The sequence below is a fragment of the Eleutherodactylus coqui genome, chromosome 1 (genome assembly GCF_035609145.1).
Source record: "Eleutherodactylus coqui strain aEleCoq1 chromosome 1, aEleCoq1.hap1, whole genome shotgun sequence".
In the NCBI taxonomy this organism is placed as follows: Eukaryota; Metazoa; Chordata; class Amphibia; order Anura; family Eleutherodactylidae; genus Eleutherodactylus; species Eleutherodactylus coqui.
The window spans coordinates 51,351,799-51,495,977 of NC_089837.1; the positions used below are offsets into that span (position 1 = coordinate 51,351,799).

Sequence of the window (144,179 nt, forward strand, 5' to 3'; positions counted from 1 at the left end):
AATTAGGACATACTAGAACAAAGGAGAATATTCCAATAATAGAGTTGATAAGATGTTGTTATTTATCTGCTTAGATATCACGGTTACTTTACTGTTCAAATTCACTTATTAATTTCCAGGTTCAGGTTCTACATGTTTCCCTGCAGATAATTGCAAGTCATCAGGAATAGAGATGAGCGAATCTACTCATTTCGAGTATTTACTCGATCGAGCACCACGATTTTCGAGTACTTCAGTACTTGGGTGAAAAGATTCGGGGGGCGCCGGGGGGAGGGGTGGCGGAGCGGGGGGTAGCAGCGGGGAATAAGGGGGAGCCCTCTTTCTCTCCCTCTCCCCCCCACTCCCCGCTGCAACCCCCCACTCACCCACGGCGCCCCCCGAATCTTTTCGCCCGAGTACGGAAGTACTCGAAAATCGTGGTGCTCGGGCGAAAAAGGGCCGTGGCCGAGTAGGCTCGCTCATCTCTAATCAGGAACCCTTTTAAAGTTGATCTTTTGTTTATAAGAGAGTAGAGTCACCGTGTATCACTAAAGATCTCAGAAAGTGCAATAATGAATGTAGATATAATTCAAGTAATCTCAATACCCAGAACACACTGTTAGAGACCGAGTCTAATGGGAAACTTGACCGAGCTAAGTTATACTCCTATGGTCAGGAAATACCAGCAAGATATCTGGACTAATGAGGGATTAATGCTAAAAGAACCAGAGTTCATAGCCTAGCATATGAAACTGTCTATGCTGTGTCAACTTTTTTCTTAAGGGACATCGTCTCTGACAGCAGCTAGCAGTAATCCACCTGATAGTGCCTGAGCCCTGCTGCTGCAGAGCTACCGTATATACCGGCGTATAAGGCGACGGGGCGTATAAGACGACCCCCCAACTTTCACCTTATACGCCAGTAATACAGTGGAGAAAAAAAAAAATCATTACTCACCTCCCCCGGTGTTCTGTTGCGCTCCGGTAGGATGTCGCTCGCTCCTCGTCCCCGGCGCAGCATTGCTTTCTGAATGCGGGGCTTGAAATCCCCGCCTCCAGAAAGCTAATACACACGCCGTCAGCCAGTTACAGCCATTCAATGATGTCATTGAATGGCTGTGATTGGCTAAAACACACGTGGCTTCAGCCAATCACACTATTCAATGACATCATTGAATGGGTGTGATTGCTAACACACGTGCGCCTTCAGCCAATCACAGCCATTCAATGCTGTCATTGAATGGCTGTAACTGGCTGATGGCGTGTGTATTAGCTTTCTGGAGGCGGGGATTTCAAGCCCCGCATTCAGAAAGCAATGCTGCGCCGGGGACGAGGAGCGAGCGACATCCTGCCGGAGCGCGACAGGACGCCGGGGGAGGTGAGTAATGATTTTTTTTTTACACTTTTTTTTTGTATTACCGGCGTATAAGACGACCCCCGACTTCAGAGCAGATTTTTCGGGGTTCAAAAGTCGTCTTATACGCCGGTATATACGGTACATATATATCTGTCTAGCCTGATAAGTCATAGAGGTTTCTAAGAGAATGGTGCTAGCTAGTTTGTCCCTAATACATTGCCAGCTCCGTATTGTCCTGCCTATCTATTGCTTTCTGATGGTATAAAATAATAAAAGATACAGAGTGACCTGTAGTCTGGATGGTAGACTACAGGCATTAATCAGGCTCCAGTGACACCTGTTCTAGTTGATACCTTTGGAGAGATTATATATTAAATCCTCCATTATACTGTGTTCTGCTCTCTACCCATGGCTCCACACCCTACATGGTGGGACCTTGTGGGTTTTATGTGTGTTTTGTTAGCCCTAGGTTTTAAAAGCATTTAATAAAGATTATATGATGTGACCTTTCTATATGTCAGAATATATTATTTTACTGGAATAGTAGTAGATACCAAGTTAGAACAAACCTCCAGGAGATGTGGTTTGAAATCAACAGTAATCGAATTTACAACACTCATAATAGAGAAAGGGGCTGGCTTAGTTATAAAAATGAGATGAACAGCCAACCACCTGCAATGACATCACTGCCCCCGACAGTGGGAAAAACTTGTCAGAACTGGGACAAAAATGGAGCTGCTGGCAGTGGTGGACCTGAACTGGATTTGGAAAGTATATGTCTCCAGATAATCTCTTTAAACATGCCTAGGATAAACAAATATCCATCCCAAGAAAATAATAGAAAGGAAATAATATGAAGGGGACCTTGATGGTCCTAGTGGGTCTTTACACCAAAAATTGCAAGAGTTTTTTGTTCACATGCAGTTCTTATTCACATTGCCTGCACGGAAGTAATTTATTTAAGACCAGAGAGAAATGATATAGGGATATATGCACATCATCGGACACCGTTCATGCCAAACATAAACCGAACGTGCAAGCAGCAAAATAAAAACAAGGACAAAGACCCTACATTAGGCAACAAAATACTTACCAAAGTACTAAAACAACAAGCAGATGCAAATATAAATAAGTACGAGGTATTAGTTAGTATTTTGGCCAAAGTATATAAGCTCACAAGCCCATGTCAAGGGTCCTCATTGTCTTGTGAGTCGCTACACTAACAAGACAACATAGCCACAGGAAAGGGGACCCTGCCAACAAGCGGGGTGATCGTCCCAATAAGGACGGCCCCACACAGAAACATAGAGATCACCCGTCTCGATAGATATAGGCAGAAACACTAGATGAAGACTTAACACACAACAGGTGTCTGCACACCTACAGACACAGGGAATTCCAATATGCAACATAATACACACCACACATCTGCATACCTACAGACAGACACTGAACAAATCATTGTTCACAACAGGTGTCTGCACACCTATAGACATAGGGGTTTCCCACCAACAACCCCATGCATTCAAATGTACACTGAAACAGACATAATTTAAACATCCACACCCACACACATAAGGAACAGAGCATCAGACATCACCCATCTGATGTAGAAGAGGCAAGGTGTTTGACACCCCCCATCTAAGAGTGTAAATGATATACGATGTCTGGCACCACACCTGATAGAAGGGTAAGGGGGCTGGGTCCCGCAAACCATGCAAACAGGGAAATTGGGTGTCCAAACCATTTTCAGCTATGACTCAAACAAGCCTTAAACATGCATGACTCCAAAGTTCTGAAAAGAAATAGAAAATGACCAGCACCAACTAGCAAGAGGAGCTGATATTTATGTGCACAGACCTATGGTGATTAGCTGGCTGGAGAACACCACACCATCAGCCATCCAAATCAACCACACCTGCAGCACTGTGCTCCCGGAAACCCATAGAACTACAGATCCCAGAAGCACAATGTGACATTATGTAGCGTGGAGTCAAAAGTAATCTGTGTTCCTCTCTATAGCCTCTGTGTACATGGCTCAGCTATGTGCATGATGCCTTATGCTGCTTTCACATGTACCGGAAAATTCCACCATCAATATCTGCACAAAAACTGGCATATCTAAATGCAGACTTTGACATGGAATTGCTAGCAGAATTAAACTATTCTCAAATCTCGGTGAAGATTTTTCTGCAAGGCAGAATATTCTGCATAATCTTGTGGGCGTGAAAGCATCCTTTAAAAAGTGGTTCATTTCCATCCAAAGAATGAATGGGAACATCACTTATTTCACCAACTTACACAACTGCTGGTTAGTAACCACTTGGTTGATTGGTTGATGTTGAGCCAACTATATGCAGGTTAATAAATGGGCGGAGCTACGCTGGATTGTAAAAAGGTGGATTTAAGTTAGCAAAAGGCTTATATATTCACACTAGGCTCACACAATTCAGAGGGAGAGTAGACCGAACAAGTTGGACCCTCCACACTGAGCGGTGAGCAAATGTTTGCTTAATATTAACTACTTATATGCAATGCAACCAGATACAAAGTACACCAAGGTATTCTACATAATTGTATAAGAACTACTTCAAGCTGTCAATAATGTCTATTTAAGAGTATCTGAAATCTTAAGGTAAGATGCATATAAAATATCTGCTAAAAGACGTGCCCAGAGGGTTTAACATTAATGTATGGCCAAAGAAGTAGTAATAAGAAGTACAAATCAGCGAATAGCCATTACCATGCTAAACGGCTGAGTGGGACTGCTAGTTTGGGTCCATTTACACCAAACCCCTTATTGCTTGAAGAAGCGAACAATGTCAGAGTTCATACAGGTAGATACATCGTAGGGTTATTCAAACGAGAAATCATTCAGTCATTTACATTCACTGTATAAGTGAAGAAGAATGGCTGAATGATCAGGTTTTTTTTTTTAAACTAAAGATTTGAGAATGAGCCAACGATGAATTTTATGCCTGCGTAAAATGACCGATTGTCTTCGTTCGATCGCTGGCTGTGTTTACACTAAATGATTATTGTTCATTGTCACCCATTTGAATGATTTTATGAACGATAGTTGTTTTGTGTAAAAAGGCCTTTACTCTTATGCTAAAGTTCTGCAGTGTGTTGTGTTAAGAGATAACTTTACAAGGCCGTTATCATTGTACAAGCATATTTTACAGCGCTGATAGCAGTAATCTGGTAATTTAGCAATGCAAAGTACAATAAGCCCAGTATGGAGTTAAAAGGGAATAGATATAATCCTTGTCTGTCTATAGATATGCTGGGTTTTCTCTGGAGAAATCTTGGAGAGGAGACTGAGAGGTTCCGATTAAAGGGCAATTTAGTCTGAGGTCATTAGCAGTGTGGAGAGCATAGATAAGGGAGGAAAATAGAAGGTGGTGCAGCACTGTGGAGGACCTTATGGAAGAGAATCATGAGAATAAATCATATTCTATAATGGAAGGGCAACCCTTATAGTGACTTGCACAGGGTGGAGGCATCAGTGTAGTGACTGGCACAGGGTGGAGGCATCAGTGTAGTGTTTGGACAATAGGATGAGCCTTGCTGCTGCAATTAGGATAGATTGGAGAGTAGAGAGTTTAGTGAGATGGAAGCCAATCAGTAGCGAGTTGCAGTAACCAAGCCGAGAATGGATAATGGCAACAATGAGAGTTTTTGATGTCACCACAGTGAGAAAAGTGCAGATTCTGGAAATGTTTTTGAGGTGAAACTGATATGACCGAGCAAGTGATTGATTATTGAGAGTGAAGGAAAGCTAGCAGTCAAATATGACCCTAAGGGTGAAGTCACACGAACGTATATCGGCTCAGTTTTCACGCCGAGCCGATATACGTTGTCCTCGTGAGCAGGGGGGGGGAGGATGGAAGAGCCAAGTGCAGGAACTGAGCTCCCGCCCCCCTCTCTGCCTCCTCTCCGCCCCTGTGCACTATTTGCAATGGGGAAAGGTGGGACGGGGCTAATTCTCAGAACTTAGCCCCGCCCCCACCCCGCCTCTTCCCATTACAAATAGTGCAGAGGGGCGGAGAGGGGGCCGGGAGCTCAGTTCCTGCTTCTGGCTATTCCATCCTCCCCCTCGGTAAAAACCGAGCCGATATACGTTCGTGTGACTTCACCCTTAGGCCTTAGTCAGACGGGCGTTTTTTCGCGTGATTTGCAGATCGCATGAAGGATGCGCATCCGCAAATCGCGTGACCGGTGCGCGCAAGTCGCCCGCAAATCGCCCGAAAATCTGCTCCTAGCCGCGTTTCATTAGAAACGGGCCGGAGCTGTCCAGCGCATTGCATTCAATGGAGACGGCAATAGAGCCGCCTCCATTGAAAGCAATGCGCTGCGGGCAAGCCCGGGATGAATTGTCGGTAAGGGCTTAAATATATAAGCCCTTCCCTGCAATTCATCCTAAAATGTGTTAAAATAAAAAAAAAATTGTATACTCACCTTCTCCCGGCAGCCGGAGCTCCGCACGGCCGTCCTGCAGTGGGTGTGAAGGGGGTGTGAGTCAGACCTGCCCCCTGATTGGCTCAGCGCTGAGCCAATCAGAGGCATGCCTCACTCACACCCATTCATGAATTCATGAATGGATGTGAGTCAGACCTGCCCCTGATTGGCTCAGCGCTGAGAGGCAGCAGTCACTCACCCATTCATGAATTCATGAATGGGTGTGTGAGTGAAACCGACCTCTGATTGGTCAGGGCTGTGACCAATCAGAGGCAGATCATTCAGCAGGCGGGGATTTTAAAGCCCCGCCGGCTGAATAGTGCCGAGAAGCAGTTCAGGAGAACTGACAGCGGCCGCGGCTGGACTCCGGCTGCAGCGGAAAGGTGAGTATACAATTTTTTTTTATTTTAACACATTTTAGGATGAATTGCAGGGAAGGGCTTATATATTTAAGCCCTTCCCGACAATTCATCTCCGCGCACGCCGGCAGCCCATTGCTTTCAATGGAGCGGCTGTATTGCCGCTCCATTGAATTCAATGGGCAAACATCGTTCTTCTCTGCCACAGCTGTTACAGCTGTGGCAGAGAAGAATGATTTGTCTTCTATATGTTCTCAATGGGGTCGGCGCTGCTGCCGCCGGCCCCATTGAGCGCATATACAGAAGAGAACAGGAATCGCAGATCGCAGATAGGTGCGATCTGCGATTTTTTGTTCTATAATTTATCGGACGAGCGCATAAAAAGCGCTCATGTGTCCGATACCATTGCAAAGCAATGGTTTTATAAAATCGCCGGACGCATGCGCATGCGCAAATCGCGGCTAAAAACGCCCGTCTGACTAAGGCCTTAGACAGCAGGTGTGCTGCCTAGGAGTTATGATAGTACCACACACATGCACAAATCTATCATTGAATACTCTGGAATTCTATATGTTTGTGATGTTTGTCAGTTATGCTGCAGTATCTCCCAGTTATAACGTTTTATACTTCAATTAACTTTTACTTGCAATTCCCATATTATCACTGTGGCAGAAAAATCAACTGTTCTCTAAATCAATTTTTCACTCTGAAGATTCTTGTCTTTTTCTTAAAAATATCCTTTATTAAATACTATATTAAAATGAAGCAAAACTGACACACACACACAAAAAATCACTTACATCTAAACGGTGAAGGAATAATTTATCGAGACAATGCAGTATAGACTAATTCAGGAGAAACAATTGCCTGACATGCAATGATGTACTTGTCACTTGTAATGAGTGGGGGACTTCAAAAATAGTCATCCAGAAAAAGAAAAACTGGTTCCCAATCATTAGAAAAACACAACGATTTCAATTTTTCTGGGAATATTTTTCCGTACTGCACTGCTCAATAAGATCCTATAATAGGGGAATAGTAGGTGAATTTTTGCTATAGTCTAGTAGAAGTGAAAAAGGTTGTTCCACTATTTCCTAATTTATCTAGAAGATATAAAGAATGCTATCAAGGTTCAACGCATTTCCGCTACAATACCGTAGCCTCATCAGGAACCTAAATTTTCTACCTCAAAGCGATATTCTAGATGTTGTTTTAAATAGCAAACGGACAATTTACCTCCAAAAGTCTAAAAGATGCCGATCAAAGTGTGGGGGGTGAGTTAAATAACTTTTGCTCTGAGGTTGGTTTGTATCTACAATAATCCCTAACAGATACTACCTAACCCAGCTCTCCCTCCACCAAAAAATAACAAACAATTTTGTAGCAGCATCACCAGCCTTGATGGTAGGCTGGTGACACTGCTACAACATTGTTTGTTATTTTTTGGTGGAGGGGGAGCTGGGTTAGGTAGTATCTGTTAGGGATTATTAGACTTTTGGAGGTGGATACTCCTTTTGCTATTTAAAACAACATTTAGAATATCGCTTTGAAGTAGAAAGTTTAGGTTCCTGATGAGGCTACGTTATGATAGCGAAAACACGTTGAACCTTGATAGCATTCTTTATGTCTTCTAGATTAATTAGAACACAGGGGAACAACCTTTTTCACTTCTACTAGACTATTCGAATATAGCAAAAATTCACCCACTATAGGATCTTATTAAGCAGGGCAGTACGGAAAAACTTTCCCAGAAAAATTGAAATCGTTGTGTTTTTCTAATCATTGGGAATCAATTTTTCTTTTTCTGGATGACTATTTTTGAACTGTCACCCACTCATTATAGGTGACAAGTACATCATTACATGTCATGCAATTGTTTCTCCTGAATTAGTCTATGATGCATTGTCTCGATAAATTATCCCTTCACCGTTTGGGTTTAGGAGTTTGGGGTTTTTTTTGTGATTCTCAGCTTTGCTGTATTTATTTTAATATAGTATTTAATAAAGGTTATTTTTAAAAAAGAGACAAGAATCTTCACAGTGAAAAATTACTTGCAATACCACACCTAGCCACATGGAGTGCTGTGCTGAATACAAAAATCACAAATGGAAGATTTACCTTTAAACATTGTTATTTGAGTCGGTCTGTCTTGTTTGATCACTTTTCTGACTTCAAGCCTTTTGTCAGAAATTACCCATTCACTGTAGTGGGACAGTAATGTGCATGTGATCCCCATCGAATATCTTCATGTCAGGTGAACTTTCCCTTTAAAGGGAATCTCTCAAGTCTCTTCATACACAGAGTAATACAGAGACATGTCAATTAGTTTCTGAGAGCAGCAGTAAATATATGAATATTAATGAGAGGCATTGGACTTCTCTCTGCCCAAACCCTGCAAACTTTACAAAACTGCATAACAAATCGGTATAAGTGATAGACCACTGAAATCAGTATGTCTGTTACTATATATTGCTGTCTAAGGCAAGGCAACCATAAGGAGCCTGACAGGTGACCTTTAAGCCTCTTTAATCAATCTTGTAACGTATAATATCCAAAAGCTGCATCTAATGGTAAGAGAAATGTGAAGTTTAGAAAAAATTAGTGTTAGTAAATTAAATTATCAATATTTTTTCTTCTTTTCTAGGTTTTTCGTGGACATGTTCTCTATGGACCCCATCTCAGTTGTTGTGTCCATTGTTGTTTTCTTATTTCTACTCAATGTTTTTAAGAATCAGAAAAGATGCACAAATTTTCCTCCTGGTCCTATGCCATTACCTATCATTGGAAATATGCATGTGATCAACACGTTAAAACCCCAAAAATCCTTCATAGAGGTAAAAAAGATCCTTCTGTGAATGTTCACATTTAGTTTGCATTACAATGGGGTTCTAATTCTTGTGTTGATTGTTAGGATTGCAGGTGGCTCTATTTTGAGAGATATACAGCATATTGTGTAGTTAAAGGCGCATTGGCCATAATGAAAAAAGCCTTCCCCCCTCCAACTGGTCTTCATGGCTGTCAGCTGATGTCAGACCAGAACTTTCCACTGCATCACTGGGTTTCCTTGTTGGCTCATCAATGCTACACTAGTAGTCAGGGAAGTTATTGGAGTCTTAAAAAAGACTGAAATAAAAGATAGTAAAAAAATATATATATAATCCTACAGACATTATATCCGTTAGAAAGCTTTTATAGCATGGTGGGCTCAGACACAACAGCTCAGTTCTAGTATACCTATAAATAATGCAGTCACCATATAATACTTAGATACCAGCTCTACATAGTGATAGTGATTACTGTGCAGTTACCTCCAATGATCACAGGTGACATTGTATATTGAAGTCAGCTGTTTTTATTGTTACTCTTTATCTGGCCCAGTCAACCATGAAGAATTTTTCCAGCCATAACTTCTCCCTCCAAACTCTCCTTATCTTGTTACTACCACCTTCTCTCAGTGCCCCCAACACACTGTTATATTGCCTCCCTCCACGGCCCCAACACAGTTATAGTGCCTTCCCCGTGGCCCCAATAAACTGATATATTGCCTCCCTCCACGGCCCCAACACAGTGTTATAGTGCCTCCCTCCACGGCCCCAACACAGTGTTATAGTGCCTCTCTCCATGGCCCCAACACAGTGTTATAGTGCCTCTCTCCATAATTGTGCCTCCCATCCCAACACAGCTGCACTACAACTCCGGACAGAATCTTCACTCACAGTAACATCCCTCATGCCGATGCTACCTGAGCGGCCAACTCCTCCACTCAGTCTCTTGTTTCCTGTGCAGGATGAGCAGTCTGCCCAATCAAGCAGCAGCAGCATGAGAGAAGATGTCACTGTGAGTTGCAGTGTGTAGGCAAGGTTGAGCTGAGGTCCCAGTGATAACAGCCCTTGGCTTTGGGGCCAAGTCGATTGCTGCAGATACTCCACTATTGCGGAGATTTGACATTTTGACATTATCATTGATTTTGTGCTTCAAACTTTACTCGAAAGATCTAAAATAAAACAACTGCATAATGGTATCTATCTAATCTATCATCCTTGCAGTTTTTATGGTAATGACAAAGGAAAACAAAATTCAATATGTAGACTGTATAGGAAGACAACTATCCGCGCCTCATCTTCAAAAAAGCCAGTAGAGAATTGCGTTTTTATGGTTTGACAGCAAGGACAATGGCCCAGGTTTTCTTACAACATCTGAGTCTGCCACAGGCACAATTTTGTTTTAGAAGCTCTCACTGCATTGTACACATGTCTGTGGTAACACAGCCCGACCCCTGAAGAGGCAGGTTGAGCACACAAGACAAACAGGTTCGTTCCTTATATTTGTTAAGAGATATTCGGCTTCCCACTTTTCTAGAAAGCTTCTTTTTTCTACCTTTTGTTTGACCATTTTTAGGAGGGATGGACTTATGTGACTGGTAGCATGAATGAATAAAGCACTAATGAATGTCACCAGAGGAGGCGGCGCTTGTGTTTACAGCAGAGCATTGTCGGATTTGTAGTATTAGGCCTCCCCTGCAAGTACAGCATGATCTCTCACAGGCCAAATATGACTACACCGCAGGCCAGATTTGGCCCATGTGCCAGAATTTGACACCACTGAGGTAGACCATAGATTGTCTGCACTTCTATTTCTCTCCAGCTGTTGCAAAATTACAATTCCCAGTAGGCTCTGAGAGTTGTAGCTCTGCAACAACTGGAAAGCCCCAGGTTAGACCCCACCAATGACTTTTTTTTATAATAAACTTATAAATGATCTTTTTCAATTGGTTTTCCTATATATTTTCAGATGTCAAAGAAGTATGGCACAGTATTCAGAGTCTATTTGGGTGCACAAAAGTTAGTTATCCTATGTGGTTATGGTACTGTGAAAGATGCTCTCATCAACCATGCTGAAGAATTCGCTGGAAGACCACTTACCCCAATGGGTGCTAAAGTACATGATAACCATGGTAACTATATGCTAAGTTACTCCATTTTTCTCCATTTTCAAATGCAGGTGATCCTTCGATTGTGACAGGTGACTCTCCCAACACCCCTAACAAACAGCTGATTATATACAAGGAAATCCACAAACAGCTGCCATTGTTCATATGAATGGTCATGCATGTAATACAAGAACAGCTTGGGTCAAACCAATCTAGAAATATTTGTACTGAGTGGATCTTCATTCTGGCTCATAGAGGAAGTCCTACGGTCTATGATGTCTGTAATAGATATTTGTCCTGGCTCATAAAGGGGATCCCAAATATTGGACCCCCATCCATCATGTGTATATGCCCAAATAGAATATATGGACAGATTTTGTCTTCATGAGACATCCCCTTTAAAATGAAAGTCTGTCAAAAATGTTGAACCCACAGCTTGGGAGCCACATTTTGACATATACAGAAGTTTTAAAGGCCGGATCAGGATAGAAACAGTTATTGACCTACATCTATTCTGTGATATCAGAATAGATAAGAAACAGACATTCACATAAGGAAATTATTCCCTTTTAATGCAGGAATTCTCATGTCAAATGGAGAGACCTGGAAAGTGATGAGACGATTCACCCTGGCAACATTACGAGATTATGGAATGGGGAAGAAGACCATAGAAAACAAGATTATTGAAGAGTGTGAATGTCTAATACAGACGTTGAAATCCTATGGAGGTAATTATATTCCTATGATGAGGTTTATCTAACTATGGAGACACAAATCTGCATAGGAGATGTATGCATAAAACACTAGGAGATTTTCAAATTAATTTTTAATGAATTAATTTAATTTAATTGTACTTAAAAGGTTTCTCTGGGCTTAAAAAATTGTTAAAAGGGCTTAAAATCAATAAATATTGAGTGCTCACCTATCCTGGCTGCTCCCCTATCAAGGCTGCTGCCTTGGTGCCTGATACTTGGAACCCGGAAGAAATGGCGGGCAGTTATATAGAAGAATGTAAGTGGTCATCTGCACAATGAACAGCTTGTGACCACCCACTGCTTCTCCTGGGTGCCATGCAGCGGGCATGGGGGGTTGCATTGTTGGATGGGAAGCAGCTGAGATAGGTGAGTATTCAATTCCTGGAAAAGTCCTTTAAAGCATCACCATGTTTGTCTTCTGTTTTCAGGGAAGCCTTTTAACTATCAAACCATCATCAATGCCGCTGTATCCAACATAATTGTGTCCATCCTGCTGGATCATAGATATAACTATGATGATCCCACAATACTCAAGCTCATGAATTTAGTCAATGAGAATATCAGGATCATGGAAAGTAGTATAATTAGGGTACGTATTCTTCTATTACTCAGTCAGAGGTAAAAAAAATGAACATTACTTTGTGTCATTAGGGAGAGCCTCTCCACTTAGGGCCTTTCTGTACGAGGCTGAACGAAGAGGGGGGGCTGTTGAGGACCTGGCCTGGCTATACATTTCAAATGAAGGGTCATCCATGCAATGTGTAGCCACTTTTTAACCTGTTGAGATCCGATTTAGCTTTTTTTAGTACAAGTAAAATGAATGATTATAATTTTTCTTTTCTTAGTGGGGTTTTTGCTGCATTTTTTCTGTACCTAAATCATTGTCATAAAATAGTTATTAATTTCTTTAGAAATAGAAGACTTATATTTGTAAAAAAAATTATATGCTTTTTTAAATTCCAGTCTATCATTCTGGTAGTGATGTAAATTATTAGCCTAAAATAAGCATTTCCTTTTTGTTTGTCGTTATCATTAATTTTGATATTGAAAATTCCCATTTAGGGTTGGTTGGGTCTAGTGGTGTAGGAAACTCTTAATCAGTCATAGGACCACTGGAACAAAAAGATGAATAGCAATGTATATGAAAAAAAAGAGAAGATGAGTGGTGAAAACCACTTCTGTCTTCTCTCCAGGGACCCTCCTGACAATTTTATAGCCAGGAATTGACAGGCATGGGTTTACATTTATGTTGGAAGGTATGTATTCAGTTAAAGATGTGTATTCTTCATGAGATAGAAACTTAATTAGGTTAAAATATAATTAGTTAACCCTACAACATAAGTAATTTTTCAATCAGTGCAGATCAGAGGTGGGTTGATTTGGTCAATAGGGCAGTACTTGTGGTCTTATGGCAAAAACAGGCACATCATGACCATGATGGTTCATCCCTTGATCTTTATTGCCAGTGGGGCTTAGACCTCTCATATTCCTGAGCCGTGTTCACTTAATAATAGATATTGACTTCTGTATTTGATCTAACATTATATTTCTTACTTAAAGCTGTACAACAGTTATCCCTCACTGATTGGATGGCTACCAGGAAGCCATAAAAAAGTGATTGAAAACTCTGAAGAGATGCAGAACTTTATAAGAGAAACTTTCACAAGAAAGGAGAAACAACTGGATATAAACAATCAGAGGAACCTCATTGATTCTTTCCTTGCAAAACAACAAGAGGTAAAGTATGTACAAAATTGGACAAAGTCCTTATGTTATGCTCTGTATTATTTTAAAGAGATTCTCTGGCACTTTAACTACTAATTATACCTATCATCAAGTTGATCATCAATAATTGATGGGCGGGGATCTGCAGCTTGAGATCCCCAGGCTGGCTGCAGATAGCGCTGGAAGCTGATGGCACTGTCAAAATTGCAGTGGCCTGGTTTGGTACTACAGGCACAGCTTCTATTGAATTCAATGGGAGTTGTGTCTGCAGTACCAAGCCAGACTTCTGTAATTTGGACAGAGCAATCTACTTCCAGCTCTGTCTTCACTGACCACAGGTCTGGGGATCAGCTGGGACCCCAAGTTATGTACCCCCACAAAACAACTGTTGGTCTATCCTGTGGATAGGTCATTAACAGAAAAGGTCATAGAGAACTCCTTTAAATGAAGATGACCTTTATGCTAACAAATGCTCAAAAAACTGTCTTATTTGAACATTCCATATCTGCACAAATAGAGAACCAAATATGGTAAGCCAAATGAGATGGTGGTGGTGGATAATAAATTGTTATTCACTGTCAGAACATACTGCATTCATCTGATAAGGGTACAGACCTACTTGAGCGGGGACATCGCCGCAATGAAGGACAGCCCAGCGGTCTTCGGATCTGGGCCCTTGCTGTTCTTAGGAACTCACTTTCAAAGACTGCAGGATGTTCTTCCCTCGGCATGTTTACACTAACTGCAAGGAGAACAGTGCAATCTGAGGGCTGCCTTGAGGAGAAAAAAAGGAATATACTGTTAGTTGTTTACTAGAGATGAGCGAACACCAAAATGTTCGGGTGTTCGTTATTCGTAACGAACTTCCCGTGATGCTCGAGGGTTCGTTTCGAACAACGAACCCCATTGAAGTCAATGGGCGACCAGAACATTTTTGTATTTCGCCGATGCTCGCTAAGGTTTTCATGTGTGAAAATCTGGGCAATTCAGGAAAGTGATGGGAATGACACAGTGACGGATAGGGCAGGCGAGGGGCTACATGTTGGGCTGCATCTCAAGTTCCCAGGTCCCACTATTAAGCCACAATACCGGCAAGAGTGGGCCCCCCCCCTCCCAACAACTTTTACTTCTGAAAAGCCCTCATTAGCATGGCATACCTTTGCTAAGCACCACACTACCTCCAACAAAGCACAATCACTGCCTGCATGACACTCCACTGACACTTCTCCTGGGTTACATGCTGCCCAACCGCCCCCCCTCCCCCCCACAGCGCACACCAAAGTGTCCCTGCGCAGCCTTCAGCTGCCCTCATGCCACACCACGCTCATGTCTATTTAGAATTGCGTCTGCCATGACGAGGGACCGCAGGCACACACTGCAGAGGTTGGCACGGCTAGGCAGCGACCCTCTTTAAAAGTGGCGGAGCGATAGCCCACAATGCTGTACAGAAGCAATGAGAAATAGAATCCTGTGCCACCGCCATCAGGAGCTGCACACGTGGGCATAGCAATGGGGAACCTATGTGCCACACACTATTCATTCTGTCAAGGTGTCTGCATGCCCCAGTCAGACCGGGCTTTTTAATTCATAGACACAGGCAGGTACAACTCCCTATTGTGAAGTCCCTGTCGACCCACAGCATGGGTGGCTCCCTGGAACCCACTGGCGGTACACAGAAATATCCCATTGCATTGCCCAACACAGCTGAGGTAGTAATGTCGTGCTTAATGCAGGTGGGCTTCGGCCCACACTGCATGCCCCAGTCTGACTGGGGTTCTTTATAAGTGTACAGATGTAGTAAAAACTCCGTGTGCACCTACAGCATGGGTGGGTGCCAGGAAGCCACCGGCGGTACATAGAAATATCCCATTGCATTGCCCAACACAGCTGAGGTAGTAATGTTGTGCTTAACCCTTTCCAATCCAATTTGTATATGGTTTTCCTAGGGGGCTTACTCTTTTTCTGCTGTTATACAACGGCGCTATATGCTGGCTAAAGCCAGTACTGCATGAGCTGACACGTAGGATAGGCTCCGACAGCAGAGAGGCTGGCAATATACAGTAAGAGAACCCCGACGGACGTCTACCAACAACGGAGCTGTACAGCCTTAAACCCTAATGTCTTCACAGGTCACACAGTGGACTGGAAAGGGTTAATGCAGGTGGGCTTCGGCCCACACTGCATGCCCCAGTCAGACTGGGGTTCTTTACAAGTGGACACATGTAGGTTTAACTCCCTGTGGACCCACTGCCTGGGTGGGTGCCAGGAAGCCACCGGCGGTACATAGAAATATCCCATTGCATTGCCCAACACAGCTGAGGTAGTAATGTCGTGCGTAATACAGGTGGGCTTCGGCCCACACTGCATGCCCCAGTCAGACGGGTTCTTTAGAAGTGTACAGAAGTATTAAAAACTCAGTGTGCACCTACAGCATGGGTGGCTCCCTGGAACCCACCGGCGGTACACAAAAATATCCCATTGCATTGCCCAACACAGCTGAGGTAACGTCAGCTGTAATGCAGGTGGGCTAAAAATTAATTTGATTACACTGTAGGCGAGGGCCCACAAAAATTGCTGTATCAACAGTACTAATGTACATCCCAAAAATTGGCCATGGCCAGCCAAGAGGGCAGGTGAAACCCATTAATCGCTTTGGTTAATGTGGCTTAAGTGGTAACTAGGCCTGGAGGCAGCCCAGTGTAACGAAAAATTGGTTCAAGTTAAAGTTCCAATGCTTTTAAGCGCATTGAAACTTATAAAAATTGTTCAGAAAAATTATTTGAGTGAGCCTTGTGGCCCTAAGAAAAATTGCCCGTTCAGCGTGATTACGTGAGGTTTCAGGAGGAGGAGCAGGAGGAGGAGGAGGAGGAATATTAGACACAGATTGATGAAGCAGAAATGTCCCCGTTTTGGATGGTGAGAGAGAACGTAGCTTCCATCCGCGGGTGCAGCCTACGTATTGCTTACGTATCGCTGCTGTCCGCTGGTGGAGAACAGAAGTCTGGCGAAATCCAGCCTTTGTTCATCTTGATGAGTGTTAGCCTGTCGGCACTGTCGGTTGACAAGCGGCTACGCTTATCTGTGATGATTCCCCCAGCCGCACTAAACACCCTCTCCGACAACACGCTAGCCGCAGGACAAGCAAGCACCTCAAGGGCATACAGGGCTAGTTCAGGCCACGTGTCCAGCTTCGACACCCAGTAGTTGTAGGGGGCAGAGGCGTCACCAAGGATGGTCGTGCGATCCGCTACGTACTCCCTCACCATCCTTTTGCAGTGCTCCCGCCGACTCAGCCGTGACTGGGGAGCGGTGACACAGTCTTGGTGGGGAGCCATAAAGCTGGCCAGGCCCTTAAAGACTGTTGCACTGCCTGGGATGTACATGCTGCTCGATCTACGCACATCCCCTGCAACATGGCCCTCGGAACTGCGCCTTCTGCCACTAGCGCTGTCGGCTGGGAATTTTACCATCAGCTTGTCCGCAAGGGTCCTGTGGTATAGCAACACTCTCGAACCCCTTTCCTCTTCGGGAATGAGAGTGGGCAGGTTCTCCTTATACCGTGGATCGAGCAGTGTGTACACCCAGTAATCCGTAGTGGCCAGAATGCGTGCAACGCGAGGGTCACGAGAAAGGCATCCTAACATGAAGTCAGCCATGTGTGCCAGGGTACCTGTACGCAACACATGGCTGTCTTCACTAGGAAGATCACTTTCAGGATCCTCCTCCTCCTCCTCCTCCTCAGGCCATACACGCTGAAAGGATGACAGGCAATCAGCCGGTGTACCGTCAGCAGCGGGCCAAGCTGTCTCTTCCCCCTCCTCCTCATGCTCCTCCTCCTCCTCCTGTACGCGCTGAGAAATAGACAGGAGGGTGCCCTGACTATCCAGCGGCATACTGTCTTCCCCCGCCCCCGTTTCCGAGCGCAAAGCAGCTGCCTTTATGGTTTGCAGGGAATTTCTCAAGATGCATAGCAGAGGAATGGTGACGCTAATGATTGTAGCATCGCCGCTCACCACCTGGGTAGACTCCTCAAAATTACCAAGGACATGGCAGATGTCTGCCAACCAGGCCCACTCTTCTGAAAGGAATTGAGGAGGCTGACTCCCACTGCGCCGCCCATGTTGGAGTTGGTATTCGACTATAGCTCTCCGTTGTTCATAGAGCCTGGCCAACATGTGGAGCGTAGAGTTCCACCGTGTGGGCACGTCGCACAGCAGTCGGTGCACTGGCAGCTTAAAGTGATGTTGCAGGGTGCGCAGGGTGGCAGCGTCCGTGTGGGACTTGCGGAAATGTGCGCAGAGCCGGCGCGCCTTTACGAGCAGGTCTGACAAGCGTGGGTAGCTTTTCAGAAACCGCTGAACCACCAAATTAAAGACGTGGGCCAGGCATGGCACGTGCGTGAGGCTGCCAAGCTGCAGAGCCGCCACCAGGTTACGGCCGTTGTCACACACGACCATGCCCGGTTGGAGGCTCAGCGGCGCAAGCCAGCGGTCGGTCTGCTGTGTCAGACCCTGCAGCAGTTCGTGGGCCGTGTGCCTCTTATCGCCTAAGCTGAGTAGTTTCAGCACGGCCTGCTGACGCTTGCCCACCGCTGTGCTGCCACACCGCGCGACACCGACTGCTGGCGACATGCTGCTGCTAACACATCTTGATTGTGAGACAGAGGAGGAGGAGGAGGAGGAGGGTGCTTTAGTGGAGGAAGCATACACCTCCGCAGATACCAGCACCGAGCTGGGGCCCGCAATTCTGGGGGTGGGTAGGACGTGAGCGGTCCCAGGCTCTGACTCTGTCCCAGCCTCCACTAAATTCACCCAATGTGCCGTCAGGGAGATGTAGTGGCCCTGCCCGCCTGTGCTTGTCCACGTGTCCGTAGTTAAGTGGACCGTGGCAGTAACCGCGTTGGTGAGGGCGCGCACAATGTTGCGGGAGACGTGGTCGTGCAGGGCTGGGACGGCACATCGGGAAAAGTAGTGGCGACTGGGAACTGAGTAGCGCGGGGCCGCCGCCTCCATGATACTTTTGAAGGACTCCGTTTCCACAACCCTATACGGCAGCATCTCAAGGCTGATGAATTTTGCGATGCGGACGGTTAACGTTTGAGCGTGCGGGTGCGTGGCGGCGTACTTGCGCTTGCGCTCGAACACTTGCGCAAGCGACGGCTGAACGGTGCGCTGAACTACACTGCTGGATGGGGCCGAGGACAGCGGAGATGAGGGTGTGGGTGCAGGCCATGAGGCGGTAGTGCCTGTGTCCTGAGAGGGGGGTTGCATCTCAGTGGCAGGTTGGGGCACAGGGGGAGAGGCAGGGGTGCAAACCGGAGACGGTGAACGGCCTTTGTCCCACCTTGCGGGGTGCTTGGCCATCATATGTCTGCGCATGGTGGTGGTGGTGAGGCTGTTGGTGTTGGCTCCCCGGCTGAGCTTTGCGCGACAAAGGTTGCACACCACTGTTCGTCGGTCGTCAGGCGTCTCTGTGAAAAACTGCCAGACCTTAGAGCACCTCGGCCTACGCAGGGTGGCATGGCGCGAGGGGGCGCTTTGGGAAACACTTGGTGGATTATTCGGTCTGGCCCTGCCTCTACCCCTGGCCACCGCACTGCCTCTTGCAACCTGCCCTGCTGATGCCCTTGACTCCCCCTCTGAAGACCTGTCCTCCTGAGTAAGCGTTGCACACCAGGTGGGGTCAGTCACCTCATCGTCCTGCTGCTCTTCCTCCGAATCCTCTGTGCGCTGCTCCCTGGGACTTACTGCCCTTACTACTACCTCACTGCAAGACAACTGTGTCTGATCGTCATCGTCCTCCTCACCCACAGAAAGTTGTTGAGACAGTTGGCGGAAGTCCCCAGCCTCTTCCCCCGGACCCCGGGAACTTTCGAATGGTTGGGCATCAGTGACGATAAACTCCTCTGGTGGGAGAGGAACCGCTGCTGCCCAATCTAAGCAGGGGCCCGAGAACAGTTCCTGGGAGTGTTCCCGCTCCTGAGCAGGTGTCATTGTAGTGGACTGAGGAGGCTGGGAGGAAGGAGGAGCAGCAGACAGAGGATTCGGATTGGCAGCAGTGGACGGCGCAGAACTGCGGGTAGACGATAGGTTGCTCGAAGCACTTTCTGCCATCCAGGACAGGACCTGCTCACACTGCTCATTTTCTAATAACCGTCTCCCGCGTGGACCCATTAATTGGGCGATGAATGTGGGGACGCCAGAAACGTGCCTCTCTCCTAATCGCGCAGCAGACAGCTGCGACACACCTGGATCAGGAGCTTGGCCTGTGCCCACACCCTCACTTGGCCCTCCGCGTCCTCGGCCACGTCCACGTCCACGTCCTCTAGGCTTACCCCTACCCCTCAGCATGCTGTATTACCAGTGATTAGATTTCCCAGGCAGGAAATAAATTGGCGCAAGACTGCAGGCCAAATATAATTTTTGCCCTTTTTGGAAAACGAAAGGCCCCACTGCCTCTAGTGAATGAATTATCTAAGTTTAATAACTGTGCTGTGTCCCTGCTTATGTGTCACAGAACGTGAGGGTAGCAGAGTTATTATAACTCTTGGAGAGCAGGTATTTTTTTTTCCCAATTAAGGAAAGCAAATGGCGAACCCAGCAGTAAAGCGTAGCTGGCTGCGTATGATTTAGCAATGTTTTTCACGCAGCTCACACGTCTACACAGGCGTAAGGACGGACACAGGCTGGACAAATAGATTTCTTTTCAGTTTTTTCCCACCAACAGGCAGCACTGCGTATATTCAATGAACCTGCGAAGTTTAATAACTGCGCTGTGTCCCTGCTTATGTGTCACAGAACGTGAGGGTAGCAGAGTTATTATAACTCTTGGAGAGCAGGTATTTTTTTTCCCAATTAAGGAAAGCAAATGGCGAACCCAGCAGTAAAGCGTAGCTGGCTGCGTATGATTTAGCAATGTTTTTCACGCAGCTCACACGTCTCCACAGGCGTAAGGACGGACACAGGCTGGACAAATAGATTTGTTTTCAGTTTTTTCCCACCAACAGGCAGCACTGCGTATATTCAATGAACCTGCGAAGTTTAATAACTGCGCTGTGTCCCTGCTTATGTGTCACAGAACGTGAGGGTAGCAGAGTTATTATAACTCTTGGAGAGCAGGTATTTTTTTCCCCAATTAAGGAAAGCAAATGGCGAACCCAGCAGTAAAGCGTAGCTGGCTGCGTATGATTTAGCAATGTTTTTCACGCAGCTCACACGTCTACACAGGCGTAAGGACGGACACAGGCTGGACAAATAGATTTCTTTTCAGTTTTTTCCCACCAACAGGCAGCACTGCGTATATTCAATGAACCTGCGAAGTTTAATAACTGCGCTGTGTCCCTGCTTATGTGTCACAGAACGTGAGGGTAGCAGAGTTATTATAACTCTTGGAGAGCAGGTATTTTTTTTCCCAATTAAGGAAAGCAAATGGCGAACCCAGCAGTAAAGCGTAGCTGGCTGCGTATGATTTAGCAATGTTTTTCACGCAGCTCACACGTCTCCACAGGCGTAAGGACGGACACAGGCTGGACAAATAGATTTGTTTTCAGTTTTTTCCCACCAACAGGCAGCACTGCGTATATTCAATGAACCTGCGAAGTTTAATAACTGCGCTGTGTCCCTGCTTATGTGTCACAGAACGTGAGGGTAGCAGAGTTATTATAACTCTTGGAGAGCAGGTATTTTTTTCCCCAATTAAGGAAAGCAAATGGCGAACCCAGCAGTAAAGCGTAGCTGGCTGCGTATGATTTAGCAATGTTTTTCACGCAGCTCACACGTCTACACAGGCGTAAGGACGGACACAGGCTGGACAAATAGATTTCTTTTCAGTTTTTTCCCACCAACAGGCAGCACTGCGTATATTCAATGAACCTGCGAAGTTTAATAACTGCGCTGTGTCCCTGCTTATGTGTCACAGAACGTGAGGGTAGCAGAGTTATTATAACTCTTGGAGAGCAGGTATTTTTTTTCCCAATTAAGGAAAGCAAATGGCGAACCCAGCAGTAAAGCGTAGCTGGCTGCGTATGATTTAGCAATGTTTTTCACGCAGCTCACACGTCTACACAGGCGTAAGGACGGACACAGGCTGGACAAATAGATTTGTTTTCAGTTTTTTCCCACCAACAGGCAGCACTGCGTATATTCAATGAACCTGCGAAGTTTAATAACTGCGCTGTGTCCCTGCTTATGTGTCACAGAACGTGAGGGTAGCAGAGTTATTATAACTCTTGGAGAGCAGGTATTTTTTTCCCCAATTAAGGAAAGCAAATGGCGAACCCAGCAGTAAAGCGTAGCTGGCTGCGTATGATTTAGCAATGTTTTTCACGCAGCTCACACGTCTACACAGGCGTAAGGACGGACACAGGCTGGACAAATAGATTTCTTTTCAGTTTTTTCCCACCAACAGGCAGCACTGCGTATATTCAATGAACCTGCGAAGTTTAATAACTGCGCTGTGTCCCTGCTTATGTGTCACAGAACGTGAGGGTAGCAGAGTTATTATAACTCTTGGAGAGCAGGTATTTTTTTTCCCAATTAAGGAAAGCAAATGGCGAACCCAGCAGTAAAGCGTAGCTGGCTGCGTATGATTTAGCAATGTTTTTCACGCAGCTCACACGTCTCCACAGGCGTAAGGACGGACACAGGCTGGACAAATAGATTTGTTTTCAGTTTTTTCCCACCAACAGGCAGCACTGCGTATATTCAATGAACCTGCGAAGTTTAATAACTGCGCTGTGTCCCTGCTTATGTGTCACAGAACGTGAGGGTAGCAGAGTTATTATAACTCTTGGAGAGCAGGTATTTTTTTCCCCAATTAAGGAAAGCAAATGGCGAACCCAGCAGTAAAGCGTAGCTGGCTGCGTATGATTTAGCAATGTTTTTCACGCAGCTCACACGTCTCCACAGGCGTAAGGACGGACACAGGCTGGACAAATAGATTTCTTTTCAGTTTTTTCCCACCAACAGGCAGCACTGCGTATATTCTATGAATAATAACTGTGTTGTGGCCCTGCCTATACAATTCTTTCCCTGCAGTATCAATGGAGGGTGCAATGCTCTGCAGAGGCGATTTTGAGAAGCCCAAAAAAAATGCAGCACAGCCAACAGCAGCCTGGACAGTACTGCACACGGATAAATATGGCCCTAGAAAGGACCGTTGAGGTTCTTGAAGGCTACACTCACTCCTAACACTCTCCCTGCCTATGCAGCACTTCTGTCCCTAATGCCAGGTGCAACGGTCTGCAGAGGCGATTTTGAGAAAGAAAAAAAAATCCCACTGCTAACAGCAGCCAACACACAGCTATCAGTGGCCCTAATAAGGACCTTTGGGGGGTCTTGAAGCCTACACTAACTACCAATTCTTTCCCTACAGCAGCTCCGGTATAAACAGCACTGTCCCTCATCTAACTCACACCGCATCTGAGGCGAGCCGCGGGAGGGGCCGACTTTTATATTAGGCGAACACCTGATCTCGCCAGCCACTCACAGCAGGGGGGTGGTATAGGGCTTAAACGTTGCAGGGGGAAGTTGTAATGCCTTCCCTGTCTTTCAATTGGCCAGAAAAGCGCGCTAACGTCTCAGGGAAGGAAGTGAAAGTAACCAGAACACCGCATGGTGTTCGTCACGAATAACGAACATCCCGAACACCCTAATATTCGCACGAATATCAAGCTCGGACGAACGCGTTCGCTCATCTCTATTGTTTACACAACTAGGTGTGTGTTTAAACACGCTGGGCTCTGCAAACAACTCCTGGAGGTCCTTTTACATGCAAATGAAGATGATAAAGTGTTAATGGACATTACCACTTTTTGCAAATAGATTGCTAAATATTTCAATCTTTCAATTGTTTGAAAGATTATATTTGCATGTAAAAGAGCCTTATAAAATCCTGCAGCTTTCATTTCCTCAATGTGAGATTACAGTCTGGCTAACGTCTTCCTTTGCTGTAATCCTCCTGGACAACTGATACTATTATCTGTGTACCAATCACTGGCTAAGTACTAACTACACTTCTGACTCCTGACAATGCCTCGATTAATACCTCCACTACTGTTACTCATACTGTGTATTCACATGTACTACTAATCTATGTCAAAATATAGCATAACTACGTATTGTATGTATCAGATCACATGAAGCTGTAGGTTGGATGATTCAGTATTCATTACACTAAATCTTTATGCTTCTTTTCATTTTTTTTACAAAGGGAAAGCCAGAATCTAATTTATATTTCAACAACAAAAACCTGGGCAAACTAGTCAGCAACCTATTTGCTGCTGGAATGGAGACCACCTCAACCACGCTTCGATGGGGCCTATTATTAATGATGAAATATCCTGAGATCCAAAGTAAGTAATAAATATAAAACCCTGGTTGGACCCTGAAATGAAAGAAATGTGAACATACATTGCCACAGCTATGCAATCTTTTATGGTACAGCGATGGGCATGACAGGTGCCTCATAATTACAATCTAATTGTATTACCTGAGTGAAGTTATTAGATATGCTTCACATGAAAATGTTGCAAAACTGAATGATTAGTTTTGATGCTGACCTATTATATGAAGTTTTACTGAGCAGGAGCATATATTTGTAAAAATAATGCTGGAAAGATTGAAAAATGTGGTAGAACACACAAATGCACAATTTGGGCCCAGGGTTCCAACCTTTGATAAACAGATTAATTTTATCTTTTCTTGTACAGTACATTAGAATTTTGCACATGTGCACCATGAAGAACATGACGTTTGCTTTAAAAATAATCACATGTGTATTTTATGGTACGGTAATGGGCACTATAATCACCCCCTAATTCTCTAAATAAATATTCCTCATAAAAAGAAAAATCAGGCTTGTAGGAGTTATCAGAATCAAATGAAACTTTATATGTGTGATTGAAACGTTGATATTAGTAAATGGTTACAATATGAGAGCAAAAGGATAATTTATTGTGGAAAGATGAAAATTTGAATGGAGGCTCTAGTACCCTGTTGTACCGCCTGGAGTATGGAAGCATGGAGGCATACAGGTTTCGTTGAACCCCCTCGCAAACTCTGTTAACTGAGCAAAATCTCTTCAATTGCTTCGTAGAGGCATGTCGAGTGGTCAACAAGCTCTACACAAGTGGAAAAAGAGGTCCACTACACACAAGTAGCCTCTAAGAGCCTTTTTATAGGCCATGGGTGGAACCACTTTTAGGGCCTCAGGTGGCAAGACCATTCATCTAATCATGCCACAAGTCTAATCATTTGCATATCTGCCTGAGATGTAATTGCATGTCATTTTTTTTGACAGAGTGTTTTTTTGTGCTACAAAAATGGGCACTGTAGCCGCCTCATCATTACACACTGTAAATATTATTATAGTGTTACAGTATGGTCTCTGAATATATTTTTAGATGTTTTAGTTCACGTAATTAGGATGAGTTGATCTGTGCAATACAGTTACTATATATGCTCAGTATATGTTAGAATCTCCTTGAATATGTCAGAGTCTGCTAGAAATTTTTAAATATTATTGAAATAGTTCCGATTTTTGGCGAGTTGAGGGAAAGTTGCATTTTATCTTATAAAATAAATATTTTTCACCTAATAGAAAAAGTGCAAAATGAAATTGAAAGTGTTATTGGATCTGCTCAACCACAAGTAGAACATAGGAAGAAAATGCCGTATACTGACGCTGTCATTCATGAAATTCAAAGATTTGGTGACATTGTACCTGGAAGCCTCCCACATGCAACAACTAAGGACATCACATTCAGGGGATATTTTCTTCCAAAGGTAATGAAACCTTCTTTCTTTGATATTTGTTCTGTATGGATCTTTTGGAGTTTAACAATAAAGCTTAGAGGGCTTTCCCTAAGTATTATACATTGATGATAGTGTACATGCATGCTCACCTCTCCACTGATCTACTGGTTCCCATCCTGGCCAACATTAGAATCCCATGTGACCTGTTTATGGGATGTTACCAGGGCCAGAAGACCTGGAGAAAACACTCATCTTATGATGTGGTGGAAACTCTTTGTTCTTTGGTGCCATACTAAACTAATTAATTAAATGCTATATGGGTGGGGGCTCAAATTTAAATAAAAAAATAATTGGAAAGTCCCTTTAAGAAATACATCACAAATTTAATTTTAGTTTAATTAAATAATAGATTTTTATTCACAGCCATAATGGAGGCACACACATCATTCCTGTATTGCATGCATACACAGTGTGGCAGTGTACGTGTGCTTTATTACAGACGTGATGACTGGAAAATAATGGTCAGAAAAGTGTCAATGAGCTAATACAGTCTCAAAAAAATACATGGAGTACAGCTTTTGTCTCAGAGTCCAGTGAGTGTCAGAGAGCCTTATCTGTATGTATAGTATTACTATCTTACCTTGTCAAGTCCTCCTATGGTGTAATCAAGCTGTGGAGTATACTAATAGCTCCCACACCCTCTTATAATAATATGGCTCTGGTGCCCTGTTCCAGTCTACACAGCAAAGCTGAATAGTAAGTTGCGGAAAGCAGGAAATTTCGGCCTATTGTTTGTGCTCCAGTGAACATTTTGAAACAGATGCTAGTCATCCCTGTTATAAGAAATTCTCCATGCTCTCATCAAGTTGGTGAAAAGGAAAATAATTGAGTGTCATTGTAGGCCATTTGGAAAAAAATGTTACTGCTCTTAGTAAGCATTTTTCTTTCTCTTATTAACAGAAAAAACATTTCCATCATATTGTAGACTGTGTAATCAATGCCAGAACTTTTAGATACTATCAGCTGCATTTCACTGTTTTTGGTTCATTTTGTTGTATGTTTTTGCATGATAATGTATATTTCCTTACGCTCACCTAGGGCACAACTGTTATCCCATTACTGCACTCTGCACTGAGAGATAAAGCTTACTTTGAAAAACCTGAAGACTTTTATCCTGGACACTTTCTTGACTCCGATGGAAAGTTTATGAAGAATGAAGCTTTCATTCCCTTCTCATTAGGTAACAATTTTAACCACTTATTAAGATATCATGATCTGGTGAACAGTAATACTATACCTGCACAAAGTCTGGGAGCAGCGAGAAGTGGCAAATGAACTGTAAGCTAGCAGGCTTGAATCTTGTGACAATGAATGGACTGTAACTCCAATGTATCTGTAACAACCTGTTGTAAATTAAATAGCAAGAAGATGAGGTCTTCAGCACAAATGACTTTTAGGACAAAGATATCACAGAAGTACTACATATGAGGTTTTAAGAGCACTGCAACAACTCCTTTCAAGTGTACCTTCAGTGAAACATAAATATGTCACCTTTGGACAATCCTTTTGGTAGCAAGTAGAGATGAGCGACCATACTCGATAAGGCAAACTACTCGTGCGAATAGTGCCTTATTCGAGTACCAGCCCGCTCGTCTCTAAAGATTAGGCTGCCGGCGCGGGTGACAGGTGAGTTGCGGTGGTGAGCAGGGGGAAGCGGGGGGGGGGAGAGAGAGGGAGAGAGAGATCTCCCTTCCGTTCCTCCCCTCCCCCCCCCAAGCCGCTCCCCGCCCCCTGCCGGCACCCGAATTTTTAGAGACGAGCGGGCAGGTACTCGAATAAGGCACTACTCGCTCGAGTAGTTTGCCTTATTGAGTATGTGCGCTCATCTCTAGTAGCAAGTTAATCACAAAGAGTTCCTCTGCTGGCACCCCTAGTGATCAGCTCTAAGCTGGGGAAACCTGATAGTAAGAGCCTAGTTTTTATGCAGAGCCCCCATAGGAAAAATGAAGCATTGCAATGTGTCACTGTGTCAAGCACAGCACAGAGATGCTCTTTCTAACAACTGTCCACTCTGGTCAAGAGATGAGAATTCCCAAACAGGGTATATGAAAAATGGGGAAACTAAAGAACACAACCCCTTTAATAATCACACAACATTAATGTCATGTTTCATTGTGTATTTGTAAGAAAACAAACTACTCAGTTTTACTATTCCACCTAAAAAAACAGGAGTGAACAAATACCGACAACATGCATTTGTCCTACAGATTAGGATAGCTGACACTCAATAAACAGACCGCCCCTTGGACTCTTCAGACTTTCCTAAATTGTTTCCCTGAAAATGATACATTAATCCACTCAGCTATTCCTACTCTATAACTTTTTGCCTGCAACTCAGACAATGAAAACAGCAGATTACCTGTAATAAAGTCTCTTAATGTTTTTTAGGTAAAAGAAGTTGTGCCGGAGAGAACTTGGCAAAAATGGAAATCTTTCTGTTCTTCACATCACTGCTACAGAACTTCACATTCCAAGCTACCCCTGGAGCAAAGTTGGACCTCACTCCTGCAGTGGGATTTACTAATGCGCCATTACCCTATGAAATGTGTGCAGTCCCTCGTAGATAGAACCTATTTATGGCTACTTGAGGTTAAAGCAGTCATCCAATATGGAGACTCTTTCTATAAAATTGTAGTAATATAGAGATCAGCAAATTTCTGTAAATTTTATTTACAGGAGTTTTGGCTAATTCCTACTATGCATCCCCATCTCCCCCTGTAAGAAATAAGAGAGCATCATCACAAATTTTCACAGAGTTGCTTGTTTCTATTATACGTAAACACATTATCACCACTTTCTTACTTTAAGGGGAAGATACAAACCCCTCCCAAAATGTGAGGCTCAGGGTGAACAGCTGATCAAACCAGGTCCCACTTTCGGCATCCATAGCAATCAGCTGATTTTTTTGGGACATGAATGGCCAGCTACATATTTCCCCTGCAACACTCGCTGGAAGGGAAATGTATTATTACATGATGACTATTCACATTTATGGCCATCTTGTAATACCAGAAGGTCTACAAAAATGGAAGCCTTTTTTATAGAGTGGCTCTCCAGTCTGGGTCATAGAGAGTGTTCCCAAGTGGAAAACAGTGCTCTATTATGTTCAATAGTCCTAACAGGGCATATGAATAGGCTATGCCATCTTGGCACAACTCCTTTAATTGCAATCCCTCTACAACTAGATCGGACTGCAGAGCAAGGAAAGTGAGGAAAGTGCCACCATTGCTCTTGGACTCGTGGGACTATAAGATTCTGGAAATTGATGGACTATGAGGCGGGCAGTGACGCTGGTGGGAATTCCTCTGGCTGCTTGACTCAACTTTCAGGTCATTCCTACTTCATTCATTAACAAGAATATATGTTTGTACTGTAATTTCTGTAATAGCTTCCTGTTTCAGTGGAATTAGCCTTTACAATTTCTTTGGTTTATTGTCTAATTTTAAAAAAATTGCGATAAAAATTTGTAAAATTAAATGGTCAGAAAATAGAATTTTTGAACTGTTTTCTCTTACGAATATTCAAAAATCTTAAAAGTGAGCCTGGTAATAACAAAATACCGTGTTTCCCCAAAAATAAGACAGTGTCTTATATTAATTTTTGCTCAAAAAGATTTAACTTTTTTACATATATAGCTGCCTGGACACTATTTAAATTGACTTTTTTTTAATTAACTGTAAGCAGCACTTAATTTTGGAGTAGGGCTTATATTTCAAGCATCCTCAAAAATCCTTAAAAATAATTTTTCATCTGCAAAAATCCTGGAAAATTATGCTGTGTCTTATTTTCCGGGAAACAGGGTAGTTTGTAGAAAGGCTACAGATATAGCAAAGTTTAACTTAACATTTGATGCTTTCAATTATGGCCAGAACATTTTCCTGCCTTTTTAATGGCTTTTCAATGTTTTTTTTGTTCTGTTACTATAACATGGTGTAACAAGTTATTAGCATTGGGTTAAATCTTACTACATCTGTAAGACAGTGTGGATTTTGAACAGATGGGTTGCACTACTGCTTTCAGCCATGGGCTATGTCTGATACTGCAGCTTGGCTCCATTAAAATGAATGTGGCTAAGTTGCAAGAGCAGATTTACAGTATCTCATGCATTAGAATAGCATTGTTTTTAGATAAAAAATTAGGCCTGTAATGTAATGCCGTGTTCACTCTCTATCACAATGGGGCATTCTCCTCTTCCCCTCCATGTGTGGTATGTCTGCCTGAGCCACTACTGCTCTCCTCCATGTTCTACTTCTGCTGCAAACTGTGCATGTGGACCCCCACCAGCAGGCGGAATAAGGGTGGGTTCACACATGACACATTTTGGTCAAGATTTAGGTGTGGATTTGCAGCACACTTCACCATTTCAAAAGTAGGGGTAAAGTCTGCTGTGGATCTGCAGCAAAATCCACACTAATGAGTGGATTTTGTCATTACAATTGATGCAGGATTTGGTGCAGGGTTCCCATTACAGAAAATCCACACTAATCCTGTTTTGTGTGAACACACTCCAAGATCTGGAACAGTGCTGTCTCTAGGACTTAGCAACACTGTTCTGGCTTGTTAGCCTTTTTGGAATTGAATATAGTCCTATTAGATACTCAGCAGGTCTGGTAGGGCTCCATGGACACACTTGGTAATATGTCGTCACAGTCTGTATAGTAGGTTTTTCTTTTTCTCACCGTAGTACAGGAGTTCAACGACCAAAGCTTCATCATCTTGATGATCCAGCTAGATCGAGCACTATTTTAGCTCTGAGATGAGAAGTTCTCAGAGCTTGCACACTGTACACTGCTGTCGACTGCACCCCACCTCTCAGCATGTTTTTGGGCTTACAAATGTAGTAAAATGGGACAGCTGAAAACAAGAAAATCGGGGTGTGGAGCACATGTAAGCATACAAACACTGAGTCAAGGCCTGAAGCTGACTTCTCTTTTATTACACCAGCAAATATAAAGCATTTTGGGATGTTTATCCCTTTATCAGATAGCGCTGGATAGTGCACAGTTGTGACTTACAAGATAGGCTTAACCTTGTTCAGTAAAGCAAGATTGGTTGATCCTGCACATAGTGTGATCTAAAATAGATCTTATTTGGCGGGGAGTACCTATCCTCATGTTGTATATGCTGGTGTCATAAAAGCAAAGTCATGTATAGGCATTGCCATCTAATGTGCATGCTACCCACTGCTCTTCTCATTCTCATTGGTCCCATTACCTATCTCACTCACTTACTACTAGTCTAACAATTACCCAGGTCACCAGCACTGTTAGGCAATATTGCCAAGCCATGTGCTATAAACTTCATCATGGCACCAATAGTTGAATCTCTTTGGAGTGCTTCACCTTTGCACATTAGGTGTCAAGTTTAACTTTGCTACATGACTACCCCACATTAATATTTTCATCCCTCCTACTCGTGTGAAGTTTCCAGCCTCTTCAAGAGCCGGTAGTACTGATTTTCTGTGCTATTCCTCAACCACCTGTTGCACTGGATTTTATAAGACAGCCTTCCCTCATTGATCTGAACCTGCAATGCCAGTAAGCTGAAATGTGTTTTTCTATTATGTGTGCCTAGGCATTGAACTGGCTTATCTTCTGACCTTGTCTACCCGTCTGTCTATCATTATGAATATACTCTGCCTGTCTAATCAAGACCATTCCAAGGGAAGTGACCAGGAGACTCCATGTAGGAATTTCCATAGCTCCTTGCAGGGGTTTACAGGGGATACCTCACAGTCCCTTAGACTCTGGTCTCGGGTTTAGCCATAAACCAAATCTGTTAGAGACCCAGAAGATCAAAATCACCATCCCTGTTGTCTTGTGACATTGTGACACCTTCTTTCTGACCTCATACAACTATCATTCGATAGCATATGATACAGCATACTAAGCACCAATGGTGGCTCCAAAAAAATATTATCTCCTTTCCTCTATTTTTCCGTGACTCCTTTTTGGTTTTCTGCTTCAGAATAAGTGACATCACCAGCTTTGCCCACCTGCTCCCATCTCATGGACTATGCTTACATCTTAGACTGCATAGTCTTAGATTGCTTTATATGGTTTATAATCCGAAGAACAACCATTAGTCTGAAAATCTCAGTGACATACGGTACCCTGGACACAGTCATGATCGCATTAGTGGCTACCAGCTACTTGGTGAACCTAAGGAGAAAAAGATACCAGGTCTTTTCTTTTTGATGAAAATTAAGGTTACAGGCTGGGTTATTCTTGATATCCAAAATATTGTAACACTTTTTAATCATATTGTATACAGAAAATTACATGATGCAATTTTCAAGTCGATGATGTAAACGGCAGTTTACTACAGAAAATGATCTTATTGCACGATCCACATCTCCACTTTGCCCCCCCCCCCCCCACTACTAAGCAGTCAACAAAAAAATCTAATGATAGATTTTTGATGCACTGTGTGTTCTGTACTGGACCCTTAAGAAACTCCTGTGCCCTGCATAGAAAGTCATTTACAGCTTTAAGCAGCTCTTTCTGACTGTTTTATGTAAGGATTCATTTTATACTGCTTTTGGCTGACTGTTTTGAGCTTCGGACCCATTTACTAGTTTTCATAGAGGTTTGATTTCAACATACAATATTTCCAACATGCAATGGTCTTCCTAGAAAAAAAAATTACTATTATATGTTGAGGAGCCACTGCTATACAGTAGCATCCAGAAGATTGGAAACACTCAAAAATGTAAAATCGGGAAGAAATAGTAAAAGAGAAAAAAACTTGATGCTTTGGGACATACATGTTTACTGAACTAAAAAACAAAAGCATTTCAGTCTTTCCATTGATTCCGTGAATTAAGAAATTGCATCACATCTTGGACTCATCCAAGTATCTGTATTCTGCCTATATGACAGCCTTGCGTACTCATCAACTTAAGTTTTTCAGTTGGGATACATTTTCAAGCATTGGGTGTTTCCAAACTGCAGGATGATACTGTATATAGTTATTTTCGAACAGCTTGGACCTGCATTGAAATGAAGACTTCCTCTAAAGTTTCCAATACCTGTTAAATGATTGTGCCATATAATGAGCTCATAACAGACACACAGTCCCCAAATATCTAAGCAAGCTTGCTCCAAAATAAGAATTTATATATTAAGTTGTCCATTAAAGTTCCAGCTGTTCTATCATTATCTTGGTTTAGGTCAGTGCAGAAGAGTGTGGCATGCTACCTTTATCCTTAACACTTCATTATCTACAAAGATGTGGGCAAGAAAAGTCCTCTGATTATTCTTGCTGTCTAAGCAAGAAGCATTTCACCTTCAATTGTAAATCACTTCCTGCACAATTAAAATGCCTGCGACATTCCAGGGAGATTGGGGTGGTAGACTGCCGAAGAGTGTAAAAATAAAGAGATGTATTGATTTCATCTTCTGCATGAACCAGGTAGGTTTCATTTCACAATGACCTGAAAATTATCAAGCATGTCACATCAAGCAAGGCGGCAAGAATTAAAAAGCTTCTTTCAGAACAACTATATTTAAAATATTGTATGGTAAATCCTTGAATTTAATAACCTACAGACCCCTTTCAGCAGCAATCACCTCCACCAGACATTTCTTGTAGATGCAAATAAGATTTGCACAAAGTTAAGAAAAAAATTTGGACTGCTCCTCTCTGCAAATGTATTTAGGCTCATCAATATTTCTGAGATGCCTTGTCTGCACAGACGTCATGTCACAGCATCTAAATAGTTTAAGGTCAGGAGTTTGACTTGGCCACTCCAAAACACAATTTCTTTCAATCACCTCTTCACTTCTTTCAAAATTGGATGTTGTGCTCTCTGGTTGAACTTAACAGGACATCCACTCCTAGGGAGAATAGCAACAGTCATGAATTTTCTCCATTTGTAGGCAATTTGTCTAATGTTAGATTGATCTATACCCAGGTCTTTAGTAACATTTCTGTAGCTTTTTCCAGCATCTTTATGACTCCTTTTCTGATGTCTTCTGAAAGTTCTCTACATCAGGGAAGGATTGAGAAGAACACATTTGGCAGTAACCAGGCTTTGTGTCATTTTATTAAATAGGCAGAATACCTGTTAAACCCACACTTCCAATCTAATGCCTTTAATTGAAACACTTTTTGCCAGTGAACCTTTAGAGACGTCATTATTAACATTTGCTTAATTTTTTCCCTGCATTGTTGATGATTTATGAATGCAATCCCTAAAAATAATTAATAAAAGAAAAGTATAACTGTTTCTTTACAATTAAATTTTGCTTGCCAACAAGCATAACTTAGATGACTGTCAGACCACAGCACCACTGATGGAAAAAAGAGATAGGGGTCTTTGAACACCAAAAAACCCCATTTGTTTTAAAGTGTGCAAAAGTAGCAAAACATAAAAAAATCCTATATACATTATGTGTAGAGCTAATCATACTGATCCACAGAATTAATATGCTACTTGTACCACAAGGTGAACACTGTAAAAAAATATATATAAAAACCATGTCAGAATTGCAGATTTTGTTTATTTCACTCTAGAAACAAATGGATTAAAAAGTGATCAAAATGTCTTATGTCATCAATAAGCACTTGTAGAGCTCCGTTGATAGACAAATACAAATAATATGCCTCTTGAAATGCAGTGACACAAAAGATATATTTTTTTCTTTAAAGGGTTTTTTAGTGCACAAAAATAGCAAAATAGTAAAAAAAACTGTATACATTTGGAATAGCTGGAATTGTGCTGATGTAAAGCATAATGTTATCACATTATTTATTCTGCATGCTGAATGGCGTAAAAACGAAGTCCCAAAAACAATGACAGAATTTATTTTTTTCCCACTCCCCCTACCCTCAAAAATTAATAAAAGTTGTACAATTATAGCACCATCATTTCTGGTGGCGCACTGCACCACACATCTGTTACATGTACGTCACACACACACAGCACTGCTGCATACATTCTTCATCCCATACAACAGGGATCAGAAGCAGCACAGCAGGTCCTGCATCCTTGTGCACAATACAGGTGGACTACAAACGCCCTGTGGCCTCAGTTACTATGAAAGACTAACGAACACCTAACCGGACAGCAGCCATGTGTGTACAGGACCTGTGAGGATGTCACCGTCATTTGATCGGGGGCAGAGCATGTATTTCCCTCACTGGAGATGAAGGACCTTTGATGATGTCACCGTCATGTGATCAGGCGTGGAGCATGTAAGTCACTCACAAACCCACGCACGGACGCACAGGTCATCATTAGTAGTTTGATTTATACTGCCAAGAGGGGTTTTGCTGCAAGGAACGTGGGAAACTGACATTATTTTTTAATGTTTTATTGTTCAAAGTTACTAAAACATAAACAAGTGACATTTTAATGTTTTTCTGCAGGTCAGTACGATTAATTTATGTCATTTAAATTGCTTGGTGAAAGTCATAAAATAAAGTCGGAACTGCATTTTTTTGTTTATTCTGTCACCTAAAAACGGAATAAAGAGATCAAAAAGTCACATGTGCTTCTAAATGAGACCAATGAAAATGACAGCTTGTCCCTTATACAGCTCTGTTCATAGAAAACTAAAAATGTTCTGGGTCTTTTGCATAAGAACAAACGCACATTAAAAAAGATGGTGAAATTTCCACTGCGGATTCAAAGTAGATTTTCTGCTGCAGATAATGTGAAGATACCTTTAGTTTAACATGACTAATAGCATTGAGAACCGAGAATAGGTGTGATGAGAACCACGCGTGCCGGATACATAATTATATAATATAGGTTAGCTATGTAGAGGAAAGGTAATGTGAGTGCATCTTGTGGAAGCAAGGGCGACGTGCCAAATACTTGTATTTCTAGTCATAATGAATGTTCAAGGCTAGAACTGTCTTGTAAAATGATGTAAAAGTGAGGCAATACTGTATGTCAACTGAGTGCAACTTAAATTACCAACAATCTGTGCAACACCCAAACAGATGTTTTACAATAACCTTTCATATATAATAAAAACTTAAAGAAAAGTACATTTGAGTAGATTAGAAAAAATATTTTTTCCTTCTCCTGTATATAGGACCATATCAAAGTTTTAGGTAGGTATGGAAAAAATGCTGCACATCTGCTTTCAGAGTTCCGCTTTCCTGCTTTATTCGAGGCTGTAGCCAATAACAGAGCTCAACAATTGATTGCTGAGTAGAGATGAGCGAGCATACTCACTAAGGACAATTACTCGATCGAGCATTGTCCTTAGCAAGTATCTCCCCGCTCGGAAGAAAAGGTTCGGCTGCCGGCGCGGGTGAGAGGTGAGTTGCGGCAGTGAGCAGGGGGGAAGCGGGGGGGGGGGGGGGGGGGGGGAGAGGGAGAGAGAGATCTGTCTCTCTTCTTATTGCAAGGCAACTTTCCTATAAGTAAACAAGCAATATGACTATTAATATAAGACAAACCAGAATCTTTTCTATAAGATGCCAATTTTCAGACAGCTGTTTTTGGGGTTCTTGTTCTTGTCGAAGCAGAATACTAGTTGACTAGATAAGGGGCCTTGGATGTGGATCTGGGGGGTCCCGTTTCTTCTTCTGGGTGGCTTCTTTCTACTAGGTGTCTCTAGAGAGATAGAAGGAGAGCTGATTTGCCCACTCAGCACTGGTGACCTAGTTATAATTATAGTGACTCATAGCTGCTAACAAGGCAGTCTCATCCTGCTGGGAGGAAAGTGTTACATCTGTTAAACAAAGTCATTGAGAAGGAGCCAAGAGCTGATGCAATCATTTATAAAGACCAATGACTATTCAGACACTGTAAAAACATGGCAAAGGTTAACAGGAAAGATAATTATTTCATCTATGTTTATAGACCCGCCCAAGTCAAGCTTCACAGGTGAAGTCAGCGCAGGGTTTAAATACGTTCACAAACCCAGTTCATTCATTGAGAAGAGTAAAGCGACTGTGTTAGCTACACTCCACGGTAAGAGATTATGTTCTTAGAGTCTTTGTAGGCTCTTAAAGGGCTTGTCCACTTTTTACTGTTTTTATTTATTTAGTATAGAATAGAAATTCAAACAATTCTCTAATATACATGTATTTAAAATTCTACTCCCATGCCTTTTCTGTACTGGTACAGTGGAATGGAACAGTCCATGGGCTGCTCTGTCCATAGTAATGGACATGAATCATGTGACCCACCAAACATGTCATGTGACCACTGGTATACAACTGACACTGATCATATATCTAATAGTTGTATAGTGGATTATAGAGAGGCAGAACTCATGAAATACTACTGGCTGCATTTCAAGTTTTTTTTATAATGTTTTGTTTCCTTTTTAACCCTTTCCAATCCACTGTCTGACGTCTAAAGACATTATGATTTAAGGCTGTACAGCTCCGATGTTGGAAGATGTCCGTCGAGGGTTCTCCTAATGTATATTGCCAGCCTCTCTGCTTTTGGAGCCTATGCAATGTGTCACCTCATGCAGTACTGGCTTTAGCCAGCAGATAGCACTGTTGTATAACAGCAGAAAAAGAGTAAACCCCCTAGGAAAACCAGAATACAAATTGCATTGGAAAGGGTTAAAGATGTTTCTGATGGGTTTATTTTTTTTGTAACTGCAGGTGCATTTTTACCAGTGTTTTTTCAAATTCTGTAGAAAAATCTACAGTAAAAAGACCAGAAAAATCAGCTTACATAGAGCAGAAAAAAAAGACTGAATCCAAAGAATTATCCAGAGAAAAAAATGGCACAAACCAAACACATTGGGGGACATTTTCATGAACACCAGCGGAAACCAATTGCGGTTTCCACTTGTGGAGGAAAAATCACAGCATGCTCGATTTTCCTGCGGACTCCACATGGACGGCTTCCATTGAAGTCAATAGAAGCCGGACGGGCTGCAGATTGCGTGAGAAAAGAGGCTTTTGAGTGAATTTTGAGCGATCATTATTGTATGTAAAAGGGCCTTAAGAGTAGGTTATCAATTACCCATCATTGGGTTGTTCACATCCTGGGCCATATGGAGCTAATGTGTTACTAGAAACAAAAAGCTCTATACACACACAAGTGTCCCAGAATGGTATAGCAGAAAAAGTTCTAATTCGCGTAAAATGATGAGAACAATAAAGCTTCTTCTCCCTCTTCCCCCTGCCTGTACAGTGTCTCCTGCACATGATAAAAAGCATGCTCATAATGCTATCTGATATAGAAGTCAATAAGTCGATTCCTTACACTATGGTTACAGTATATGACCCACATGATCCATAGTAGTAATCCCAATGTTTACCTGTTTTTTTTTTGTATTTTCCTAGGTGTTTCAGAGTCATGTTCACCATGGATCCGGTCTCAATTCTTCTATTTGCCACGGTCTTTTTAATTTTGATCTATGTTTTCAACAACAAGAAAAAAGACAAGTATTGGAATTTTCCTCCAGGACCAAAACCTTTACCGATCATTGGGAATATGCACATGGTCAACACACAAAAGCCCCATAAATCCATTTACGAGGTAACAAACCATCTGGAACATCATAACGATATGTAAGAAGGTTTGATTGGTGGGCGTCCAGGTGCTGAGAGCCTAAAACAAAGGGGCAAAAGTGCTCAGCAGAGTACTGTAGTTCTTGACTGTGATTATAGACTTCCTATTGAGCCCATACACCATCCCCAGAAGAGCTGATGAGTACTGATTGGGCACGGCACTCAAATGAGTGGTTTTGACCCATCGTTTTAGCGATTTATAGAGGTCTCAGCATCCAGACTCCACCGATCAAAACTTGTCACTATGACATGTCAGAAGTTTGCTGAAAGTTTACAGGAACTTTAATTCCTAAAGGCACAAACACTTTCTGATCTTTTTTTGTCTTTTTTTTTTTTTTCTTTTAACCTAAAGATAGCACGTTGGCATTGAGTTGGGACATATATCAACATTGTGCTCCTGCAATCAAGTAGGAGCAGGTCAAGTCTTCGGCTGGCAGACACAGCCGAGGACCTATAGGAGAAGGAAGAAGTGGTTTTTAACTGCTTCTGCTTTCTCCTTCCAAGGCAAAATAGCGCTCAATGAGCACTATATACTGAAAAGTAAAAGTGGAAGTAGTACTTCAACTACGCGACCCGGCGGTCACGTCACCGCTGGGTGCCCTCTGTCACCGCAAAGCTGCTGTGTCCTAGCAGACCCTGATCAGCTCTGTTAGTGACTGATGTCACTACAGGAAGATGTTTTCCACTATAGCTGGGGCATCCATAGGAGTCCCAGTTGCGGGGGAAAAGTATGAAATTAAAAGAAAAAAAAAATACAATATGAATGACTCCTAGAGGTCTTATATGATGTCATGGGGGACATGGTAAAAAAAATGGTGACAAAAATAAGTTTTAAAAAATTACAGAATAGAAAATATACACATAAAAAAGCCAACCAAAACCGCTGCTATATGCGCCTTGTAATGCAAAACTATAACATTTATATATCAAAACGTCCAAAACAAAATGAGGAACCAATTCTCATACTTTATTATAGCGTAAATATACTAATTTTAAAAATAAACAACCATAACTTTTTTAAAACATTTTTTGGCTTTTTTCACCCAATAATAAAAAAAAATGGAAGAAAAAAAGTCAGTTTAAAAAATAACTCTATGTCGCGGGAAAAAAATGCTGCAAAAATAATCTTGGTAGCTGAAGAAAAAATTAGGGCAGTGAAACCACCACATGGGTAAAATCCCTAAAATGTGTCTGGTCCTCTAGGACCAAAACACCCCGGTCGTTAAAGAGGTAAAGCCATTTTCATATCTGATTAGTTGTCCAATAGTGACCAATGCAGTACTGGAGTGTGCATGGTTAGTATAAAAAGTACCGCTCTCTAGTGGTAGAATATATATGAGATACTCCATAACGTTTACCTTTTTTTATTGTGATTTATTGTTTTTTTTTAGATGTCAAAGGAGTACGGTAATGTATTCAGCATCCAGATTGGGCAGGAGAAGCTGGTTATCCTTTGTGGTTATGAAACAGTGAAAGATGCTCTTATGAACCATGGTGAGGAGTTATCTGGGAGACCAACTACTCCAATAATCGCTACAACATCAGCTGGATATGGTAAATATTATTAACAGGGTCAATTATTTACTGTATACCCTGGTCAGACATTACTTATCTTGAACTGAACCTTAGTTATAGCCAATAGGTGCACCCACAATTCAACAGGTCATTACTGGAAACTGTCAACATGTTTGTTGATAGACAACTCAATAGCAATTTAGCTGAGTTGTTATTGAGTTGTCTATAAAAAGAGAGCAGTTAGTTTTTCATATATCAGATTATTTTACAATGCCTGATGTAAAGATTATACTTCTACCCTGAATGCAAATCAGAAGAAAAAGCTGTTAAAACATTCCTTCCATTTTGGGACAAAATATGTCCAGGGAACAGAGGGAAGAAGATATATTACTTGGTGCCATTCTTTCCCCAGTTCTACCATTAACCTACCTGTTCTTGGGGCCCCTCTTCATTCTTCTTACATAGCAATGGTGCTCTTGTTACTCCTCGATGCACACTGTGCATCAGTAGTCAAAGAGTGCAAGCTGCTTCCTGATTGGCAAGTGCTATTTACATGAGCAAGACTGACCAATCAGAGCAGCATGTAAAGTCATAAATTACCAGTGCCGTGTTCAGTATGCATTGGGTAGTAAGAATTACCCCCTGCCCCCTCCTCCAGTTCCTAAATAAATTTTGTCCTGGTACTAGAAGTCTGCTTTGGGCCTGAAGAATTGTGAATGCAGCTCCATACTATAAAGTGTTGGAGACCCATTTCATATGAGCATGGTATTCAACGTTCACATATGAATGGCAAGTTTATAGCAGTTATATAAACTGAAGACTATATAGGCCGATTGGGTCATTGAATGTTGAGCTCTTCTAACTTGCATATTTGTTTCAGGTGTTCTGTTTTCTCATGGAGATAACTGGAAAGTGATGAGGAAATTCACGCTGTCAACGTTAAGAGATTTTGGAATGGGAAAGAAGAGTATAGAAAATAAGATCTCTGAAGAATGTGAAAACTTGATGCAGACATTTAGATCCTATGGCGGTAAGATCATAGAAAAAAATCCTCACCAATCACTAGACATGGGAATTCTGCTGTTCTCCCAGGTCATATGGCAGGCATACAGTCAATCATAGTTCCCTTTTCCAGTCTTTTTCTTTTTACAATCCAATTCACCCAATGGAGGTCAAAAGAGGGAACTTTTGACCTTCTTTGGGGTGGCATGCATCAGCATAACTTTTTATAACTTTATAAGAAAGTACAGTAGACAGCACAATAAACATGTTTTTTTAACATTCGGTCCAATGGGTAGCGTACAGATACAGTACATCAAACGTTAACTTGACACTTAATGTACAATGTAGTAAACGTTGAAATGAAACTCAACAAAACAAAAACCACTGAAAACAATCAAGTAACAATAAAGATAAGACAATAAGACATTAGTTGAGTTGTTTGCTGAATCTGTATGCCATGGTACTGTAGGGTATGGCTATACTGTGGCAAATGCTGGAGCTTTAAAGAGAATGTGTCATCAGAAAATGACCTATTATATAAATCACATTTTTAAATAATTTTTGGTGATTTTCTTTTTAAATTTGTCACAATCTGTATTTTAAACAAATCCAGCATAATACTAATACTAGTCTGTCACTTCCTGATCTGTAGATAAAAGCTTTGCAGCAGTCATCTCACTAACGTTACAGACCAGATTACACCTATATGTAGATAACACAGGATCCACCATTCACAATAGGTGTAAGCATACGAGAAATCCCTGCACCATGACTTCTGCACGGGTCACAGAGCGGGTCTAGAACAGTCTCCCACAGAAAATAAAAACAGATTATAAAAATGTAAAAGGCTTCACTATCTGGTTTTCATTAATACAAAAAAAGGTTTTTGATATAGTCCCTTTAAAGAGGACCCATCACTAGATAGAATCAGTGGGGCTGATGCATGGCTCTGCAGTTGCGGCCTCACTGACTCTATCCTTGTTTTAATTTTTTACATATTTGCTTTCCTTCACCTAAACAAGCTCTTCTTAGATCCGGTGTGCTCAATGTGTCAGCTGAGTGTATCTCACAGTTTACTCTTAACGGGTAATGTTGAATTGTTAATCAAGTCAACCATTGAGAGTGAGTAGTGGGGACTTCCCACTTGACATATTGAGCACGCTGAGAGCTAGCTAAGAAGAGCCCATCCTAAGAAGATGATGGCTCCATCATCCTTTATGTTCTATATATAGCAACGTCGCTACAAGAGTCAAAATTTGACCGCATCCCCAACTTTTTTTTTATTTTTAGGAAAGCCGTTTGATAACCAGACGATCATAAATACTGCTGTAGCCAACATCATCGTGTCCATAATACTGGACCACAGATTTGAATATGATGATCCTATTGTACTGAAGCTCCTGAATTTAATTAATGAAAACATCAGGATCATGGAAAGTTTAATGGTCAAGGTATGTTTTTCTATACAACATTTTAGACTTATAGCATGAAGATCTTAGGCCTGAATGTAAAAAACATCTAAGTTAGCACCTTCTATTATATTCATATCATAAAAGATCTATGTAAAGGATCAGAATAGCCCACCAAGTCCAGTGGGCCCAGACTCCAGTAGAAGACAACCCCATATTATTTGGAGATGACTTTGGACTCAACCACTTACAACAAGGGTCTACTTCTTATGGGCTAATTCACAAATAACCCATTAGATTAGATGTCCCCAAATGTTTCTGCCTGCCCTGTGAACCACATTTAACTCAAATATGAAATATTTAGGCTAGAGCCATAAAGCAATTTTGGGTGCAACATAAATTGCCAAGGATCGCATTGCAGTGTCTTCCTGCTAGATCACGAGTTAAAGTAGTTTTCCAGATCCAGACTATTGATGACCTAACTGCAGGATAGGTCATCAATAATGGATCGGTGGGGTTCCACCACTTGGGACTCCCACCAATCAGCTGATTGAAGTGATAGCAGTTCTCAGGTGAGCATCACTGCTGCTTCAGTCCATACCAGGTACAGCTTAATCCCATGCACTTGAATGTGACTAAGTTGCTCTCAGGACATGTGACAGATAAACGTGAGGTCACAAGCCTGAGAAGTGGCTGCAGTGCTTAAGTGAGTATCACAAGCTCTTCAAACTGCTGATTGGCAGAGCTTGTAAGTGACCGACCCCCACTGATTAACTACTGATGATTTATACTAAGCATAGGTCATCAATAATTTAGTTCCAGCAAACCCCTTTAATGTAACTTGAATGTACTTGCATTGCAATTCACAAGTTACCGTGACCGAACTGTTTCAAGAATTTCAAATCTTATATTAGCATGTGATGTACTAGGGCCATGTTGCGATTGGCTGCGGCACAAGTGCCATGTCCAAAGTCGTTGTGTAGCCCTAGCCTGAATGTGGAGAAACAAGAAATAGTTAGCATTTGCTGATAAATATTTCTGTGTGACATGTAACTAGTGCCGAGAGATTATTGAAATAATTGGGTTGGGAGTGACCAACCTGATTTTAGAAAAAAAATTGGGAATCTGGACTCCGTATTCAGATTTTCAATTAAGCCATTGGGATCTCTATGAAAAACAGTAGAGCTTGTGGTGGTGGCAGCCCAATGGTTAGCATGGCTGCTCTGCACTAGTGGGATCCCAGGTTTAAATCCCCATCAAGGTCAGATTCAACCCAGACCACCAGCAGTGCTAAACCAACACACTCAAAGCATAGAGCCAACATTTTGGCAATTTTTGCTAAAAATCAGATCAGGATGATATGATCCGATTTAGCAAAAATCGGTGTGATTTTATTGCCCATCGGCTCACAATCAGAAACACTACAAGTAGCACTTAGTATACTGCCTTCCAAACTGGCGCTGATTGGTAAAATACGTCTTTACTAATTTCAGTTGTCAGTACATATGGTCATAACTCAGGACAACCAGCAAGGGGTCGCGATCCGCATGTGGATTCTGGGCCACAGACCACTGTATTAGACTTTATTGATTGCCTTACTGTGACTATAATATAAACTCAATGTTTTCTTGTTGGAAAACATATTGCAGATGACCTTCTACCATACTCCCTGACCATAGGAAAACATGGAGGATATGTTATAATGCTATGATTTTACTGAGACTCACTGGCAACCAAATGATGCTGCGTACACTTAGACAAAAGGAGGCAACCTTAATACTCTTACAATGCCTGTGTAGTATGGGAGACCACAGAATATAGACAGAAATGTACATAATGAACACATCACCAAGCATAAAAGCACTTCAATGAAGAACTGTATAAGTAGCAGGGAGGGCCGGATGATCAGGGAGGTTATGGTTGGTTAGATTTTATGTTGTGTTGTATTCAATTATTATGTTATATTAGGTTATACTGACAGCTGTTATCTTTCTATATGAAGTTATATAACAGTTATCCCACTCTGATCGGCTGGCTACCTGGAAGCCATAGAAAACTGGCAGAGAATTTCAAAGAAATGCAGGAATTTGTCATGGCTACATTTACTGAACAGAAAAAAGAATTTGATGTGAATAATCAGAGGAACTTCATTGACGCGTTCCTGGCTAAGGAACAAGAGGTAAATATTACAATGGGGTATTAAAGGGCCAGAATAACCTAATTTCAATATCAAAGTTATTACTAGAATTACTGTTGTGCTTAAAGGAAGCAGTTGTCCAGTTTGCAACTATTAATGGCCTATCACCATAATAGATTGGCAGGGGTCCATTGCCTTCGATCCCTGCTGATCAGGAGTCAAAGTTTCATTTAGGGAGAATAGGAACTATGCCTACATTATCGACCCAGGCCACTGCTGAGAGAATAAAAATAAAATAATTTCGGCAGCGCCTCCTGTTTGATTTTGTGCTTTTTAACACATATAGATGTATAGAAATAATGGAGGGACTTACCTGGTGCATAGTGGGGTTCCTGGTTAGGAGTACCCCACTAGCACCGCCGAGTCCAGGTCAGATTAATAGTAGTGGAGAACCTCCAAATCCGTCCGGCATTCAGGAAAGCTGCGGAGAAATGTATGCTTGCTGACCCACAGCAAGCATATAAAGGAAATAGCACTTTCAGCGAAAATAACAAAAAGATCTCTGTGCTTGTTTGTTACGGAAGTTGAGGCAACCACAGGTGATGAATAGCAATGTTCATTTTTTCTGAATATATAAAAAGGGTTCAGATGATATGCAATGCGTTTCAATGCTTATGTGCGTCTTTTTCAAGCATCGAAACGCGTTGTATATCATCTGAACCCTTTTTATATATTTGGAATAAATGAACATTGCTATTTATCACCTGTGGTTGCCTCGACTGCCGTACCAAATGAGCACAGAGACCTTTTTGTTATTTTCACTGAAAACGCTAACTGCTGATAGAATGGAGCTGTCTGCTTCCTACACATTTCAGCTCCATGCACAAGCATACTGACTTGGTGAACAGCTGGTCAGTGGGAATCCCTGGTGGCGGACCTCCACCAATTTACTATTGATGGCCTATCCTTAAAGGAGGCCATCAATAGTTAAAAGCTGGATAATGCCTTTATTCAAGGCTGTCCACCAAAACATATTGTTTATAGTTGCATCCAGCTCATGATTCTGAACATTTTTGTATTTACATTTATTTAAAAAAAAAAAAAAAGTTCCTATCCCCAGAAATTACAGCACTAATGTTTGAATAGCGCCACCTGCTGTTTCTATCCACAGATATTCCAGGACTAATGTTAGAATATCTGCAGATAGAAACAGCAGGTGGCACAATATAGTCCAAAATACAATTTCTCCATGCACAACTTATTGCTCTAAGCAGTGTGCATGGTCAAGTGCACGTAGCAATAGAGGACCCATAAAAAAAAGTTGCACACCCAACAATATAATGCCATGAGGTTATAAACCTTTGGGCAATGGCTGATGTAAGCTATGAGGGTGAATGTCATATTAATAAGTAAATTAGATATTGTAGGTGTTGGACAACTTAACTTCTCGAAAGCATTCGGAGTAGACTAGAGTAGACTAGAGCTTCTAGCATATTTATCATCATGCTGTATCGTATTGACATCTGACGCATCGGTCTGCATCGTATGTTACTCACCACAATTCTTCTTCAATTATATTATAAAGGGAAAGACTGAATCGAAGACATATTATCATAATAAAAACCTGAGCATACTGGTGATTGACCTATTTTCCGCTGGGATGGAGACCACCTCAACCACTCTACGATGGGGGTTACTATTAATGATGAAATATCCTGAAATACAAAGTAAGAAAATATTACATATTTAAGGGGTTATTCCCATCTTAGACTTTCATAGCATATTCACAAGCCATTAACGTCTAATAGATGTGAGTCCCACCTCTGAGACTGCTGCAAAAAGAAGTTAAACCTATGGGAATCAGGCTTAATTAACTCAATACAAACTAATAGTCCATAAGGCAAGATGAAGCCCACTTGGGATCCCCACTAAAAGAGATCTTTTATTTATCTTGTATTAAAATGCCAAGCTATAGATTTGATTCTCATAGTCTCTATCACCGTGGCAACAGTATACTTCAAAACCAAAAGTATAATTTTATCCCCGAGAAGAACTGTCTGACTGATACATAAAACTTAACGTTTAATATATAATTACTAGAGATGAGCGAACACCAAAATGTTCAGGTGTTCGTTATTCGGAACGAACTTCCCGCGATGTTCGAGGGTTCGTTTCGAACAACGAACCCCATTGAAGTCAATGGGCGACCCGAGCATTTTTGTATTTCGCCGATGCTCGCTAAGGTTTTCATGTGTGAAAATCTGGGCAATTCAAGAAAGTGATGGGAATGACACAGAAACGGATAGGGCAGGCGAGGGGCTACATGTTGGGCTGCATCTCAAGTTCCCAGGTCCCACTATTAAGCCACAATACCGGCAAGAGTGCCCCCCCCCCCCTCCCAACAACTTTTACTTCTGAAAAGCCCTCATTAGCATGGCATACCTTTGCTAAGCACCACACTAGCTACAACAAAGCACAATCACTGCCTGGATGACACTCCGCTGCCACTTCTCCTGGGTTACATGCTGACCAACCGCCCCCCCTCCCCCCCACAGCGCACACCAAAGTGTCCCTGCGCAGCCTTCAGCTGCCCTCATGCCACGCCACACTCATGTCTATTTAGAAGTGCGTCTGCCATGAGGAGGAACCGCAGGCACACACTGCAGAGGGTTGGCATGGCTAGGCAGCGACCCTCTTTAAAAGTGGCGGGGCGATAGCCCACAATGCTGTACAGAAGCAATGAGAAATAGAATCCTGTGCCACCGCCATCAGGAGCTGCACACGTAGGCATAGCAATGGGGAACCTATGTGCCACACACTATTAATTCTGTCAAGGTGTCTGCATGCCCCAGTCAGACTGGTAATATGTACCTTAACAGTAACCGCGTTGGTGGTAATGTGGTGGTGACTGCGGACCTAGTAGCACGGTTGTATTTTGTTGGTTTTCGGAATGCGGCCAGGATTAAGCGGGCCGTGGCGGGGGGATGGTGTGGGGGCTCTCTTGTTGTGTCGGTAAAGGTGAAATTCTTGGACTGCCACCAGACGAACCAATGCAGAGACATTTGCCAAGAATGTTTTCCCTGTTGGAGGAGGAGGGGGATGTTTTTGAGGCACTACGTGTCCTCTCCACGTGTCCGTGGTTATATGCACCTTTACAGTAACCGCGTTGGTGGTAATGTGGTGGTGACTGCGGACCTAGTAGCACGGTTGTATTTTGTTGGTTTTCGGAATGCGGCCAGGATTAAGTGGGCCGTGGCGGGGGGATGGTGTGGGGGCTCTCTTGTTGTGTCGGTAAAGGTGAAATTCTTGGACTGCCACCAGACGAACCAATGCAAAGACATTTGCCAAGAATGTTTTCCCTGTTGGAGGAGGAGGGGGATGTTTTTGAGGCACTACGTGTCCTCTCCACGTGTCCGTGGTTATATGGACCTTTACAGTAACCGCGTTGGTGGTAATGTGGTGGTGACTGCGGACCTAGTAGCACGGTTGTATTTTGTTGGTTTTCGGAATGCGGCCAGGATTAAGTGGGCCGTGGCGGGGGGATGGTGTGGGGGCTCTCTTGTTGTGTCGGTAAAGGTGAAATTCTTGGACTGCCACCAGACGAACCAATGCAAAGGCATTTGCCAAGAATGTTTTCCCTGTTGGAGGAGGAGAGGGGGTGTTTTTGAGGCACTACGTGTCCTCTCCACGTGTCCGTGGTTATATGCACCTTAACAGTAACCGCGTTGGTGGGAAATGGCCTCGCCTCCATCATGTCTTTGGGAAGCCTCTGTTTCCACACCCCAGAGACATACCATTAGCAGCAGTATAGGCAGAGCCCAGAATTCGTAACATTTCAGCCGTAGCATTAGGACAGGCCCCACTAACATATCAGTAGCAGCATTATAGGAGGAGCGCAGTCTTCGTTCCATGTCAGCAATAGTAGCACTCAAGACAGGCCCCAGTAACAATTCCGAAGCAGCAGTATAGCAGGAGCGCAGTCTTCGTTCCATGTCAGCAATAGTAGCACTCAAGACAGGCCCCAGTAACAATTCCGAAGCAGCAGTATAGCGGGAGCGCAGTCTTCGTTCCATGTCAGCAATAGTGGCACTCAAGACAGGCCCCAGTAACAATTCCGAAGCAGCAGTATAGCGGGAGCGCAGTCTTCGTTCCATGTCAGCAATAGTAGCACTCAAGACAGGCCCCAGTAACAATTCCGAAGCAGCAGTATAGCGGGAGCGCAGTCTTCGTTCCATGTCAGCAATAGTAGCACTCAAGACAGGCCCCAGTAACAATTCCGAAGCAGCAGTATAGCAGGAGCGCAGTCTTCGTTCCATGTCAGCAATAGTAGCACTCAAGACAGGCCCCAGTAACAATTCCGAAGCAGCAGTATAGCGGGAGCGCAGTCTTCGTTCCATGTCAGCAATAGTAGCACTCAAGACAGGCCCCAGTAACAATTCCGAAGCAGCAGTATAGCGGGAGCGCAGTCTTCGTTCCATGTCAGCAATAGTAGCACTCAAGACAGGCCCCAGTAACAATTCCGAAGCAGCAGTATAGCGGGAGCGCAGTCTTCGTTCCATGTCAGCAATAGTAGCACTCAAGACAGGCCCCAGTAACAATTCCGAAGCAGCAGTATAGCGGGAGTGCAGTCTTCGTTCCATGTCAGCAATAGTAGCACTCAAGACAGGCCCCAGTAACAATTCCGAAGCAGCAGTATAGCGGGAGCGCAGTCTTAGTTCCATTTCAGTAGCCTTAGTATAGCCAAGGCCCAAGTTACATTTATGTAGCTAAAGTGTAGGCCAACCCCACACACCTTTCTGTACCATGAGTGCAGGCGAAGAACATACAAATTGCTATGATTACACTGTAGGTGAGGGCCCCAAAAATTTGGTGTACCAACAGTACTAATGTACCTCAGTAAAAATTGGCCATGCCCAACCAAGATGGCAGGTGAATCGCTTTGGTTAATGTGGCTTAAGTGGTAACTAGGCCTGGAGGCAGCCCAGTGTAACGAAAAATTGGTTCAAGTTAAAGTTCCAACGCTTTTAAGCGCATTGAAACTTATAAAAATTGTTCAGAAAAATTATTTGAGTGAGCCTTGTGGCCCTAAGAAAAATTGCCCGTTCAGCGTGATTACGTGAGGTTTCAGGAGGAGGAGCAGGAGGAGGAGGAGGAATATTAGACACAGATTGATGAAGCAGAAATGTCCCCGTTTTTGATGGTGATAGAGAACGTAGCTTCCATCCGCGGGTGCAGCCTACGTATTGCTTACGTATCGCTGTTGTCCGCTGGTGGAGAACAGAAGTCTGGGGAAATCCAGCCTTTGTTCATCTTGATGAGTGTTAGCCTGTCGGCACTGTCGGTTGACAAGCGGCTACGCTTATCTGTGATGATTCCCCCAGCCGCACTAAACACCCTCTCCGACAAGACGCTAGCCGCAGGACAAGCAAGCACCTCCAGGGCATACAGCGCTAGTTCAGGCCACGTGTCCAGCTTCGACACCCAGTAGTTGTAGGGGGCAGAGGCGTCACCGAGGATGGTCGTGCGATCCGCTACGTACTCCCTCACCATCCTTTTACAGTGCTCCCGCCGACTCAGCCTTGACTGGGGAGCGGTGACACAGTCTTGGTGGGGAGCCATAAAGCTGGCCAGGCCCTTAAAGACTGTTGCACTGCCTGGGATGCACATGCTGCTTGATCTACGCACATCCCCTGCTACCTTGCCCTCGGTACTGCGCCTTCTGCCACTAGCGCTGTCGGCTGGGAATTTTACCATCAGCTTGTCCGCAAGGGTCCTGTGGTATAGCAACACTCTCGAACCCCTTTCCTCTTCGGGAATCAGAGTGGGCAGGTTCTCCTTATACCGTGGATCGAGCAGTGTGTACACCCAGTAATCCGTCGTGGCCAGAATGCGTGCAACGCGAGGGTCACGAGAAAGGCATCCTAACATGAAGTCAGCCATGTGTGCCAGGGTACCTGTACGCAACACATGGCTGTCTTCACTAGGAAGATCACTTTCAGGATCCTCCTCCTCCTCCTCCTCCTCCTCAGGCCATACACGCTGAAAGGATGACAGGCAATCAGCCGGTGTACCGTCAGCAGCGGGCCAAGCTGTCTCTTCCCCCTCCTCCTCATCCTCCTCATGCTCCTCCTCCTCCTGTACGCGCTGAGAAATAGACATGAGGGTGCCCTGACTATCCAGCGGCATACTGTCTTCCCCCGCCCCCATTTCCGAGCGCAAAGCAGCTGCCTTTATGGTTTGCAGGGAATTTCTCAAGATGCATAGCAGAGGAATGGTGACGCTAATGATTGCAGCATCGCCGCTCACCACCTGGGTAGACTCCTCAAAATTACCAAGGACATGGCAGATGTCTGCCAACCAGGCCCACTCTTCTGAAAGGAATTGAGGAGTCTGACTCCCACTGCGCCGCCCATGTTGGAGTTGGTATTCGACTATAGCTCTACGTTGTTCATAGAGCCTGGCCAACATGTGGAGCGTAGAGTTCCACCGTGTGGGCACGTCGCACAGCAGTCGGTGCACTGGCAGCTTAAAGTGATGTTGCAGGGTGCGCAGGGTGGCAGCGTCCGTGTGGGACTTGCGGAAATGTGCGCAGAGCCGGAGCGCCTTTCCGAGCAGGTCTGACAAGCGTGGGTAGCTTTTCAGAAAGCGCTGAACCACCAAATTAAAGACGTGGGCCAGGCATGGCACGTGCGTGAGGCTGCCGAGCTGCAGAGCCGCCACCAGGTTACGGCCGTTGTCACACACGACCATGCCCGGTTGGAGGCTCAGCGGCGCAAGCCAGCGGTCGGTCTGCTGTGTCAGACCCTGCAGCAGTTCGTGGGCCGTGTGCCTCTTATCGCCTAAGCTGAGTAGTTTCAGCACGGCCTGCTGACGCTTGCCCACCGCTGTGCTGCCACACCGCGCGACACCGACTGCTGGCGACATGCTGCTGCTAACACATCTTGATTGCGAGACAGAGGAGGAGGAGGAGGGTGCTTTAGTGGAGGAAGCATACACCTCCGCAGATACCACCACCGAGCTGGGGCCCGCAATTCTGGGGGTGGGTAGGACGTGAGCGGTCCCGGGCTCTGACTCTGTCCCAGCCTCCACTAAATTCACCCAATGTGCCGTCAGGGAGATGTAGTGGCCCTGCCCGCCTGTGCTTGTCCACGTGTCCGTAGTTAAGTGGACCGTGGCAGTAACCGCGTTGGTGAGGGCGCGTACAATGTTGCGGGAGACGTGGTCGTGCAGGGCTGCGACGGCACATCGGGAAAAGTAGTGGCGACTGGGAACTGAGTAGCGCGGGGCCGCCGCCTCCATGATACTTTTGAAGGACTCCGTTTCCACAACCCTATACGGCAGCATCTCAAGGCTGATGAATTTTGCTATGTGGACGGTTAACGTTTGAGCGTGCGGGTGCGTGGCGGCGTTCTTGCGCTTGCGCTTCAACAGTTGCGCAAGCGACGGCTGGACGGTGCGCTGAACTACACTGCTGGATGGGGCCGAGGACAGAGGAGGTGAGGGTGTGGGTGCAGGCCAGGAGACGGTAGTGCCTGTGTCCTGAGCGGGGGGTTGCATCTCAGTGGCAGGTTGGGGAACAGGGGGAGAGGCAGGGGTGCAAACCGGAGGCGCTGAACAGCCTTCGTTCCACCTTGTGGGGTGCTTGGCCATCATATGTCTGCGCATGGTGGTGGTGGTGAGGCTGTTGGTGTTGGCTCCCCGGCTGAGCATTGCGCGACAAAGGTTGCACACCACTGTTTGTCGGTCGTCAGGCGTCTCTGTGAAAAACTGCCAGACCTTAGAGCACCTCGGCCTCTGCAGGGTGGCATGGCGCGAGGGGGCGCTTTGGGAAACAGTTGGTGGATTATTCGGTCTGGCCCTGCCTCTACCCCTGGCCACCGCACTGCCTCTTGCAACCTGCCCTGCTGATGCCCTTGACTCCCCCTCTGAAGACCTGTCCTCCTGAGTAAGCGTTGCACACCAGGTGGGGTCAGTCACCTCATCGTCCTGCTGCTCTTCCTCCGAATCCTCTGTGCGCTGCTCCCTCGGACTTACTGCCCTTACTACTACCTCACTGCAAGACAACTGTGTCTGATCGTCATCGTCCTCCTCACCCACAGAAAGTTGTTGAGACAGTTGGCGTAAGTCCCCAGCCTCTTCCCCCGGACCCCGGGAACTTTCGAATGGTTGGGCATCAGTGATGATAAACTCCTCTGGTGGGAGAGGAACCGCTGCTGCCCAATCTAAGCAGGGGCCCGAGAACAGTTCCTGGGAGTGTTCCCGCTCCTGAGCAGGTGTCATTGTAGTGGAGTGAGGAGGCTGGGAGGAAGGAGGAGCAGCAGACAGAGGATTCGGATTTGCAGCAGTGGACGGCGCAGAACTGCGTGTTGACGATAGGTTGCTCGAAGCACTTTCTGCCATCCAGGACGGGACCTGCTCACACTGCTCATTTTCTAATAACCGTCTCCCGCGTGGACCCATTAATTGGGCGATGAATGTGGGGACGCCAGAAACGTGCCTCTCTCCTAATCGCGCAGCAGTCGGCTGCGACACACCTGGACCAGGAGCTCGGCCTGTGCCCACACCCTGACTTGGCCCTCCGCGTCCTCGGCCGCGTCCACGTCCTCTAGGCCTACCCCTACCCCTCAGCATGCTGTATTACCAGTGATTTGATTTCACAGGCAGCTAATAAATTGGCGCAAGACTGCAGGCCAAATATAATTTTTTCCCTTTTTTTGAAAACGAAAGGCCCCACTGCCTCTAGTGAATGTATAATCTAAGTTTAATAACTGTGCTGTTTTCCTGCTAATGTGTCACAGAACGTGAGGGTAGCAGAGTTATTAACTGTGGCAGAGCAGGTATTTTTTTTCCCAATTAAGGAAAGCAAATGGCGAAGCCAGCAGTAAACCGTAGCTGGGTGCGTCTGATTTTTAAAGGTTGCACACGCAGCCGACACGTGTCCACCGCCCTTAGGACGGACAGAGGCAGGACAAATAGAAATATTTTCCGTTTTTTTGCACCAAAAGGCAGCACTGCGTATATTCAATGAACATGAGAAGTTTAATAACTGTGCTGTGTCCCTGCTAATGTGGCACAGAACGTGAGGGTAGCAGAGTTATTAACTCTGGCAGAGCAGGTATTTTTTTTCCCAATTAAGGAAAGCAAATGGCGAAGCCAGCAGTAAACCGTAGCTGGGTGCGTCTGATTTTTAAAGGTTGCACACGCAGCCGACACGTGTCCACCGCCCTTAGGACGGACAGAGGCAGGACAAATAGAAATATTTTCCGGTTTTTTGCACCAAAAGGCAGCACTGCGTATATTCAATGAACATGAGAAGTTTAATAACTGTGCTGTGTCCCTGCTAATGTGTCACAGAACATGAGGGTAGCAGAGTTATTAACTGTGGCAGAGCAGGTATTTTTTTTCCCAATTAAGGAAAGCAAATGGCGAAGCCAGGAGTAAAACGTAGCTGGGTGCATCTGATTTTTAAAGGTTGCACACGCAGCCGACACGTGTCCACCGCCCTTAGGACGGACAGAGGCAGGACAAATAGAAATATTTTCCGTTTTTTTGCACCAAAAGGCAGCACTGCGTATATTCAATGAACATGAGAAGTTTAATAACTGTGCTGTGTCCCTGCTAATGTGTCACAGAACGTGAGGGTAGCAGAGTTATTAACTGTGGCAGAGCAGGTATTTTTTTTCCCAATTAAGGAAAGCAAATGGCGAAGCCAGCAGTAAACCGTAGCTGGGTGCGTCTGATTTTTAAAGGTTGCACACGCAGCCGACACGTGTCCACCGCCCTTAGGACGGACAGAGGCAGGACAAATAGAAATATTTTCCGTTTTTTTGCACCAAAAGGCAGCACTGCGTATATTCAATGAACATGAGAAGTTTAATAACTGTGCTGTGTCCCTGCTAATGTGTCACAGAACGTGAGGGTAGCAGAGTTATTAACTGTGGCAGAGCAGGTATTTTTTTTCCCAATTAAGGAAAGCAAATGGCGAAGCCAGCAGTAAACCGTAGCTGGGTGCGTCTGATTTTTAAAGGTTGCACACGCAGCCGACACGTGTCCACCGCCCTTAGGACGGACAGAGGCAGGACAAATAGAATTATTTTCACTTGTTTTACAAGCAAAAGGCAGCACTGCGTATATTCAATGAATAATAACTGTGTTGTGGCCCTGCCTATACAATTCTTTCCCTGCAGTATCAATGGAGGGTGCAATGCTCTGCAGAGGCGATTTTGAGAAGTAAAAAAAAATGCAGCACAGCTAACAGCAGCCTGGGCAGTACTGCACACGGATAAATATGGCCCTAGAAAGGACCGTTGAGGTTCTTGAAGGCTACACTCACTCGTAACACTCTCCCTGCCTATGCAGCACTTCTGTCCCTAATGCCGGGTGCAACGCTCTGCAGAGGCGATTTTGAGAAATAAAAAATTGCCACTGCTAACAGCAGCCAACACACAGCTATCAGTGGCCCTAATAAGGACCTTTGGGGGGTCTTGAAGCCTACACTAACTACCAATTCTTTCCCTACAGCAGCTCCGGTACAAACAGCACTGTCCCTCATCTAAATCACACGGCGTCTGAGGCGAGCCGCGGGAGGGGCCGACTTTTATGTTCGGGTGACACCTGATCTCCCCAGCCACTCACTGCAGGGGGGTGTTATAGGGCTTGAACGTCACAGGGGGAAGTTGTAATGCCTTCCCTGTCTTTCAATTGGCCAGAAAAGCGCGCTAACGTCTCAGGGAAGGAAGTGAAAATAACCAGAACACCGCATGGTGTTCGTTACGAATAACGAACATCACGAAGACCCTAATATTCGCACGAATATCAAGCTCGGAAGAACACGTTCGCTCATCTCTAATAATTACCTAAAAAATGTGGACGAACACATACACAAAATATTTAAAATGATGATCACAACACCCTAAGGTAATGGAGATGACCTATTGTTGAGAATCTAGAGGTCTCAACTAGCCCCTTATAGGCAAGGTGTATATATATACGCCACCTAATGCCTAAATTCCATACGTTCGGAGTCTAATGGATAGGGTACCTCCCGCAGCACTACACTATTACCTGGACAAAAAATGAGCGCTGTCTACTAATAAGCGTAACGCTGCATTATTTAGGTTCTTATATATTGGTAAGATTAGTCAGAGCTAAGTTTGTGATTGAAAATACTAAATAAGCCCCTCTGGCATGTTTTGCCGTTTGACCGGTGCCATCAGAGGGTAGGGCTTATCAACATGTCATGGCATTAATGGGAAAGTCAGTTTTAACTAACTCAATTCGATTTTGTAAAAATTGGAATGATCTTATCGCCCTGACGATCAAGATGAGTAACACTATTATTAATAAAAGTTATATTTTCATGGTGATTCCAAGTAAGCTTCAACTGGCCTTATAGGCCACCTCTAAGACTTGCACCTATCTCTAGTTATGCCCCCTGGACTGGCTAGAGGCCAAGGGTGATTGGGACTTACGGAAACAATAGAACAAGCTTTGCTAGGCTGTTTCTGTAACTCGTATAAGATATGAGGACAGCATAGTGAACATCACCCTCAGACACTAAATTCAGCAGGACCAGGGGCTGTACAGGCAATAACTACATAATATGTACATATACGTGTGCATCACAGACGTGGGGCACACACCTACCAGTCTATCATGGCATATCCTGTGCTTATGCTGTGAAAATTTGAGATTAAAAAACCCTTTTAACAAGGCAATAGTTTTATTTTGCCCATTTCTATAATGCTTTATGGTGCATCATATCATAGACAATGTAATTATTTTACCTAGTAAGGCATTTATATATACCATATTATGGCATTTTTGTGATGTTGGCACATTCATCAATATGAATATCACTTTTAGTAATATATGTGATCAAATGTTTACAATTATAAATCAGTATTTTGTGGTATTGCGATGGGCATTACAATTACCCCAGAATAATGAAAAATTATATCTGCAGATTAATCAGGAAGCCATATTTTAAATTTATAAAGATATTACATTTTTATTTATTTATGAAGGTTATACTGTGGAGCAGAGGCGTAACTTGAAGCTCCTGGGCCCCCATTGCAAAATCTATAACAGGGCCCCCAACTATAATAGTTTATTCATAGTACTGGGCTTCCTATATGGAGAAGAGAGGCCTTATGGGCCCCTAAGGCTCTTGGACCTGGGTGAAACCACATTCCCTGCATCCCCTATAGTTACGCCAGTGCTGGGGAGCATAATTGTACATCTACTGTATTTGTGACTTTACACTCCTGCATTGTAATTAAAATGTCTTTTTCCACTAAACAGAAAAAGTTCAAAATGAGATTGAAAGTGTTATTGGATCGTCTCAACCACAAGCAGAACATAGGAAACAAATGCCGTATACTGACGCTGTCATTCATGAAATTCAGAGGTTCGGTGATATCGTACCTGCGAACCTTCCACATGCAGCAATCAGAGACATGACCTTCAGGGGCTATGTTATTCCAAAGGTGATAAAAGATTCAGTAATTTATCATATCACAGCCTCATAGCTTAGTTATTTGCTGGTTGAATAAATTATTTAAATTGTGATCCACAAGGAAAGGATCCCTGTGATGGACCTTTTGACTCTCTGATCCAACTATTGGATATGAGGGACACACTTGGTACTTACTCTTTGTATCGGCTGTTTGATAAATATTTGGAACTAGGACTCCCTCTAGTGACTTAAAATGTCTTAAAAAGGTTATTTGAAGAATAACCCCCTCACTCAACCTCTTCGAGACAAATATATATATTTTTTCTTCCTGGCTTCCAAGAGCCATAGCATTTATACTTTTCTGTCAACAAAACTATAAGGGTGACTACCCACTTCAGTTTATTTTTCACTGCGAAATTCGTAGCGTTTTTTTTTCTGCAGGGGTCTATGGGACTTGTAATGTTAAAATCGCGATTTCGCGGTAAATTGCGATTTTGCGCGATCGCAGGGTGAGCTGTTGATTTCAATAGTACCATTTTGGACTCCATACATCTTTTTGATGAGTTTTTGATCAATTTTTTGGGAAGCTGGGATAACAATTCTGGTATTCTGTATATTTTTTTTTACAGAATAAACAGTGTAATAATAACTGTTCAGATTTATGGACACAGGGATACCAAATATGTGTGCTTTTTATTCTTTAGATTTTGTTTTTGGGAAAAAGATATTTTTTGAACTATCAATATTTATTTTATTTAATTTTTTAAATTAATTAAATTCTATTTTACTTTTATCTACATTTTTTGAGTCTTAGGATCACTTCTACTATATACTGCAATACTTCACTATTGTACTATATAGTAGTTTTTAATGTTGTCTATTAGGCTTTGCCACAGGCAGGGCTTAATAGGAATCTATTCATGCTTACCCATCTGCACAATTACATTCCAAATAGAGTGCAGATAGGGTGCTAGAGGGGGTTCTTCATCTACGCCTAGCTGTTTAGATTTGTGGTTTTTACCGAAGCATCTAAATAATCACCTACCATGATTGGAGCTAACTGGGATCATGACAGTTGCTAGTGGCCGTCAAACTGAGCCCAGTCTATACACCTTTCATGACCAAATGAGATATCTATGTGATGCTGTTGAGACATGGTCAAAATATAGTAAGAAAGAAATGTTTACTGTTGTCTTGAGAAAGTCTTCATTTCTGTTATAAACCTATTTTTATTCGGAGTTATACCTAAGTTATAGTGTTAAGAAAATTTCTACATGGTGCTCTAAATGTTTCTTCTAGTGGCCTAGTCTATAGGAAATCATATTTTGCTGCACTTTCCTATACTGTATACTTAAAAAAAATATGCCTTGTATGCATACAGGCCCAATGGAGGCCAACAGAACACTATTATGGCCTCCATCAGTTTAATGGAGGCCTATGGCTATGTTTGACATACGCACTAGGAGTTTTCCTGGTCTACATACCGTAAGCTTTTCCAGAGCATGTGTTCAATGTAAACATAAAATATGATGTAAGCTTAGCCTAATCTTGTATTTTTATATAGGGCACAGTTGTTATCCCGTTACTGCACTCTGTGCTTAGAGATGGAACGTGCTTTGAGAAGCCAGACAAGTTTTATCCAGAACACTTTCTTGATTCAAAGGGCAATTTCAAGAAGAATGAAGCCTTCATCCCATTCTCACTAGGTAAGACAAAGTGTCCGCTTTATGATCATACTATGCTAATGTATAGCTATAACACTGAAACCACAGAATATCATTGATTAACTGGTGACAATGGCAACAGTCAGGGGTGGTATGTATTATGTATCAAGTGAACAGTCAGTTTTTGAAGTTGATAAGTTAGAAGCAAAAAAATGGGCAAGTGCAAGAATCAGAGAAACTTTGACAAGGGCCAAATTGTGATGTCTAGATGATTGGGTCAATGAAGTGTTCCCAGTATGTAGTGGTTGGATCTTACCAAACGTAGTCCAAAGTAGGACAATTGGTAACCAATGACAGGGATGTTGGTGCCAAAGTTCACTGATGCATGTGAAGAGTGAAGGCTAGTTTGTCTGGTCCGATCCCACAGAAGAGCTACTGCAGTATAAGTTGTGAAAACATTGCTAGTGGTGATAGAAAGGAGGCATTACAGCTTACTGTGTTTGAGGCTGTGCAGCCACAGACTTCATGTTACACTGTTGTGCTGCTTACTAGCGGCTCTTGTAGGCAACTGGAGGAGACAAGAAGCCTGTGGGGCAGGAGATCTCTAGTAATCACACTTTCTGGGACATCACAGGGGTAAGTTCTGGAGGAAGCTGCATCACTGTCCAAAAGTTTCATATTCCAAGTATCTATATATATAAAGCTGAAAGCCCTCACTGACTCACTGACTGACTGACTCGCCAAAAGTTCTCCAACTTCCCAATGTCGTAGAAACATGAAATTTGGCAGAAGCATAGATTATGTCTAGAGATGAGCGAACGTACTCGTCCGAGCTTGATATTCGTGCGAATATTAGGGTGTTCGGGATGCTCGTTACTCGAAACGAATACCACGCGGTGTTCTGGTTACTTTCAGTTTCCTCTCTGAGACGTTAGCGCGCTTTTCTGGCCAATTGAAAGACAGGGAAAGCATTACAACTTCCCCCTGTGACGTTCAAGCCCTATACCACCCCCCTGCAGTGAGTGGCTGGGAAGATCAGATGTCACCCGAGTATAAAAGTCGGCCCCTCCCGCGGCTCGCCACACATGCCTTGTGAGTTAGCTGAGGGAAAGTACTATCGTGCTGGTGCTGCTGTAGGGAGAGCGTTAGGAGTCAGTGTAGGCTTCAAGAACCCCAACGGTCCTTCTCAGGGCCACATCTACCTGTGTGCAGGCTGCTGCTAGCAGTGGTTTTTTTTTTTTTTTCTCAAAATCGGCAGTGCAGAGCATTGCACCCGGCATTAGGGACAGAAGTGGTGCATAGGCAGGGAGAGTGTTAGGAGTGAGTGTAGCCTTCAAGAACCTCAACGGTCCTTTCTAGGGCCAAATTTAAGCGTGTGCAGTACTGTCCAGGCTGCTGTTAGCTGTGCTGCATTTTTTTTTTCTAAAAATCGTCTGTGCAGAGCATTGCACCCTCCATTGATACTACAGGGACAGAATTGTGTAGGCAGGGCCACAACACAGTTATTGTTCATTGAATATACGCAGTGGGTGCTTCCCTTTGCTAAAAAGGACAAAAAATTATATTTGGCCTGCCTGTGTCAGTCCTAAGGTCTCCGTGTACGTGTGTGCTGCGTGGACAACGTACAAAAATCAGACGCAACCAGCTACGGTTTACTGCAGGCTTGCGCCATTGTCTTTCCTGACTGGCAAATACCTGCTCTGCTAGAGTTAATAACTCTGCTACACTATAGTTGTGTGACACTTTTTCAGGGCCACACCACAGTTATTAAACGTATTGTTCATTGAATATACGCAGTGGGGCCTTCCCTTTGCAAAAAAGCGAAAAAATTATATTTGGCCTGCAGGCTTGCGCCAATTTATTTCCTGCCTGGGAAATCAAATCACTGGTAATACAGCATGCTGAGGGGTAGGGGTAGGCCTAGAGGATGTGGACGCGGCCGAGGACGCGGAGGGCCAAGTGAGGGTGTGGGCACAGGCCGAGCCAGTGCGGTGGCCAGGGGTAGAGGCAGGGCCAGACCGAATAATCCACCAACTGTTTCCCAAAGCGCCCCCTCGCGCCATGCCACCCTGCACAGGTCAAGGTGCTCTACGGTGTGGCAGTTTTTCACAGAGACGCCTGACGACCGACGAACAGTGGTGTGCAACCTTTGTCGCGCCAAGATCAGCTGGGGAGGCACCACCAACAGCATGCGCAGGCATATGATGGCCAAGCACCCCACAAGGTGGGACGATGCCCGTTCACCGCCTCCGGTTTGCACCACTGCCTCTCCCCCTGTGCCCCAACCTGCCACTGAGATCCAACCCCCCTCTGAGGACACAGGCACTACCGTCTCCTGGCCTGCACCCACACCCTCACCTCCGCTGTCCTCGGCCCCATCCAGCAATGTCTCTCAGCGCAGCGTCCAGACGTTGCTAGTGCCACAGTTTGAGCGCAAGCGCAAGTACGACGCCACGCACCCGCACGCTCAAGCGTTAAACGTGCACATTGCAAAATTGATCAGCCTAGAGATGCTGCCGTATAGGCTTGTGGAAACGGAGGCTTTCAAAAGCATGATGGCGGCGGCTGCCCCGCGCTACTCGGTTCCCAGTCGCCACTACTTTTCCTGATGTGCCGTCCCAGGCCTGCACGACCACGTCTCCCGCAACATTGTACGCGCCCTCACCAACGCGGTTACTCCCAAGGTCCACTTAACAACGGACACGTGGACAAGCACAGGCGGGCAGGGCCACTATATCTCCCTGACGGCACATTGGGTGAATTTAGTGGAGGCTGGGACAGAGTCAGAGCCTGGGACCGCTCATGTCCTACCCACCCCCAGAATTGCGTGCCCCAGCTCGGTGGTGGTATCTGCGGTGGTGTATGCTTCCTCTACTAAAGCACCTTCCTCTTCCTCCTCCTCCAACGCAACCTCTGTCTCGCAATCAAGATGTGTCAGCAGCACGTCGCCAGCAGTCGGTGTCACGCGGCGTGGCAGCACAGCGGTGGGCAAGCGTCAGCAGGCCGTGCTGAAACTACTCAGCTTAGGAGAGAAGAGGCACACGGCCCACGAACTGCTGCAGGGTCTGACAGAGCAGACCGACTACTGGCTTGCGCCGCTGAGCCTCCAACCGGGCATGGTCGTGTGTGACAACGGCCGTAAGCTGGTGGCGGCTCTGCAGCTCGGCAGCCTCACGCACGTGCCATGCCTGGCCCATGTGTTTAATTTGGTGGTTCAGCGCTTTCTGAAAAGCTACCCCCACTTGTCATACCTGCTCGGAAAGGTGCGCCAGCTCTGCGCACATTTCCGCAAATCCCACACGCACGCTGCCACCCTGCGGACACTGCAACATAGGTTTAATCTGCCAGTGCACCGACTGCTGTGCGACGTGCCCACACAGTGGAACTCTACGCTCCACATGTTGGCCAGACTCTATGAGCAGCGTAGAGCTATAGTGGAATACCAACTCCAACTTGCGCGGCGCAGTGGGAGTCAGCCTCCTCAATTATTTACAGAAGAGTGGCCCTGGTTGGCAGCCATCTGCCAGGTCCTTGGAAACTTTGAGGAGTCTACCCAGGTGGTGAGCGGCGATGCTGCAATCATTAGCGTCACCATTCCTCTGCTATGCATCTTGAGAAGTTCCCTGCAAAGCATAAAGGCAGACGCTTTGCGCTCGGAAACAGAGCCGGGGGAAGACAGTATGTCGCTGGATAGTCAGAGCACCCGCCTGTCTATATCTCAGCGCGTTGAGGAGGAGGAGGAGGAGCATGAGGAGGATGAGGAGGAGGGGGAAGAGACAGCTTGGCCCACTGGTGAGGGTACACATGCTGCTGGGCTGTCATCCTTTCAGCGTGTATGGCCTGAGGAGGAGGAAGAGGAGGAGGAGGAGGATCCTGAAAGTGATCTTCCTAGTGAGGACAGCCATGTGTTGCGTACAGGTACCCTGGCACACATGGCTGACTTCATGTTAGGATGCCTTTCTCGTGACCCTCGCGTTACACGCATTCTGGCCACTACGGATTACTGGGTGTACACACTGCTCAATCCACGGTATAAGGAGAGCCTTTGCACTCTCATTCCCGAAGAGGAAAGGGGTTCGAGAATGATGCTATACCACAGGGCGCTGGTGGACAAACTGATGGTAAACTTCCCATCCGACAGCGCTGGTGGCAGAAGGCGCAGTTCCGAGGGCCAGGTAGCAGGGGAGGCGCAGAGATCAGGCAGCATGTACAGCGCAGGCAGGGGAACATTCTCCAAGGCCTTTGCCAGCTTTATGGCTCCCCAGCAAGACTGTGTCACCACTCCCCAGTCAAGGCTGAGTCGGCGGGAGCACTGTAAAAGGATGGTGAGGGAGTACGTAGCCGATCGCACGACCGTCCTCCGTGACGCCTCTGCCCCCTACAACTACTGGGTGTCGAAGCTGGATACGTGGCCTGAACTCGCGCTGTATGCCCTGGAGGTGCTTGCTTGTCCTGCGGCTAGCGTCTTGTCAGAGAGTGTGTTTAGTGTGGCTGGGGGAATCATCACGGATAAGAGTACCCACCTGTCAGCCGACAGGCTTACACTCATCAAGATGAACAAAGCCTGGATTTCCCCAGACTTCTCTTCTCCACCAGCGGACAGCAGCGATACGTAAGCAATACGTAGGCTGCACCCGCGGATGGAAGCTACGTTCTCTCTCACCATCCAAAACGGGGACATTTCTGCTTCATCAATCTGTGTCTAATATTCCTCCTCCTCCTCCTGCTCCTCCTCCTGAAACCTCACGTAATCACGCTGAACGGGCAATTTTTCTTAGGGCCACAAGGCTCACTCATCTAATTTTTCTAAACAATTTTTATATGTTTCAATGCTCTTAAAAGCGTTGAAACTTTAACTTGAACCAATTTTTTGTTAAACTGGGCTGCCTCCAGGCCTAGTTACCACTTAAGCCACATTAACCAAAGCGATTAATGGGTTTCACCTGCCATCTTGGTTGGCCATGGCCAATTTTTTGGATGTACATTAGTACTGTTGATACAGCAATTTTTGTGGGCCCTCGCCTACAGTGTAATCAAATGAATTTTTAGCCCACCTGCATTACAGCTGACGTTACATCCGCTGTGTTGGGCAATGCAATGGGATATTTTTGTGTATCGCCGGTGGGTTCCAGGGAGCCACCCATGCTGTAGGTGCACACGAAGTTTAACCTACATGTGTCCACTTGTAAAGAACCCCAGTCTGACTGGGGCATGCAGTGTGGGCCGAAGCCCACCTGCATTAAGCACGACATTACTACCTCAGCTGTGTTGGGCAATGCAATGGGATATTTCTATGTACCGCCGGTGGCTTCCTGGCACCCACCCCTGCTGTGGGTCCACAGGGAATTATAAATGCATCTGTTTCCACTTGTAAAGAACCCCAGTCAGACTGGGGCATGCAGTGTGGGCCGAAGCCCACCTGCATTAAGCACGACATTACTACCTCAGCTGTGTTGGGCAATGCAATGGGATATTTTTATGTACCGCCGGTGGGTTCCAGGAAGCCACCCATGCTGTCGGTCGACAGGGACTTCACAATAGGGAGTTGTACCTGCCTGTGTCTATGAATTAAAAAGCCCGGTCTGACTGGGGCATGCAGAGACACCTTGACAGAATGAATAGTGTGTGACACATAGGTTCCCCATTGCTATGCCCACGTGTGCAGCTCCTGATGGCGGTGGCACAGGATTCTATTTCTCATTGCTTCTGTACAGCATTGTGGGCTATCGCCCCGCCCCTTTTAAAGAGGGTCGCTGCCTAGCCGTGCCAACCTCTGCAGTGTGTGCCTGCGGTTCCTCCTCATGGCAGACGCACTTCTAAATAGATTTGAGGGTGGTGAGGCATTAGGGCAGCTGAAGGCTGCACAGGGACACTTTGGTGTGTGCTGTGGGGGGGAGGGGGGGCGGTTGGGCAGCATGTAACCCAGGAGAAGTGGCAGTGGAGTGTCATGCAGGCAGTGATTGTGCTTTGTTGGAGGTAGTGTGGTGCTTAGCTAAGGTATGCCATGCTAATGAGGGCTTTTCAGAAGTAAAAGTTTTTGGGAGGGGGGGGGGCCCACTCTTGCCGATATTGTGGCTTAATAGTGGGACCTGTGAACTTGAGATGCAGCCCAACATGTAGCCCCTCGCCTGCCCTATCCGTTGCTGTGTCGTTCCCATCACTTTCTTGAATTGCCCAGATTTTCACACAAGGAAACCTTAGTGAGCATCGGCGAAATACAAAAATGCTCGGGTCGCCCATTGACTTCAATGGGGTTCGTTACTCGAAACGAACCCTCGAGCATCGTGAAAAGTTCGTCCCGAATAACGAGCACCCGAGCATTTTGGTGCTCGCTCATCTCTAATTATCTCCAAAATAGGAAAAGAAATTGGGTCCCAACTCGATTATTCAATTCTAGCGTAAAAGAATTAGCGTCCAAATTTTACATGCGGAATGTAATTTTCTCACTTTCCGGTGTCATAGAAATGGGAAAATTGGCACAAGCATTGATTATGTCATAAATAGGAAAAGCTAATGGGTCCCAACTCGATTATTCAATTCTATGCGCAAAAGAATTAGCGTCCAAATTTTACGTGCGAAATGTAACTTTCTCACTTTCCGGTGTCATAGAAACGGGAAATTTGGCACGAGCATTGATTATGTCATAAATAGGAAAAGCGAATGGGTCCTAACACGATTATTCGATTCTAGCGCAAAAGAGTTGGCGTCAAAATTTTACGCACAGAATCTAATATTTTCACATTCCGGTGTCATAGAAACATGAAATTTGGCACGAGCATTGATTATGTCATAAATAGGAAAAGCTAATGGGTCCCAACTCGATTATTCAATTCTATGCGCAAAAGAATTAGTGTCCATATTTTACGTGCGGAATGTAATTTTCTCACTTTTCGGTGTCATAGAAACGGGAAATTTGGCACGAGCATTGATTATGTCATAAATAGGGAAAGCTAATGGGTCCCAACTCGATTATTCAATTCTATGCGCAAAAGAATTAGTGTCCATATTTTACGTGCGGAATGTAATTTTCTCACTTTTCGGTGTCATAGAAACGGGAAATTTGGCACAAGCATTGATTGTGTCATAACTATGAAAAGTTAATGGGTCCCAACTTGATTATTCAATTCTATGCGCAAAAGAATTAGCGTCCAAATTTTATGTATGTAATCTAATTCTCTCACTTCCTGATGTCATTTTATATAAAGGAAACGTCGCATGGTTACCTCCACGAGGTGTTTCCTGGGTAACGCAGAGAACTATGCAAAATGGTGAACATATGTTTTTCCTCAGTATCTCTAAAGTAACCACCACTTCATAAGATTTTCCGTGTGAACACCAGATAAACACCAGTACCAAATTAACTTGGGCGAAGCCGGGTATATCAGCTAGTCATAAATATAAGGGAGCAGTATTAAAGGGCATGTCCAGTTGTAGAGTATAGATGGCCTATTCTTAAGATCAAGGACATCAATAGCACATCAGAGAGGAACCCCTGCAGGTCAGCTGTTCACTATGCTGATTTTTGCAGGAAGGAGACAGCTCTCACTGCAGTGGCCAGGCTTGGTATTACAGGCAAAGTTCCTATTAACTTCAGTGGGAGCTTTATCAGTAATAACAAGCATGGCCACTGCAGAGAGAATGAAGTTGACTTCTTTCTGCAGACATCAGCTCAGTGCATGGGTACACTGGCCTGATAAACAGCTGACTGGTGGAGGTCCCCGGTGGTGGACTCCCAATGATCTACTATTGACATCAATAGTTCACAACTAGACGACCCCTTTAAGAATGAATACTAATCCTATTTGCCCGATATTAATCACAAGAACAAAGCAGCCATCCAGGGTCTATGTAAATAACTGCAACTTAGCCATTGTCAATGTGAATCGGGAGGACTTTCAGTACTTTCACAGAGCCACAAGTTCCTTAAAGGGGTCGTAAGGATAGGTCATCAATAGTTAATCGGCCAGGGTCTGCCGCTCAGGAGCCCAACTGGTCAGCTATGTGGGAGCATGCTGTCAGGACCGCAATAACAGAGGTCGGAGCAAAAGCCTCTGTGCCGATTTTCTCGTAGTGGCAGGTGCTTGTAACTGCAGACACGGTTCTCATTGAAATCAATGGAAGCCGTGCCTGCAGTTACAAGCACCGGACACTACATTGGATGTTGGCATGGAGATTTCCACTCCAAATACACAGAGGTCAGAGTGGAAACCTGCGTGCCGGCCTCTCATGTTGTGGCCAGCGCTTGTAACTGCAGGCATGGCTCTCATGCACTCGCACAGCTGATCGGTCGAGGTCCTGAGTGGTGGACCACGGCCGTTCAACTATTGATGATGATGACCTATCCTGTTAATAGGTCATCAATAGTATTTAGCTAGAAAACCCCTTTAATTCTAGCAACTGTGAGGTTCCAATGCTCAATAATCATCAAGTAATAACATATCTTAATGATACGTCATTCTTCAACGGTTATCTTAATAATGTTTATTTCTATTTTATCCAGGTAAAAGAAGTTGTGCCGGAGAGAACTTGGCCAAAATGGAGCTCTTCCTGTTCTTCACAACCCTACTACAGAACTTTACATTCCAGGCCCCACCTGGTGCAGAGCTGGACCTCAACCCTGCTGTGGGGTTTACCAATGCACCACTACCTCATGAAATCTGTGCAATCCCTCGTAGATGAGAGCATACCTAATGCTATAACAGAGTCAACGTCTTGTTTTTCTATTAGTTTGCAGAGTTTTATTGTTTTGTACAGAGTTTTAATTATTGCATTATAGTGTATAATGTGTGTAATATTAATTTATGACTTGTGGTATTAAAATAACTTAAATTGAAAAATTGAGGACAAAGTGTATTTTAGTTAGCTGTGTAAGAAGATTTTAGGCATCCCCTTTCCTATTCACCACCTGGATCTTCTGCTATTCGGGGTATGTTGTTATTCTGGTTATTGGGCACTTTAAAGGGAGAGCACTGGAGCTGCAGGTGCCAACAGGAAGTGCTAACTTTTTCTTGTTCAGAGTAAGCCAGTGTAACAGAGTGAAAAATGACAGGTTCTCTTGGAGTTAAACTTCAAAAATGTTCCAAGATACCCTAAAAATGTATTTCACACCCAATGCAAGACTCGTGGGCCAAGACTGATGAGCCAAGGCAATCTTCCAACACCACATATTTTTACAAGATTGTGTAAAACAGAGGGCCGCCACTGAGGTCATAGGCTCACATAATGAGAAAAAATGTTTTCACAGCAAAGGCTCATCCATGAATTGAATCCAGGACATCTGGTTATATAAGCAAGAATCAGAACTAACGAACGAATACACTGTATTTTTTGGATGCCAGATGTGATTTTAGGTTACTTTTGTAATGGCCCAAATGGATCTTACAAGAGGGCCTTGCCTTTAAATGACGGCACTCAGTTCATGTATAACCAGCAGAGGTTAACCACCACTTAATTTACCCTACAAGAGAGCTATTAATAATCTGCCAGTTGGACAATTAATTTTGAATGATTGCCGGCAGATTGAACTCTGATTGGCTGCAAGCCCAAGCCAGTGGTGTGACAGTTGTGAGGCAGTTGATCATGCAGATCTGGGAACTGAAGAGAGAGAGGTAAGAGAGGAGTCGTGTCATAGTAAAAGTGAGAAGATGATCAGTCAGTAAAATTTCAGTCAGAGCAGAACAATAAAGTGCACAGATTTTGTCAGTAAGTCGGCTGTTAAACAAGTGGACCGTATACTTAGTCAGTGTGATCATGTGTGTAGTTGAGAGGAGTTAGATAAGTGAGAGAGTTAGATAGTAAAAAATCTCCAGGTGTCCATCAGAGAGAGGGACAGTGTTAGTGTGTATAGAGAGTGAGTTAGGATTACTGGGAGAAGAAAGACCCCTGTCAGCATCGCAGTCAAGGAGCTTCTGGAAGCTACCGGAAGAACTGTTGGACCCAGAGGCGAGTTACGGCCTGTCACAGGAGAGTCCCTGAGAAGTGGCCAAGACACGGGAAGTAAAACACAGAAGTATTCATTTCACTGTGAAGAGAGGGATCCAAATACAGAGTCATAATCACGGACGCCAGAGCCACGGAATACCCTCATAACCTGGGCCAAAATGAAGGTGTATACTGCTCACAGTTCACGCCACTGAAGAGCCATTAAACCAGTTGAAGGAAAACTAACAGCACTGTCATATGTTACCCAGAACATCATCTTTGTATTTAACCTGAAGAATCCCAGGTACATTAGTCCTGTTAATGATACTCCTAACATGTCAAGAAAATAACCACTTATAATGAAATGCTTGTACGTGTACACTAATATATGATCACTACTGACATCAACAAAGAAATGGAGAAGAAAGTTATTATGTTGTAAACCCTGGCTCTTGTGATTTCCTAATTGCATCCCATTTAACATCCTTGTGCTAATGTAGTGCTGGCGTCACGATTTACTAATAAAATAAATAAAATCACAATAACGTCACGAAGAGGCCGTTGTGGCTCTGTCGCAGATGACAGAATTTACTTCAACCACCAGCCTTTTCTGAAGTGTGACTTCGAGTGATCCTGGCATAGTCATCTTTTAAGAGATGCACTTCATCATCTTATTGGTCTGGGATTACGATCCTTGCTTAATGTACGAAAAAATCCCAGGTTCAAATATTGGAAAAGTCCTTCATTGGAATGCACTGATCCAGCAAAGTGTGTATTTTACTTGGCTGCCTAAACAAGGACACTACACAAGTATGATGAAAATAATAAGTGGAGAGCATTGGTTTGTGGCCCAATGTCTTCTAGCCATACTTTTGAGCTGAGGAAAAATTGAATGGCCCCTTGTCAGGAAAAAAGTATCACTGTAGAAGAGCAGAGAGGAGGATAAGAGTAATGATACTATCCACAATATGTACAACTCTGTACTACTATCTCAAAACCACCCAACTGTTCTTTACCAGAGATAAAACAATATTTTTGCCACAGTAGGAGAATATTTTGAATAGGCAGAGACAGAGAAAAGGAGGATAGCAGTACTGACATTAGGACTAAAAAATGGACAATTCCGATCAAAACAATCGTTCATAGGGTGAAATATTAAAACTATTTCTACATTTACAAAGCATTTACAGTATCAGTTCTAGATATTCTACAGGATGGCAGTCAAGGTTCAAAGTTGACAAATGTGGCAAAAGAAAATATACATGTTATTTGTATCCTGTATGGATCACTTTTAGAGATGAGCGAACACCAAAATGTTCGGGTGTTCGTTATTCGGAACGAACTTCCCGTGATGCTCGAGGGTTCGTTTCGAACAACGAACCCCATTGAAGTCAATGGGCGACCAGAACATTTTTGTATTTCGCCGATGCTCGCTAAGGTTTTCATGTGTGAAAATCTGGGCAATTCAGGAAAGTGATGGGAATGACACAGTGACGGATAGGGCAGGCGAGGGGCTACATGTTGGGCTGCATCTCAAGTTCACAGGTCCCACTATTAAGCCACAATAGCGGCAAGAGTGGGCCCCCCCCCCCAACAACTTTTACTTCTGAAAAGCCCTCATTAGCATGGCATACCTTTGCTAAGCACCACACTACCTCCAACAAAGCACAATCACCGCCTGCATGACACTCCACTGCCACTTCTCCTGAGTTACATGCTGCCCAACCGCACCCCCTCCCCCCCACAGCGCACACCAAACTGTCCCTGCGCAGCCTTCAGCTGCCCTCATGCCACACCACCCTCATGTCTATTTAGAAGTGCGTCTGCCACGACGAGGGACCGCAGGCACACACTGCACAGGGTTGGCACGGCTAGGTAGCGACCCTCTTTAATAGGGGCGGGGCGATAGCCCACAATGCTGTACAGAAGCAATGAGAAATACAATCCTGTGCCACCGCCATCAGGAGCTGCACACGTGGGCATAGCAATGGGGAACCTATGTGCCACACACTATTCATTCTGTCAAGGTGTCTGCATGCCCCAGTCAGACTGGTTATATGCACCTTAACAGTAACCGCGTTGGTGGTAATGTGGTGGTGACTGCGGACCTAGTACCACGGTTGTATTTTGTTGGTTTTCGGAATGTGGCCAGGATTAAGTGGGCCGTGGCGGGGGGATGGTGGGGGGGCTCTCTTGTAGTGTCGGTAAAGGTGAAATTCTTGGACTGCCACCAGACGAACCAATGCAAAGGCATTTGCCAACAATGTTTTCCCTGTTGGAGGAGGAGGGGGATGTTTTTGAGGCACTACGTGTCCTCTCCACGTGTCCGTGGTTATATGCACCTTAACAGTAACCGCGTTGGTGGTAATGTGGTGGTGACTGCGGACCTAGTACCACGGTTGTATTTTGTTGGTTTTCGGAATGTGGCCAGGATTAAGTGGGCCGTGGCGGGGGGATGGTGGGGGGGCTCTCTTGTAGTGTCGGTAAAGGTGAAATTCTTGGACTGCCACCAGACGAACCAATGCAAAGGCATTTGCCAACAATGTTTTCCCTGTTGGAGGAGGAGGGGGATGTTTTTGAGGCACTACGTGTCCTCTCCACGTGTCCGTGGTTATATGCACCTTAACAGTAACCGCATTGGTGGTAATGTGGTGGTGACTGCGGACCTAGTACCACGGTTGTATTTTGTTGGTTTTCGGAATGTGGCCAGGATTAAGTGGGCCGTGGCGGGGGGATGGTGGGGGGGCTCTCTTGTAGTGTCGGTAAAGGTGAAATTCTTGGACTGCCACCAGACGAACCAATGCAAAGGCATTTGCCAACAATGTTTTCCCTGTTGGAGGAGGAGGGGGATGTTTTTGAGGCACTACGTGTCCTCTCCACGTGTCCGTGGTTATATGCACCTTAACAGTAACCGCGTTGGTGGTAATGTGGTGGTGACTGCGGACCTAGTACCACGGTTGTATTTTGTTGGTTTTCGGAATGTGGCCAGGATTAAGTGGGCCGTGGCGGGGGGATGGTGGGGGGGCTCTCTTGTAGTGTCGGTAAAGGTGAAATTCTTGGACTGCCACCAGACGAACCAATGCAAAGGCATTTGCCAACAATGTTTTCCCTGTTGGAGGAGGAGGGGGATGTTTTTGAGGCACTACGTGTCCTCTCCACGTGTCCGTGGTTATATGCACCTTAACAGTAACCGCGTTGGTGGTAATGTGGTGGTGACTGCGGACCTAGTACCACGGTTGTATTTTGTTGGTTTTCGGAATGTGGCCAGGATTAAGTGGGCCGTGGCGGGGGGATGGTGGGGGGGCTCTCTTGTAGTGTCGGTAAAGGTGAAATTCTTGGACTGCCACCAGACGAACCAATGCAAAGGCATTTGCCAACAATGTTTTCCCTGTTGGAGGAGGAGGGGGATGTTTTTGAGGCACTACGTGTCCTCTCCACGTGTCCGTTCCATGTAAGCAATAGTAGCACTCAAGACAGGCCCCAGTAACAATTCTGAAGCAGCAGTATAGCGGGAGCGCAGTCTTCGTTCCATGTAAGCAATAGTAGCACTCAAGACAGGCCCCAGTAACAATTCTGAAGCAGCAGTATAGCGGGAGCACAGTCTTCGTTCCATGTAAGCAATAGTAGCACTCAAGACAGGCCCCAGTAACAATTCTGAAGCAGCAGTATAGCGGAAGCGCAGTCTTCGTTCCATGTAAGCAATAGTAGCACTCAAGACAGGCCCCAGTAACAATTCTGAAGCAGCAGTATAGCGGGAGCGCAGTCTTCGTTCCATGTAAGCAATAGTAGCACTCAAGACAGGCCCCAGTAACAATTCTGAAGCAGCAGTATAGCGGGAGCGCAGTCTTCGTTCCATGTAAGCAATAGTAGCACTCAAGACAGGCCCCAGTAACAATTCTGAAGCAGCAGTATAGCGGGAGCGCAGTCTTAGTTCCATTTCAGTAGCCTTAGTATAGCCAAGGCACAAGTGACATTTATGTAGCTAAAGTGTAGGCCAACCCCACACACCTTTCTGTACCATGAGTGCAGGCGAAGAACATAGAAATTACTATGATTACACTGTAGGTGAGGGCCCCAAAAAATTGGTGTACCAACAGTACTAATGTACCTCAGTAAAAATTGGCCATGCCCAACCAAGATGGCAGGTGAATCGCTTTGGTTAATGTGGCTTAAGTGGTAACTAGGCCTGGAGGCAGCCCAGTGTAACGAAAAATTAGTTCAAGTTAAAGTTCCAACGCTTTTAAGCTAATTGAAACTTATAAAAATTGTTCTGAAAAATTATTTGAGTGAGCCTTGTGGCCCTAAGAAAAATTGCCCGTTCAGCGTGATTACGTGAGGTTTCAGGAGGAGGAGCAGGAGGAGGAGGAGGAGGAATATTAGACACAGATTGATGAAGCAGAAATGTCCCCGTTTTGGATGGTGAGAGAGAACGTAGCTTCCATCCGCGGGTGCAGCCTACGTATTGCTTAGGTATCGCTGCTGTCCGCTGGTGGAGAACAGAAGTCTGGGGAAATCCAGCCTTTGTTCATCTTGATGAGTGTTAGCCTGTCGGCACTGTCGGTTGACAAGCGGCTACGCTTATCTGTGATGATTCCCCCAGCCGCACTAAACACCCTCTCCGACAAGACGCTAGCCGCCGGACAAGCAAGCACCTCAAGGGCATACAGGGCTAGTTCAGGCCACGTGTCCAGCTTCGACACCCAGTAGTTGTAGGGGGCAGAGGCGTCACCAAGGATGGTCGTGCGATCCGCTACGTACTCCCTCACCATCCTTTTGCAGTGCTCCTGCCGACTCAGCCGTGACTGGGGAGCGGTGACACAGTCTTGGTGGGGAGCCATAAAGCTGGCCAGGCCCTTAAAGACTGTTGCACTGCCTGGGATGTACATGCTGCTCGATCTACGCACATCCCCTGCAACATGGCCCTCGGAACTGCGCCTTCTGCCACTAGCGCTGTCGGCTGGGAATTTTACCATCAGCTTGTCCGCAAGGGTCCTGTGGTATAGCAACACTCTCGAACCCCTTTCCTCTTCGGGAATCAGAGTGGGCAGGTTCTCCTTATACCGTGGATCGAGCAGTGTGTACACCCAGTAATCCGTCGTGGCCAGAATGCGTGCAACGCGAGGGTCACGAGAAAGGCATCCTAACATGAAGTCAGCCATGTGTGCCAGGGTACCAGTACGCAACACATGGCTGTCCTCACTAGGAAGATCACTTTCAGGATCCTCCTCCTCCTCCTCCTCCTCCTCCTCAGGCCATACACGCTGAAAGGATGACAGGCAATCAGCCGGTGTACCGTCAGCAGCGGGCCAAGCTGTCTCTTCCCCCTCCTCCTCATCCTCCTCATGCTCCTCCTCCTCCTCCTGTACGCGCTGAGAAATAGACAGGAGGGTGCCCTGACTATCCAGCGGCATACTGTCTTCCCCCGCCCCCGTTTCCGAGCGCAAAGCAGCTGCCTTTATGGTTTGCAGGGAATGTCTCAAGATGCATAGCAGAGGAATGGTGACGCTAATGATTGTAGCATCGCCGCTCACCACCTGGGTAGACTCCTCAAAATTACCAAGGACATGGCAGATGTCTGCCAACCAGGCCCACTCTTCTGAAAGGAATTGAGGAGGCTGACTCCCACTGCGCCGCCCATGTTGGAGTTGGTATTCGACTATAGCTCTACGTTGTTCATAGAGCCTGGCCAACATGTGGAGCGTAGAGTTCCACCGTGTGGGCACGTCGCACAGCAGTCGGTGCACTGGCAGCTTAAAGTGATGTTGCAGGGTGCGCAGGGTGGCAGCGTCCGTGTGGGACTTGCGGAAATGTGCGTAGAGCCGGCGCGCCTTTACGAGCAGGTCTGACAAGCGTGGGTAGCTTTTCAGAAACCGCTGAACCACCAAATTAAAGACGTGGGCCAGGCATGGCACGTGCGTGAGGCTGCCAAGCTGCAGAGCCGCCACCAGGTTACGGCCGTTGTCACACACGACCATGCCCGGTTGGAGGCTCAGCGGCGCAAGCCAGCGGTCGGTCTGCTGTGTCAGACCCTGCAGCAGTTCGTGGGCCGTGTGCCTCTTATCGCCTAAGCTGAGTAGTTTCAGCACGGCCTGCTGACGCTTGCCCACCGCTGTGCTGCCACACCGCGCGACACCGACTGCTGGCGACATGCTGCTGCTAACACATCTTGATTGCGAGACAGAGGAGGAGGAGGAGGAGGAGGAGGGTGCTTTAGTGGAGGAAGCATACACCTCCGCAGATACCACCACCGAACTGGGGCCCGCAATTCTGGGGGTGGGTAGGACGTGAGCGGTCCCAGGCTCTGACTCTGTCCCAGCCTCCACTAAATTCACCCAATGTGCCGTCAGGGAGATGTAGTGGCCCTGCCCGCCTGTGCTTGTCCACGTGTCCGTAGTTAAGTGGACCGTGGCAGTAACCGCGTTGGTGAGGGCGCGTACAATGTTGCGGGAGACGTGGTCGTGCAGGGCTGGGACGGCACATCGGGAAAAGTAGTGGCGACTGGGAACTGAGTAGCGCGGGGCCGCCGCCTCCATGATACTTTTGAAGGACTCCGTTTCCACAACCCTATACGGCAGCATCTCAAGGCTGATGAATTTTGCGATGCGGACGGTTAACGTTTGAGCGTGCGGGTGCGTGGCGGCATACTTGCGCTTGCGCTCCAACAGTTGCGCTAGCGACGGCTGGACTGTGCGGTGCGAGACATTGGTGGATGGGGCCGAGGACAGCGGAGGTGAGGGTGTGGGTGCAGGCCAGGAGACGGTCGTGCCTGTGTCCTTAGAGGGGGGTTGCATCTCAGTGGCAGGTTGGGGCACAGGGGGAGAGGCAGGGGTGCAAACCGGAGGCGGTGAACGGCCTTCGTCCCACCTTGTGGGGTGCTTGGCCATCATATGCCTGCGCATGGTGGTGGTGGTGAGGCTGTTGGTGTTGGCTCCCCGGCTGAGCTTTGCGCAACAAAGGTTGCACACCACTGTTCGTCGGTCGTCACGCGTCTCTGTGAAAAACTGCCAGACCTTAGAGCACCTCGGCCTCTGCAGGGTGGCATGGCGCGAGGGGGCGCTTTGGGAAACACTTGGTGGATTATTCGGTCTGGCCCTGCCTCTACCCCTGGCCCTGGCCACCGCACTGCCTCTTGCAACCTGCCCTGCTGATGCCCTTGACTCCCCCTCTGAAGACCTGTCCTCCTGAGTAAGCGTTGCACACCAGGTGGGGTCAGTCACCTCATCGTCCTGCTGCTCTTCCTCCGAATCCTCTGTGCGCTGCTCCCTCGGACTTACTGCCCTTACTACTACCTCACTGCAAGACAACTGTGTATGATCGTCATCGTCCTCCTCACCCACAGAAAGTTGTTGAGACAGTTGGCGGAAGTCCCCAGCCTCATCCCCCGGACCCCGGGAACTTTCGAATGGTTGGGCATCAGTGACTATAAACTCCTCTGGTGGGAGAGGAACCGCTGCTGCCCAATCTGAGCAGGGGCCCGAGAACAGTTCCTGGGAGTGTTCCCGCTCCTGAGCAGGTGTCATTGTAGTGGAGTGAGGAGGCTGGGAGGAAGGAGGAGCAGCAGACAGAGGATTCGGATTTGCAGCAGTGGACGGCGCAGAACTGCGTGTTGACGATAGGTTGCTCGAAGCACTTTCTGCCATCCAGGACAGGACCTGCTCACACTGCTCATTTTCTAATAACCGTCTCCCGCGTGGACCCATTAATTGGGCGATGAATGTGGGGACGCCAGAAACGTGCCTCTCTCCTAATCGCGCAGCAGTCGGCTGCGACACACCGGGATCAGGAGCTCGGGCTGTGCCCACACCCTGACTTGGCCCTCCGCGTCCTCGGCCGCGTCCACGTCCTCTAGGCCTACCCCTACCCCTCAGCATGCTGTATTACCAGTGATTTGATTTAACAGGCAGGAAATAAATTGGCGCAAGACTGCAGGCCAAATATAATTTTTGCCCTTTTGGGAAAACGAAAGGCCCCATTGCCTCTAGTGAATGAATAATCTAAGTTTAATAACTGTGCTGTGTCCCTGCTTATGTGTCACAGAACGTGAGGGTAGCAGAGTTATTATAACTCTGGCAGAGCAGGTATTTTTTTTCCCAATTAAGGAAAGCAAATGGCGAAGCCAGCAGTAAAGCGTAGCTGGGTGCGTATGATTTAGCAATGTTTTTCACGCAGCTCACACGTGTCCACAGCCCTTAGGACGGACACAGGCTGGACAAATAGATTTGTTTTCAGTTTTTTCCCACAAACAGGCAGCACTGCGTATATTCAATGAACATGAGAAGTTTAATAACTGTGCTGTGTCCCTGCTTATGTGTCACAGAACGTGAGGGTAGCAGAGTTATTATAACTCTGGCAGAGCAGGTATTTTTTTTCCCAATTAAGGAAAGCAAATGGCGAAGCCAGCAGTAAAGCGTAGCTGGGTGCGTATGATTTAGCAATGTTTTTCACGCAGCTCACACGTGTCCACAGGCGTAAGGACGGACAGAGGCTGGACAAATAGATTTGTTTTCAGTTTTTTCCCACCAAAAGGCAGCACTGCGTATATTCAATGAACATGAGAAGTTTAATAACTGTGCTGTGTCCCTGCTTATGTGTCACAGAACGTGAGGGTAGCAGAGTTATTATAACTCTGGCAGAGCAGGTATTTTTTTTCCCAATTAAGGAAAGCAAATGGCGAAGCCAGCAGTAAAGCGTAGCTGGGTGCGTATGATTTAGCAATGTTTTTCACGCAGCTCACACGTGTCCACAAGCGTAAGGACGGACAGAGGCTGGACAAATAGATTTGTTTTCAGTTTTTTCCCACCAACAGGCAGCACTGCGTATATTCTATGAATAATAACTGTGTTGTGGCCCTGCCTATACAATTCTTTCCCTGCAGTATCAATGGAGGGTGGAATGCTCTGCAGAGGCGATTTTGAGAAGCCCAAAAAAAATGCAGCACAGCTAACAGCAGCCTGGACAGTACTGCACACGGATAAATATGGCCCTAGAAAGGACCGTTGAGGTTCTTGAAGGCTACACTCACTCCTAACACTCTCCCTGCCTATGCAGCACTTCTGTCCCTAATGCCAGGTGCAACGGTCTGCAGAGGCGATTTTGAGAAAAAAAAAAATGCCACTGCTAACAGCAGCCAACACACAGCTATCAGTGGCCCTAATAAGGACCTTTGGGGGGTCTTGAAGCCTACACTAACTACCAATTCTTTCCCTACAGCAGCTCCGGTATAAACAGCACTGTCCCTCATCTAACTCACACCGCATCTGAGGCGAGCCGCGGGAGGGGCCGACTTTTATATTAGGCGAACACCTGATCTCGCCAGCCACTCACAGCAGGGGGGTGGTATAGGGCTTAAACGTTGCAGGGGGAAGTTGTAATGCCTTCCCTGTCTTTCAATTGGCCAGAAAAGCGCGCTAACGTCTCAGGGAAGGAAGTGAAAGTAACCAGAACACCGCATGGTGTTCGTTACGAATAACGAACATCCCGAACACCCTAATATTCGCACGAATATCAAGCTCGGACGAACGCGTTCGCTCATCTCTAATCACTTTTCAGTTAGATTACACTAGAGATGCATTTTGATGCAATTATTTTTAATGAAGTAAATTATAGCACTCAATGCCAGTTTGATGCATCAAAAGCCAATAAGATAGTGTCTTGCATTAAAAATGGCATGGTGTCAACAGAAGGCGGCTTTGGGAACTGCTTACACAGGATTTGGTAATGACTGAAATCAAACTTACTGGTTATTCCATGGGATCGGACCAGATTGGACTAGACAAACTACCCTTCACTGCCCATGTGCAGCAATGAGCATATGTTGCTTATTACCCTGTCATCTATTCACCGGTTGTCCTTCCTTGGACTGCTTTTGGTAGGTATTAACAAATGCATATTGAAAACACGCCACAGATTAGACATTACATTAAAAGGAGTATCCTGAACATTTATCCGATTTTAGTACTAGTGCTCTATCCTCAGGCTAGGTCATCAGTACTTGATTAGTGTGACTACCACTTGAGACCACCTGATCTCAGCCCCACCCTCACTGCAGTGGAGATGGTCAGAGCTGGAAGTGCTATAGAAGGTATACCTCCAGTTGATTACAATAGGAGCAAAGCCTTCTATTATATTTCCAGCTTTGACCCCTGGGTTACCAATGTTATATAGGTTTTTTGTAGTGCTTTTAAAAAATGAAATTTTAAAAGAAAATAAGTTTTTTTTGTCATCTTCTGACCACCCTAACTTAAAAAAAATTCTTTTGTTTGGGTTATGAGGTTATGGAAAAACTTGCTGACTTACAGTATGTTTACATGTGGCGGAAATGCTGCGGAATGTTCACAGCAGAAATTTCCACAGCAAAGTCTGCAGCATTTCTGCATCCAAAAAATAGTCAAAATCTGTGGAGTTTGACTGGAAATCAGCTGCGTATGCACAGCTGGTTTCAATCAATGTAGCGTTCCCCTCACCTCCTCCGTTGGCTACCCCCTGTCAGTGCTCCCTGGCTTCAAGTTCCCAGTGGCCTGGTCAGTTGCGGTACCGCTGGTCAGGTGAGGCCACTACAGGTTGCTGGGAACTGTTAGGCAGGGAGCGCTGACAGTAGGTGAGGGGAGCGCCACATAGTATGAAATCAAACTCTGCACCAATGGTAAGAATTTTGACAGTTTTTTGGATGCAGAATTTGCTGTCTTTTTTGAAACAGCGCTGTACTTTTTATAACGACAGAGGTAAAATCATATGTTGTGATAACCCCGCCCCTTGACCACACCCATCTGTTCTGCTTTGACTCTGGGAAAATCTGGTGACCTTAAATTACACAACATCCATGTGGGCTCAAACCATGTCCTTGAGGGCCACAGCAGAGACTTTCACTTTTTCCAAACTGCCCCGTCAATTCTCATTATCAGTTGGAGAATAACCATCAATTGTCTTTCATCAGCAGCAAATATGTCACAGAGTTGCATTGCATACATTAACAATGCCCCATAGATCTCTACAATAATGCAATAAACAATCATAGCATTTGCTATAATAGTAATAACATTTGACTATCTACTCTGCATGCACTTTTTGCACCCTTTTTATGGGCAAACATTAAATAAGAATGCATAAGACCTATTTGTAGTATATTTTAAAGGAAACCTGTCACTACCTAAGAGCACCATGAACTAAAGGCCTTTTTACACACATCGATTATCGCTCAAAATTCACTCAAAAGCCATCTTTTGAGCGATAATCATTATGTGTAAATGTGTGCCCATCGTGCACTTACCATCGATTGCTGACTTCAGGTCAGCATGAAATCCTCATTCCTGATAAGAAGTACTGAACGCTGAGTTCTCCGTGGGCAGCGCTGATAACATTCTTAAAGAGCTGTTAACAGCTGCTGTCTCACAAAAGAACAATCGTGATGTATTTAGAGAACAGACCACCTGCTGTTCTCCAAATACATGCAAATAACTTACTAAAGGACTGATTAACCCACTATCACCTGTGCAAAATGATTGCTCAAAACTGTCAGTTTCTGATGAAGTTTGAGCGCTCACCTGTGTGTGTAAATGAGCTGTAAATTATGGTGCTCATAGGCTAGATTGCAAGAATTCGGAGGATTTAGTTTGTATACTCACCCAACTTCATTTTCCCACATTGACACCTGTGGAAGTCAGTGCCAGTGGACTTATCTCTGCAGCTGTGTGTGCATTCCCCTGAAGAACAGTGTGTTGTGCGTGCAAAGCTGAGTCCGCTGATGACAACTTCCATGGCTCTCAGCATGGGAATGGAAAGCTTGATGAGTATAAGAAATGACATCCCCAGACTTCTTGAGACCTGGTCTATGAGCATTATAACTTAGATGATGCTTATAGACTGGTGACATATTCACTATAACCACTGCATATTGTATTTACAAGGGATGACTGAGTTTTTCTGTCTGTCTATGAAGCTCTGCCTGTGTCTTGTCCTAATAGAATGCCTGTAGAAATACAGTATACTGCAATTCTGAAGTCTTGCAGCATATTGTATAAGCAGTCAGATGATCGCTAGTTGCCTACAAGCAGTAAAAATAATATTCAATACATTTTTTTAATTATTACAAAAGTAAAAAATAATAATTTTCCCATTTGTAAAATAACAAATATAGTTTTTGTTTAACGCTGCATCCATAAAAGTCAGATCTATTAAAATAATGTATTATTCATCCCACATGCTGAATGTGGGATAAACCATATCTTCAAAAATAGTTTTTACAAACAACAATCAAAAAGTTTTATCTGCCCCCAAATGGTACCAAGGGCTTATTCACACGGCCATTGGCGTTTTTACGTGTGCCCGCCGGCACTGTAAAAACGCATAAATGGGCGCATGGAGCTAACGTTTGTGCGTCCATTCAGACAGCCCGAGCCCGGCGCATATACACCGAGCCCGCAGTGCCGTTGGGTGGGTGGGGAAACAGTTTAGCTCCGCTAAACTGTTTTCCCCCTTTCCTCCCCCTCGCTGGCTCTCTGCAAGGGGAGGAGGTGGGACGGGGCGGGAGCTAGTATGCTATGGGTGCCTATGATAGCTGCCAGAAAGGGGAGGTGGGAGGGAGTTTAGCAGCGTGACTGTTAAAGTTCCACCCCCTTCCTTGCTCCTCTCCGCTCCTTGCTGGCTGCTTGCAATGGAATTGGGTGGGGCAGAGTTAAGCTCCGCGCAGTTCATCCTCCCATTGCTGGCTGCGGCAAGGGGCGGAGAGGGGGCCCCCATTGCAAAACACCTCCCTCTGCAAACAACTGGCAAGGGGTGGAGAGGAGCAAGGAAAGGGGTGGGACTTTAACAGCAACACTGCTAAACTCCTTCCCACCTCCCTTCTCCAGCAGCTGTCATAGGCGTAAAAGCGAGTCTATGCAGCTGGCGGCGGCGTAAAAGCGCCCGGCTGAAATGCATCATCTTGTCCGACCAGGCTCTTTTACGCCACGAATTGTAAACAAATGCATCAGAGGGGCAGCGTATATCGGCTGGGCGTGAAAACCCAGCCGATATCCACCCGTGTGAATCCACCCTAATAGAGACTATAGTTAGCTAGTCCCACCAAAAACAAGCATCCATGCAACCTTGTTGATGGAAAAATAAAAAATTATGACTAACAGAATATGGAGGCACTTAGAATTTTTTTGGTACATTATATGGTACATTAAATGATGGAGGAATACAACATGTCCTGTAAAAAAAAGCCCTGAGTTGTCTATGTTAATGAAAAGTGAAGAAGAAAAAACAAAAATGAAAAAAAAGACTCAGGAGTGAAGGGGTTCAGCTGTATGCTTTGTTTAAAATAAAATGAAAACTAAAAAAAAAAAAATGCATGCTAAACGGTTCCCATATTAGTAGAAGGAGCAGCGCTCATATATGTCCCATTGTACTTACAGGCTATAATCACAAGACTGCTCAGTATACAAACACGGAGATGAGTCACACAGCAGGTCCTCCTCTCACCCCTCAACTTCTTCCCTGTGAGAAACACAAACAAAGAGTTTCAACAATTCTGTTTGCTCTGATGTTTCTCTACTTCTAAGCAATGTATTGTATTGTGCCATGTAATGTGCGGAAAAACGGTTACAATTTTCTAAGTGAGGTGAAATGGAAAAAAAGCAAACATAATACCCAACATTTTTTGGGAGGGGGTCTTGTGTTTCCGACATACAATGTGCGGCAAAAGTGTGGGTCAGTATTAGGGGTGTAACTATAGGGGGTGCAGGGGATGCGGTTGCACCCAGGCCCAGGAGCCTTAGGGGGCCCATAAGGCTTCTCTTCTACATATTGGGAGCCCAATACTATGAAAAAAACATTATAGTTGAAGGTCCTGTTACAGATTTTGCACCGGGGACCAGAAGCTTCAAGTTACACCTCTGGTCAGTATGATTTGGTGATACCAATTTTTTTTTGTACAATTTTTAACCCCTCAGTGACCAGCCTTTTTGCAAGCGATTTTCATAGTCGCATTGCAGAAGCCATAAGTGGTCGACATAACCGTATGAGGACATCTCTCTGGGATGATTTAGTGATCCTTCACTGAGCAGGGGGTTGGACCCGATGACCCCAGAGGTCCCTCCCAACTCTACCAGTCTATGATTCTGTAAGGGGTTAATCTTGTTTCTAAGCTACCAAAATAGTAAGAAAAATAAATGTATGCCTTAGATAGTGAAAGCGGGAACCAGGTGGTCAGGAAATAGTTTGTCTCAGACATCCAAGGTCTGCTTATCTGTCCTTCTCCCCGGACTTAGTGTACCAATGACATTTGTGGTAAAGTAACAAGATGCTCTGTTTCAAGTTTTTCTCTTTACAATAACTCATTAAGAAGGAATGTGTTCTTGCAATTATATGTGCTGACTAAAAGATAAGCTCATCCTGTCTAGAAGGTGGTCTATGGTCTATATAATCTAATGTTTTTGTATGAAAAAAAACAGAACTCATTCTGAATCCACACGCTGCTGGTGGTATCAGTTTATGTCTTCTCCGAGTATACTCGCAAAATTCAAACTGATTGGGAAGCAGACAACATCAGCTGATGGGTCCCCTTGTGACCCCCCTAACAATACTAGGCGCTCCAACGAGGGGCAGAAGCTAACTCCTTACCTGCAGCCGATACCTGACGACCCTGCCTGCCGACCAGCCGGACTAGAGGCCACGGGACTCCAGATCTACAAAACACCGGTGTAAGGTAAGCCCTTGACTTATCACTCTAGCTCTGGATTCCCCGGACTTCAGTCACGTGTCGACAGACGGTTAGTTGCTGCATGTTTATAGGACACTTCTGCCTGTTATTTACGGTGTTCTTAGTAACCGTGCTAGACGGAAGAACCCTTGTGTGTATATTGCCATGCCGTCTGCTGTGTGCTGTAGAAATTATTGTTTTTTTTGCCAGACTCATAATGTTAGCTGTAATTTGTAATAAGATTACTAAAAGCTGCCCAGCAAGGCAAGCCGTGGTCCTTCCTCTATCCCCGTAAGTATAGTAGTAATATATTCGTAATATAGATTGCGAATATCCTGCCCGTCGCGGACGTGGCAGAAGGTACTACAAAGTCCAAAAGTATTTCTGCCAGTTGCAGACTTGCAGAAGAAGAAATATCCTGCCAATACTTGGCAGGAGGGCCCTAAATATCCTGCCCCGTTGCGGACGTAGGCAGAAGGGACTTAAAAGTCCATAGTATCCTGCCAGTTGCGGACTCGGCAGTAGGGACAATAGTGGTAAATCGAGAGGTAAGTCCATAGTTAGAATGGGGTCTCCGACTTTTCTGACACCCATTGAGATAACATTGGGGGAAGGGAAGGACATCTGTAGGCAAGCCTATAAAATATATAAACAGATAGGTAAAACGGCGGGAACCTTTAACTATGAGTTCTGGCAATAGTACGGGAGAAAGCAAGTTAGCCGTGGGGAAAGAATCTAGCAAGTTGTTGAGAAAAGCAGGTTAGAATTTTGGGAATCTTAGACCAACAAGTTTGGTAAAGATTCAGAGATAGTCAAAGGTTGGATAGAAGTATGTCAGACAGATGGATTGAGGCAAGTGTAGATACGGCAGTTATCAGAGAAAGGGAATCCTTTATAGTCTGTGTTCCTTTGGGACATAAAGCAAGTTCATGCAGAATCTGTTATAATAATTATGTGACAAATAACCAATATTGTTTGTCTCGTATGTCTTCATGTCATGTAATCTAATCTTTGTTATACATCTTAGTCTTCTACAACAAAGTGTAAGAAAGTGTAAGAAAGTTATACCCCACTCATATCTGTGGGAGCTTTTAAGAATACAAGGGTTAAAAATGCAGAGAATGTTGCGCTGTTAGAAGCGCTTAGCATGTTGGTTTTTTTCTATGTGTTTAACTATTCCTCTGCCGTCTGGGTTTGATAGTCTGTGCAAAGAAATATACCTTTGTTGTTGCTAATGATTGGTGTTGTTTGAAGTCTGAATGTTCTGGCTGTTTTCCAAAAATCTTAGTTGTTGTTCTGTTTCATAGAGATATAAAATTTAAGGTCATAGAACAAAGAAAGACGTTGATGAAATAAGAAACTTGTAATGAATTACGTGAATTAATTGTCTTGAAAGTGGAAAGCATGTAGGGATTTTAAGGTATATTTTTGCTCTTTATGTAAATGTCAGTTCTGTGATTGGTTGGACGTGTGCATGATTGCTAAATGTGTGTTCCTTTTTTTTTTGGAAAATATCAGGGATGAAGTGGTTGTTGTGGAATCTGGTATACTTCTCTAGTGTTACAAATAGTTAAAGTTTGACTGATTCCAGGGGGAGGTGGGAGTGATTGAATGCATTTGTTTGCAAGATGAGGACAGTTGCATCATACGCGTTACGTCCTGTGTGAACTCTTACTAACATTTGAATGAGACTTGACCGCATGAACGGATGAGAGTTAATGACCCGTGTTCAGACTGTAATGAATGTAAAATGTGTGATGTAGGCGCTGTGTGCTGATAATTTGGAAGCCTGCCAACAAGCCACAATTATACTGTCTCTGAGAGAATGTTCTGTAGAAGAAACGCGCAAACGGCCATACCTGTACTTACACCTGCTGCCAAACTCCGCACCTTTCTCGGCCTTGTTTCATACTGCCACCCATGGGTCCACTCTGTTTCCGCTCTTATGCAACTACTCTATGACTGCCTTTCAATCATTCTTTTCTCTCTCACCCCTGAAGCTCATTTCTCACCCTTTTACACTTTATCCTTTATTCTTTTCTGTACTAAATTTTCTGGCCAGGTGACGACAGTATTGACACAAAGGCACGGAGGACAACCACGGCCACCTGGATACTACTCCATGAGGCTGTATCCAGTGGCTCGAGGAGCTCCCTCATGTGTTTGTGCGGTGGCAGCAGTACAGGCAATGGTTAACAAATCTTCGGAGTTGGTATTGAACTACCCCCTAGTGGTCCTCACCCCCCATGACATCCGGAGCATATACACGCAAGTGCAACCCAAGCACTTATTTCTGGCCCGTCAAATCCAGCTACAATGTGCTCTTGTCATTCTTTTCACTGTTGCTACTACCTTGAACCCGGTTACTCTTCCAATTAAGTACCCTAGTTCAAAGGGGGGGGGGGGGGAGACATAGGTGATCTAGGTATTGCAGGTCAGCTATTTTTTAATTTTTTAATTTTTTTTTCTTTTCCTTCTTGCAACAAGGTTATGATCTATTTGAAATAGAATACCAGCCTGATTGTCAAGGGGTGATCGGTGCAAGGGGTTTCAGAAGTGCCAATTCAGCTGGCAGAAACTGAACCGCTTGAGGTAATGTTTAAAGGGTCGCGATGCCTCACGCGCTTCCTTGTGCTGGAAGGTCCTGAAAGCATATTAGGAACTGACATGATGGGACCCTTGGGATGTTGTATCAAACTTCACCCGTCCGGTGAGGCTCGTATACACCCCGGGTCTGAAAGTCACCCGACCTTCTGTCGGATGGCAGCAGACCAAGCGACACCTCTCCCTGTCCTCACTCTTACACACGAAGAGGAACAAGCTCTTAGCCCCCTTGGCCCGTCAGTACCCCCTGGCACATGTCCAGGAAGATGCAATTGCAGACACTGTCTCTTCTTTATGTTAACTGAAAGCCCTTGTTAATAATGCATATTTTGAGTTGTTTTTATTTATATATATATATTTATATATATATAGATGCTACCAGGGGTGATTGACGACTCCACACTGGATATGCAGTGGTCACACAACAAGATGTCCTAAAAGCAGAAGCTCTGCCTCCGCATGTCTCAGGACAAGAAGCGGAGCTGAAGGCCCTCACTGAGGTGTGTAGAGTGGTAGAAGGTAAGACGGCAAACATTTACACTGACTACCGGTATGCATTTGGCATAACTCATGATTATGGCCCAACATGGAAGGCCAGACAGCTTGTTACCTCAGTAGGACAGCCAATTAAGAATGGTGCAGCGGTGCAGAGTCTCACGGAGGCCCTACTTACTTCTACCTGACAAAGTGGAGAGCTCACACCAATTCCTACATCAGAGAAGCAAGAGGCAACGCCATCACAGACAAAGGCAGCGGCCCTCAAGCCGTGGAAGAAAAGAAGAAAAGAAGAATTTAACAATAGCTTTGGACTTTGACTAAACTTTTGGACTTTGATATAAACTTGGACTTTGATATGCTAAAGACTTTACAGTTACAAGCCAGCAAGGAAGAAAAACACAAATGGACTAAATATGGGAGCAGCAGAAATGGAACGGCGTATGGCGAACAGTCAGCAGAACAGCCTACAGGAGGTCCCTGTCCCCCATGATGGCCCAGCTGATGCACGGAAAGACACACCTATCAAAAACAGCAATGACATCGACACTGAACAAGAATGGGTGACACCTGGGTTCTCTGTAGCTGCTGCATCATGTGTCCAAATTTTGCATGATCTTTGCCGTAAGCAACAGGGCAGAAGTAAATTTGCCACATAACACTTGCCTAGACCACTCTACCCATTTCAGGGATTGCAAATTGACTACATTCAGCTCCCACTTGTTGGGAAGTATGAATATGTGCTTGTTGTTGTTGATTTCTTTTCAGGTCGGAGACCTACCCTGTTACCAAAGTAAATAAGCAGGTAATCACACAGGAGCTCATGAATGAGGTAATCTGCAGATATGTAGAGCACCTGTGTGACCAACTAACAATAACCCAGAATCTAGTCTTTTTCTCCCATTCCAGACCCAGACAACTTAAAGGGATCTCACTCCCTGCAACCTGGAGACTGGGTGGTCATAAAGAGGCTTGTCCGGAAACCCCTAGAGCACAGACTCGAGGGGCCCTATCGAGTCCTGCTGATCACACCTACTTTGGTAAAAGTTGAAGGAATTGTTGTTTGTTCTGGGACTAATGGGACTTTTCATGCTCTGTTTCGCCCCCTATAAGAAGGAAAAATGAAGGACATTTTGTTTATTGTTGGACTTTTGGACTCTTCGCTTCATACTTTGCCCCCATATGAGAAAGTTAAGCTTGGACACAATGCCCAGAACCACTTTGTTAGACACCACCAAATACTGGTAGATGGACTAAACACCTCACAGGTGAAGGACCGTTGGACTTGTACACACACCTGGTGCCACTAGTCTTCCTTTCCTGGCTGTTCCTGTTCCGTCGAAAGAACTGCTTGCATGGACAAATGGAAACTCAGAAACCAGGGATAGCTGGTGGGGTAACGCATTTAATTCTTTGAACCCTGCCAATTGGTTCTCTGGGTTAGGAGGTTGGTTTATGGGGATCCTACGAAGTATATCACAAGTTGTGATGATTTTATTATGCATTTATATAGCAATTAAGGTTATAATCTCATGTATTTCTAAATGTACTGAAAAAGTTTTCTCTGCGCCGATATGAATTACGTGTTTATGGACTAGGAGTCGTACTTGTCTTGACTCCATGTCCAAAATGGGGGAGTATGTAAGGGGTTAATCTTGTTTCTAAGCTACCAAAATAGTAAGAAAAATAAATGTATGCCTTAGATAGTGAAAGCGGGAACCAGGTGGTCAGGAAATAGTTTGTCTCAGACATCCAAGGTCTGCTTATCTGTCCATCTCCCCGGACTTAGTGTACCAAGGACATTTGTGGTAAAGTAACAAGATGCTCTGTTTCAAGTTTTTCTCTTTACAATAACTCATTAAGAAGGAATGTGTTCTTGCAATTTTATGTGCTGACTAAAAGATAAGCTCATCCTGTCTAGAAGGTGGTCTATGGTCTATATAATCTAATGTTTTTGTATGAATAAACCAGAACTCATTCTGAATCCACACGCTGCTGGTGGTATCAGTTTATGTCTTCTCCGAGTATACTCGCAAAATTCAAACTGATTGGGAAGCAGACAGCATCAGCTGATGGGTCCCCTTGTGACCCCCCTAACAATTCTACAACTTGTTTTTTTTTTCTGTGGGATGAGCTGTATTCTTTAATGTCACCACTCTAAGGTACATACAATGTGTTGTAGAACTTTCATTATATTTTTCTGTGGAAGTTAGAAAAAAAGCAAAAAATTCTGCCATTGCTTCTTGGGTTTTGTTTTCACAGTGTTCATCATTTGGTAAAAATAGCATGATCATTTATTTTTCTGGATCAGCATGATTACTGTGATACCTAGATTTTTTTTTTAATGTTCTGATACTTTAGTACAAAAAAACTAGTTTTAAAAAAACTATCATTTTTATTTCTCTGGCAACTGTGCGAGGTCTTATTAATTTGTGGGAAGCAGTGTAATTTGCATTGTTACCATTTTGAGGTACACATGACTTTGAACTGCTTTTTATTGTGTTCTTTGGGGGGAGGGGAGTGAACAAAAGAAAAGCTGCAATTTTGGCTTTAGTTTTTTAAATGATTTTTAGGACATTCAGCAAGTGGTGAAATGCATTATGAATATATACATACACATACACATACATACCGTATATACTCTGGTATAAGCCGACTCGCGTAAAACCTAATTTTACCACAAAAAAACCTGTGAAAACTAGGTGCCTCGAGTATAAGCCTAGCTAGACTAGGTAAAAAAAAAAAAAAAAATGCAATACTCACCTAACAGCCAGCATCTGTGTCCCGGGCGTGATGGTGAGTGAATGACATCACTGAATGGCTGTGATTGCTTAATCAAGTGCCGGCTGTGATTGGCTGGTGCTTGATCCAATCACAGCGCTTACTAGCTGACGTCATGGGAATTCAAAGCAGAGAAATGACAGCGGCGAGAATTACAAAGCAGCTTACCATCGCGCCGGGGACACAGACGCTGGCTGGGATGTGAGTAATGTGGGTTTTTTTTTTTTTTTACCTCATCCCTTACTTGAGTATAAGCTGAGGGGGTCTTTTTCAGCATAAAAAAATGTGCTGAAAAGGTCAGCTTATACTCGAGTATATACGGTAAATAGTATTTTATCCATTTTAAAAAGAGCGACCGGACGAGCGCTGTTTAAACTGAACGATAAGTGAACGAGCCAACAATGATTTTTATGCCTGCATAAAGTATACGACAAATTAAAAGTGGACGATTCTTGTTCGTTGTTCAGTAGTTGGCTCATGTATAGACCAAAGGATTATTCTTTACTTTTTCGCGTTTATAATCCTTCCGTCTAAAAACACCTTTATGTAGTGCATTCTACAATGCCTATGATATCAGCCTATTAGACTCTGCCAAATATAACGTCTAATAGGCTGAGCAGGGGCGTAGCTAAAGGCTCATGGGCCTGGGTGCAAAAGTTTATCTTGGGGCCCTCAAACTTCTCTTAACCCCTTAACGCAGAGGCGTAACATGAAGCTCCTGGGCCCAATGCAAAATCTGTAACAGGACCCCCAACAATAATGCTTTATTCATAGTACTGGGCTCCCTATATGGAGAAGTAAAGCCATTTGGGCCCCCTAGGGTTGTGGGCCCGGATGCAACCGCATCCTCTGCATCCCCTACAGTTACGCCAGTGAGGCTGAGCTACATGGCTGACACGGAGGTCTTTGTCAGGCCTCCAGCTACCATGAGAACTCATTAGTACCTTGCAATCGCATTGTGGGGTGCCAATGGATGACAAGAGGTGCCTCCTCTATATGCCATGTCAAGCAATCTATTAATCCTTGCCTCAGGGAGGGCTTAATACTGAAAAGTCCATAGCAACCCGGGGGCCTGCACGGCAAAAAGAACAGCACCTCCCAATCTTGTAAGAGGGTGCAGGGCTTTTGGGAGACAAAAGAAGTCTCTTCCCTCTGTCAATCCTTTTAAATGTAGAGGTAAGAGCATCTAAAGGGTTAATGGCCAGGTGTCAGCTGTCTGACATCTGTCATACATGAAATGTATTGTGTTCGAGAGCATGCTTCATAAAAAAACGTGCAGAGTTGTCATACACGTACATTTGATTTTGCCCGTGTTAGAGTCACAGACTCTAACTTGTTGGTAGACAAGCATTTATTTCAGTTTTCTTAAATGCAATTAGGTAGATATTCATGTCCTTACTGTAAGGCATGCTATGCCTCGCAGGTATCAGCTTCCTCTCCTCCCTCATAGTAAACATAAGATATTACTGAAGCACCGCTGAGCTCTACTCATCTCCTCGCACTCCAGGACTGTCTTCTCTGCAACATCTTATTCTTCTATCCAGGTAAGAGGGGCAGAGAAAAAATAGTTTAACCCCTGTAGTGAAGTAAAGGGTAAAGTCCTGGATGGTGTGTATATACCATGGAGATTACTAAACTCCGGTACATAACTCCGGAGATTACATGAGACAGGGGCTGTCCGGGTCACACGTGTATTCCAGTCCAGGAAATACCTGAGGCTGGAACACAGCTGAAACATAATTGAAAAGAAGCAGGCAAAGCGTGTTCAGCCAGACCAGAGAGAGGACAGACTGTGTGCAGAATCCCTGGAAAGCCGGGTGAGGAGAACCTGGAGAGCTGAGGGAAGCAAAACCCTGAGGAAAGGGTTGGGTGGGAATCCCTGCATCTGATTACAAAGACTGTTACTTGTGTGCCTTCTGAACATTGTATGGCTGGAAAAAGCCTGTGTTTGTTTATGCCTGAGAGTTTGGCAATAAACCACCCTGCAAACACATACCTGTTGTGGATCCTGCTTACATATGGTGGAGGATGCGCTGGAATTAATTTATACAGCGGTGAATGTGGCTCCAGACGGCAGTTAAAATGCAAACAAGTATGGAGGAGTTGGTAAAACAACTAATACAGATGAATGTACAGCAACACCAGACAGTTGCTCAACAACAAAAAGCCCATATGGAGGCTATGCGGATGCAGCAGGAGACAAATCAGCTCCTTGTGAAGCAGCTTGCTATGCTGACAGAGTCAGTCAGGGTGAAAGAGACTTCAGTCCACTTTGACCAAAGTACTGGTAAAGATGCCCTGAAAGCAGTGAGAGGGGCTTTATAAAAGATGACCCCAGAAAACGATGTGGAAGCCTTCCTAACCATATTTGAAAGAATAGCAGTTTATACACACTTATAACATACATACTTATGACTAGGCACAGATATGGATGTGATTGGTTCGCACTTAAAAGGAATTCTGCAAAAACTTTTTTTGTCTAGGCACTGATAGTATAGTCCCTAAATTACTGTTGGGGGGGGGGGGTCGTCAGGCCAGGAATGCTACAAGAGGTTATAAGTGTGTATAAATATCCATGCCTCTTCAGATCCCATCCATTTAAGCCTGAAGAAGAACCCTGCGTTGGTTCGGAAGCTCGCTATTACATCATGTATTTTTGTTGGCCATTAAAAGGTATCATATCTACAAGATTACGTGGTTTCTCTTGCTGGGAACAATCACATATTGCTCTACTGGCTAACACGGTACCAGATCTTTGTTTTCATTATACCATGTTTACTAGAACCAGCATTCCTAAGGAAGTATTAACAGATCAAGGAACACCGTTTGTGTCCAAGGTTATGAAAGCTTTATGTAAATTGCTAGGAATTAAGCAACTGCGGATATCAGTCTACCATGCCCAGACCGATGGTCTGGTGGACCGATTTAATAAAACCCTTAAGAGTATGTTAAGGAAAGCGGTTGAGAAGGACGTCCGTGACTGGGATTATTTACTGCCCTACCTACTGTTCTCCATTAGAGAAGTTCCTGAAGCATCCACCAGGCTCTTACCATTTGAGTTGTTGTATGGTCGGCACCCACGTGGATTTGTTGATGTGTCTAAAGAAACTTGGGAAACCGAGGTTACCCCTCACAAAAGTGTAATAGAGCAGATTTCTAAAATGCAAGAAAGGATTTCAGAAGTAATGCCTATTGTGAAAGAACACCTCCTTAAAGCTCAAGAAAACCAAGCAAGGGTTTATAACAGGGATATTAGATAATTCAGTCTGGAAGACCGGGTATTAGTTTTAATACCCATGGCAGAGAGTAAGTTTCTTGCCAAGTGGCAAGGGCCATACAAAATTGTTGAAAAAGTTGGAGAGGTTAACTATAAAGTGCACCAACCCGTTAGAAGAAAACCTTTTTAATTATATCATATAAACTTACTGAAGCCCTGGAGAGAATGAGAGGCCCTTAATTTTCTTTGTATGGTTGAGGCAACAAGTGGCATTCAGGACGTGATAATAGCGGAGGGCCTATCAAAATCCCAGAAAAAACAGAGAAAGTGTTACGTGTGCTGCTGGGATCTGTAGTTCTAAACTTCCTAGCAGCACAGCTACAGGTGGTTGAGGGTTAATTGAGATGGCTGGGTGTGGTATTCTCCAGCAGCCAATTCCCTTTAGCCTTCAGCACATATAAACCCAGCTCTTGTCAGTCTGAAGCTGGTCTTGTACTGTTGGGATGTATGTGTCATGTTCCTTTTGCAAGCTTGCTGTGTGATCTGTGTCTTGCTGGTCCGTGTCCGTTTGTACGTTTATATTCTGTCAGTTTTGTGTCAACTTGCTGTATGACCTGAGATCTGTGTCCTGTCCTGTTTCAGCGTGCTGTGTGTGGTTCTTCTGCACTCCTGGTTAGTGTAGGGACTAGCAGTATAATCAGGAGCCATGAAATGGCCTGCTAGCTTTCATGTTTTGTACAAAATGTCAACTAATACCTGGTATTTATATTCAGCTTATTATCTGTTACTAGTGGTTGCATTTTGTATGCTTTGTATCCTGTTGTACAGTCCCTGTCATGTGGCATGTGTATGTATCCTGTTCTGGCGCGTGGCTCCTAAGATCAGCTAGGGCCCAGATCCGAAAACCGCTGGGCTGCCCTTATTGGGGCAATGTCCCCGCTTAGGTAGGGCCACTGTCATCCCTCCATGTAGCACAGGGTCAGTTTGCGAGAAACCAGTGTGCTACCTGTGTGTGCTCGCATCCCTTCCAGTCCCTCTTTGGGTACGATCGTTTGGGCCCCGTGCTTACTTTGCCCACACGATCATAACATAATGCACCCCCTTTTGTAAGTTTTGGGCAATGTAACACCTTTCCCGTTGCTTTTTTTTAACCTGCCATAGACTTCTATGGCAGTTTGTTGTGTAAAACGCAGATGGATAAAGCAAGTCCAATTGATCACTCATTCAAGAATTGCGCATGAAAATCACATACATGAGAATGAACCCGTTAGAACACTGATTTCATTTGCCACATTTTGCGGTTGTGATTTTCAGGCTTAGGCTTTATTCACATGAGCAAATATCGGCCGCACCTTCAGGGCTTATTTAGACGACCGTTTATCGGCTCGGTTTTCACGCCGAGCCGATATATGTTGTCCTTGTCTGAGGGGGTGGGGGGGATGGAAGAGCCAGGAGCAGGAACTGAGCTCCCGCCCCTTCCCCACCCCTTGCCACTATGAGCAATGGGAGGGGCAGGATGGGGGCGGAGCTAAGCGCTCAGTTCCTGCTCCTGGCTCTAGCATCCTCCTCTCCCTGGAGACAACAACACCGTATATCAGCTCGGCAAGAAAACCGAGCCGATATACGGTCGTCTGAAATAGCCCTCATGCCCGGCCGATATACGCTGCCCATCTGATGCATTGCTGTACAAGGCATCAGCTCAGATGGGTGTACTACCGTGGCGTAATACTATCTTCCTAAGTGGAATACAACGGCTGTTGCCATAGACTCCTATCGGAGCCAAAAAAGAAATATGGGCTCACCTCACCAGCAGTATCTTTCAGTGTTGCAGAGAGATCTGAAATTCAACGGAAGCTCCGTCCTCAAGCAGCCGGCGGCAAACGGCTAAATTCCATATAAACAAAAATAGGAGTGGAGAGGAGCTGCTACCGTTAAAAAAATTTCATTCTTTATTGAATAAAAAAAGCATACAGCTCACAGGTTCGCGCTGAACGCGTTTCGGCTATAGTAGCCTTTGTTATCGGAGCCTATGGTAGCTGCTGGAGAAGGGAGGTGAGAGAGAGTTTAGCAGTATGTCAGCTAAACTCCTACTCCCTTCTATCCTTCTCTCTGCCCCCTCCCATTGCAAACAGCCAGCAAAGGACGGAGAGGGGGCAGGAGCTTAGCACACAATTTTACAATGCATTTCAGATTTTACAAAGTCACTGCAGTAAAACTTGCATTCACATAGACAATTTTTTGATGTAATTTTTAAACTTGTATGCTCATTACAAAATCAAAATTTTTATTTTTTCAAATAATAACTTGTTAGTATTATTTTAATATAACAGTAATCTCCAATCATCAAGAGAGATTAGAGTGAAAGGGAATAGCATTTGGAAAGGTAACAACTGGGTAAGGGCACATTCAGATGATCGTATATCAGCTGGGTTTTCACGCCCAACTGATATACGGCGTTCCTCTCTGCAGGGGGAGGAAGCTGGAAGAGCCAGGAGCAGTGCCCTCTCCGCCCCTCACCACTATTTGCAATGGGAGGGGTGGAGAGGAGGCGGTAGCTTAGTGCACTGCTCCCGGCTTTTCTAGCTTCCTCCCCCTTCAGAGAGGGACGCCGTATATCGGCTAGGCGTGAAAACCCAGCTGATATACGGTCGTCTGAATGCGCCCTAAGACAAAAACACACAAAAGGAGAAGATATCATGTCGGATATGTGTTGAGCCACAAATTCCATATAGAATCATATTTTTCTATGGTAGAATTCTTTCAAAGATGCTGTGCTCAGAGACTACATGAATTAGATCTTTAATTATTGGTACTTCAGTTGATCACCAACGTCTTGCTATAAGCAATTTTGCCGCTCAAAGTATATGTCCCACAAACTGCCTGGTTTAAGGTATGAGTTGTTTTGGGTTTAGGAGTAAAAGCGCTGTACCTGGGAGCTCTGGGATATTTGACTCTGTTATATTTTTAAGCAGAGAAAATACTTCTTTCCAGAAAGGTGTGATCAGAGGGCACAGCCAAAAAATATGCAGAAGAGATCCCTTCTCTTTACTTCCTCTCCAGCATAAGGACTCTGTGGACAGACGACGGGTTCTAAGTTGGACTGACGTGAAGTACCATCTTGCTATTAATTTCATATGCATTTCTATCATATTAGCATATTTAGTAGCCCTATTAAAGGAATCTATCCATGCTTCAACTGGAACATTAACTCCCAGATCCCTTTCCCAATTTAGAAGATGACATTTCTTTCCGGTTCTTAGGTTACCTGCTAGATGGTCATAAAAGAATCTGGTTTTGGATGTGTTTGTTTGCAAAGTTTTTTTTCAAGACTTTGAAGGATCGATCTCAGAAATATCTGGAGTTGCATTGATTTGGAAGAATTCTTCCAAGGTCTTTGCTATGTCTTTGGAATTTTGAGGGTCCATAATCAAAAAGAGATTATTTCTCCAGGATCTTGATCTTTCCCTGCATCCATCCCACCAAAAAGTAGCAGAAATTGGGCCGTGGTCAGACCAAGTAGCTTAACTGATTTTTGCATCTGTGACATATGGTAAGGTCCATCTGTCCACCAAAACCAAATCTATTCTAGAAAAGGTCTTATGGCGAGGGGAATAGAACATATATTCCCTGGCAGAGGCATTCAGGCAGCAGAATGTGTCAGAGCGCCCCTTTTTGAATCCAGGAATGGAGGGAAGGAGCGTTTCTAATTAACCCCTTAACGACTGCCCCATCGGGAAACTATGTCCTCAGTAAGTGGGCTTTAATCCTAGAGGACGTAGTTTTATGCATCCTCTTTGGATTGATGCCCACTGGCCTGAGGACGTGACAGCTCCATGCTGTCGGTGCCCGCAGGTAGCCGACAGCATGGAGCTGTCATCCCAGCATGCGGGCAGTCACCCCCGGCATTGCGATCGGTGCTATCCGATGGATAGCGCCGATCGCAAAAAAGTAAAGAAAAGTGCGTAAAAAGTTAGGTATTCAGCTGCCCTGATGGATCGGATCCATCAGAGCAGCTGAAAATTCTTACCTGGCTTGTCAGCGGCGTCCCCCGGAGATCGGGTTCTCCCGGACCCGCCGGCGGTCTTCTGTGCATGCGCGTCAGATGATGACATCAGGCGCATGCGCAGAAGCCCGGGAGCCCCCGGCAAATTTAAAATCTCCTGGCTCCCGGCTCCTGAAGGTAGCAGGGAACCAGGAGGTGTTACCGGGGACTGCTGTGAGTGGTCCCCGGGCACGCGATCGCCGCTATCCATCGGATAGCGGCGATCGTGAAAAAGTTTTAAAAAGTTTAAAAAAAAAGTCCGTTTCACCTCCCCTCATGGATCGGATCCATGAGGGGAGGTGAAAATACTCACCTAAGTCCTCCCCGATGTCCCGGGACCCGAATCCTCGTCTGCGCGTGCGCGCCCGATGATTGACATCGGGCACGTGCACAGAGGGGCTCGAGCCCCGGGAAATTTAAAATCCCTCTGCTCTTGGCTGCCATGTGTAGCCAGGAACAGAGAGATTATACCAGGGACATGATCACTGTTATCCAATGGATGACAGTGATCATGTAAAGTTAAAAAAAAGTGTAGAAAGTGAAAAAAAAAGTGTAAAAGTAAAAAAAAAAGTTTTAAAAAAGTTTTAAAAAAGTTAAAAAAACTTGCGTTTCATCTCCCCCCTCGGATCATATCCGTGAGGGAGGATGAAATGACGTACCTAAGGCCCGTGGATTTATCCGCGGACCTTACCCCAGCTTCTGCGCACGCGCCCGTCGCCAACATGGCAGACGCATGCGCAAAAGCCGTGGATTGCCAGGATAATTTAAAATCTCTATGCTCCTGGCTACAAAACTGAGCCAAGAGCCTGGAGGTTTCAGGGGGGGCCGCGGTGAGCGGTTCCTCGTCACGTGTTCGCCGTTATCCAATGGATAATGGCGATCACATAAAAGTAAAAAAAAGGTGAAGCTTCATCTCCCCTCACCGATGCGATCGGTGAGAGGAGATGAAACTTTTTACCAGAGGCCTCCATAATTGCACCCCGACGCGATCTTCCTCCGTGAACTTTCCCGGATCCTGCGCATGCGACTGCCGGCAAAACAGCGAACACATGCGCAGGAGTGGAGGAGCACAGGAAATTCAAAATCTCCTTGCTCCCAGCGACCAACGGTCGCCGAGAGCCTGGAGCAGTGACCGGTGGCCTCATTGAGCGGTCCCCGATCATGTGAAAAAAGGTAGCGATCTACCTTAGGTCGGTCTCACATGACCGGATAGGAATTACGGATTCCGCAAGCGTCTGATCCACGGTAATACGCAGATCAATCGCATTGGATTACACAATTCCGCTCACATTAGCAGGTTGGAATTGCGTAATCCACTCGCAGAAAAGAGAACGCAGCAGGTTCTATTTTACCGCGGATATGCGCAACATAGGGCCCATTGTGCTCCATGGTCATGGATATACCCGCAGCCCATACGCAACTACCTTGTATACGGGCTGCGGGTACCCGCGTCATCGCTAAGTGACGGTGCGGGAAATACAAACAACAACAAAAAATATACTGCACATGACCGCCTGTGTGAGTAGGCAGTTATGCGCAGTACATTACGTGGCCATATGCAGCGCCATGGCAGGGCTCACAGCTGGGATCCGCCGCGGGCCTCCGCAAGCGGATTCCACCTACGGCTGCGTGAGCCCGGCATTATTCAGACCGCTACCTGCAATACGCAATTTACAAGAAGCCCCGGGAACGTTTGCCTTCCTGCAGTTCCAGGAGCAGCTTGTTGAGCGCCTTCTGTGTGAGACCGCCGCACCTCATCAAGCTTACGGAGACTCACAGAGCGCCACTTTTTACACCCCATACCCGCCACTGAGGTCAAGAAATGACCCCAAAAAGCATGAGAGGAGGGGGGATACACGGTTTTATTGCCCCATGTACCCATCCCAACCAGCCTCCGTAATTACCCCTGTCTTCGGAAATACCACACAGTTCACATTATTACTTTTATCTAAGATTTGGGGAATGCCGAAAAGGGCGCGGAGGGGGATTTTTAGGGAGTCAATTTTTATTCCGTACAAATGAACAATGGGGTTTGGAATTTATTCAGTTGTGCCCTGCAATCCAACGGGTGTTCCCTGTATTACAGGCCTAACCATGTGTCCTATAAGTAGATTAGGGCCACAATGGGTATGTTTTTGAACACGGGACAAACGGGGGGGGAACCATTTTGGGGTGAATGTCTTCATTCCTATGTAAACTGTACAAAAAAAAAGTTTTTAAATTGACAAAATTGCCAAAAAAATGACAAACGTAATTTTTTCCTTCTGCTTTGCTTAGATTTATTCAAATACTGTGGGGTTAAAATACACAGTACACCCCTAGATGAATTCATTAAGGGGTCTAGTTTTTAAAATGGGGTCATTTGTGGGGGTTCTCTATCGTTTTGGGTGCTCAATGGCTCTACAAGTGGGCAATGGGGCCTGGAATTTATCCCGTTGTACCCTGAAATCAAACGGGTGCTCCTTCCATTATAGGCCTAGCCATGTGTCCTGTAAGTAGATTAGGGCCACAACAGGAATGTTTCTGAACACGGGACAAACAGGGGTATCCATTTTGGGGTGAAAGTCTTCATTCTTATGTGTGCTGTACAAAAAAAACTGTTTTTAAATTGATACAAATGCCAAAAAAATGAAAATTGTAATTTTTTTCCTACTGCTTTGCTTAGATTTATTCAAAAATTGTAGCGTAAAGATACACAGTACACCCCTAGATTAATTCGTTAAGAGGTCTAGTTTTCAAAATGGGGTCATTTGTGGGGCTTCTCTGTCGTTTTGGCCGCTCAAGGGCTCTACAAGTGGACAATGGGGCCTAAATCACCTTCATGCTAAATTTCTGTTCTGAAAGCCACCGACTACTTCTTTCATTTTGGACCCCGTTGTGCATCCAGACAAAAGATTAGGCCGACAATGGGTATGTCTTTGTACACGGGACAAACAGGGGTATCCATTTTGGGGTGCAAGTCTTCATTCATATGTGTGCTGTACCAAAAAAGCAGTTTATAAAACGACAGAATTGCCAAAAAAACGAAAATCACATTTTTTTCCTTTTGCTTTGCTTGAATTCATTCAAAAACTGTGGGGTCAAAATGGGCAGTACACCACAAGATAAATTCGTTAAGGGGTCTAGTTTTCAAAATGGGGTCACTTGTGGGGGGTTCTCTTTGGTTTTGGCCGCTCAAGAGCTCTACAAAAGTGCTATGGGCCTAAAACGCCTTCAAGCAAAATTTATGTTCTGAAAGACACTGACTACTCCTTTCATTTTGGGTCCCGTTGTGCATTCAGACATAAGATTAGGGCCACAATGGGTATGTTTCTGAACACGGGAGAAACGGGGGTATCCATTTTGGGGTGTAAATCCTTATTTTCATGGGCAATATAGAAAAAAAATATGTCTTTAAAATGACATATTTGCAAAACTATGAAATTTTATTTTTTCTCCTCTAAATTGAATTAATTCCTGAAAAAAACTGGTAGGGTCAAAATACTCATGACACCCCTCAGTGAATACATTAAGGGGTGTAGTTTTTAAAATGGGGTCATTTGGGGGTGGTATCTAATATTCTGACACTCATGAGCCTTTGCAAACTTGGCTTGGTGCAGGAAAACAAAGTGTTCCTCAAAATGCTGAAAAGTAATGTTAAATTTGTACGTCCTATAAAAAAAAACACGAAAGTTTTTCAAGTGTGCATTCAGAATAAAGTAAACAGATGGAAATATATATCTTATCAAAAATTTGTACAGTATGTTTGGACATATTTGAGATATTACAGTTGAAAATTTGAAAAAAATGAAAATTTTTTCAAAATTTTTCCAATATTGGTACTTTTAATAAATATACACAAATTATATCGGTCTCTTTTTACAACCAAAATGAAGTACAACCTGTGGTGAAAAAATAATGTCAGAATCACTTGGATATGTAAAGCCTTTACGGAGTTATGCTACGTTGAACGACGCATGTCAGATTTCCAAAATTTGGCTCCGTCACTAAGGCGCAAACAGGCTTCGTCACTAAGGGGTTAAGAGGGACGAAGAATCCATGAGTCTATCCGGTATGATATTAAAGTCCCCACATAAAATTAATTTGCCCACTTCGTGCTTCTGCAGTTTCTTTATAGTTTTGTTTAGAAAACGAATTTGTGCATTATTAGGTGCATAGACATTTAAAATTGTAAAAGGAGTAGAGTTTAATTTCCCAGATAAGATTATATATCTCCCCTTAGGGTCAAGTTCCAGATACGAAACCTCCAGAGAAACAGTATCCTTGAAGGCAATCAGTAAGCCTGCTTTTTTAGTAGGTGCAGAAGCCATATAAATATTAGGGTATTTTTAACTTTGGACACGCTGAGGCAGTGAAGTGGGTCTCTTGAGCACATAATATATCAGCATGGATGGATAAAACCTCTTTCTACAAAGATGAACGCTTGAATGGGGAGTTCAGCCCATTAACAATTATAGAGATAAGCTTAACCGCCATGTTTAACATTCATTTTGCTAGCATATGATATGGAATTTGGTAAATGTCTTCTCAGGACAATGGGGATAAGAAAAGTATGCAATAACTTATGCATTAACAATAACACATGAATCATGAAGAAAGAGTAGAAAAACGAGTTCTTACAGACTTCGGGCGGGTTCATCGGTGGGGGTGGAAAGTTCACCTAGGTAAGAGCAGCACCCAGACTTTTGTCATTACTAAGTAAGATTTTCCGTAACTTCAGCGACTCGAGTTGCTTGGCAGCCGATTCTTCTCCGGGTCACTGGTTCCCCTGAAGGGAAGTGTAAGTATGTTTTCAAGAAGCTGGATGCTCCATGTTTTCAAAAGAGAGATTGCATCTTCTGGTTTTACAAGGGTATGGTTCACGCCTTCTTTTTGAATTATCAGCTTCGGAGGAAAACCCCATTTATATGGAATTTTTTTCTTGACTGAGTGTGCTGGTTACTGCTGAAAATTTATTTCTAGCTTGTAGAGTGGCTTGTGATAAGTCCATATAGAGGTGGATATTTGTGTATGGTGCTGGTAGCTGATTAAGTTTACGAGCTGCTTGCATGATGGCTTTTTTAATATGGAAAAAATGGATTTGCGCCAATACATCTCTCGGTTCTGTGTCCGTTATGAATTCGGGGAGAAGCTTCAGGAATCACAGCTTTTATTAGTTGAAGATATTTGGTAATTCCTGATGACGGGATAGATTCTGGTATTCCTCTAAACTTAATGTTGTTGCGACGATTCCTGTCCTCCATATCTGCCAGTGTAGTTTTAAGTGAGTCTACCTCTTCTGCTAGAGCATAGTGGGAGTCAATGAGTTTATTATGTGAATGGGTAAGCTCTCCCATTTTGTTTTCTGTATGGGTAACCCTTTCATCAAAATCTGTTAAGTTTGTTTTCAAAGTACAGGATAATAAGTCAAAGTTAGACTGTAGGGAGTCTCTTAGGGCAAGCACCATTTCTTTTATAAAGGCTTCCGTTGTCGCTTCTTTTGTAAGCATTGAGGATATACGGTCATTTATAGGCGGCATATATGTTTTTTCTGTCTGCTCTCCTGTTAACGTGGGACGTTGTTTAAGAGGGCTAGCAGATGGGGAGACATAGGAGAAGCCCTTGTTTTGCATAGCCGGTGCCATTTTGTGAGCAGCTTGTGCTTCTTCATTGGGATAGTTCTCCCTAGATGTCTGTGCTATCAGAGGAATTGCACCTCCCGGGGTTTTATGCAGAGTGCTCACCTTGGAGGAGTCCTCTTGGATGGGTGACAGGTCCTGTGGTCAAGAGGAGTGAGAAGCTGGGGATTCTCCTTCCCCCGGCAAGGAGAAAAATGATGTCGGGACTTCAGCTGCAGTATCCCACGGGCCGCCGCTGCGAGCGGTGAATAACTCTTCCAGCCGTCCTGCTTGAGCTCGGGTCAACTTGCAGTCGGACATCGGAGATCAGCTGGAGTGAAGGCGCTGGCAGCAGGGTAAGTTTTCAGCTACTTCAGTAGCTTTTTCGTCGCTTTAGAGAGCCTGGAGTGTCGGAGCTCCGGACTAAGCGGCATTTCAATGTTCGGCTAAGCCACGCCCCCCATAGTAAGTTGAATCTTGAGAAGAATAAGGCCTATCGTGCTTGTCTCGCTGATAGTCTTTTAGCAGTATGGAGAAATTCTAGATTCTGTGGGAACAGTCATCGGTTGATGAGCTCCCTCCACAAGCTGTCTCCATTCAGTGAAAGCTAACTTGATAGCTAGAAGGTCCCTATTCCCAAAATTGTAGTTTTTTTCACAGGGTGATAAGGTGGAAGATAGAAATGCACACGTATGCAGCTGAATTTTGTCTCTGGCTTGATGTGACAGTATAAAACCCACTGCCACACCAGAGACATCAACGTCGACGATAAAGGGCAACTCTGGATTTGGGTGGACCAGTACCGTTGCTGACGTAAAGAAAGTCTTTAATCTTTCAAAGGCATCCTGTGCCTCTGAAGACCATACAAATGCTTAGTTTCTTTGTGAGGGCCATGATAGGCAGGATGTTTTATGAATTTCCTGTAAAAAAAAAAATAGCAAAACCGATAAAGCGATGGACTTCTTTTAAGTTCTTGGGAACAGGCCACTCCACAATAGCCTTACTCTTGCTAGAGTCCATAATCAGACTGTTTGGAGAGATGAAATATCCCAGAAATTGCGTCTGGGTCTGTTCAAAGTCACATTTCTCTAGTTTTGATATAGAGGCTGTTTTTTTCCGAAGTCGCTCAAAGACCAACAAGATGTGGTTAAGATGTTAGGTAGGCTACCACAAATTGATCCAATAGATCTTGAAAAAACCTTGTTAATAAAATGTTGAAAGGTGGCAGGAGCATTACAAAGCCCAAATGCATGGCTAGATATTCAAGTTGTCCGTATCTTGTTCTGAACGCAGTCTTCCATTTATCCCCAGAGAGGATCTATACCAGATTATATGCCCCTCTGAGATTTAATTTAGAAGACTCCTGAGGAGTGCTGGACACACCGAGCTGAGTATCCCCCATAATGCCAGGTTTCACAAACTGTTGCACCTTGTTAGTGAGCTTTGTTTGTTTTGTAGGGGCCATGTAGGCAAGAGGAGCACATGAGATACAAGAAAGTACAGTCAGAAGTAAAAGCGTCACCTGGCCAGAGCTGTTATAATATCACAGGAGAGTCCTCAAAGGATTTCATTTGCTTACTACATCTCGGGGTTCTTGTATTTATCCGAGTGCGGGATATGTATCACTGCGAGTCTATAATGCTGGTGTCAGTTTGCTGCTCAATTTGTGGTTTCCAGCTCAGGCCTCTGCAGCAAGGATATAATGCAGGATATGTCATTCCAGTGAAGGACCACTAGGTGTTAACAGAGTACAGCAAAAGTCTTGCTCCTGCGGACTAGCAACTATGCCCCCCTAGTCCCACAGGTTTTAGCCGAGCAGACAAGCGAAGGGAGGGGGGGGGGGGGGGGGAGACTTACTTAAGCCTGCACCTTCTTCTTCCCCCTTCTTTCTTTCACCAATTCTTATTCCTTTTCTCTCTCTTGTGTCTCTCCACTCCCTCTTCTAAACATCACAGCTGTGGAGGTACAATAAAGCTGATGTGTTCCTCTATCCCCTGGCCCCAAGATGGAAGCCACTTGGGGGAAGGATGGATGGCAGAGTGACCCGGGGATGAGCACTGCCCCCCGATGTCCAGGCACCTAGGGAGCGCCAGCACCACTGTGCATAGGACCCGAGGCAGGGGTGCCCGCTGGAACTACTGCCGGCACTGTCACTCACCTCACTGCAAAGTGGAGGGAGCAGGTAACATCGGCTCCAAAATACTAGACAGGAGGACTCCAGACTGGCTCCTTTTGAGCACCAGCACCCAGTAATGGTCTTCAGGCCTGCATGCAGAAACTGAACAACGAAAGAGAAATCAAAGACGACTTTTCGTCATTCAGTTGGTGCATACACTTACACACTACGATAATCGTTCTGATTCTTGCTGGATCATGGGAATCAGAACTATAATCATTCTGTGTAAAAGCACCTTTAGTTTAATTTAGGATACCTTCACCGGTGGTGGATTTTGGTGAAGAGTCACACCAAGATCAATGGTGCTGATTTTGAGATGAAAATGCAGCAGATTTCACCCCTTCTATGGAAGGTATAAAATCTGCAGTGGATCTTCCACAAAATCCACACCAAACCGCAGGCAAAGTTCCTAATAAAATGAAGTCTGCTTCCCGTGGAAATCAACTCAGTGGCCAATCACACCTGCCGGGCAAAATCTGATTGACAGGAGTCCCGGGCGATGGACACCCACTGATCAAACCTTCCTGAGGGAAGATCGTGGGTAGTAAAAGTGCTGGACAGCCCTTCTTAGGTACATTTAAGCCTGTTTCACATGAAAATGTCAGCGAAATTGCATCAGTGGTCCCTCTGCCAGGAAGCACTCAGCCAATCAGAGCCATCGATCATTTTAATGATGTTTTCACCATGTGAAACAGGCCTTATGCTGGGTTCACACTAGGCGGATTCCGGGTGGAAATCTCACTGTTTGGCCACAGTGAAAAATCATGAGCTTTCCGCCGGGAATGCGCTGCTTCAAAACCCGCAACACTTAGGGGTGGGTTACGAAGCGGCCCCGGCCGCACGCTTTTCTTCTGCAGCCGGCGCTCCCATAGAAGAGAGCTCGGCCGCAGGTGGATAATGCCTGGATTAGCGGCCGCAGGTGGATTTGTCGTGGCAAAATTTTGGATGGAATTTTCGTGGCAAATCCACCCAGTGTGAACCCAGCCTTAGGGTTCCTTCAAACACACACCAGAATGCCAGAATATTCTTCCCTGCAGAAACATCCACATGGTTAACATGCAGATTTGAAAGTGCCATCTTTCCCTTACCCATTGTACATCAAAATCCGCGTTTAGATCCATACAGATCTTAGTATGGATTTTGATAGGTAATATTCTGCAGCATTGTTCGGCATATTCTGGTGTGCGTGACGGCACACGTGTCGTAATATGTTAATTGTAATTATACCTTGTTCTAATAAAACTGCTGTAAGTAAGCAGTTATTAAACAAGTCAGATCATGGATTATAATTGCCTTTCTTTCTTACTTAACTTTGGGATGATCAAAAGAGATTGCTAATTTAGGAATGCTAACACATTAGCTAATGCTAATGTAACAGGATGATATGGATTCTGCTTTTCTCACGGGTAATAAGACAACGCACTTCATCTGTGGAGCCATTCGAGAAGTGAAGAACGACCTTCATGATTTAGGCAACTGGTATGCATGTATGTACATTCTATAGGGACTCTCTTTCTGTTATGGGACATGGTGTCCTATAGTGAAATAGCAATAGCATACTTGAATAGGAAGGCCTGGATGTTCTACACCATGATATGGCGCCAGAGGCGTAACTTAAAGCTCCTGTGTCCCAATGCAAAATCTGTAACAGGACCCCCAACTATAGTGCTTTATTCATAGTACTGGGCTCCCTATATGGAGAAGAGAGGCCTTACGGGCCTCCTAAGGCTCCTGGGCCTGGGTGCAACCGCATCCCCTGCATACTCTATAGTTACGCCAGTAGATGGCGAGAGTATAATCCAATAGCAAAGTTGAAGCGTAGTAGATGAGAAGCAGAAATCTGCTTTCCGTGTCTCTCTAAGACACATGGGAGCGCTGCTATGACTGAAGTAAGGAAAAACTAAAAATTACGGGTTTGGTACTGTGTTAGCCAGTAGAGCAACATGTGATTGTTCTCAGTAAGAGAAACAGAATAATCTTGTAGATATGATACATTTTAATGGCTAACAAATATAAATAATGCTATAGCGAGCTTTCAAACCTCACAATATTGAATTGACCCTGACAATTGACCCTGTGAAGTCCGAAAGCTTGCTATAGCATCATGTATTTTTGAGAATGATCACGTCTTGTAATAAGGAAAGTGTACTCGAAGTCACCTTCTTCTGCTACAATAGGGCAGATCATCCAGGAAGTCCTCCACCGTCATCTACAGATGATTTAGGTACGGATCCGTGTTAAGAGTCCCTGAAATGAACACAGGTCTAACAAGGCGATCACTGGTAATGCAATACCAAGCCAAGCAGTGGAAGCAGAGCTGTCTGCTTTCTATGGAAAGCTGATTGACAGGAGTCCCGGATGATGGACACCCATTGATCAACCATTCCTGAGGAAACATCAAGAGTAGTAAAAGTTCTGGACAACTCTTCTAAGGTACTTTCGCACGGACCAAAATGCCAGAATATTCAGCCCTAGGGAAAAATGTGCACAAAAATCCGACCAGTTAACATGCATTTTATGAAGATTTGAAAATGGCATCATTCCACTGCCCATTGCGCATCAAAATCAACTTTTAGACGTACGGATCTTGGCGTGGATTTTGTAAGCTAATATTCTTGTGTCTGTCACGGCACCTGTACGGTAATATGTTAATTATATGTTAATTGTAATTATACCTTGCCCTAATAAAACTGCTGTAGGTAAGCAGTAATCAAACAACTCAGAGCATGGATCCTTTCCTTGTTTAGACTCCCTGGAATGAACACACCTCCAACAAGACAATTGCGCCAATTTTCAAATCCACAAGTTCACGCAGAAATTTGCATTGCCTTTTAATGTCTGGGGTCCTGCTTTTACTAGTAATTTACATTGTATCTGCACTAAATTGTCACTTGGCCGTTCACTAATACGGTCCTGCAATCATAGCATCAGCCCTGGACTGCACTGGTGAATGGCTCCATGCATGTATTGTAGCAGAAGGAAGACACTTGCAGTACGCTTTACCTTACTGCAGTCAAAGAAGGAGCCCCACGGGACTTAGAGATATGAGGATAGCGGATTTCTGCTTTTTCCCTGCTACTCTTCAACTGTTCTGGGGCCCATACACCATACCATCGTGTAGCGCTTCTATGCCTTCCTGTTCAAATATGCGATTATTTCACTATTGTACACCAGTATTGAGATATAGCGTTGGGTCAGGCTTTTTGACTACTGCCTATACACACATTGACTATGTAGCACATTATATTGTGTGAATACATGTCCAAATAGAAAGAATGTCCTGAATTAAGGTGTTGGGGGGCACAGCTTTAGAATCTAGACCCCATTTGACCCCTTATTGCAATCAGTTATAGGAGAGGGAACCATCCATGCTTGTGGGTCACTCCACTAAAATGTATGCAAGTTATGGAGACTAGCATCACTGCTCAGCTATGCGAGCCATGATGCCGCTGTTACTGCCACTGATTACACATTACGTCAAGATGTGCTTCAAAGTTTAAGGATGTTCGTGTTTACTTTGTAACTTTTTTTAATTCTAGATTTTGCAGACACCATGTTAAACATTGACTCCATAACTACGTTATTAGCCATCATTACCTTTTGCCTCTTGGCCAAATTTTTGTACGATCAGCAAAAGAAGAAATATAAGAATTTTCCTCCTGGGCCAATGCGGTTACCAATTATTGGGAATCTTCATATGTTCAATCTTAGAGAGCCTTATGGAACATTGACACAGGTAACTATGATAAATTTATGTTCTCTTTATAAATCTTATACTTTTAAGTCCCATTTACATGCAACAATTAGCACTCAAAATTTGTTCAAACAATGACTTTTGAGCAATAATCATTGTGTGTAAACGCTTCCATCTTTCACTCTTCGGCTGAATACTGATTTTTAGGTGAGCATAAAATCCATCGCTCACCTGAAGAGTGATAGCAGGGACCGCATGCTGTGTTCTCCAGGAGAGCAGCTGATTACTTTGCATTCAGCTAACAGCCCACGGCAGACCGTTTGAATACAATGCAGCTGAGTACAAAATCTAGACCACATGCTGCGATTTGCAAACAGCTGCTGGAGGTTCATTTGCACGCAAATGAAACTGATAAAGTGCTAATGGGTATTAGTGCCCATTAGTACTTTATGCAAAACAATCGCTAAAACTGTCAATCTTTCGATCTTTGATAGATTGTCTTTAGGTGTGAGTCTTTAGGTAGTTGCAACTAATGACTACCTACCCTGCAGAGGAGTATTAGATGTGGTGAAGCCAGAAAGTTTAAAGAGTATGTCCGGGACCGAGCTATTGATGACTCAACCTCAGGATAGGTCATTGATAGTTGATCGGTGAGGGGTGCACCACTTGGAATCCCCACTGATTAGCTGTTATCCAGGCTGATGTCAGTGCATATGGAGCCAGAAGCCAACAGCTCTGTACACACATTGCAGTGGCCCAGGCTGGTATTGCATTGAATTCAATGGTAGCTGTACATGCATTACTAACCCAGGATGCTGCAATGTGTTCATAGCTGTCAGATTCTGGTTCTGTACACACTGATAGTGGGCTAGATAACAGCTGATCACCAGGGCTCCCAAGCCGTATACTCCCATGGTCAACTAGTAATGACCTATCCCGAAGAAAGCTCAGTCACAGACAAACCTTTAAAAGTGTAACTAAACTTTTAGAAAACTTCTGGCATGTTACAGTGACATGTCAGAAGTTTTGATGGGTGGAGTCCGGGCAAGACTTTCAATGATTGCTAAAACGAAGGGACAGTGTGCAGGCTTGTGAAAACTGGTGGTACTACCGTATGACCCATTCTAAATGAACTTTACTGAACTTATTGGAAGTTTTGGTTAAGCGTTTTCACTCCATAGTAGTGAAAACTGCTTAAATGTTACATAACAGGAAATGGTGTTTGCATTAAAACATTGTGCTGGAAATGTCACTTAGCATAACTAATATAACAATATCATGTAATGGAGAATATTGACTTGATTCAGGCTTAAGCAATTTATCTTCTCACTTTCTCAGATGGCCATAATCAACTTTGTTACATGTAGCATGAACCTTAATTACCCTGTAGAGGCCACGTTTCTCCTCCCAGACACTCAACATTGTATACGGCATACAATGTAATCAAATCTATGCCCGACAATATCATATTTTCCTTTTGTTGTGCAGGTGTTTTGCTGCACCCTTACATCATACACATGAACCAATGTCTCCTATGTTTCATCAATACAACCCACTAATAAACTGAAATTATTATTTCCCATGGATCCATTGCCACATACCCACAGCCCGCCATGTATCGTGACATCTGCTCACTGTCCATAACATTACTCCACAAAGTCCCAGTATGCACTCTGTTATTGAGGCCAAGCCTCACCTACATGCTGATGCCACTGCAATGTCCATTGTCCTCTAGTGGCTCACCAGCTTCACAACACTTCACAAAGCAAATACAATTAGCAGTGGTAGCACCAATGCCGGAAGCCATGTTTGGCTCCACCATACAGTGCCTTCTATGTGATGCAGGCGGCACAATTATGCCATTGCGTTGCCTGCATTGTTCCACAGGATGTTGGCCAGAAGAGGCTGGAGGTGGAAGACGGAAGTCGCCGTGGGACTGTGAGGAAAATGAGTGACTTTATTAACTTACTAAGGATGACATTATGGCTAAAAGGAGACATAATGGCTATATATTCCCACAGAGGATATTATGAATAGAAGGGGCATAATGGCTATATATTCCTGCAGGAGGACAATATGGCTAGTAGCTATGTATTACTATAAAGGGACAGTATAAGATGGTAGAGCCACCCATGACAGAGAAAGTTCTCTACCCGCCATCTTCCCCAGAGCCAAAGGATGGCACCGGGTCGCTGCAGAAGGTACAGCAATACTCAACAAATGAAGTGTTAAGAGATCGCTCAAAGCAATGTTTTTCTTTTCTATGATAATTCCTTTTGAATATTTTTTTTCTTTTTGCAGATGTCTAAAAAGCATGGCTCAATATTTAGTCTCCAGTTTGGATTTATAAACATTGTTGTTCTTAGTGGCTACAAAGTCGTGAAAGACGCTCTTATCAAACATGGCGACGACTTTTCTGATAGGCCTCAAATTCCTCTGTTTGCCAAACTGATACGAGGATACGGTAAATAGATTTTAATTATCATTTAATTTCACTCGTACAAAACACTTTTAGCCATACCATAATGAGAGATGTACCCTCAGTCAGGGGCGTACCTAAAGGATCAGGGGCCCGGGTGCAAAAATTCAGCCCCCTTGGGCCTCCACCCCACACTTTACCGTACCCACACCCATATCGTGCTGCATACATGATCTGCCCCTTGGCGTAATCTTTCCAAACATTACGCATTTCCTGAACATGAAAATTTGTTTGTAGCCCCGCAGGCCACTCTCACACACAGACCTCTTTTTACCGCTATTAGCACAGCGCCCCGAGTGCCGTACTAACCGCGGTACAACACTCCCAGAGATTTTAATGAGCTTACTCAAATTTGCGCTCGAACATGGTGTTTCTAACGCTGTGATTTTCGAGAGCTGTCTGTTCTATTTTTGCATTTTCGTGGTTTTTAACACACCTCCTCACCCATCACAATGATGGGGTGCATTAAAAAGCGCTGTCAAACGCTGTAACCTGTGTTCGAAAACGCTGCTCGAAATTCTGGTAAAAATGCCACGATTTCAAGCTGCGTTTTCTGAACACGTGTGTGAGCGGCCTCAGGGGGGTCATGTTTATGTTGCACTTTAGAACCACAATTAAGACACATAAAAAACCTGCATGCAGTATTTAAAGACCGCATACGGTATTAGGGTGACTGCCCACTACAGTTTTTTTTCACGGCGAAAATCTGGAACCTTTTTTTTTTCTGCAGGGGTCTATGGGACTTGTAATCTTAAAATCACGATCGCGCAAAAATGGGATTTTGCGTTAAATTTTGATTTTGCGCGATCGCTATTTTAACATTACAAGTCCCTTAGACCCCTACAGAAAAAAAAAATGCTGCGAATTTCGCCGTGAAAAAAAAACTGTAGTGGGTAGTCACCTTAAAGGAGCAGCAGACACTATTAATAACCGCATGCGGTTTTGATGTGTCTTTTAATTGTGTGTAAAGGGTGCAAATAAATACGAGAGAGACAGAGACAGAGACAGAGAGACACATATTTACACTTACCCCAGGGCTCGGTCCACTTCTCCTTCATGTGACAGCAGCAGCAGGAGAGGTAAACTCAGAGGCTTCCGTGCAACAGGAAGTAGGGGGCAGCACATGATCACATGATCATTGTGCCCTGCCGTCCGATGTGACCTTCTCCCCTGCCGGCCAATGTGAGTACCTCCCTGCTTTTCCTCTCAGGCTGGACGTTCAGGCTGCCGCATCATGCGGGGGAAAGAACGGCTAGCCATTAATGCACTGAATGTGCATGTGGGTATGGCGGAGGGCTGCACAGGGGCCGGGTCACCATGGTGACCCCAGCACCCCCTGGCGCTACGCCTATGCCCTCAGTATTTGTCAGGATCGAAGAAAACTTTCTCTTTTTGATTGTAATGTCAATATAAGTGATTACATTATCAGAGCAAAAGGAGAATTTATTGTGGAGAACTGAACCCTTGTAGGGAGGCTCTAGTACCCTGTTGTACCACCTCTAGCTTGGATACAAGATGTGATACGGGCAGGCATGAAGGCTCTAGTACCCGGTTGTACCGCCTCTAGCTTGGATACAAGCTGTGATACGGGCAGGCATGAAGGCTCTAGTACCCTGTTGTACTGCCCCTAGCTTGGGTACAAGATGTGATACGGGCAGGCATGAAGGCTCTAGTACACTGTTGTACCACCTCTAGCTGGGATACAAGCTGTGATACAAGCAGGCATGAAGGCTTTAGTACCCTGTTGTAACACCTCTAGTTTGGATACAAATTTGTGATATGGGAGCATGGAGGCTCTAGTACCCTGTTGTACCGCCGCTAGCTTTTATACAGGATGTGATACTGGCGGGCATTAGGGCTCTAGTACCCTTTTGTACCACCTCTAGCTTGGATACATGATGTGATACGGGCATGGTGGCATACAGGTTCTCTATTGTATCCAGCATCATATCGCTCCCCATTTACTGTAACTGAATCTCTAGATTGTGCAATCTCATACGTTATGGAAGTTGGCATCCCAGATGGTCCCAAACATATTCTATTGGCGATAAATCTGGTGACCAGGCAGCCATGGAAGTGTGACAATGTTTTGGAGACATATCTGTGACCCCCTTGTGTGTGCGGCTGAGCATTATCCTGCTGGAAGCCGCCATGAGAGGAACACATGTGGCTGCAGGATGTCCTGAACATATCGCTGTCATTGTCCCTCGTACCACTACTAGGGGTGACCGACTATTGTATATCATGGCAAAACAGCCTTGCATCACTCTGGAGAAGCAGGGATCCTCCGCCATAGCTATCAAAGTCGTGGCAGAGGATCGCTCAGTTTTTCCCATTGCCTTCAATTCCTGCCGCCAGCCCCATTGAAAGCAATGGGCAGTGCCATGCGAAGTTAATACTTGTTTGAGATTTGTGTGTTTTTGTTTTGCAATGCACAAATGTAATTTTATCACCCGTGTTAAGCCGGCCTAAGTGTGTATTCGCCTGGACAAGAGCCCATTCATTCGGATGGGTTAACACGCATGCATGTGTGCATGTCCTATCTTTGTGAGATTCTTCTTCAAGAAGTATCTAATATTTTCTATGGAAGTGCTAAAAAGACGCACAGTTTTTTACTGACCAAAATCGTACTGGCAAGTGTAAATAAAGCAGGAGGTTCTATCCACGCAGGCATTTGCAAATTCAATCCCTAAAAATCAGTCCGGTTTTGCCTGTGATTTTTCAACATGATTTCCATCTATTGTGGGCATGTTTTTCTCTTGCATATAAAAAAACTTTATAATTCTCTTTTTTAATTTATAGTCGCCATGGTTACATGCAGTAAAAATGGATTCCACTCACATCATGCAAGTGTAATCCTTTTTTTTAAAGGCATCCATAAATTTGAATGGACAATTTCACAGTTGCAGGAAGAACACCTGGATGTAAAACTAATTTGTCACAGTGAGGGTTCTATTGTAGTCTCTAAAACGTAACTTTTATTCAAAGTCAAGAATAAAAAGGATTTATAATCTCAAAATCCTAAATTTATAGACACACGAACAAAAAGATAAAATCTAACCCCTATCATATAATGGGGAAACTAATATATGAGCCGCCTTTAGATAGGTATTTATATCAACAATATCGGAATAGGGAGATCCCAATTTTTTTTTTCTTTTTATTCCAAAATCCAATCATACATGTCTTGAGATTGAAAATAAAGTATAGGTCGGCTCAATAGGAATAGTGTTCCCACCTCAGTGAAAAGATGCTGCAGCAATTCAATAAGTAGGTAACAAATATAGGGCTCCAGCGTTAGAGCGGGTGCAAACTTCCTACTATTGATAAATGCTGTCTATTTCGTCAAGAGCCATAGGTGTGTATAAAGGTTGGGTTTTACGGCTAGTTAGGGAATAACAGATGTAAAGCTGACATCTAAAAATTGCTACAGCTCAACAAAGACTTTGTGAGCAGATAGCAAACAAAAGCCCAAATGCAGTAAATCAAACTGCAAAATAAGTTCATAAATGGGTTCAACGCGTTTCCGCTACAGATAGCGTAGCCTCATCAGGAACCACAAAAATTCAATTTCAAACGGTCAGCTTCAAAGTGACCGGTAAATCCCAAAATAGGGAGATACCCCTCATCAAAAAGGGGAGATAGACGATCCTATCACTAGGCAAAACAGATAAACCCAGATTCCCCCATCCAAAAATCACAACAGAATAATAAGGACACGCAGAGATTTTTTTCCTTTGGACTATTCGTTCAATAAAAAAAAAAATAAATAATGCATGTATGAATATTACCGTTTGGGATAATATATAGAGATAAGCGAGCATACTCGCTAAGGGCAATTACTCGATCGAGCATTGTCCTTAGCGAGTACCTGCCCGCTCAGGAGAAAAGGTTCGGCTGCCGGCGGCGGGGGAGAGCGGGGACGAATGGAGGGGAGATCTCGCTCTCCCTCTCTCCCCCCCCACCCCCCGCTCTCCCCTGCTCACTGCCGCAACTCACCTGTCACCCGCGCCGGCAGCCAAACCTTTTCTTCTTTTCTTCCGAGCGGACAGGTACTCGCTAAAGACAATGCTCGACCGAGTAATTGTTCTTAGAGAGTATGCTCGCTCATCTCTATTAATATACTTTGTCTCCATCTGATTTTGATCTGATTTTTGTGGATATTTGTGTAAATATACTCTTTGTATGCAAGTTCCTGTGACATATGGATGCATGGAGCACATTGTTAATTCATTTTAATAAAGACAATGTGATTTGTGCCGCAGTGTTTTTCCATTTCTGTATTTTTTTATTTCTTCTTTTTGGCCATGCCGTCTCCAAGAAAAAATAGAAAAAAAAATTGTAACAGTTGCCGAATTCAGTTGGATTGACTTCCCCATAGGAGGAGACCAGTACTATCAATGTGGCATTATAGGGGGCGCCCTGTTCAAAATCATATGTTGAGCCCAGGCAGATTCAAGCTACATCCCTGACATCAGCTATGACACGTATTCAGCCACGTCTTGACATGCTATGTTTTAGAATCTCTAGCCCCTTTTCTTTCTATCGCAGGAGTCGTCTTTTCTAACGGTGAGAACTGGAATGTCATGAGGCGGTTCACATTTTTAACACTTCGACAATTAGGTGTGGGCAGTAAAGCAATGGAAAGTGTAATACATGACGAATGTGACATGCTATTAAAGGCCATCAAATCCTATGAGGGTAAGTTGTTTCCATCTGCAGCAAAATCTTATCGACAAAGGGAATAACTATAGTTGAAGTAATAATATCAATTGTAATAAATGTTAATAATAGGTTTACATTGCTCTGTAGTACATAAAAGGGTTTTCTCAGGCTTTACTAATGATGACCTATCCGTAGGATGGGGTGGTCTGGCACTCGGGATCACTGCCGATCAGCTGTTTGTCAGGCCAGCTGTCAGTACGGATAGAGTTGGAAGCTGATAGCACTGTCCACATTGCAGTGGTCCAGGTTGGTATTGCATTGAATTTAATAAGAGCTGTGCCTGCAATACCAACCAGGCAACGGCAACAAGGACAGCATTATCTGCTTCTAGTTCTTTCGGTACTGACACCTGATCTGCAAGGATCCCGAGGCGTGGACTCCACCAATCAACTATTGATGACCTATCCAGAAGCAATTTATTAACCAATTAGTAACCACAATACGCTTTTTTTTTTTTACTGACCTCACTAATTGGCTTTAAACCTGCACATACATCTTTTTAAGGTCTTGGCTTTCTATTGCTCTAACAGCCACTTGTGTAAAAAATACAAATCCTAGCAGTTTAACCCCTTGCATGCCAAAATCAATGGCAACTGCAGCGCGTAAGCAGATGACACGGGGATGGGGTGCCTCACCCCACAATGTGATCAGAAAGTACTTATGGGTTCCTATGGTAGCCAGAAGCCTGACAAAGGCTTTCCTGTCTGCCATGTAGCTCAGCCTATTAGGCCCCGCCTCTTGCAGAGTCTAATAGACTACTGTCATAGGGTTAGTAGAATGCACCAAATAACTAATGCAGTGTACTACCCCAGCCATTGAATCATTACATCTTCAAGCCTCCTTCACGGACTAAAAAGTAGTGTCAAAAAAATTCTATAGAGTTTAATAGAAGGCAATCCAAAAGTCACATGTAGCATTAAATACTACGACTCTTCCTGCAAAAAAACAACCCACATAGCTCTTTTGTTGGAATGTGGTGATGCAGATTCAATTTTCTTTTCTTTAAAAACCTGTTTTTATTGTGCAAAAGTAGTAAAAAATTGTAAAAAATCTCTAATGCATCGCAGTAATCGTTCTGCTCCATATAAGAAAATGATTGTGTAATTTTCACCAAATAGTGAACGCTGTAAAAATAAAACCTAAAAGCAATTGCAACACATTGTTTCCACCCCCCCCCCCCCCCCAAAAAAAAATGAAACAAAAGGTATACCATACAATATATGTACCCCAGCATGGTGCCATTAAAAAATACAACTTGTTCCAATAAAAAGAAGCCCTCACAAAGCTAGCTATGTCCATAAGTCCCTTGCAATGTGATGATGAAAATAATTTGATCCTTAAAGCACAAAATAGGGCAGTCACTAAGGGGTTAATATATTTGGCACATCTTCAGCTATTGTCACTACATAACTGATATACATCCTTTTTTAAATGCGCAATGTTTCTTTCAATTTCCTTTGTTTTATATTGGATTTGGTGATGGGAGGACCAGCAAGTCTTAATTAGTTGGTAGACTAGGCCGCTGGCTAGCTCCTAGAGGACCTAGAGCCAATAAATAGCTCCAAAAAGTTCAGTCTAAAACAGTAGTAGTTGAAGTAAGCAAGTCAAGTTAATACTAGAGAGAGAGCAGAAGGAAGACAGAGATAGAGAGGGTTTAGTTATTAGTACAATGGGAAGAAAAGTAGAGATGAGCGAGCACACTCGTCAGAGCTTGATGCTCGTTCGAGTATTAGGGTACTCGAGATGCTTGTTACTCGAGACGAACACCACACGGTACTCGTGTCAATTCCATTTCCTTCCCTGCATGTTTAGCGCCATTTTTAGCGAATAGACATGCGGGGAAGGCATTACCACTTCCTGCTGTCACGTGTCAGCCCCCCCCCCCCTCCCTCCCCCCCCCCCCTCCCTCCCCCCCCCCCCCCCCACAGTAGTGAGTGGCTGGGATGATCAGGTGACCGCTGAGTACTTAAAGTGGTCCCGCCCGCGGCTCGCTTCAGATGCATGTGGCAGAGGTTAGGGAAAGTGCTGCTGCTTATACAGGGATAGTGTTAGCGTAGGATCCTGTCTTCAAGAATAGTGTGCATTACAGTTGTGGCTGCTGGGAGCAGTAGTGCACCTTTTTTTTTTTTTTTAAACATCTCGGGCTGTGCAGGCCATTTCATCTATAGCGTCCTCAGTCTGCAGCAAACTACTTTAGTTATACCATTACGTGTGTGCTGTCCATAACGCAGAGTTTAGGGACAGAGCTGCTTCTATAGGGAAAGTTATACAGTCCTGATCCTCAGTACAAGAACCCCAACGGACCTTCTTAGGGCTATATCTGACCATGTGCTTTACAGTTGTGGCTGGCTGGGAGCAGTAGTGCATCCTAGCCTACCGCAAACTACTTCAGTTATACAGTTCTGTGTCTGCAGTGCATTAGACAGCGGTCTCACCACTAAACAGTACTGTAATATTTCATGGGCCACTGCAAAGTATTTCAGCTCTGCCGCTGTGCAGAACATCTCACAATACCCTTTTCTTGGTGGGGTTGAGATAGCCGCAGTTACCAGCACTATCCACTGGCTTTAGAGTCTTCTCCCACTCCACACAGCCTCTCTTATCTACAAGTGTCTGCGAGCAGTAAATTACCCCTAGGTATCAGCGCAAGACAGCCGGTTAATTTTTTCAAGTCCCAGCATAGAGCCTCTGCTATCCACAAGTCTCTGTGTGCGGTGAAATAAGCCACAGTTGTCAGCACTGTACAGTGGGGTAATTTATTTTGGCCCTGCTCTATTCTTAATCCACCGTGATGAGTAGGTGTAAGGGTCAAGGACGCGGACGTCCAAGTGAGGGTGCGGGCACAGGCCGAGTTCCAGGGCGTGGTGAATCACAGCCGGATGCTGCGGGATTAGGAGAGAGGCAAGTTTCTGGGCTCCCCAGCTTCATATCACAATTTAGGGTTCTGCGTGGTAGACCTTTATTACAAACAGAGCAGTGCGAGCAGCTCCTGTCATTAATGGCTGAAAATGTGTCCAGCAATGTATCGACCACCCAATCTTCTACGAAGTCCACTACTCCCGGCCTAGGGAAGGCAAATCTGAATCCCCTGGCTGCTCCTCCTTCCTCCCAGCCTCACTCCATGAAAATGACATATTCTGAGCTTGCAGACTCCCAGAAACTGTTCTCGGGTCCCTGCCATGAGTGGGAAAAAACAGTTCCTCTCTCAACTGAGGAGTTTGTTGTGACCGATGCCCAACCTTTGGAAAGTTCTTGGAGTCCAGGTGATAAGGCTAGGGACTTCCGGCAACTGCCTCAAGAGCTTTTTGTGGATGAGGATGATGAGACACAGTTGTCTGTCAGTGAGGTGGTAGTAGTAAGGGCAGTAAGTCCGAGGGAGGAGCGCACAGAGGATTCTGGGGAAGAGCAGCTGGACGATGAGGTGACTGACCACATCTGGTTTGCTAAGCCTACTAAGGACAGGGCTTCAGAGGGGGAGGCAAGTGCAGCAGCAGGACAGGTTGGAAGAGGCAGTGGAGTGGCCAGGGGTAGAGGCAGGGCCAGAGCGAAGAATCCCCCAACTGTTTCCCAAAGCACCTCCTCGCGGCATGCCTCCGGGCAGAGGCCTAGGTGTTCAAAGGTGTGGATGTTTTTTAGTGAGATCTCGGACGACCGACGAACAGTGGTGTGCAACCTGTGTGGCAACAAGATCAGCCTGGGAGCCACCACTACCAGCCTCACCACCACCAGCATGTGCAGGCATATGATGGCCAAGCACCCCACAGGTGGGACGAAGGCCATTCACCGCCTCCGGGTCACACCACTGCCTCTTCCCCTGTGCCCCCACCTGCCACACAAATCCAATCCCATTGGAGCGAAAGCGCAAATATGCCACCACCCACCCGCATGCACAAGCTTTAAACGTGCAAATTGCCAAATTAATCAGCCTGGAGATGCTGCCGTAGATGCGTGTGGAAATGGAGTTTTTCAAAAACATGATGGCGGTGGCAGTCCCGCGCTACTTGGCCCCAGTCGCCACTATTTTCCCGGTGTGCCGTCCCAGCCCTACACCAACTTGTTTCCCGCAACATAAATCGTGCCCTCACCAATGTGGTTACTGGGAAGGTACCCTAACTACGGCCATGTGGACAAGTACTGGCAAGCAGGGCCACTATGTCTTCCTGACGGCACATTTGGTGAACTTGGTGGAGGCTGGGACCGAGTTAGAGCCTGGGACCACTCACATCCTACCCACACCCAGAATAATGGGTCCTACCTCGGTGCTGGTATCCGCGACGTTTTATGCCACCTCCTCCAAACCCTCCCCCTCCTCCTCCTCTGCCACGTCTACCTCTCAATTAAGAAGTCTGAGCATGTGGCCAGCAGTCGGTAGCGCGCGGCGGGGCAGCACAGCGATGGGCAAGCGTCAACAAGCCGTGCTGAAACTAATCAGCTTAGGTGACAAGCGGCACACGGCCCCCGAGCTGCTGCAGGGTCTGACAGAGCAGACTGACCTCTGGCTCTCGCCGCTGAGCCTACAACTGGGCATGGTTGTATGTGACAACGGCTGTAACCTGGTGGCGGCTCTGCAGCTCGGCAGCCTCACACACATGCCCACATCTTCAATCTGGTGGTTCAGTGGTTTCTGAAAAACTACCCCCACTTCTCTGACCTGCTCGGCAAGGTGTGCCGCGTGTGCGCACATTTCCGCAAGTCCATCACGGACGCTACCACCCTGAGGACCCTGCAACGTCGGTTTCAGCTGCCAGAGCACCAAATGCTGTGCGACATGCCCACACGCTGGAATTCTATGCTTCACATGTTGGCCAGGCTGTACGAGCAGCGTAGAACAAAAGTGGAATACCAGCTGCGACATGGGCGGCGGAGTGGTAGTCAGCCTCCGCAATTCTTTACTGAGGAGTGGGCATGGATGGCAGATATCTGCCAGGTCCTTGGAAACATAGAGGAGTCTACCCAGATGGCGAGCGATGATGTAGCAATCATTAGCGTTACAATCCCGCTGCTTTTCCTGCTGAGAAGTCCTCTGCTAAGCATAAAGGCCGTCGCTCTGCAGTTGGAAAAGGAGACAGGGGATGACAGTATGTCACTTGATAGCCAGACCACCCTCATGTCTATACCTCAGCGCGTTTTGGTGAAGGAGGAGGAGGGGGAAGAGACAGCTGGCCACACTGCAGAGGGTACCCATGCTGCTTGCCTCTCATCTGTTCAGCGTGTATGAGCTGAAGAGGAGGAGGATCCTGAAAGTCATCTTCCTAGTGAAGACAGCAATCTGTTGCGTACTGGTACCCTGGCACACATGGCTGACTTCATGTTGACTTTCTCGTGACCCTCGCGTTAGATGCATTTTGGCCAACACGGATTACTGGGTGTACACCCTTCTCGATCCACGGTATAGGGAGAACCTTTACACTCTCATTCCTGAAGAGGAAAGGGGTACAAGAGTGATGCAATACCACAAGGCCCTGGAGGAAAAAGTGATGCTAAAGTTCCCATCTGACAGCGCTAGTGGCAGAAGACGCAGTTCAGAGGGCCAAGTAGCAGGGAAGGAGTGGGGATCAGGCAGCATGTCCAGCGCAGGCAGGGGAACACTCTCCAAGGCCTTTGCCAGATTTATGGCTCCCCAGCAAGACTGTGTCACCACTCCCCAGTCAAGGCTGAGTCGGAGGGAGCACTGAAAAAAGATAGTGAGGGAGTACGTAGCCTATAATTCCGCCATCCTCCGTGATGCCTCTGCTCCATACAACTATTGGGTGTCAAAGCTGGACACATGGCACAAACTTGCGCTGCACGCCCTGGAGGTGCTGGCCTGCCCTGCCGCTAGCATCTTGTCAGAGAGGGTGTTTAGTGCAGCTGGGGGACTCATAACGGATAAGTGTACCTGCCTGTCAACTGCCAGTGCCGACATGCTTACACTCATAAAGATGATCAAAGGCTGGATTTCCCCAGACTTCTCTTATCCACTGGCGGAAAGAAGCAGAACCTAATGATTCTTTTTGCTGCAACAGGAGAAAAATGCATACTCTATGACCAAAAAATAGGGGGGATTAGCTTTGTCAATTCCTCTTGGATATTATTACTCCTCCTCCTCCTAAAAGAGCATGTCATCATGCTGAACTGCCATTTTTTCTGTGGCCCAAAAGGCTCTGTTTAAAAGGTTTTTTTTTACAATTTTTCAAAGTATCAAAAGTATTGATACTTTAACAGAAACCAATTTTTTTCACAGGGCTGCCTCCCGGCTCTGTTACAAATTAAGCAACAGCGAGCCATATCTTTAAAAAAGGTTTATGGGTTTCACCTGCCCTCGCAGTTGAGCAATTTTTCAGGGGTGCACTTGTACTCTTGGTACACTAATTTTTCCGGCCTTTGCCTACACTCTCGGTAAACAAAGTTTTTCAGGTGTTCGCCTATACTCTTGCTATAGAAATGTTACAGGGGTCTGCCTATGCAGTTTCTACTGAATGGTTTGAGAGCTTTGCCTATACTTTTGCTACAGAAATGTTACTGGGGTCCGCCTATACTTTTGCTATAGAAATGTTACTAGGGTCCGCCTATACTTTTGCTACAGAAATGTTACTGGGGTCCGCCTATACTCTTGCTATAGAAATGTTACAGGGGTCTGCCTATACTTTTGCTACAGAAATGTTACTGGGGTCCGCCTATACTTTTGCTACAGAAATGTTACTGGGGTCCGCCTACACTCTTACTACAGAAATGTTACTGGGGTCTCCCTATACTTTTGCTACAGAAATGTTACTGGGGTCTCCCTATACTTTTGCTACAGAAATGTTACTGGGGTCTCCCTATACTTTTGCTACAGGAATGTTACTGGGGTCTCCCTATACTTTTGCTACAGAAATGTTACTGGCGGCCACCTGTACTTTTGCTACAGAAATGTTATTGGGGTCTGCCTATGCTGTGGGTGCACAAAGACTTCCCATCTGGCATAAATACACTGACTGACTTGGGCAGAAATCTGGGCCAAGGCCAAGGTCCTTGGCGGGGTGAAACTCTGCCATGTTTGGGCACTTTGATTTCTTCCTGTGTAATACCATCTTTGTGCACCCACAGCATAGGCGAGCCCAAGGAACTCAAAGACTTCCCATTGTGGTGTTGAGCTATCTGACACCTACACAGAATGAATTGTGTGGAGACACATGGATTTTCCATTGCTATGTAACTCGCGGCACCTTGGGTCACACAAGGTGGAGGCTGGGACAGAGCCTGACCCTGGGTCCGCTCACGTGCTTCCCACACAGAGTATTGCTGCATTGTGGAGATGTGGAGAAGGGCTGGCATCTGAGTCCCCTTTATGCCCACATTTGCGACTCCTGACAATTTTGTGACGGAGGTGGCACGGGATTGGAATGATGATCATACGTCAATTTATCATCTGTTCTCAACAGCATTGTGGGCTATCGCTCACTCTTTCAGAGAAGGTCGCTGCCTGGCCCTGCCAACCCTCTGCAGTGTGTGCCTCCGGTTTCTCCTCATCCAGTACACACTTAGAAATAGACATGAGGGTGGTGTGGCTATGAAGCGAGCGTGTGGCATGAGGGCAGCTGAACGCTGCGCAGGGAAACTTTTGTGTGCGCTGTGGATGCAGGGTCGTGCGGGGGGGTTGGACTGCAATGCCAGCATGTAACACAGGAGAAGAGGCAGCAGTGTCACCCGCAGGCAGTGATTGCCCTTGGTTGCAGGGAGCGTGGTGCTTAGCTAGGACTGGGAGGACTCCCCTTACCCATCTTAGCTCCCCCTTATCTATGAAATAAAGGACACAACAACTTGCTGGCGTTTTACGTGGGTAGGCCACAGCTTTATTTAATTTCTCTTTTACTCCACTTTATACCCATCTTCCATGCCGCTTAACTGCTTTATTAAATTTTAACTTTTAACGTGAAAACAACCAGGCGTAAGAAAGCCCCATGATGGGCCTGTACAGCCCTTCCATCCATTGCTGGCATGGAAAAACATTACCGCCTAACCCCAAGCTGTGACAACTTCCTAATCAACTTAACTTCCTCCTAATAACTCTATCACACCTCCCTTTCCTTACAGGGCGGGTGGGTGGGCGACTCCACTCTTCTTTCTCCTTCTGAGCACTGACTCCTCCTCTTCCTCCCTCTCTCTCTCCTATCCCTCTAACCCCTTCCCTTGGTCGCTTCCTTCCTCTCCATCTAGCTAGCCCCGCCTCCCAGTCCCCCACAGCTACGTTATACACTTTGCTGTTTTACAGACTGGGAGGACTCCCCTTACCCATCTTAGCTCCCCCTTATCTATGAAATAAAGGACACAACAACCTGCTGGCGTTTTACGTGGGTAGGCCACAGCTTTATTTAATTTCTCTTTTACTCCACTTTATACCCATCTTCCATGCCGCTTAACTGCTTTATTAAATTTTAACTTTTAACGTGAAAACAACCAGGCTTAAGAAAGCCCCATGATGGGCCTGTACAGCCCTTCCATCCATTGCTGGCATGGAAAAACATTACCGCCACCAAGGATGCAGCATATCCCTATGCTGCACTCCGCCCCCCACATGCCAGCCACAACGCCTCCTCTACCCCGTCCTGCAGCCCTGACAAAAACGTGTCGGTGCCAATATCACTAAGGTGAACACCGTCACCCCTAAACATACCTATCTCTCTCTTCTCTAACTGCCAGTGTCTAACTGACACCCCCCCAATTGACTGAACAAATTTAGACATCTTAAAATTAACGTTCTTCCTCGCTCTTTCTATCGCCTCCATATCCCTCGCGTCCCTCCGGAACCTTCTGGCCACAATATCTGACCAGACTATAATAACATCGTTAAAGAACTTTTTAAAACGGTATAAATCCTCCTTCATCAACGTCAGTAATTCTCCCACTTTAACTTTCCCCAGATCGTTTCCACCCGCGTGGATTACCAAGATCACTCTATCTGGTGACCGCCTGCTGATTTGCAGCACCTCTTGGAGCAGCCCGGTCCATTTCAAACCTCGTACGCCGTGCCATTGCACGCATACGTCTTTTTGTCCCAAATGGGGACCCACCGGCCTTGCTCTGGCCCTCTTTTCGGCCCAAAATATGTAGGAGTGGCCTACCACCCACACTGTCCAATTTGAACCTGTAAAACAAATCAAGAAAAAAGAAACAGGGGAAGAAAATGTCCCCAACATCAAACTCATAACCATTTTACAGTACTCTCAAATCCGGCCTTACGTAGGACCGGTATGCCTCCGACTTCCACCTACCCACCCTTTTTACCTCCTCACTTCGCAACCCGCAGGCAAAAGCCGACGTGGCCGCCCCAATTCTAAACTAATGAGACCCAAAATCGTTTGGCGCAAAACCCAGGTTTTCAAGGCATGACCGCATTACCGCCGTGAACTGGTACCTTGTTACCGGAAATCCCGTTGCGTGTACCAATAGCGGGCCGCCACCGCTGTGGCGTGCCATAACGTCTCCGACTAACTTCACTGGGCACCACTCTGTACCCAGCGCACGAATCCGCAACCATTCACCCGCTCCGTATATGTCCGTTTTCGATTTTCGTATGCAAATTTTTATATCGTCGTCCCCGAGCGAAACATCCGAAAATTGAAGACCTCCCGGATTATTTTTACTCGTCGATACTAATTCGCCCAACCGCAACGCTGCAAAAAAGGCCAAGGAAAATGTAGCTCTAAAAAGCGCCGTTTCTTCTACGTTCGCACATACTGATCCCATTATCTTCATCATTGCGCAAAGCAGCTCGAAAGTGATCGGGCGTCTCCCATCCCGAGAAAACTTCTCTTTCTTCCAACCTTTTAGTATTTGTGTAAAAACAAACTCCTTTGTCACGTCGCGACTCCCGTGCAGGCGTAACAAAAATGCTATTGCCGAAACGTGTTTTCTCGCCGCATCCGCCGACGCTCCCCGCCCGCGCAGGTTCGCCAATGTGTCTAAAGTAACCGCTCTAGCCTGCTCCGTATTCGGAAAACCACCCCCGGCGACCTCAAACCATTGCTTCCAGATCGCATTGTAGCGCCGCCATGTGGCTTCAGATACCGACTTACAGACCAGATTCAGGAGCTCCTTTCTATTATTTGCCATAAGAAAGCAGGGCAACATACCCCCTCGACGTCCGCCGTCGGGTGAAGCTCCCTGAATTTCGACATCTGGAATCGAGAAAGAGCGTCAGCTTTGTTATTTAAATGTCCTGGTACATGGCTCGCTTTGAACTTTATGTTATGCTGTAAACAAACCAAAATCAAATGGCGTAAAGCCGCCAACACCAATTTGCACGCTGAGGACTGTTTATTTACCGCTCTCACCACCGTCTGGTTATCCGACTAAAAACATATACTTCTATTAGCCAACACCGGGCCCCATAGTTCAATGGCGACCATGATGGGAAAAATTTCCAACAGTGCTATGTTTCTCGTCCATCCTCTCTCGTCCCAGGCTTCCGGCCACAAGGCGTTGCACCACCTGTTACCAAAAATCACACCAAAACCGCAGGCTCCGGCTGCATCTGATACCAGTCCTAGCTCCTCACTGTCGACTTCTTCCCTTTGGCATATTACCTGCCCATTGAAAGTTTCGAGAAAAACCTTCCATATGTGCAGGTCCGCCTTCATTTCCTTTGTCACCCTGACAAAATGATGAGGCTCCTTTGCCCCTTTCGTCGCCAAAGACAAACGCCTCGAAAAGGCGCGTCCCATGGGTATGACCCGACACGCGAAATTCAATAGGCCCAGCAGCACCTGCATTTGATGCAGTGTAACTTTCCGTGATGTACTAACGGTCTCTACCATCTGCCGCAGCCGCGCAATCTTTTCCTCTGGTAGCCGAAACACCATATCCTTAGTATCGATCTCGATACCTAAGAACTCCAAAGCTGTCACTGGCCCTACTGTCTTCTCCGCGGACAGGGGGACGCCTGCTCTTTCCATCAGCCTCTGAAAAGATGCCAATAGAAAACCGCATACGCTTGACTCGGGGGGCCCTACGAACAAAAAATCGTCCAGATAGTGTAAGACCGAAGGGATGCCCGTCTCGAATCGAAGTATCCATTCCAAAAATGAACTGAAAACCTCAAAATAATAGCACGAAATAGAGCATCCCATCGGCAAACACATGTCCACGAAATAGCACCCTTCCAATCTACACCCCAACAGATGAAAACAATCAGGGTGTACCGGAAGCAACCTGAAAGCTGATTCAATGTCCGCCTTTGCTAACATTGCGCCAGCTCCCGCCCGACGGACTAGATACACCGCCCGATCGAAAGACGCATACGACACTGCCGCTTGCTCTTTCGAAATCCCGTCATTGACCGAATCTCCCGCCGGAAAAGATAAATGATGGATAAGCCGGAACTTGCCCGGTTCCTTCTTCGGGACCAGCCCCAAAGGTGAAACCCGCAAGTTCCCGAATGGGGGTTCCCGAAATGGGCCCGCCATCCGACCCAATTCCACCTCTTTCAGTAACTTCTCCATCACTAACTCTTTGTTTTCTCGAGCCGATTTTAGATTGTCGCAGAGCCTAAGGGAAAACGACGGGTTGTGCGGTATCCGGAAACCTTCCGTAAAGCCTAATCTAATTAGTCTTGACTCCTGCGTCCTGTGGTACCGGACGAGCCACCGCTCCAGGTACCTGACGTTCACTGGGGTTTGCTCCTGCGCTGGGCACCCCTGGTGTAACTGCTGTCCTCTGTCGCCTAAAACACCGTACCGCGGAGTGTGCTCCTCCGCACACTGAGCACTCGTGCCGAAACTTACACGATGCGTAGAATCGGCAATGACCTTCGTTAAAGGCCCAGCACGATCCGGAGGGTTTTGGTGCCGCAGGTGCCTGCTGTCCACTGGCGCCTGCAGCGGTCCCCTGAAAAAACGGCTTTATCGGTTTTTGTGAAAGAATAAGCTGGATCCACACATCCGTTGCTTTCGTGGCCCAGCTTATGTTCTTCATTCCGGAAATACGACGACGAAAAATCCTCGTCGTACCTCCACCACGCCGACCCTCCGTGCAGTTTATACGCACTATGAATGGTGTTCATATACACCATTAATTCGGGACCCTTCTGTGGACTGTGTTGACAGGCTACGTGTGCCAACATTAAAAACGCCTGTAGCCAATTACCAAATGTTTTGGCTACTTTCGCTTTTCTGTCGGTCCCACGTTCCGAAAACCGCTCTTTGTCGACCGCAATATGTTCCACCGACAGTAGTGACCATATGTCCACATATGTACCATTTTTAATTTTCTCCGTTAACTCTTCCGTTAAGCCCACCCCGAGCGGGGCTACCCCGCAGAAAAGTGTATCTGCGAACCTCAAGCCGTCACCAACCAACTCTTCGCCCCTACGACTCGCCCCTTGCGAGCTCTCGGGTGCGTGAGCCAAACCTTTACCAACCTCATAACAATTTACCAGCGCTTTAAGCGCTCCCATAAACTCTTCATCGCAAAACTCTTCGCCCCTACGACTCGCCCCTTGCGAGCTCTCGGGTGCGTGAGCAAAACCTTTTTCAATTCCAGAACGATTTACCAGCGCTTTAAGCGCACCCATAAAATCTTCGTTGTACTTATCACCAGATGTTACCGATACATCCCAAACATTCTTGTAGTGTGACTCACCCGCCTTGTTCCTCCCTGGTTCCGCCAAGAGGAAGCTCGGGCCGGGTGGCGTTGATGCACGATCCCGCCTCTGGCCTGCGTGTCGTTCCGTTCCCAAATCATGGGTGACACCACGGCTCCTCTGGCTCTGCGCATTGGATGCCCTACCGGCCGAAGATGCCATATTGTGCCTGCTACTGCGGGGAGCGTACCTATTATCTGCGGAAGAAGCCGGCGAGAGAGATGAAGTATCGCGTAAAGCCCGAGCGTCCCGCTCCCGGCCGCTGTGCCTATCGTAAGCAACCGCCGCTCCTGTCCTTCTCTGTGCGTCCAGTAAAGGGGCCTTCCTTTTCCGACCCTCATCTTCTGGAGACGCTGAAGAGCTCGTAGCTACCCGCGCTCTTCTGCCTGCCCTAAACTGCTGCGCCCCTTTTTCGCTTCTGCGCCCCCCCCCCCCCCCCCATACTTACCTTGCCCTGCCGCTTGCTCCTCCCTGGCGCGCCAACTTGCTCGCTCCCTTGCCGCGCTGCCCGGTGAGCGCCCGCTTGTGCGCCGCTCGTGTCGGGCGCCCTGCCATCCGCCGGTTGCCCCTAATGCCACTGTTGCCTGCTGCTGCACAAAGCGCCCCCGCCCCTCCCCCCCTCCCTTCTACAGGCAGAGGGGCTGTTGCCAACGCCCCAAGCCCACTTCTCATGTACACTATGCTGCCTGCACTATCTTCACTATCCCTACCCTCCCTTCTATTTAGCCTCCTAAAGCCTCTCTTTGCCATCCGACCCCCCCCCCCTTTCCCTCCCGCTACCTCCGCTTAGCTCTCCCTCCCCCCCGCTAAACTCCTCCGGGCTGAACAGGGACTCGCTCCCGTAGCCCCTTGTGGCCTCCTTCTGCAGTGCAGGCCTCCCGCTGGTACTGCTTCCGGCTCGTAGATCCCTCCGCCTGCTGAGGGAGACACGTGTCCCGCTCTCCCTCTCCTCCGCCATGATCTCCTGCACCGCCACGGGATTCCCCTTGCCCGCGCAGGACTTACCCGACCTTGGCACCGCTCCTCCTCTCCCGGTGAGTAGAACTCCGACTTCCGCTCCGCTCTCGTCCCCACTCCTGCGCTCCCCAGACCTGTATGCCTCCGCCTGGCGCTGCGACCGCGCCGCTCCACTCCGGCTCGCTCCCGCTGCTCTTGGGCTGCTTCTGCCCCCTTTCTTCGGCGCTGGGCTGGGGCTTAATCTTGCCGGTGGTTGCCTTCTTCTTTGCGGCCTCCCACGTGGTTCCGTGCCGCCGCACTCCGCCGGTGGCTCTTCTTCCGTCCTCGACTCCGGTAACGCCGCCGCCGCTGCTGCCGCCGTCCGGAACTCTTCAGCCATCTTCATGAGCCACTGGGGACCCTGGCTGGCCACAGCTTCCCGAATTTGCTGCGTTAGATGCTCCATCTTCAGACTTGCTTGCAGACCTCTCCTGGTGCGACTCCACTCTTCTTTCTCCTTCTGAGCACTGACTCCTCCTCTTCCTCCCTCTCTCTCTCCTATCCCTCTAACCCCTTCCCTTGGTCGCTTCCTTCCTCTCCATCTAGCTAGCCCCGCCTCCCAGTCCCCCACAGCTACATTATACACTTTGCTGTTTTACAGTTGTGCCAGCGCATGTGCCCTGCTAATGAAGGTTTGTCCCAAGTAAATTGTTAGGGGGGTGACCCCCAGACTCTTGCCCTCATTTTGGCTTAATAGGAGCCTCAGATGCAGCCATGCATGCTGACCCTGCCCTTCCCTATCTGTTTCTGTTGTGTTTCCATGACTTTCTGATGTTTTCTGGTGTTTGACAAGTCATTACCTATGCGGAGCATCGGTCCTATACAAAAATGCTCGAGTCGCCCATTAACTTGAATCAGGTTTGTTACTCAAAACAAGCTCTCGAGCATTACGAAAAGTTCGACTTGAGCAACGAGCACCCGAGCATTTTGGTGCTCGCTTATCTCTAAGAAAAAGGTATAGAAAAGCTTAAGTGAGAAGAAAGAAAGAAAGAAACAAACAAACAAACAAACAAACGAGAGAAAGAAAGAAAAGGCCTCACATCCAAGGGAAGATGCTAGATACAACACAAGATTTTGAGAGCGGTGTCTTCAATAGTAGAAATGAGGAGAGAAGAAAATGATGCTGATGGAGTGGCGCAACCTTCTTTAGAAAATTGTGCACATGCTTGGATATTAGAAGAAAGTGTTGCTTTATTTTTGGTTCTTTCAAAATAAAGCAACACTTTTTTCTAATATCCAAGCATGTGCACAATTTTCTAAAGAAGATTGTGCCACTCAATCAGCATCTTTTTCTCCTCTCCCCATTATTTCACTGGCCAACTTATCTAGGTTGCACAGTTGCTGATTTGGCAGTATCTGGAACTTGTTGCACTTATTCCTCTTCACCTCATGTGAAAAGAAGAAGCCATATATTGGAACAATTACTCCATCAATCTCCCCACTGGATCTTCATCAGTATAGCTCCACTTCTTCCCTTTTCTTCTACGCCTCCATTATTCCTAATAGTAGATACAATATATTGTTCTGAGAGCAGAATCTCCAGTCACCAAACTCTGGATTCTTGCAGATGGGAATTGGTCTATATAGAAGATAACCTTGTTTTCCTGCAACTACAAATAAAAGTGTGTTTTACCCGTTTCACACTTTAACCCATTAAAAAGAAAAGCAAATTCCGTTACTGTCATAAATTATAGGAAGTCTCTCTGGCCTTGGCCATGCCCTTGCTTCTGAACCACACCCACTCTCCCCAAAAGCATTGAGTACGACATAAAAATGAAAAGAGGAAAAAAAGTTGCACATTTATCTGCGAATTCAGTGTTCACCAAAATGTAAGACTTTGCGATCAAAAAAGTGTTGTCCAGGATCTTTATTATTGATGACTTATCCTCAGAATATCTCAATTGATTCTCACCAGTGCCATCTTGTGGATTGAATCTATTATTGCATCCAAGATCTTTTTGCTGTCTGATTTTACTCCCATGACATCTAATGGCTGTCTCCTGAATTACAATTAAAATGTACTTACAATATATAACAATATAAATCAGCCTGACCTCTAGTGGACACCCAAATAGTTCCACTTTGCTGTCTAAATTACTGCATTTTTTGAGCCCTCCTGGCAAAGTTGATGAAGCAGAAAAAGAAAAAAAGAAAAGGAAAATGGAAGATGGAATAAAAAAGAAACAATAAGATTGCTTTTCCTTCGACTTTTCCTTTTCTTTTTCCTTCTTTTTCCCCTCTATTTCCTTCATCTTTTTCCTTCTCTTTTTTCCCTCTTCCTATTTCTTCTATTTTGTTCCTTTTCTTTCTCCTTTTTCTTTTTTTACCTTCCTTTTCCTTCATCTTTTTTTCTACTCCTTCTTCCTACTTTTTATTTTGTCTTCTTTTTCCCTCTTCTCATTTTTCCTTCTTTTTACTTCTTCTTTTAGCAGATTTGGCTGAGATGAATAGTCTGAGGTTCGTGTTCTCACCAAATCGAACTTTTAGCAAAGTTTGACATGAAACAGGGTTTGATCTTTTTCGGCTCGCTCAACAGTAGCTGGTGGCCTTTACATCATTTCTTTACCTTTTCTGATTTGCTTTATACTTTTTTTCTACAAATTACCTGTTTGATATTTTATGTTGGTTCATGTGTTGTTGCCAGGAAAACCCTTTGATAACTTGCCTGTAATGAGCACAGCTATAGCCAACATATTACTATCCACTATACTGGGAAACCAATATACTTGTGAGGATCCAACCATTCTAAGAATGAAACATTTAATTGAGGAAAGTGTCAAACTGATAGCTTGTCCCATGTCTTTGGTAAGTTACATGGCCCTACTATGGAGCAAAAACTTCCCTCCTGCCCCCATATAAAATACAAAACACTAATCTGACTTTTTTTATTCCCAGTTGTACAATGTATATCCCCCATTGGTGAATTGCCTGCCTGGAAGCCACAGGACTACTATCAACAATAATCTGGAGTTTTGCAAACTTGTTAAGGAAATTTACACCAAAGTTAAGGCTCAGCCGGACAAACACGAGAGGAGAAGCCTGATTGAAGCATTTCTTGACAAACAACATGAGGTGCTGTATTCATAGTGATAATATTCAACATAAGGAGATAACCAAAGGTCTATGCAGTCTGGAATTGTTCAAAAACTTGTATTAGTTGCTAAAAAGTTAATTGCCACACAGTCACCAAACCTGACAGAGTTACTGTTGCTGGTTTTGAAAAAGACCTTACAATGGGTTCCCTAATATTTGAAAAAAAAGTACCCCACAACAAGGAATGGTGTAAAAAATACTACAAAATACTCATTACTTGCACTCTCATGTTCCCTTCAATCTAGTGCTATCGACTCATTCCCCACTGGTTCTCACTGATGCAGGAAGCCAATCGCTGTCCCAGCAGTCACATGCCCTTCATGCACATATGACTGCTGTGGCCAGCCAATGGCTGCAATGATAATGTGAGCAATGAATGTGACATCATTGCCTCCTATATTAGCAGGGACCAAAGCGTAGGGGAGTAGTTCTGTGTAAGTGGACCAGAGGCAAAATGAGAGGGTAAATAATGGTTATTTAATTTTTTTACAGCATTCTCTATGCTGGAGCTGTTGGGGCAGGTTTTGGTTTTTTGCTCACGAAGGTCTGGTTTATACTAGTGCTGTTTTGGATTTTCCTCTTAGCTTCTGCTACCTGTTGCATTTCCTTAGCAATTATGGAAGGCTTTTATTCCTGCCTTGGCTGTGGACCTGTGCTGATTACTCTTAGTCTTCATCTCAGTCTTTATCTGATAGTTGTTGGAATCAGAGCTGGATCATGGTCTCCTGCCTTTCCCTGCTCATCTCAAGTTAAAGGGGTTGTCTCGCGGCAGCAAGTGGGGTTCAGCACTTCTGTATGGCCATAATAATGCACTTTGTAATATTCATCGTGCATTAAATATGAGCCATACAGAAGTTATTCACTTACCTGCTCCGTTGCTAGCGTCCTCGTCGCCATGGTTCCGTCTAATTTCGGGGTCTTCTTGCTTCTTTAGACGCGCTTGCGCAGATCCGTCTTCTCCCTTCGGCTCCGCTCGGCAGCATCGGCGATTTGGCTCCACCCCCTTGTACGCGTCATCGCGTAGCTCCGCCCCATGATGTGTGCCGGTTCCAGCCTCCTGATTGGCTGGAATCGGCACGTGACGGGGCGGAGCTACGCGATAACGCGTACAAGGGGGCAGAGCCAAATCGCCGATGCTGCCGAGCGGAGCCGAAGGGAGAAGACGGATCTGCGCAAGCGCGTCTAAAGAAGCAAGAAGACCCCGAAATTAGACGGAACCATGGCGACGAGGACGCTAGCAACGGAGCAGGTAAGTGAATAACTTCTGTATGGCTCATATTTAATGCACGATGTATATTACAAAGTGCATTAATATGGGCATACAGAAGTGTATAACCCCACTTGCTGCCGCTAGACAACCCCTTTAAGTACTGTGGTTATTGGTGGTTGCTGTATTCTTACTTAGTGGTTTACTACTGTCCCAGATAGGGCTAGTAAGTGGTCATAAATCGTTGGTTGGGTGCGTTCTTATCAGGACAGGACATCCACTATAGTCAGGTACAGACTCACATTCTGAGTCATATTTATAGTACCATAGTGTGCAAGCCTGAAAAAAGACAAACATCCATCCCATTCAGCCTGTTTCCACCCTCCACCCCTTGTTGATCCAGAAGAAGGCAAAAAATGCCCAATAAGGCACAAGTATAGATGAGCGAGCACATTCGTCCGAGCTTGATGCTCGTTCGAGCATTAGGGTGTTCGAGATGCTCGTTACTCGAGACGAGCACCACCGCGGTACTAGAGTCAATTCCATTTCCTTCCCTGCATGTTAAGCGCCATTTTTTTTTAGCCAATAGACATGCAGGGAAGGCATTACCACTTCCTCTTGTGACATGCCAGCCCTATCCCACCCCCCTGCAGTGAGTGGCTGGCAAGATCAAGTGACTCGCCTCACACACACTCTGGGAGAGCATAGGGAAAGTGCTGCTGCTTATTCAGGGATAGTGTTAGTGTAGGATGCTGTCCTCAAGAACCCCAACGGTCCTTCTTAGGGCCACATCTGACCATGTGCATAACTGTGTGGCTGGCTGGGAGCAGTTTTGCACAATTTTTTATTTATTTTTTATCTCGGACTGTGCAGGCTGTTACAGCTATAGCGTTCTAAGTCTGCAGTCTGTAAAACAGAGTATAGGGAAAGTGCTGCTGAGATAGGGACAGTGGTAGTGTAGGATCCTGTCTACAAGAACCCCAATGGTCCTTCTTAGGGCTATCTCTGACCGTCTGCATTTTACAGGGTGTCTGGTGGGAGTTGTAGTGCATCACTATTGCACAGCTAGGCCTGTTTGCAGCCTTCCATATAATTTTTATCTGGCTGCAGTTTGCGTTACAATATAGCTCTCAGCCTCAAACTGTACGCCAATAATTCCATAAATATTTACACCGGTCTGTGTCTGCAGTAAACTTAACGCACAGCGTATGGCCACAGCCACTGATAGAGGGAAAGTCATATACAAACTATATAGTCTGTATTTTTTTTCAAAAAGAAAAAAAAAAAGCTCCATCGTTGGGCTACCTCTGACCGTCTGAAATTTACTAGGTGTCTGGTGGGAGTTGCAGTGTATCAGTATTGCACAGCTAGGCCTGTTTGCAGCCTTCCGTATTCTTTGCTTCTGCCTGGAGTTAGCGTTACAATACCGCTGTCAGCGTGAAAGTGTATGCAAATAATTCCATAATTATTTACACCACTCTGTGTCTGCTCGATTCATAATCCACCATGCTGAGGGGTAGGGGTCGAGGATGTGGAGGTGGACGCGGAGGTCCAAGTGAGGGTGTGGGCACAGGCCGAGTTCCTGGTCCAGGTGAATCACAGCCGGCTGCTGCGGGATTAGGAGAGAGGCAAGTTTCTGGGGTCCCCAGCTTCATATCACAATTTATGGGTCCATGTGGTAGACCTTTATTACAAACAGAGCAGTGTGAGCAGGTCCTGTCGTGGATGGCAGAAAATGCATCCAGCAAACTATAGACCACGCAGTCTTCTACGCAGTCCACTGCTGCAACTCTGAATCCTCTAGCTGCTGCTCCTTCTTCCTCCCAGCTACCTCACTCCATGAAAATGACACATTCTGATGAGCAAGAAGACTCTCAGGAACTGTTCTCGGGCCCCTGCCTTGATTGGGAAAAAATGGTTCCTCTCTCACCTGAGGAGTTTGTCGTGACCGATGCCCAACCTTTGGAAAGTTCCCGGGGGCCGGGTGATGAGGCTGGGGATCTCCGGCAACTGTCTCAAGAGCTTTCCGTGGGTGAGGAGGACAATGATGATGAGACACAGTTGTCTATCAGTGAGGTAGTAGTAAGAGCAGTAAGTCCGAGGGAGGAGCGCACAGAAGATTCAGAGGAAGAGCAACTGGACGATGAGGTAACTGACCCCACTGGTTCGCTAAGCCAACTGAGGACAGGTCTTCAGAGGGGGGGGGGGGGCGAGTGCAGCAGCAGGACAGGTTGGAAGAGGAAGTGGGGTGGCCAGGGGTAGAGGCAGGGCCAGAGCGAAGAATCCCCCAACTGTTTCCCAAAGCACCCCCTCGTGCCAAGCCACCGTGCAGAGGCCTGGGTGTTCAAAGGTGTGGATGTTTTTCAGTGAGAGCATGGACGACCGACGAACAGTGGTGTGCAACCTGTGTCGCGCCAAGATCAGCCGGGGAGCCACCAGTACCAGACTCACCACCACCAGCATGTGCAGGCATATGATGGCCAAGCACCCCACAAGGTGGGACGAAGGCCGTTCACCGCCTCTGGGTCGCACCACTGCCTCTCCCCATGCCCCAACCTGCCACTCAGATCCAACCCCCCTCTCAGGACACAGGCATGAGCGCCTCGCGGCCTGCACCCACTCCCTCACCTCCGCTGTCCTCGACCCCATCCAGCAATGTCTCTCAGAGCAGCGTCCAGCTGTTGCTAGCACAAGCGTTGGAGCGAAAGCGCAAATACGCCGCCACGCACCCTCACGCTCAAGCTGTAAACGTGCACATTGCCAAATTAATCAGCCTGGAGATGCTGCCGTACAGGCTTGTGGAAACGGAGTCTTTCAAAAACGTCATGGCGGCGGCAGTCCCACGCTACTCGGTCCCCAGTTGACACTATTTTTCCCGGTGTGCCATCCCAGCCCTACACCAGCACGTCTCCCGCAACATCAATCGTGCCCTCACCAGCGTGGTTACTGGGAAGGTCCACTTAACCACGGACACGTGGACAAGTACTGGTGAGCAAAGCCACTATATATCCCTGATGGCGCATTGGGTGAATTTGGTGGAGGCTGGGACCGAGTCAGAGCCTGGGACCGCACACATCCTACCCACATCCAGAATAGCGGGTCATTCCTCGGTTCTGATATCTGCGGTGTTCTATGCCACCTCCTCTAAACTCTCCCCCTTCTCCTCCTACGCAACCTCTACCTCTCAATTAAGAAATGTGAGCAGCACGTCGCCAGCAGTCGGTGTGGCGCAGCACGGCAGCACAGCGGTGGGCAAGTGTCAGCAGGCCGTGCTGAAACTACTCAGCCTAGGTGACAAGAGGCACACGGCCTCCGAACTGCTGCAGGGTCTAACAGAGCAGACCGACCTTTGGTTTTCGCCGCTGAGCCTCCAACTGGGCATGGTCGTGTGTGACAATGACCGTAACCTGGTGGTGGCTCTGCAGCTCGGCAGCCTCACATGTGCCATGCCTGGCCCACGTCTTCAATCTGGTGGTTTCTGAAAAACTACCTGCACTTATCTGACCTGCCCTGCAAAGTGCGCCGCGGCTGCGCACATTTCCCAAGTCCACCATGAACGCTGCCAACCTGCGGACCCTGCAACATCGGTTTAATCTGCCAGAGCGCCGACTGCTGTGCGACGTGCCCACACGGTGGAATTCTACGCTGCACATGTTGGCCAGGCTGTATGAGCAGCGTAGAGCAATAGTGGAATACCAACTCCAACATGGGCAGCGTAGTGGTAGTCAGCCTCCGCAATTCTATACCGAGGAGTGGGCCTGGATGGCAGACATCTGCCAGGTCCTCGGAAACTTTGAGGAGTCTACCCATATGGTGAGCAGCGACGCTGCAATCATTAGCGTTACCATCCTGATGCTATGCCTGCTGAGACGTTCGCTGCAAGGCATAAAGGCAGACGCTTTGCGGTTGGAACAGGAGACGGGGGATGACAGTATGTCGCTTGATAGCCAGACCACCCTCATGTCTATATCTCAGCGTGTTTTGGAGGAGGATGAGGAGCGGGAGGAACAGGAGGAGGAGCAGGAAGAGGGGGAAGAGACAGCTGGGCACACTGCAGGGGGTACCCATGCTGCTTGCCTCTCATCTGTTCAGCGTGTATGGGCTGTGGAGGAGGAGGAGGATCCTGAAAGTCATCTTGCTACCGAGGACAGCCGTGTCTTCCGTACTGGCACCCTGGCACACATGGCTAACTTCATGTTAGGCTGCCTTTCTTGTGACCCTCGCGTTAGATGCATTCTGGCCAACACGGATTACTGGGTGTACACCAGGGGCGTAGCTAGAGGCTCATGGGCCCGGGTGCAAAAGTTTAGCTTGGGGCCCCCTTCCAGACCCGTCCACCCACCACTCCTTTTCACAGCTACTCCTTGTATATCACTTTTAGCTACATTACTGTTTTTTTTAATGACCCATCAATGGATCATTAGTAATCAGGGGTTTTAGATTTTTAAAACATCCAGAACACAAGCCTCAAGGCATGCTTTGCTTCCCCAAGAAAGAAAAAAATAATTATATATACACATACATTGGAGACAGCATGAGCTAACTTTTATAATATGTTAGGGCTCATGTGCACGACCAGGTTTTCACCACGTATTATGCACACGAGGTAATCCCAGCATGCTCTCTTTCTCTGCGTACCACGTAACGTGAGCCCTGTACACTTGTATGATACGCTGCCCATACACATTACATTGTTTCCATACGCATTGTCACTCTAAACAGAGTGGGGAATTAAAAAAAGAATCCCCCTGTGCATGTGCAGTGCTACACAAAGCCATATGTGGTCCCTGCCGGCAGCGTGCATGGCTGGGAAATGTGTGAGATGCTGGTGGTCTCCCACAGTGTTGTAGGCTTACGGCTGTGGCATTGAGCCCTTAGTCACCAAAACAGCGGCTCAGTTCTAGCATACCTCTAATAGTGAAGTCAGGTGCCGGCTCGCAGAACCCCCCTCACTCACCCCCACTCCCCATCACACAGAACCCCCCTCACTCACCCCCACTCCCCATCACACAGAACACCCCTCGTCCCCCCCCCACTCCCCATCACACAGAACACCCCTCACTCACCCCCACTCCCCATCACACACAGAACCCCCCTCACTCACCCCCACTCCCCATCACACACAGAACCCCCCTCACTCACCCCCACTCCCCATCACACACAGAACCCCCCTCACTCACCTCCACTCCCTATCACACAGAACACCCCTTGTCCCCCCCACTCCCCATCACACAGAACACCCCTCACTCACTCCCACTCCCCATCACACACAGAACCCCCCTCACTCACCCCCACTCCCCATCACACAGAACACCCCTCGCCCCCCCCCCACTCCCCATCACACAGAACCCCCCTCACTCACCCCCACTCCCCATCACACAGAACACCCCTCGCCCCCCCCACTCCCCATCACACAGAACACCCCTCGTTTCCCCCACTCACCATCACACACAGAACACCCCTCACTCACCCCCCTCCCCGCTCTTAATCATACCGAGGACGTTCCCTCTCACTGACTGCACTTACTTTCACTATGGTCTCTGCGCAGGCAGGCAGCCTCTCCGGGCACATCGGTGCTTCCTCCCAGGACCTCCGCTCAGACTCCTCCCCTCTGATGATCTCTGTGCTGGAGAACCAGGTGGGGGAGGGGTCTGAGCGGAGGTCCTGGGAGGAAGCACCGATGTGCAGGAGAGGCCGCCTGCCTGCGCAGAGACCATAGTGAAAGTAAGTGCAGTCAGTCAGTGCCGCCTGACTGACTGCAAAGCAAGCCCCGTGGGCCCCCAGGGGCCGGGTCGCAACCGCACCCCCAGCACCCCCTATATGTACGCCAGTGGTGTACACCCTTCTCGACCCACGGTACAAGGAGAACCTTTCGACTCTCATTCAAGAAGAGGAAAGGTGTTCGAGAGTGATGCAATACCACAGGGCTCTGGTGGACAAAGTGATGCTAAACTTCCCATCTGACAGCGCTAGCGGCAGAAGGCGCAGTTCCGAGGGCCAAGTAGCAGGGGAGGCGCGGAGATCAGGCAACATATTCAGGCAGGGGAACACTCTCTAAGGCCTTTGCCAGCTTTATGGCTCCCCACAAGACTGTGTCACCACTCCCCAGTCAAGGCTGAGTCGGAGGGAGCACTGTAAAAAGATGGTGAGGGAGTACGTAGCTGATCATACCACTGTCTTCCGTGGTTCCTCTGCTCCATACAAATACTGGGTGTCAAAGCTGGACACGAGGCACGAACTAGCGCTGTATGCCGTGAAGGTGCTGGCTTGCCCTGCCGCTAGCGTCTTGTCTGAGAGGGTGTTTAGTGCAGCTGGGGAAATTATCACGGATAAGTGTACCTGCCTGTCAACTTCCAGTGCCGACATGCTTACACTCATAAAGATGAACAAAGCCTGGATTTCCCCAGACTTCTCTTCTCCACCGACGGAGAGCAGCGGAACCTAAAGATTCTTTTTGCTGCAACCGCAGATAAAAGCACTCTTCTCCATCACCGGAAAAACGGGGCATTTATCTTTGTCAATCTGTCTCTCATATTAGTCCTCCTCCTGCTACTCCTCCTATAGAAACAAAATGTCATCACGCTGAACTGCCAATTTTTCTGCGGTCCAAAAGGCTCATCTAACAATGTTTTTACAATTTTTAAAAGTTTCAAAAGTATTGATACTTTAACATGAACCAATTTTTTTCACAGGGCTGCCTCCAGGCTCTGTTACAAATTAAGCAACAACGAGCTGTATCTTTCAAAAAATATTTATGGGTTTCACCTGCCCTCTCGGTTGATAAATTTTTCAGAGGTACACTTGTACTCTTGGTACACTTATTTTTCGGGCCCATGCCTGCACTCTCTTATCCAACTAATTTTTCCGGCCTTCGCCTACAGTCATGGTACCCCAATGTTTCAGAGGTTGGCCTATACTATTACTACAGAAATTTTACTGGGGTCTGCCTGCCTATACTTCTGCTACAAGATTGTTACTGGGGTCTGCCTATACTTCTGCCACGTAAATGTTACAGGGGTCTGCCTATACTGCTGCTGCAGAAATGGTGCTGGGGTCTGCCTATACTGCTGCTACAGAAATGATACTGGGGTCTGCCTATACTGCTGCTACAGAAATGTTACTGGGGTCTGCTTATACTGCTGCCACGTAAATGTTACAGGGGTCTGCCTATACTTCTACTACAGAAATTTTACTGTGGTGCGCCTATACTTCTACTACAGGAATGGTGCTGGGGTCTGTAATGTATGAAATCATTAAAATAATCGGCAGGCGTAGTTTTGCTATTGACTACTATGTTTTTTGTATACCTCCCCCTGAGAAGAACTTTGTGATCCCAGGATTGTTTTATTAAATCTGGTTTACTAGTTTAGTTATAAGAAACGACGGTATAAAGGCAAATGCGCAAAATCATAATCGGGGTCCTCCGGTTTTTGAATAAAGAAGAGAAGATTATGCAATTGATTAACATTGTGAGACCTGGATTCTTCCTGACTGAGGCAATATTTGATATTTTCAGGTAAAATCAAAATCTGGGTTGTATTTTCATGATGAGAACTTGAACACTCTGATCAGCAATTTGATAATCGCTGGATTGGAGCCGGTCCACAGTACTCTCAGGTGGGGTCTTCTATTGATGATGAAATACCCAGATATCCAAAGTAAGAGCTCATCTCATTTTCATTTATAACATACATATCTATCTGTAAAAATACGTTTAATACAATGTACAGTCTGTCATTTCAACAACATCTCACATTTTTAAAGAAACCTGTCACATTCTGAGAAAAGCACAAACTAAGTTATGGTGTTGTTAGGGGACGTGACAAGGGACCAGATTAAGCATTTTATATACTCACCCACTCCCGCAATCCAATGGTGTCCGCCTCTGAAGTCTGTGCACATTCCTTTGAGAGTAGCTAGGTTCCATTCAAGTGAAAGACAGTACAGTTACACAATGTACTGCACTGTACCTGGTATGCAGTGAGGAGACAGATGCACTTGCCTTAGTGCTGCTGCCTCTTCAAACAGTTGATCTACAAGGGTGCTGAGTCAAAGACACAGATGTGATACTGATGACCTATCCTAAGCCTAGGTCATCAATATTGGAGTCCCATAGAAGGTTTTTAAGGGTGTTTTCACACAGGGTTAGAGGAAAAGTGTCTGATCACTGGGGTCCAACCACTGGGACCCCTGCCAAAGAGAAGCCGAGAACTGAGCTTGGTTATCTTCAGAGGTCCTATAGTGAGGAATGGTGTGGCAGTGAGCTTGCCTTCACTCACATAGGGGCAAAGATGGGACCTGAGTTCTCAATCAAGTGGGCTCCCAGTAGTCATACTCCCATCAATCACACACTTAAGATTAATTCATTAGACAACTTCTTTAAATGTTCCCTTTACTTGTTATACACTTCTCTATTGATCATATACAGTTTGACGAGATGTAAATATTATAATAGACTTGACTAATTATTTAATGGCAGAAAATGTTCAGGATGAGATAAAGAAAGTGATTGGCGTGAGTCTGCCTCAGACTGAGCACCGAAAGGAGTTGCCTTTCACCAATGCCGTCATTCATGAGATTCAAAGATTTGGAAATATTGCACCGATAAGCATTCCTCGTGCGACTACTCGTGACATCACCTTCAAGGGCTACTTCCTTCCAAAAGTGAGTATCTGTATTCCCAAAGCTTATGAGGGGTGTATTCAATGCGTGGTTGAGAATATAACTTAGTGACTAGATGCTGGTGTGACACATTGCAGAGCTGTAGCCTTTATTTTTAAGGGTCCTGTCCGATTGTAGGCATCTCCGATGATAGTATGTGTTTACACAGCGTTAACTCTCCACTAGAGATGAGCAAGCACCAAAATGCTCGAGTGCTCGTTACTCGAGTCAAACTTCCAGTGATGCTGGAGGGTTCGTTTCGAGTAACGAACCCCATTAAATTCAATGGGCGACTCGAGCATTTTTGTATATCGCCGATGCTCGCTAAGGTTTTCATTTGTGAAAATCTGGGAAATTCATGCAAGTGATGGGAACGACACAGAAACGGATAGGGCAGGCGAGGGGCTACATGTTGGGCTGCATCTCAAGTTCCCAGGTCCCACTATTAAGCCACAATAGCGGCAAGAGTGCCCCCCCTCCCCCGCACTGTCAGCGTAAAGATTGTTCTCCTCTGCCACAGCTGTAACAGCTGTGGCAGAGAAGAACGATGTTAGCCCATTGAATTCAATGGAGCTGGAAATACAGCCGGCTTCATTGAAAGCAATGCGCTGCTGGCGAGCGTGGGATGAATTTTCAGGAAGGGCTTAAAAATATAAGCCCTTACCTGAAAATCATCCTAAAATGTGTAAAAATAAAAAATTATGTCAGCATAAAGATCGTTCTCCTCTGCCATAGCTGTAACAGCTGTGGCAGAGAAGAACGATGTTAGCCCATTGAATACAATGGAGCCGGCAATACAGCAGTCTCCATTGAAAGCAATGGGCTGCCGGCGAGCGCGGGATGAATTTTCGGGAAGGGCTTAAAAATATAAGCCCTTACCTGAAAACCATCCAAAAATGTGTAAAAAGTAAAAAAATATATATACTCACCTTGTCCCTGCAGCCGGAGTTCAGCCGCATCTGGCCGGCAGTTCTCCTGAACTGCTCTGTGTAGTATTCAGCAGCCGGGGATTTAAAATCCCCGCCTGCTGAATGAGCTGCCTCTGATTGCTCACAGCCTCACCAATCAGAGGCAGCTCTCACTCACACCCATTCATGAATTCATGAATGGGTGAGTGAGTGCTGCCTCTGATTGACAGCTGAGAGCTACCCCTGATTGGTCCCTGCGCTGAGCCAATCAGAGGCAGCCCTCACCCATTCATGAATTTATGAATGGGTGTGAGTGAGAGCTGCCTCTGATTGGTGAGGCTGTGACCAATCAGAGGCAGCTCATTCAGCAGGCGGGGATTTTAAATCCCCGGCTGCTGAATACTACTCAGTGCAGTTCAGAAGGACTGCTGGCCAGACGCGCCTGAACTCCGGCTGCAGCGGAAAGGTGAGTATACATTTTTTTTTTTTTTTTTTACACATTTTAGGATGATTTTCAGGTAAGGGCTTATATTTTTAAGCCCTTCCCGAAACTTCATCCCGCGCTCGCCGGCAGCCCATTGCTTTCAATGGAGCCGGCTGTATTGCAGGCTCCATTGAATTCAATGGGCTAACATCGCTCTTCTCTGCCACAGCTGTTACAGCTATGGCAGAGGAGAACGATCTTTATGCTGACATTTTTATTTTTTTTTTATTTTTACACATTTTAGGATGATTTTCAGGTAAGGCTTATATTTTTAAGCCCTTCCCGAAAATTCATCCTGTGATCGCCGGCAGCCCATTGCTTTCAATGGAGCCGGCTGTATTGCCGGCTCCATTGAATTCAATGGTCAGCGCTCGTTTAATCGAGACGAGTACCGCGTGGTGCTCGTCTCGAGTAACGAGCATCTCGAGCACCCTAATACTCGAACGAGCATCAAGCTCGGACGAGTATGCTTGCTCATCTCTACTCTCCACCATGGGATTCCATTTGAATCCCCAAAAATCCTTGTTTTTGGTGACTCAGATAAAACCCCAGGATGGAGAGGTTAATGCTATGTAAACACAGCCATAATCTACCATACCAGGTTATGTGATTGATGGGGGGAAGCCAATCTCAGAGGGTTGTAGATACTGGGAGGTCCATCAATCCTTTATCTTGATTGGAAGGACAATCCAACACTGAGGCAGAAGCAACCACGTGACAGCTCACATGCGCACTGTAACGACTGATAAAGATAGTTTTATGAATATAGCACTTATTTCTTTCAGGGTACCTTTATTATTATGTTGCTGAGATCTGTACTACAAGATAAAGATTACTTTGAAAAGCCAGAAGAGTTTTACCCTCAACATTTTTTAGACTCCGAAGGAAAATTTGTGAAGAATGAAGCGTTCATTCCATTTTCTGCAGGTACAGTTAATGAAGATGGTCAGGCTTTTCAAAACGTTCATAATGAGGAGAAGACAAGGCCGAATTCAGACATAGCAATGGCCGCAGGTCTTCAGTTTTTCATAGGGAAAACGGAGAAGAGACCCAAAGAGAGGATACAGTTTTCCATTATAACTCTACTACCTTTACTGCCCATCACATTAGCTATTAGTGGTGCAGAGATAGCAGTCTTGGAACCCCAAGACCTTCACGTTATGGCCTGTGTTAATATTCATGCAGTTTTTCCATAAAATAAATACAAAAGCCAAATTGATACAAACAGACAATGAGGTAAAGATTTTTTTTAACTGCTTAAAGACTAGACAATTTATAGGGATTTTACCCATATGGTGGTTTTACTGTCCTGTTTTTTTTTTCTTCAGTTACCAAAATATTTTTGCTGGACTTTTTTCCTGTGACATATAGGGCTACTTTTGAAAAACTTTTTTCACTGATGTTTTATTAATGGTAAAAAGCTAAATTAAAACCATCTTTTTAATTTACAGTTCTTTATTTTTAAATTTAGTTTTGGGCATTTTTATATATAAATTATACAGTCTCTGATTATAGGGCGCATACGGCAACAGTTTTGGTTCGTGGCGGCACCGAGTAGTTTTCTCTTATATATTTTTTTTTTAACTTATTTTTGTTAGTATTTTTTCTTAATAATTATGTTCTTCATGATGTCTTATAAGACCTCGGTTGGACATTTAAATTGTTTTTTTCTTAAGTTTCATACTTTTCCACGAAAGATGGGGGTGCCCCATCACAGGGGAAAACATCCCATTCAGTGACAGTAGTCGCCAACAGAGT

General features: G+C 45.3%; 2 protein-coding genes and 1 long non-coding RNA gene across 8 annotated transcripts in view; 2 read left to right on the plus strand and 1 right to left on the minus strand.

The window, feature by feature from the left end:
- Positions 1-3,810: 3,810 nt before the first annotated feature.
- LOC136620816 (cytochrome P450 2C23-like) lies at positions 3,811-66,891 on the plus strand. Its single transcript, XM_066595817.1, has 13 exons — positions 3,811-3,830; positions 8,800-8,989; positions 10,947-11,109; positions 11,664-11,813; positions 12,269-12,429; positions 39,268-39,430; positions 40,272-40,421; positions 41,684-41,844; positions 43,805-43,981; positions 45,525-45,666; positions 56,243-56,427; positions 57,961-58,102; positions 66,561-66,891. Exons 2-13 carry the CDS (start codon positions 8,813-8,815, stop codon positions 66,737-66,739), a joined length of 1,950 nt encoding a protein of 649 aa, XP_066451914.1. The 5' UTR covers positions 3,811-3,830; positions 8,800-8,812; the 3' UTR covers positions 66,740-66,891.
- A 33,573-nt stretch (positions 66,892-100,464) lies between these two features.
- LOC136620824 (cytochrome P450 2K4-like) overlaps positions 100,465-144,179 on the plus strand; it is a 48,351-nt gene continuing 4,636 nt past the window's right edge. The window contains exons 1-10 of one of the 6 annotated variants that reach the window (XM_066595864.1): positions 100,479-100,580; positions 101,459-101,753; positions 107,113-107,309; positions 109,569-109,731; positions 114,298-114,447; positions 130,713-130,873; positions 130,964-131,140; positions 139,885-140,026; positions 140,848-141,032; positions 143,207-143,348. In XM_066595864.1, coding sequence (XP_066451961.1) covers positions 107,127-107,309; positions 109,569-109,731; positions 114,298-114,447; positions 130,713-130,873; positions 130,964-131,140; positions 139,885-140,026; positions 140,848-141,032; positions 143,207-143,348 — 1,303 coding nt within the window. In that variant the 5' untranslated portion in view covers positions 100,479-100,580; positions 101,459-101,753; positions 107,113-107,126. The other 5 variants (XM_066595855.1, XM_066595873.1, XM_066595847.1 and 2 more) reach the window with 5 other exon arrangements.
- On the minus strand, positions 123,340-127,137 carry LOC136609514 (uncharacterized). Its single transcript, XR_010790051.1, has 3 exons — positions 127,072-127,137; positions 124,566-124,610; positions 123,340-123,577 (listed from the first exon to the last, which is right to left on the minus strand). It is a non-coding gene; the product is annotated as an uncharacterized lncRNA (long non-coding RNA).

Bases quoted from the DNA above. Each gene is read 5' to 3' on its own strand.
- LOC136620816 (XM_066595817.1), top strand. From the start codon at position 8,813: ATGTTCTCTATGGACCCCATCTCAGTTGTTGTGTCCATTGTTGTTTTC. The intron at 12,430-39,267 runs GTACGTATTCTT...GTTTTTTTTTAG, and splicing joins TGGAAAGTAGTATAATTAGG to ATGTCAAAGGAGTACGGTAA. The intron at 58,103-66,560 runs GTAAGACAAAGT...TATTTTATCCAG, and splicing joins CTTCATCCCATTCTCACTAG to GTAAAAGAAGTTGTGCCGGA.